The sequence below is a fragment of the Dipteris shenzhenensis genome, chromosome 18, assembly GCF_047967505.1.
Source record: "Dipteris shenzhenensis isolate YYH24624 ecotype China chromosome 18, Dip_SZ_1.0, whole genome shotgun sequence".
NCBI lineage: Eukaryota > Viridiplantae > Streptophyta > Polypodiopsida > Gleicheniales > Dipteridaceae > Dipteris > Dipteris shenzhenensis.
The window spans coordinates 50,972,738-51,082,358 of NC_141613.1; the positions used below are offsets into that span (position 1 = coordinate 50,972,738).

Consider the following 109,621-nt stretch of genomic DNA (forward strand, 5'->3'; position numbering starts at 1 on the left):
TAAGTAATTATTTGTGGCAATATACGCTATAAAATAGATGCATCTTCATTGTTAATGGTGCTCTTTTGTAGTACAAAAGTACAGTGCATTATGGTCATATGGACGACATTTTCACATGGAACGCATCGATTCAAAGAGAGTCACGTATGATTATGGAGTCATGGCTAACTTCACACAAGATACCCGAGCAAGTGCTTCAGATACCAATCTTCTCTCCTCATAGTTGGATTATTATGGAACCATATGTGAAATCTATGAAATTGATTTTAGATGATTTAGTATTTTCATTCTTGATGTAAAATGGTTTAGAACTATTTACAACAGTTCCCATGCGACAATGAGAAAAGACAGTAGTGGTTTCTTTGCAATAGACTCCACCAAACTTTGGACCGATGAAAGTGAAGCTTTTGTTCTTCCCGAGCATTTTGAGTAGGTGCATACTAATGATTTAATTAATCAAAGCTTTTGTTTTTAAAGATCCATTGATACATGTACTTAAGCATAATTTCATATATATAATTGATGGCAGTTGGCACCCATCTTCAATATAGGTGGTTTTTCATCGATATCATTTTGATCCAAGATGGTGGTACGTGATCCAAGTTGCACCACGAAGTAAGCAAATTTTTGAAGATAGAGATGTGGATATGGAGATGCCACTACCAATGCCATATCCAATTGATCTAGATGGATCTAGCGAGAAGAAGATGAAGACCACAATATGAGCCAAGAGAAAGATGCGCATAATGACATCATATGGGAGGAAGATGGAGATCATGATATTGAGGAAGAAGATGACGATCATCAAGAATCAGCACACTTTATTGAAGAAGATGATCAAGTCTTAGGTGAACATACAATGCTAGAGTACGATGATGATATAGGAGATCAACTCGGTATAGAGTTAGAGATAGACTTGCTTGGCACATTAGACTTGGCTCAAGATGAAGCCGTTGATGTAAATGCTCTGCATTGATTTTTTTCATCTCAAAATTAGACATGAATATATGAGCTTCAAACTTGATGTACATGCTCTTGTACTTTTATTCTCTCAAAGGATCAAACATGTATGAAAAGGAAAAAAAAAATTGTCACTGGGAAAAACTATCTTTTAAGGTCAGTATGGGAAAAAACACTCTATGTAAAACATCGCTATAGGAAACTGTCTCAGTGTTGCTATAAAATGACCATTCACAAGTCTAATAAGTGTTGCTACATAGCGACGCTCTTTAAACGTCGCTATATAGTGACACTTGCCTAAAGTCGCTATATAGCAACACTTAACGAATCCCGCTTTGGTTATCGATGATCTTAGCACCCCACGCACGCTAAACATCAATGCTTAAGCATCGGAATAGGGCCTGTGTGTAGTAGTGAAACTATTGTGGAACTTCATACTGGTTTTTGGATTAAGACCCTTCGTAGTGACAACGGTGGAGAATATATTTCTAATCTTTTTAATGATTATTACATTGAGTGTGGCATTCATCGTGAATATACTATTCCATACTCTCCTCAACAAAATGCTCATGTAGAGCATAAGAATCACACTTCTCTTGATGCTATGCGATGTATGCTCCTTCATTCTAGATTATCTCGAAGCTTTTGGGAGAAGCACTTCTGACAACCATCTTTGTGCAAAATCATCTTCCTACAACTGCACCTTCTGGTCAAATACCAATCATAGCTTGGATAGGGGAGACTCCTTTTATATCACATTTTTGAACTTTTGGTTGCATTGCTTATATTCATGTACCAAAAGAGATGTAAAAAGCTAGATCTTCATGGCAAAAAGGTCATATTCATTGGATATTCTCTGAATTCTAAAGGTTATAAATTCTATGACCCCTCTTTTAAGAAGGTGATAATTAATCGTGATGCCATATTCAATGAGCAGTTAATGGGAGGGACATGGTCTACCGAGGATGCACAACAAGACAAAGCACCCATAGACGCGCGCACAGACGCGTTTCATGAACTAAATAAAAAACTTACGGGTGCGTCTATTTGCGCGTCAGGAGACCCGCGTCTATTAGCGCGTCTATATATCAGACTTACGCGCGTATGGACGTGCTTATACACGCTTATATAGATGCGCAAATACACGCATTTATAAACGCACGTATAAACGCATATCGAACAGACAGACGCGTATATAAACGCGCTTGTAAACGCGCTGATAGATGCGCCTTTTAAAAAAAAAAAAAAATTTTACAGAATACTGTGTATGTTGTGTATGCTATATAGTTACAAGAATCCCATATCCACATTCTGTAATTGAATTCTTACAGCCAAGCTCATTTTAATTACAATTCCAAATAAAATATTACAACTCCAAAACGCAATAAAATTGAAAGCTCAAAAAGTGCTTGTATATACATATAGCACGAAGCTAAGCCACGTCATGTGGCTCCAAGTACAAAAAATAAGGAAGCTAAGCCATGTCATGTGGCTTCAAGTACAAAAAATAAGAGGAGTCTATATACAAGAGGCACGAAGCCAAGCCAATGGCTTTAAGTACAAAAAAGAATAGTAGCACTACTTCTACGACTAATCCTCGCTGCCTTCCACACTCCCTGATGCGCTGCCTTCTGCGCTCCCTTCTGCACCTCCTTCCTCGTCTTCCTCGTCGTCTTGTGCAGGGGCGCCCTGTAAACAAGGGACAACATATATCAATGTATGAAAAATCAAATCTTTACTTATAATTTTGGCATTATTTAATTACTTTCAAATACCTCGGGGGCATGTCCAGTCGCTCGGGTATACTGCTCCTCAGTAATCAACCCGTCATCATAGAAGTGCCTCCATGTATCTCCTCTGCGATGGTGGTGGTGGTAGGCTGTCTCCACTGGAGTAGGGTATCTGCCCACTATCTCAAGCTGCATGACCGCGATACACTTTGTGGAGGGATTAGTACAAAGAAACAACCAACCTCCTAATAAACTACATAAGCAATATAATTCGAGATCGATACTTACAAATTGGGCCTCCCATGATTCCACGCCCCCTGCTCCAAAATGCGCGCTCCCATACTCCTCCATCTGGATCCTCCGTGCCTCCACGTGCTGCAGACTGGGCTCCTCCCTCGCTGACTTCATTGCCTTCTTCCACTCACACTTCTGAGCAGTGTGGGGCGGGCCCCTTGGAGGTTGACCTGCCTCAAGTCTGGCAAGCTCCGCTAGTGCCTGCCTCTTAAGGGAAGATCTTTTATTGCTAAGTATCGTAACAATCTTTGACTTGGCCCATTTATCTGTGAACTGGCGATTGGGGGGGTTAGGATACCTAGAGCGAACAATAGCGAGGGTCTCATCAGCCAACCTCTTTGGGTGGTCTTTATAGTGGATAAAGCAATCTCTGTAATTGTTAGCAATTACAGAGCGCATGAAGGCCATTATGTCCTTCCCCCGCGCATCCATCAAGATGCCTCCTGTCTGGGTGATGTCATAATAAATCGTACCATCACCCAGAGGCACGTCCAAATCATCGGAATCATCATCCTCGGCCTCACCGCCACATGGCCCAAAGCATTGTGCCATGCATCCGCCACTGCTCTCCCTACTACTACGCCTGCCACCCTGTCGTGTGGAGCTCGTACACTGGCCACTCGTAGCTGGGGACTGTGCGGGACTACGCTGACCACTCGTAGCCGAAGAACCGAGTCTCGACGGCTAGGGAGTACGTCGACGGCTCGTTGAGGCAGAAGGACCTCCTGAAGGCATGGGGGAAGGGGCATAAGACAGGATGGCAGAAGGGACATAAGACGGCATGGGGGAAGGGGCATAAGACGGTACGGGGGACGGGGCATAAGACGGCTGTGCGGACTCCGCTGGGGTGATCTCAGGCAGTGTGGGGTGGCTCGGAGTCTGTACTGCCGACTCTTGGGGAGTGTTAAGGGTACCCGTCATGTACCCGTATAACTCCGCAGGACTAGGAGGGTGCCCTAAAATATTATATAAATCCTTCCATATCGATTCACGCGGATCAGGTGAGCTAGAAGCACTTCCTCCCCACATGTTAAACTGGAAAAAAATAAACAAATCTATTACTTTGGGAGCTGAGAAGAAAGGGGGGAAAAAAAAAAGAGGCTCTATCAGAGCGCATCTATAGACCCGTCTAATCGTCGCGTCTATAAACGCGTCTAACAGAGCATTTAACAGTTCAAGTAAAAGTGCGTCTATAACCGCGTCTAACAGACCGTCAAAAAATCCGTCCACAAGTGCGTTAAAAAGCGCGTTTATCGACCCGTCCACAGATCCGTCTCTAAACGCGTTTAACAGTTCAAGTAAAAGCGCGTCTATAACCGCGTCTAACAGACCGTCAAAAAATCCGTCCACAAGTGCGTTAAAAAGCGCGTTTATCAACCCGTCCACAGATCCGTCTAAAAATGCGTCTAAAAGCGCGTCAAAACATTCGTTTAAACATCCGTTTAAGAGATCGTCTGTTTGAGCGTCTATATTCGCGTCTGTGCATGTCTGTAGCAAGCCAGACGCGCAAATAGACACGCCTGTAGACACGCGTTTAGACGCGCCCTTAGACGCCTGTATACACGTGCTCCTATAACCGCGTCTAACAGACCGTCAAAAAATCCGTCCACAAGTGCGTTAAAAAGCGCGTTTATCAACCCGTCCACAGATCCGTCTAAAAACGCGTCTAAAAGCGCGTCAAAACATTCGTTTAAACATCCGTTTAAGAGATCGTCTGTTTGAGCGTCTATATTCGCGTCTGTGCATGTCTGTAGCAAGCCAGACGCGCAAATAGACGCGCCTGTAGACACGCGTTTAGACGCGCCCTTAGACGCCTGTATACACGCGCTCCGACAGTCGAGAATACTCAAAAGTGAAAAAGGACGTTTCGTCCGGCAAAAGAACGTGTCGCTCATACCTAGATGCTGCGTTTCGTGGATGCGAAAAGTACAAAACTGGAAAGAACAAGCAAGAACAACTTCAAAAGGACTTACTTGGAAAAAGGTATGGAAGGATCTTTCTTTTCCAAACTTGTTTCTTCTCCTCCTCTTCTCCTTGTTCGTACTTCTCCTCTTCTTTAGGCTTGGAAGCAAGTTGTGTAAGTACGGTCCCTTTGTCTTGAGTGAAAGCTTGGAACTGTGTGTGTATGGGAGGCTCTCTCTTAAGCTTCGAATCTATAGAACTGCTAATAATGAAGGAACAAAGCCGCTCGCAAAGTTTAAGTAGTTAAAAGAAAAGCAAAGCGAGCGGTGCGCCGAAAAGCAGGTTTAAAAGTCGCGGGTATACTCGTGTCTATTAGCGCGTCTATAGTCGCGTCAAAATACACAGAGTAAGTGCGTTTATAGGCGCGTCTATTAGCACGTCTAGAGGCGCGTTTAAATACACAGACTAGACGAGCATTTAGACGCGCAAATAGACGCGACAGTAAACGCGAGGATAGACGGGCATTTAAACGCTCACAGAGTTTTTTAAGTTAGGCATTTGAAGAAGAGCAAATTTGGTGGGTTGTTTGTTTGTAGGATGTCTCCATCTTCAACAAGCAGCTCCAGTGAGGATGAATCCCTTCGTATCCACCATCGCAAAATGTGGTTGGAGCAAAAAATCAAATGTCTATGTGATCGATGTCGAGGAAACATGTATCGTGCACGCAGGATTACTCTCAATCATATCTCAAAGTATGGAGAATGGGATGTGACCGTAAACAGGGTAAGGATTTGTAAGTTAAGGTTGATTGAGATACCTATGGGTGTTCATATGTTTGAGTTATAATGATCCCGTTTTAATTTGATACAGGATGCAGTGCCACACCCGCACATGTTACCCTATGCCCGTCGTGAGGAGGCGAAGCGTCGGCGATATGAGGTGGGATCTTCAAGAGGGACCGTTACGGATGCATGGAGTGATGGTGATAGTAGCCCTCCACCATTACCTCATGAAGCCATGGAGGAGGAGGTGTTTGATGATATGGTGCGGGATTTATATGTCCATCAAGGGAGGGATAATAGCATGGAGCAGGATGATTTTTTTACCGCAGCATCGACTCCACTGTTTGAGGGGTGCACATTCTCTATTCTACGTGCCTCCCTTGAGTTACTAAACTTGCAAACCATCTATGGATGGAGCAATGCAAGTTTGAATGCATTACTCAAGTAAGCTTTAATTTAAAGTCGATTTTGCAAACATGATGAATTATGCGCGTGGGTCAATTACTCGAATGCTTTTCCTCATTTATGGTCTTCACGTGCAGGCTATTGTGTAAAATGCTTCCAAGGGAGAATAAATTACCGACCTCAAGAGATATGGCAAGGCAACATGTGACCTCTCTTGGAGGATTAGATTACAAGCGCATCCATGCATGTGTCAACGATTGCGTTTTGTTTCGTGGACTACATAAGGATGCAAGAGAGTGTCCTACTTGTGGAGAGGCAAGATATAGAGCAGATCTCAAAACCTTGGACGTGCCTCGTAAGGTATTGCGACATTTTCCCATAATCCCTCGCATCCAACATATGTTCAAGTGCAAATCTATTGCAGAGCTCATGTCATGGCATTCCTCCCATCGATCAACCGATGGCATGTGGAGAACTCCTGCGGACTCTCCTGCGTGGAAGCATATTGAAGACACATGGCCAAGCTTCAAGGAAGAACCTAGGAGCTTGAGACTTGGATTGGGTATGGACGGTGTGAACCCATTTGGTCGTACAAAAGAAAATCCAAGGGAGCAAGCGGCTGTCGCCACAAGAAATAAAATGATAGAAGGCGAGGAGCTATGTTCGAGAGTGTCCTCTTTCCATTCCTTTTCTCTTTCGGGCATGGTTGGCATGATGGTCGTCTTTTCTTCCACGAGTATTTAAAAATGAGGGTGTCTACATTCTTCTCGCTATTCACATTGTATAAGCCGTGTCTCTTGCTAGTGTATCAACTCCATCAAGCATTTGTTATAGCAAACGGGACACAAACAACTATCCCTCAAAAAGACATCGATCAAAAGCGTTGTGAAAGGCCAAACACAACAACTGAGAAGTTAATAAGAGACATTATCAAATTCGAGATCCCAGCAACAATCCTAGGTTCTCCCTCCTAGCATCGAAGAAACCTGAAGGATCTAATGGCAATGGTTGATCAATAGGGCTATTGCATATATTCTTGACATTAACGGCAGCTAATGAGGTTACTGACACACGGATGGCTAGAGCTCGACGATCTCGAGCAACTCCTAAAGCAGTACAACCCAGAGTTCACTTCAAGAGATTGCCCTGTCGAGTATGCCATGATTTTCCACCTTAGGTTGCAACATTTCTTGCACCAATACATTTTTACCAATGGTGGCTTGCTGGGAAGAGTCAATCATTACTTGATTAGGTATGAAATCCAAAATCATGGATCACTTCATTCTCACATTATGCTATGGCTCCATGATGATGATGATGTTGATCAAGTTACAAATGAAATAGATGCCCACGTTCCATAGGAAGAAGACCGAGTTCCACAGCTTTCACATGCTTCTTCAGCGATGAAACTATGAAGGTTGGTGCAAAGAAAGCAGATCCACAATTGCAGTAGTTCTAGCAAGCATGATCCACATATTTTAGGCAAATGCAAGTATGGCTTTCCATTTGATGGCCATCCAGACACAAAGCCATCAGTAGATCCAAAGACTTGTATTTTTGCCCAAACGAAAAACACCAAAATGTCATCCTGTATCATGCTGCAGTACTATTACTATGGCAAGGACATATGAATATTCAAAGAATCACAAATATCGGTCTATCGTACTATCTGCTGAAGTATGCTATGAAAATAGAACCGGTAGGTAGACTAAACCTAAAGCTCGAGAATGCCAAGCGACTAGGCCTTGACACACTAGATCCATTGAAGCTAAAGATGATCTCAGCATATGTCTTGTCAAAGCTGACGTCACTGACTGAGGTAACATTGGCATGCTTGCAAGTACCAACAATCCATTGCAGTAAAGCTGTGTACTCGATTGACTCCTCCCCTCCAAAGCTTCATCAAAGATACTGGCGAAACTATTGTGTCACAATAATGCATCCAATTGATACTTACTGTGCGTGCCTGGTGGTACTAGAGCACCTCACATTTCAGCAATATTGGAAATCCTTCACGCACCAAAAGGAATGAAGGCGCCAGAGAACCCATGCAATGATGAAGGATTTATTCACGAACTATGTATACCCCAGCACATGGCTGGTACACTTCACCGATTACCATCCTGCCCACCACTTTGAGGGCTTCTTCAACGAGCTACTTAAGAAGGTTACCTTCACGAATGAGAACGAATTGCTCTCTACATCCAATCAGACAAGGTTGTACTTTTTTGAATGTAACATGCGTGGGATTATCCAGACAGAGCAAGACATTGATACACGTCTCGAATTACTGTAAGATTCATATGCTTGTTGATGAGACAAGACAACAAATAACCAACGTGATCTTACAAAAGAGCCCTCTACGAGTCATGGATGATACTTCTCTGACCATTTGTGAGGATGGGAGCAACAACACACTCGAGAGGAGCCGAATCAGAATTCTGCAATTACTAGACGAATTCAAAGGGATGAAAGATAGTATGCTAATAGAAGATCAAAGTGCTATCTACAAAAACATCTTCGAGAAATTTCCTTTATATCACAAATCTCCTCATTCTTTTAGAATCTTCCTTACCTATTAATTTTACCACTCTATTATTATATTCCCTCAATACAATATTTTACTCTTATTATAAAAGTTCAGACTACCATTAGGAAAGAAGGGAACTCATTTTGGGGCCCTGCAAGAAATTCACTATTTACCTATTTTTGTTGCACTCAAAATATGAAAAATGCCATAGAATACGGATACTTACTGCAAAAGTGTCAATCTAGTACTCAGGCTTCACATTAAATGCACATATAAGATCCTTGATTTTTCGTGTAGTATTTGATAATTTTGACATCGCCAGCGTGTCCGGAGTGGGCCAAAACCCCCAAATCGACCCTAGAGATACCAAAAACCGACGCTCGGAGGCCCAGATAAGGGCAAAATTGCCCAGAAGGGGGGATTTGCACCAAAACACGATTTGGCCAGCTGGACAGTTTTGGTGTCTCCAGGGTCGATTGGGGGGTTTTGGCCTGCTCCGGACGCGCTGGCGATGTCAGAATCATGAAATACTGTACAAAAAACCATCTTTTGAAGATCACGTATGCCAAACATAATAAAAGAAAAAGATTTTGAATATGACTTATTTTATAATTTTACATGGTTTTTGGTATTTTTCCAATGTTACATTGGCCCTTTTGTGATTGGTCGAGAGCCTATTTTTCTAAACCCTAAAAGGCCTCGAAATGAGCGCCCTTTTTTCCTAATGATGGTCTCAATCATTGTTTCAAATCATGAACTTCAAGCCCTCAAGCTATTTTTCCTTGGCTGTTTGCTTAACATATCCCCCCTAAAGAAACAATTCATGAGGGTTCGACACTTGTTTATTGATGTAGACTCTTTAATCTTCTTCATTTGTTGATGTAAATTTCTTTGGCTTCTTTGATGTTTATCTTCTGTTGGCTTAGATTTTTCTTTTCTTTTCTTTATTAATGTAGATCTTCTTGTCTACTCCTTTGTTTGATGTTGATTTTTGTCATTCTTATTAACTATTGTTATTCTTTTTACTTCTTGATTGCTTTCGGCTTTATTTTGTTATTTTCTTCTTCTTCATTGCATTCGATATCTTTTTTGATATCTCCTTCCTATATATTGCTTAACTTGTCTTTGTATTGTGTCTACCTTGTGTTAGAAAGGACCCAACAGAGGGGGTACACACAGCAGAAGACTTATAGTAATTGCCCAGGAGCTCACACAGTGTGGAGTGGGGTGTGGAATCACAAACTTCTTTACTTAATGTGCATAACATAGATGTGCAAACTCATCAATAGACAATGAACCAGCCAGATAGAGAGATCACCAAAATATATTTCCGTCCAAAACTATGGACACAATACAAAAGATATAGATCCAGAGTCCCACCAATGGTGTGGTCCTCTGATCTTACCACATGGTCCTTCTCCTATTAGCCAGTTATCTCTAGACTCGAGCCCGCATGCTCCACCTTGAGCTTCTGTAGACTTTCCATCCAGATCCCTTCCACCTTGTTGTCTTTGCACCAACCTAGGTGGGCAGCTCTCCCAGCTCTTAGTTTGCAGCTCCTTGTGCTCCCTTCACCTCCTGAACACAGGCCCAAGGAAGCTCCTTTGATGCTCCTATCTGCTGGCTATTTGTTACTGCAAGTGATGATGATCACAACACCTTGCTGCCCTAGAAGACAGCCAAAAGGTCTAGCCCTTCCTGGCTAAGTCTGCAGCCCTTTTGCACTCTCTCACCTCCTATATAGATAGGCCCAGAGAGTAGGCTTCCTGCTACCCCTTTCTGCCCTGGAACTGCTGGATGCTGGATAATGAAATGAGGCAAGTGCCTCTCCTGTTATAGGCCCTAATGGGCTGGCAGAAAATCGACCAGTCAGGCTGCCTATGGCCGACCCAAACAGGCCGACTAGGCCCTGACCTGCTGGTCTACCTATAAATGCCCCTTTGGGGCCCTCTTTTCTAGGACCTTTGGCCCACACTTCAAGGCAGGGTCCTAGCCCCTAGGTCTGCCCTACATAAGGCTTGGTTGGCTGGCTCCAACTAGCCCAACCAGCCTCTTCATATAGCCGACTCCCTCTATTGGTCTGCCCCATCCTATTGCACCCCTTGTCGACACCTTGATCTACCCAAACATGTGCGCCTCAGTTTCATACTATTGCTTATGTCATCCGTGAGCTCATGGCCTCTTCTGTTGGGTCCCTATTGCTATCCTTTGCTCTGACTTATGCTCCTGCAGATCAGCCAGGTACCCTCCTCTCTTCTTTTGGGGCACATCCTGCCCTAGGTCTCCCTCCCCCATGCTCTCCTCATATAGGGGCTTACAGATGGGGAGGTGACCATTCCAACAACCCCTCTCACTGACATATCCAGGCCCAATGCCAACATGTCGATGAAGATGCTCCAGTAACTCCTTGGTCGTAGTCCTTTGGAACTTTTCGATGTCGAAATCTTTTCCTGGCTTTTCATCCAGTGGCTCCTGCTCCACTAGGACTGGTTCCGCTTCCGCACACCATCCTGGTACATAGGTCCATCTTTGGTAGTACCTCCTGGCACCACCAACTTCAGTCACGTTCCCGCCTGTGAACTGAGTAACCTAGCCTCTACGATCTTCCAACTTTCCCCCTCATAATGAGTGAATAACCTGGAGTCTTCCAGGCACCATGCTCTGAGGGTCTATTTCAACCCACCCTTCCTTTGGCAAGGTCTGTAATAAAAGTACATCTCCAGATAACCTGGACTGTGAACTTTAAACACACCTGACTGAACCTGAATCACCCTCCTTCTCGCAAGGGCACAATCCTCCAGTCGTGGAAGTTGATTCCCTAGAGCTTTTGAATCAGGATTGTCCTTCAGCAAGGTCCTTGCCTTCAAGCTCCCACACCTGTGAGCCTTCTACTTGGGCTCTGATACCATGTTAGAAAGGACCCAACAGAGGGTACACATAGCTAAATACTTACAGTAATGCCCAGGAGCTCACACAGTGTGGTGTGGGGTGTGGAATCACAAACTTCTTTACTTAATGTGCATCACATAGATGTGCAGACTCATCAATAGACAATGAACCATCCAGATAGAGAAACCATCAAAATATATTTCCATTCAAAACTATGGACATAATACAAAAGATATAGATCCAGAGTCCCACCAATGGTGTGGTCCTTTGATCTTACCAAAGGTCCTTCTCCTATCAGCTAGTTATCTCTAGACTCGAGCCCGCGTGCTCCACCTTGAGCTTTTGTAGACTTTCCGTCCAGATACCTTCCACCTTGCTGTCTTTGCACCAGCCTAGGTGGGCAGCTCTCCTAGCTCTTAGTCTGTAGCTCCTTGGGCTCCCTTCACCTCTTGAACATAGGCCCAAGGGAAGCTCCTTTGCTGCTCCTATCTGCTGGCTGTTTGCTGCTACAAGTGATGATGATCACAGCACCTTGCTGCCCTAGAAGACAGCCAAGGTCCAGCCCTTCCTGGCTAAGTCTACAGCCCTTGTTGCACTCTCTCACCTCTTGTAGATAGGCCTAGAGAGTAGGCTTCATGCTACTCCTTTCTGCCCTCGAACTGCTGGATGCTGGATAATGAAATGAGGCAAGTGCCTCTCCTTTTATAGGCCCTAATGGGCTACCAAAAGTCCGACCATTCAGGCTGCCTATGGCCGACCCAAACAAGCCGACCAGGCCCTGACTTGGTTTGCCTATAAATGCCCCTTTAAGGCCCTCTTTTCTAGGGCCTTTGGCCCACACTTCAAGGCAGGGTCCCAGCCCCTAGGTCTGCCCTACATAAGGCCTGGTTAGCTGGCTCCAACCAGCCCAACCAACCTCTTCATATAGTCGACTCCCTCTGTTGGTCTGCCCTATCCTATTGCGCCCCTTGTCGATACCCTGATCTGCTCAAACATGTGTGCCTCAGTTCCATACTACTGCTAACATCATCTGTGAGCTCATGGCCTCTTCTCTTGGGTCCCTACTGTTGTCCTCTACTCTGCCTTATGCTCCTGCAGATCAGCCAGGTACCCTCCTCTCTTCTTTTGGGGCACATCCTACCCTAGGTCTCCCTCCCCCACACTCTCCTCATATGGGGGCTTACAGATGGGGAGGTGACCATTCCAACACCTTGAGTTTTGCTTCTCGTTGCTTCATTGGTGTTTGTTGATGCTAATTTTAAAGTCCTAACTTGTGTCTTCTTCAATGGTCTTCTTGTCCTTTGGTTATCTTTGATGTTTGCTATAGAAAAATTCCATTGTTTTTCACTATGGCCCCATAATGAAAATTTTGGAGGGTATCTTTGACTTTCCTTTGTCTTCTCAATTTCTTATAGGTTCTTACATCATATGCCATAATTGTCATCTCGAATCATAGTGAACTTTTAGAGTGTCCAAACCGTCCAGATTTTGACTCTCACATCAACCAACTAGAAACTGGACTCAACTATCATATCATCATTTCACAACCTCTTATTTGACCATCCAATCATAAATTATTCTTCATGAATTGATCATTTTTCTTTAGGCCAACTATCTAGTCACACGGCCTGACCTAGTTCCTATACTTGTATTTAATGATGTTGTACTAATATGGCAAATATGTGTCATTATTTTTTGTGCTCCATTCATCATAGGAGTCTTACCTAATGACTTGTCTTTTCAATGGACCAAACATGTTTCAAATAAATTAAATCAGTGGCGTGGACCCCATATCTATATTTGTTGAATTGAATCCAAAAGAACTTTAATATACTCGTCATTTCTTGTCGACTTTCATTTTTTTAAGTGATAAATTTAATGTAAAATTTTTTGGTTGAAAATTGGATCCAAGTTCAAATAAAATATCATTCATTTTGTTAAGTGGGAAATTTAATGTAAATTTTCTTGGTTGAAAATTGGATCCAAGCTCAAATAAAATATCAAACTAAAACAAGTGAAAATCCCAAAAAAATATGAACCAAAGTATGTACCTATATAGTATTTGATGAATCATCAGTTCTTTCTTAGAATAGACTCTATGTCTAGTAATCTCTTGGGTAGGATTTTATGTTTTCTTCGCAATAAAATCTTGTCTTTTCATCAATTTTCATGCCGATTAGTTAATGACATATGGATAGACATATGGGCATATCACCCTACAATTATTTCATAACTATATCATTATTTTGTTTTCCGAATAAGATCTCATCACACCTATGTCTTTTGTTTGCCGACCTTGATAGTCTCTCCTTTTGCTTCATGCATAGACTTTTCTTTTGGTTGATATTTGATTGTTGGTAACCTTGAAATTGTAATCGCTTCCTTGTATGTTTTCCAATTTGCTTTGACTTTGAAATTTGATTAAAAGATTCCCATGTTTATAAAAAGAGAAAATGTTAACTTAATTATGCACTTCACCTCTTGTTGTTACTAGTATAATACTGGTCCCTTTGTTGAAACTTCTCAATAAATTGTTATAAAAAAGTCTTTTAATAGTTGCTAAAGTTGATTAGCCTAGTACTTTGATGTTAAGAGAACTTCTATGACGATCTTCAAATATCTTGCAACTAGATTTAGCTATTCATGATGAATCCCAAACTTTTCTTCAATAATTGCCATCAATACTATTGAGAAAGCATCGAAATATCTCCATTGCGTTAATTCTGCCTATGTGCTCCTTTGGATTAAAATTATCATAGTAGAACTTTGGAATAATGATCTTATGATTGGACCTAAAATATTCTTGTAATGTCATCAAAATAAAATCTTTTGATGTTGATTATCTCTTGCTTTTAAATTATCTTGAAATTTACTTCACGAATGGGCACGTTTAGATATGTAAATATAAATATACATATATCTTGAAATCTACTTCACGAATGGGAACTTTTAGAAATCTACTTCACGAATGGGCACGTTTAGATATGTAAATATAAATATGTAAAAGTACCCATTCGTAAAGTAGATTTCAAGACATATGGGCACGTTTAGATATGTAAATGTTACATATCTAAACGTTGTTTACATATCTAAACGTGACCATATGTCTTGAAATCTACTTTACAAATGGGTACTTTTACATATTTATATTTACATATCTAAACGTGCCCATTCGTGAAGTAGATTTCTAAAAGTTCCCATTCGTGAAGTAGATTTCAAGATATATGTATATTTATATTTACATATCTAACCGTGCCCATTCGTGAAGTAGATTTCAAGATTATGAGAGAGAGAGAGAGAGAGAGATGTATATGTGTGTGTATGTATATGCATATGTATTCGTATATGTAGGTACACACGCGCACGCACATGTATATGTGCATGCGTATGTGTGTACATACATGCGCATGTGTGTGTCTCCACAATCTAACATGATCCCTTAGGTAGACTTTGGAAGATTCACAGAAATAGATGCAACTATTATCCAGGGTGTCCCGGCTTCAAATAATCCCTCCAATTCTCACAAGGTTATGAACTCAAATTATGGCTTTGTTCAAGAATGGCTTGAAGACTGTCTCAAATGAATTCAAATGAAGAATGTTGGCTCATGGCCTTTGTTAACCATTTTGATAGTTTGATCAGTCGAAATCATCTTCACCACTCTATTCGTATTTATCCAACTTGCCAATTGTAGTCAAGTCACCAATTGCATTAGTAGTAATGAATTAATGAATCATCACACCAACTAATCTCAACACAATTATGCTTGATATGCAAACATCAAAATACAGGAATCACCCACAATACTAACCATCTAGGCTAATAAAACACAAGTCCAATTAGGCATCCCTAACGAAACCACACTGCATTTCCTAGAACCCCCATACATTCGGTACAATCCTATGGAATAGTTTGCCATGGTCAACATAGACTATAACATAATATAATATCCCTAGCAAGTATTTAACCTACCCAGCTAACTTGTCTTCTATCTTCTAACTCAATAGATAAGGATTCATGAAAACAAGTCCAATACCAAGAAGTAGAATTGGGAAGATGGTAACCCATAAGGAAATTCTTTTGATTTTTTTTCAATATAATATTTCTTTGCCGTTTTAAATGGAGAGTCTATAATCAATTCTACATGAAATGACTATACATCATTTTAAAAAAAAAAGAAGCTTCATGTGATGCATTGAATATTTTTCAAAACATCTATAATATTCAAAGAAGGTTCAACAAAATTTCTTTAGAGATATACATCATGGCCATTTTGAACAAAATGAATGGCATGCCTTTTCAAATCAATCTTCAAAGTATCACTCTTGTCAGAAAACCACTCTACCGGCAACATAAGATCTACCTTGTCTAGATTTATTACAATGACCTGAGATTGTTCTTTTTATCTTGATTAAATCCTTAGGTCTAAACATAAACGGACTAAATTTACAATCACAACATTCTAAATGAAAATTTTTAATGGAGGAAACCATTGACTTCCATGATCTGGAACGATATAAACTCAAGTACCAAGCTGCATACATCGGAAACATAATCCTTCTTTGCATGACTTGGCCAACTCTATGATCAATTCTTTTCTTCGAATGTGTAGTGTTCATATTGTCATTCCTAAAGGTAGTGGAAAACTCTTTTTTTTAATTCTCAAAATTCTCTCTCTATCAAGGGATTAGGAGACTTATGGGTGGCTGCAATCGTGTCATCATATATCTAAGCTACATCATGGCCGTCATACTAGTTGCTGGGAGGTGTCTCATCCGATTTATTGCTAACGTCCGAAGATTCCACCGGAACGCTCTGATACCAATGTAAAAAGCCCTGCTATCTACTGAGTGCACGAGTGTGGCTGTTGTAGCAGCAATTAAGGCTAGAGCTAGATAGGCTGCTGTTATTGAGGCTGAACCCGTAAAGGATGTGCTAAATCTGTAGAATCTGATGGACAAATGACCACAAGGCTAAAGGTGCCTGTGACACTGCCTAATTCACGACTCCACCTCCTGTTGAGCTGCCTCAGGAAGTAAATGTCTTTATCCAGAGCCTCAACTATCTTGTTGGTGATGCAAAAAGGACTGGCATCTAGAGCTACCTTTGGGACAGCCCCTCATTTGTGCTTGCTCTCCTCTTGTGCTGGTTAATTTCCTGTACTCTGTAACTCTGCATGAGGAGCCGCCTTGCTTGGATAAACTTCTCTCTACTAAAAATATTGCCGCCACTCAAAACAAAGAAAAGGCTCTTTGATAAACCGAAGAAAAGGTTGGCCTAAAATTATCATATACATTCATACACAATTTTGTCCATTTCGTTTTGTTCATATTGGTTGGTGAAGTTGTCAACAATCAATTTGGCAAAGTTGGGGAAAACTGTTGCTGCCTGCAAAGCAACTTTCCCAAATCAACTTTGCAATGACAGCATGCCATTGATAAATCTCTTCCTAACATTCCTATATTTTTGCAGGATAAAGAAAAAAAGCTCAGATGCTTCTGCAAAGATCGCTTCAGAAACAAAACTGGCTTTTGCTCTCAAAAATACCACCTCCATGTCTTCAAATTGGTTTGCAACATACTTAGTAAACATGTCACCAAAATAAACACGTGGTTCACTCCACAATGAATATGACACACCAGCTTCATCTTTACAGGAAAGATGGCGTAACCAACGCATCCAATCCAAGGAGTTCCCTTCTGGAGTGCCCAGAGCAGTCAGTACCGTGTCAAATGCAGTTTTGAAGTCAGCTTGGCTAGCAATGATAGCCAAAAGATTTTTTATAAAGGCATCAAAAGTCAGCTCATTTACCAAATCTGAGCTACGCTTATTTGATTTTTGATGATGCAAAGGCTTTGCCGCAACCAAGCAGGCTTTTCTGAATACACTGTATCTATCTCCGCAAGACCTTATTGCAACATGCAGCAACCCTGTATAAAGCTCTCGTAATCCACTCATAGAAACACTTACCACAGCTTCTCTATTGCCGACAATAGCTTCCCAGTTGTGCTGTTTGGACCAGCAGTGTAATGACATATGGATGAAGCCTTCCCAACTGTATACCAATAACAAAATGTTCAGAACTTTCAATGAATAACACCAACAAAGAAAAACATCCATAGAACACATCAAATGTTGATGATCATGTAACCTGTCCCTTCTTTAATTTACCTACTCTTTTTTTATTTTAGTAATAGCTTACTAGGTTTACCTCAACTTACAGTTTTCACTTCAGAATGGTCCAGAGTCCAAGCCTTGATCCTACTTGAGATGTCAAACCATAGACATATCATATATACATAGACTTCAAACTGGCATTCATACTCATACATTCAGCACACTAGAGTACATGTGCAGCAGCCCGTAGCCAATTTGGTACACATAAAAACCAAAATGCTGAATTTTCTCAACCATGCAAAAAGGAAAGAGAGGTTGCAAGTTGTCTAATGTAAAGATCATAGATATGATTCCCCCAAAGGACCAATAATGTCTGTATCTTCCGTGCTTAAGATCTGTCACTTGTATTTTATGAGGAAGAGGGGAACTAGAAAAGGGAAAGGAGGTGAAACAGTACCAGACTTGGAGTAGGAAGGGAGAGAAGGGGGGGGAGAAGAGAGATAAAGAAAGAAAGTCATATTATCGTCCGCGGGAGGCCTCACGGGCCTATGGGACAAAAGACAAAATTGTCGAAATGACTTACATCATCTGGAATCTGGATAAACCAGAGAGTCGAGGAGTGCACATAGCATCTCAGCTCGATTATTATAACACACCTCTACATACTAACTCAATAAAGAAAGGCATTCATAACATCAGCTTAAGACTGAGAGTCTTTGGGTTTAGATTTGAAATCTCTAATTAAAGCTATTCCATCTCAATACACGGCCCATTTTTCAGCTTTACGTGCATCTTTCACTTGTTGGAATTATAGATATAATTCAGCAGTGACCAATGTAATATAATAAGTTAGTTAGGGGCACTTTTCCCTCATTTAGAGGTTTTTCCCCCTAACTGCAGTTAGTTCACTAACTATGGTTAGTGACTACTAAGGTTTTGTCACTATGACAAAACCTTATCAACTCTACTTTGTGTTGTACTCTTTTACACTCTATTTTGCAACTACAGCTTCCAAGCTTTCGACTCTCTCACTCTCTCTAGCTCTCACTCTCTCCATCTCCTTCATTTGGTATCAGAGCAGGTTCTAGGCCTTTGTGCCCTCTGCTCCTCCTTCATACCAGCGCCTAGCCTACAGCTCCAGCCCGCTCCAATCTGACCGTACAGTCCGTACGACTGTACGGCATCCTGACGCATCGACGGCCGTACATATCTGCTGATCGTACATCGCCGTACCAGCTTCGAAACTGTTCGTCATCTACTGCCGTACTTCGCCGTACCAGCTCCGTACTTCGCTGTACCAGCTCTGTACCTGCAGCCGTACTGCGCCGTACCAGCTCCGTACGTTGCGTCATCTGCTTCCGTACAGCGCCGTCTGTACCGCGCCGTACATCGCCATCCGTACATTGCAACAGCATCTGTACCTGTCGTCGACGTACCAACCGTACAGTGCCGTACAAACTGTACGGCATTTCCGTACTGTCTTCAGTACAGTACATCCGTACTGAATCTGCCTCAGTACAGCAGGTGTTCTTTGACAGGCTTCTCTTGCAGAAAAATACAGTTTGGTGCAGTTATTTTGGAGTACATTTGGGGCATTTTTGCATATTGCAGCCATTGCAATCATTGTGCAATTTTGGAGCTACATCTGGAGAAAAATTGGAAATATAGTCTAAAATTTGGGGCTTTTGTCTTAAAATTGCAGATTTGGGGTTTTTAGCATTCTGACCCCTTTCTGGCTGCAATTTCTAGCCACAAATTGGGGCTTTTGTGTTGGGAGAGCATCTTTTGGAGTATTCAGTACATACTGCCTTTCTTGGAGTGTTTGGAACACTTTTGGCAGATTTTGGAGAGTGTTTTATGCTTGGACAGATTTCTGACAGCTCAAGTGCAGAAATCTAAGTTGCATATACAGCCCGTGCTTGGGTGTGGTTTTTGGGAGTTGTGCATTTTATTCCCAGTAAGGGAATTCAGCTTTGTATCTGCTTCAATCTCTTTTTCAGATATGGCCCATCAAAATCAGAATGAGTTTCAGTTCGGTGGTCTTTCACAGGAAGACAAATTGGATGGTACCAACTACTCCCTCTGGAGTTTCATGGTACGTAATATTCTGATTTCTCGCAATTTATGGGATTATGTCAATGGGGATGAAATCCGACCAGCAAATATTGCACCTGCTACCCCTCCTCACCAAGGAGGTGGAAGAGGTCGTGCACAAGTTGCAGCTGCAGGACAAGTTGTTGGTGCAGCTACAGTCAATACTCCTGAGCAAAAGAGATGGGATTCACGGGATGCCTTAGCCTTGTCTTGCATCTCTCTTTCAGTGAAAAGATCAATCATTCCGCATATCCGGTCGTGTAAGACCTCCAGGGCAGCGTGGGATATTTTGGAAAGCATGTATGCAGCACGGAATGATGCCAGGGTATCTTTTTTAAAAAGAGAGTTGAGCAATACACATATGGAGGAGGGTGACTCCATGTCAACCCACCTCACTAAGCTACAGGATCTCAGAGAGCAGTTATTAAACATAGATGAAATTATTCCTGATTCAGAGATGATTACAACCACTCTGAATTCTCTTCCTGAGTCTTATCTCAACTTTCATACTTCGCTGAATTTATCATTGAGGGGGGGTGCAAATCCTCTTTCTTTTCATGAGCTAATAGGACTCCTGCTTCAGGAAGAGCAGACCAGGAAAAATTTGGCTTCACGTGCAGGTGAACAAGCCATGCTCTCAAAATTCAAATCAAAAACAAAGGGACAGGCAAAAACAGCAGCAAATCAGCCTTCCAGTGGGTCAGGACAGCCTTCACAAAAGGCTAAAAGTGATGCAAGCAAGCCCAAAAAGAAGGGTTTTTGTCACTACTGCAAAAAGCCAGGTCATCACATAGCAGAATGCAGGAAAAGGATTGCAAAGGAAAAGAAAAACAGCTCAGGAATGGCTGTTTCAGATTCAGCCCCTTGTGCATCTGACAGTGGGGATGCTGCAGCCAACTTTGTTGGTCAAGATTATGCCTTTTTATCTTGCATTTCTGATTCTAGGTTGGCTGTTCCAGATGCTCGGGATAGTACAGCTTCTTGCAGTGATGATACATATGCATTTTTGACTTGCAGTTTTGACTCTCCTTCAGATGCATCTGCTTTCAGTGTTGATGAAACACTGAACACATGGTATTTTGACAGCGGTGCATCCAAGCACATCACTTCGAGGAAGTGTCTTTTTACTTCCTTGCATCCACCCCCTGTTGGTAAGAAAGTCACTTGTGCCAACAACTCCTCATATTCAGTACGTGGCACAGGAGAAGTTGAGCTCACTGCAATTGATGGCTCAATTTTCAGACTTTCTGATGTCTTATATGTGCCTGGCATAACCAAAAATCTCCTTTCAGTGTCCACTCTTAACAGAGAAGGATTTCAGGTCATCTTTGAGGATGACAAATGTGCTGTCCGGGACAGGGAAGCTAACTATGCCTTAATGTTATCTGGTACTCTGCTGCGTGGGCTTTTTCAGCTTGATATTTTTCAGAAAAGAGCAGCTCATGCTTTGGCAATTTCTACCCCTACAGTTGCCATGCAAAATGCAGAATTATGGCATGCCAGATATGGCCACATGCATTACAACAGCTTAATGACACTTCAGAAATTTTCAATGGTTAATGCATTGCCACCTCTTGAGATACCTCCTCCACATGCCTGTGAAGGGTGCATTTTAGGTAAAATGCATAGATTTCCCTTCAAGAAGGATGGTTCAGTTAAAGCTGTTCGCAAATTGCAGCTTATACACAGTGATGTCTGTGGTCCCATGAGGGGGTGGTCATCTCTACTTTGTCACATTTATTGATGACTACTCCAATTTTACTTGGGTTTATGGGCTGAAAAAGAAATCTGAAGTGTTCACAGTGTTTAAACACTTTTCAGCCATGGTTGAAAATGAAACAGGGCTCAAGATACAGACATTACGCACGGATAGAGGTGGGGAATACCTATCTGCAGAATTTGATGCTTTTCTCAAACAAAAGGGTATTGTGCATCAGCTCACAGTCAAGCTGACCCCTCAGCAAAATGGCAAAGCTGAGAGGAAAAATAGAACCCTCATGGAGATGGACAGATGTATGCTGAAAAGCAAACACACGCCTCATAAATTCTGGTTAGAGGGTTTGATGTGTGCCAATTACATTTTGAACAGGGCTCCCACTAAGGCTTTAAAAACAAAAACTCCTTTTGAGGTCTGGAATGACAGGAAGCCTTCAGTGGATCACTTCCGAGTCTTTGGATGCCTTGCCTATGCACATGTGCCAGTTGAATTTAGGCACAAGTTGTCAGATAAAGCCATCAAATGCATATTTGTTGGATACAGTGCAGAAAGCAAGGGGTATCGTCTCTACAATCCTGCTACACGCAAAATCATTGTAAGTAGAGATGTGATATTTTCTGAAAATTCAGCTTACACTCAGGCTGATTTTCAAATGCCTTCACCTTCAGAAGATGTCTTTCAAGGGTTGCTACCCATTGCTTTGGGTTCCCCTGCTGATTTTTCTGATCCAAATCAGAATTTACAGCAACCTTCAAATGCTTCAGTTCCGCCACGGGATGTCATGCCTCCTCCATAGGAAGTGGAACAAGTGGTACAGCAAGAAATTGCAGACATACATGCAGCAAAAACAGTCCCAAACTGGCTGTTACAGACTCTCCGGGAGAGTAAACTTGATGCTCCGTTACCTGGCAGGACTCGCAGTGCAGCAAGGCACATGGAAGGTGCTAATTCAGTGGAATCAGCATATGCAGGTACTCTCCTTGATGAAGAGGAGCCTGCCACATTTGAAGAGGCACAAGGTAATGTGCATTGGATGAATGCCATGCACGATGAGTCCATTGCAAAAAATCAGACTTGGGATGTTGTGGACTTGCCACAGGGTAAACATGCTATTGGCACACGATGGGTATTTAAAGTCAAACGGAAGCCAGATGGCTCCATTGACAGATATAAAGCCAGGCTGGTTGCTAAAGGCTATGCTCAGAAAAAGGGCATAGATTATCAGGAGACTTTTGCTCCTACATCCCGGATGACTACCATCCAATCAGTAATTGCAATGGCTGCACATTTTGAGTGGAATGTTCATCAGTTGGACATCAAAACAGCGTTCTTAAATGGGGACTTGCTGGAAGAGGTGTATGTCAAACCACCTCCGGGTTTTGGAATTACAGCAAATGCACTTCAAGTCTGCAAGCTTAATAAAGCTTTATATGGGCTGGAACAGGCCCCTCGTGCATGGTATGCCAAGATACATGCCTTTTTGACCAGCAAGGGGCTGCACAATAGTCCTACTGAGAGCACCCTCTACATCAAGATGGATGGGGGGGAAATATTAGTCATCCTTCTTTATGTTGATGACTTACTGCTCACAGGGTCCAATGACGACAAAATTGCAGATTTCAAAACTGATTTGCAGACCCACTTTGATATGTCAGATTTGGGGCTGCTTCATTTTTATTTGGGGATCCAGTTCTCTCATGAGAGACGTGGCACTGTTATGTCTCAGTCCAAGTATGTTCAGAAACTTTTGGACAGATTTAACATGCTAGAGTGTAAGCCCATATCTACTCCTATGGAACCGGGGCTGAAACTCACAATGCATGATGCAGGAGAATCAGTTGATGCCACACTTTACAGTCAAGCTGTTGGATGCCTCATATATCTCTGCAATACTAGGCCTGATATTCAGTTTGCAGTATCTCAGGTGAGCAGGTACATGCACAGCCCCAAAACTATGCATTGGCAGGCAGTTAAGCGCATCTTCCGTTATTTGCAAGGCACCAAGTCTTTTGGCTTACTATTTCCCAGGGGGGGTGACTTGCAGATGCATGCCTACAGTGATTCAGATTGGGCTGGTGATTATGACACTAGGCAGTCCACTAGTGGCAATTGTTTCTTTTTGGGAAAATCTTGCATTTCATGGCTGAGCAAGAAACAATCTACAGTGGCTACCTCATCATGTGAAGCTGAGTACAGGGCAGCTTTCACAGCAACAGTTGAATGTGTCTGGCTGAGACGTTTATTTGCTGATCTTCATCTGTCTTTGGAGGGTCCTTCTCCAATTCTCACTGATAGTCAGAGTGCCATTGCAGTGGCAAAGAATCCAGTGTTTCATGCTCGCACGAAGCACATTGAGGTTCACTATCACTACGTCAGAGAGAAGTTGCATGCAGGAGAGATCAGTATGATCTTTGTGTCCACACATGACAACGTTGCAGATATTTTCACCAAAGCACTACCACGTGAGAAGTTCGAGGCATTTCGCAGTGCCCTGAACTTATATCCGTTTGGTGATTGATCAGCCTTGTACATGACATTGGCACTGCAGGGGGGTGTTGGAATTATAGATATAATTCAGCAGTGACCAATGTAATATAATAAGTTAGTTAGGGGCACTTTTCCCTCATTTAGAGGTTTTTCCCCCTAACTGCAGTTAGTTCACTAACTATGGTTAGTGACTACTAAGGTTTTGTCACTATGACAAAACCTTATCAACTCTACTTTGTGTTGTACTCTTTTACACTCTATTTTGCAACTACAGCTTCCAAGCTTTCGACTCTCTCACTCTCTCTAGCTCTCACTCTCTCCATCTCCTTCATCACTTTGGTGAGCTCGACATTCCTCTGTTTCAGCTGAGTTGGGGTGAGTTCCCCGGAAATCCAAATCCTTGTGCCCTTCAACTTGTTTGTTTATTGAAGAATCTTAGTTCTTCCTGCCCTCTCTGAAAAACACATGTACTTGCATTCCCGTCATTTTCGTCCCACTCAACCTATGGTATTTCCTTCTTGAGGCATGCGATCTTCTCATCTCTGTGTACTACTCTTCTACACTAAAGCAGCCAGCCAAGATTTAGATACCACTCTTATATATATATACCTTTGTAAGACAATAATATATCCAATCATACAAATTTAGATTTTTTGTTGTTCTACAGACCCAAAAATCTACACAGAAAATAAAAGAGAAAATGAAAGAGAAGAAAAAAGAGGTAAACAAAAACTTTTATGAAAAACAAAAGGAAGACATACTTAGCAAGCAAAGCAACACTTATGTTGTCATTAGTGCCCAAGCATAAGCAGCTCCTTCTCGCAAGGGTACTATCCTCTAGTCGTGGAAGTCGATTCCCAAGAGCTTCTAAAACAGGGTCGTCCTTCAGCAAGGTCCTTGCCTTCAGGCTCCCACACCTGTGAGCCTCCTACTTGGGCTTTGATACCATGTTAGAAATTAACCAACAGAGGGTACACACAGCGGAAGACTGATAGTATTGCTCGGGAGCTCACACAGTGTGGTGTGGAATCACAAACTTCTTAAACTTATGTGCATAGATGTGCAAGCCAGTAAATAGACAATGCTTAGAGACAAATATAGAAGCAACACTTTATATTTCTGTCCGTCCACAAAGTAGGACAGGATACAATACCAAAAGGTTCTCCTACTAAATGTCAAGCACTTCTAGTTCTCTAAGCCAGTGTGCTCCACCTCGAGCATATGTAGACTCTCTGTCTAGAGTGTTCTTCTCAACCTTGCTGCCCTGAATGTCAGCCTAGGTAGGCAGCCCTCCAAGCTCAGTCTGCAGCTCTTCCTTCTCTCCTGGTCCTCCGGGAATAGGCTCCAAGAGTAGGTCTCCTGCTGCTCCTGACTGCTGGTCTTTTGCTGCTCCAGAAAATGTTAAATGAAGCCAAGGGGCCTCTGCTTTTATAGGGCTCAAGGCCCTTGAACCAACCGACCTGGTAGGGCCGACCTTTAGGGTATGTTTGAGCCGACCAGTCTCCCCTCCCCCCCCCCCCCCAATCTGTAAACCGACCTGGTTGGGGGCCGTTCTTCAGACCCGCCTGGCCATGTGGCAGCCCGCCATAGGCCCAGGTACTCTGCCCACCTCCTGGCCCTGTTCCCGACCTGTTGCAGGCTCCATACAAGGCCCAAAGACCATGCCATGCAGGCGCCTTTGGCCACTGCAGATCCCGCCTTCAGCCAGGACACCAACAACCCTGTCCTTCATCCAATAGGCCTCCATACAGCCCCGTACAGTGGGGCCTCCGTACCCTGCTGATGTCATCACGCCCTTCACAGAGCCTTGTTGCAGGCCGTACGCCTGCTCTGAGGTCCCGTTTTGCCAAGCCAGATCCAGGGCTACATGCCCCCGCCATCTCTCCTGCACAAGGTCTCTTGTGCTGTCCACATGACAGCTTATGTGCTGCGCATGTGGCAGCCCCATTCTCTGCCCATGTGGCAGTCTATACATCCCTAGGTCCACCTCCCCCATGCTCTCCTAATATGGGGGCTTACAGATGGGGAGGTGACCATTCCAACAGCAAGGCCAACGGAGGAGTTAGGATTCCAGCTATTTTTAGCGGCACTAGGCCAGAGCCTATATAAGGGGTCCAGGGGTTCAGTTTTCATTCACGCAAGTCAAAGCAGGTCTAGCTCTTCCTTGTTGGTTTGGATCCTGGATCGTGTTGTGGATGCGCACCTGCTTTCTAGCGTAGCCTGGATTCCCGTTGCAAACCTGAGGACCTATGGGTGCCTTCTGGTGGTCTAGGAGGTTCAGGACTGGTTGGATGTAGATGTTCATGCCAATAGCCCAGCCTGTGGCTCAGGGGGATGCTCGGATTCTACGGGTCCTGGACCCGTGACCATCACGGTTGGGTGGTGAGCATGCCTTCGCCTCTCTTTGTGGTTCTACAATCAGTCCTGTGTGCAGGTCTGAATTTCTAAGAGCGATCGTGGTCGTGTCACCGCCACAGCCCCATAAAGGGGGTGCATGGGGGGTTGGTTGGGGCAAACTGAGTCGGCTAGAAGGGGCCATCAAGTCGGTCAGTTTGGAGCCCCTTGGGGAGGCATAATATCATCCAGCAGCCAGCAGTTTTGGGAGCAATAGGAGCAGCATGAGACTCACCCTCAAGCCTACGTCCAGAAGGCAGAGGAGACCAAGAAGTGTTGCATACTGAGCTCATCTAGGGCTGGAGCCTAGGCTGTCTTCTAGGGCACCAGGTGCTGAGGTCTTTGGACGGACAGTCTACATACGCTTGAGGTTGAGCACGCACGCTCAGTGATCTAGAGATATCCGGTAGATAGTAGAAGTACCTTGTGGTAAGACTAGAGGACCACATCCTAGTGGGACTCTGGATCTATCTTTTGTATTGTGTCCATAGCTTTGAACAGAAATATATTATTTTTGGTGGTTTCTATATCTGGCTGGATCATTGTCTATTTACATATATTTGAAGTATATAAAGTTAAGAAGATTGTGATTCCACTCAACACACACATTGTGTGGGCTCCTGGGCTATTCTATCAGTCTTCCGCTGTGCGTACCCTCTGTTGATCAATTTCTAACATAAAGATAGAGAAGAGAGGTGTGCAAGAAGACAGACACAGCGGAATATGTACACAGAACAAGCAATAGATGAGGTACAAGCACATATAGAGGATGAAACACCTCTTGCTGCATAGGTACAAGTGTCACTACGGAGATGATGAATTGAAAGAGAGAGAGAGAGAGAGAGAGAGAGAGAGAGAGAAGGGGAGGGGGGGGGGGGGCGAGGGGGAGGGTGGGGGCCTAAAAAATGTGGAGGATTTCTAGTGGGAAAAATAGCATGTGGAGAGGGAAGAATAGCAAAAGGGCCGTAAAATCATTGGAAAATTGAAAATGGCGATTTTCCATTTGTTGTGTATTGCCTTCACGTAGTCCTTCCTTTCGATGGGCCAAAAACCACACATATATTTACCCTACAAGACAGATACACATAATCCAATGAATACCCTTAGAGTCTTGCATCTACCTCTTTCTGTGATTTCCAATATACATCAGCATAGTCATTATCATGAGGACAAGCTGCCTCAAGTCACCCATACTCTTCTCTTTGATTATCAATGAATACTAGGCTTTCGACTCATGACATATAGAACTGAGAGTGAGCTGTGTAAACTGTAAAAATGATGCATAGATACTTGGAGCAGGGACATCAATATGCAAAAGCAAACCACTTAAAATGAGCATTAAAGAACAGCATGATCAATAAAACAAAAGGACCTTGAAGAGAATATCTTACTCAAATGGTGGTTCAATTTCTACTCCAAATGTGACGTGTAGGGAGTAGGTCGTATCTTTACAAAAGATCCTGTGACACTCATTCCATTTATTTACACATTTGCAAGTCCACTCCAGATCTTCACTTTTGAGCTTCATGACACATGAGCGATTGTGAGGTTGATTGAATCCATCATGACTTAAGCACTCTTCACCAGAAATTCTTCCCGATTTATCCATGCACTTGGGTCTTGCATCGGTCTCATTGCATTTAGGGCATGACTGTAAAGGCCTCTGTTGCTCTGAACTTTCAGTATTGGCTTCATGTGGAAAACCCCTTGGAATATAAAGTACATTCCCTTCCGTAAGCAGAATATTCAAAGTTTCCTCACACGAGTAAGCACCTTGAATGCTCCCTCTTGGTGAATAGAGGCGCGGGAGAGATTTTTTTGGACGAAATATTCTCCAGAATTTGGATCCACGCAGCTGCCAGACAAGCACACAATGATCATCATAATGGAGTTCGAAGCCTTGCGAATTGGAAGGTGTTAAGTAAAGGTTTGCCCCTGCAGTTGCCTGTCCAAAGCAAACTGCTAAAGCCTCTGTTATAGCAGCAACCTGAGGGCACCGAAACTCCATGCCTCTTATAGCAATGGTGTACCCTGAGTCATAAGCATCCAGACAAGTACAAACCTCCACAGATGAAGGAACCTCTTCCAAACTGCGTCCTCCTAAAGCAAACTTGTGGTAATCCTCTTCTACACCTGTTTGAACAAAGCTGTGCTGTGTGCTTACCGACTTCACAAGCCGGATGTCTTGCCCAAGGACCAAGGGTTTGCCCAGCTTCTCCTTGATCTCTTCAAAAATTACTGATGCTTCAAGCTCATCAGAGAAAAATGGAGGGCAGGTTAAAGTTTCATTCAACAGTTCCTGCAGAAGAAGGGATCCGCTTTCCGCATATGAGCCTTTGCATAATAACCCGGCCCGCGTCTCATGCCCATCTACCCCTTCTTTCCATAAAAGAGGTGAACGCTCCAAATGCTCGTTCCAAAAGTGCTCGAAATTGGGCTCCGATACTCCAAATAAAGACTTCCCTAATTTATCATGGCAATCGCTTGAATCATCGACAGGTTCTTGTTCCATTGCCATCCATACTAATAATTTGGGCAGAATTTGGAACTCTTCAGCGAACAGTCGTGGATAATTCTGGTCATGTAACCTTTTCCAAATTTCTTTCAGACTTTTGAACGCAGAGGCCTTCACATCTTGTGAGATAGCGTCCAACTTAAAGCCGCAACCGTCAAAGATCAAAGCGCCCAAAGCCTCAAGAATTACAGGAAGAATCAGGTTAGCTTTTTCTCCAACACGCCCTCCCTGCCTTGGAAGGACATTTCGAGTTTCTTGAGCAACCGCAGAGCTCGTGATAGACTCTGCACTCACAGAGAGCAAGCGCCTGTCTAAAGCCTCAGTATCCACAATTCATACAGTAATCAACAAAGTTTAGGTAACAAATTTTTATTGACAGTTCAAATCGTGAGCTCCGAGGTACTTACATGAGCTTTTCCACTGCTCCTAAATTGTGTAGAGTTTTTCGCCCCCGTTCACTTGACGCAAGGTCTAAAACAGCATGACACCCAGCCATAAGGGCTTTTGCGTCTTTTGATGTCAGCATGTTAAGAAGGGCCTTGACAACTGTCTTGTCGTTCGCTACTTGAAGAGATGACTGGTAAGAGCTGATTGCCATTGCTCCAAGCAATGCAGCACTCTGGGTGGCCACAGATTTACGACTGGAAGCGAAGGAATTCGGGCATCAGCTGGGATACCGAAACAGGCAAGGCGATGTCGCTAAGACTATAATGAACCTGAATTTCAATAGCAAATCCCCGATGGAAAGCGGATGGGATTGAGGTTATGAACGAAGGCACGTACCGATAAACAAGGAGCGCAGGCAAGGCTGCCAGCAATCCATTGAAGACGATGTCGGGCAATAGAGCTGCAGGGGAGGAAAGGAAGCGTTGGATGGCACGGAAGGAAGGCAAAGCGAGTCGCCAGGAGGGGGGAGGTCGCGAAGGGAGAGCGAGCAATTGGACCATGGAGACGAAAAGGCTGATACTCATTTCTCCCTCTCCCTCTCCCTCTCCGTCTCCCCGCGATGCTCTCCTGCTGGCTATGGCATCGATCGATTGTCCAATCCGGCTGCGACTGGAGCTTTCCATTGTTGTGCATCTGCCTCTGCTGTCTCCGATCGATGAAGCTGCTTCTAGCTCATCATCTGGTTCTGTAATTGTTGGTGCTTCTGCTGGAAGTTGTTGCAATTGAGTTTGAGGTGCATGATTTTTTGGGCGCTTGGAGGGAGGGGACGACGGCATCGTCGTCGTCGTCGTTGTTGTTGTTGTGGTTGAGATTACGAAGGAGACTATATATCTAGAGGCTATCTATCAGCAGGCAGTTTAGGCCCTAGAGCTCTTGTGCTACATTTGAAAATTAATCAATTAGTAACATACATAATCCTCCCTAGTTGAGGTGTTTGATCTTTGTGATATCGTCCCTACGAGACTCCCTTTCCTTCTCCTCCACCTTGTAGAGCTAGTTTGTTAAGGTGCACCGCTAGTTTGTTGGCCCCCACTTGGGACTGCTCGGGGCAAACCCTATCATTAAGGCCATGTTCAACATCTCCCAATTAATTTAATCCTCATGTTTGAGGTCCCTATACCTTTCCCCTGCCTTGTCTTATAGGTTGAGGTCGAAGGAATTTACCATATCCAAGTCCCCTGAAGCGTAAACATTTTGCATATCTGTTCAAAGCGCGCTATATGTGAGACCGGATCTCCTTCTCCTAAGAACTTAGTTATAAGCATGCAGATCGCAATTGGTCTTCTACTGGAGGCATTTAGGTCCCTTGCTAGAAATGTTGGGGGTATACTGTCCCGCCTTCCTAGTGTTTCCACTAGGATCTGCATAGCTTCATCCAAAAGAACCATTTGGGTCACATGCTGAGGCTGCATTATTGTTGGGCCAGCACCATATACCAGCGGTCTTATACCCTATAAGTTTGGTTGCAGGGTTCCACTGATTCATTGGTACAGATGATGGATTTACAAAACCTTGCCCCTCGAAGGCGTCCCTTGGGTGGTAGGTCCACTTGGCATATGCACAGTTACCCCTTGCATAAGCCTATAGGGAGGGGCTTGGTAGGGCACAACCCCCATATTTGATGGCCAAAGCTACAAATGTTGGAGGAATGTGGAAGGTTGGGGCCTAAATAGAGGTCCCTCTTGAAATCCTTGGGTGTTTCCAAGTCTTGGATTTTGAGGTTCATAGGGGATTTGGATGCCATAGTTGTCCCTGAGACACTGGTCATCATCTTGGAATAGATATGGATTTTGGTCTCTAGTGGATACTACGGGTCCATGAAAATGGCTTCAGAAACCATAGATGGTGTAGCTCGATGGGGACTTGATGTGGCTCCTCTAATTCCTTAGATTTGTCAGCAAAAGGATTCTCCATATTAGACTCATTTGAGCTAGAGGGTTTGCTTTGCCTTGGCCCATGCACTAAGGAAGAATTGGGTGTAGAATTCCCTATTCTAGCTGATTCAACGTTTTATCATGGCGATCATAGAGCTACCTTCATAAATAAAGAGCAAATGAAGCCACCAACATGCAACAAATGCCATTCACATAAGTCTAGCAAACCAGCTCAAGAAATACAAACAAACATTGTTTTTGTTTTATTGATAAGTTTCACATGGACTCAATTAAAGATATAAAAAGAACCCCAAAAAAAACTATATTTGAGAGCATAGCAACACAATTACTTAGAATGTTGCTTAGGCTTCGGTTTTCCAATGCTCTAAATTTTGTATCATTTTTCAATAACTGTCTCTTTTGTGCATTTTTAGAAAATGATAATTGTGAAATTCTTGAGGAGAATAAGGAGTTAATTTGTTGAGAAATAAATTTAATAAGTTTATATTTCCAATACCATGAAACTTCCAAAAATAGGATGCACATTCAATTACAAGAAAACTCAATCGTTCACCCTAAATTTGTGAAAATCATTGTCAAAAGTGTTCAGGTGCTCTTCTAGGAGCATGTATGAAGAGTAAAGCTAAAGTTTCTCAGTTTAATGATATTGGTTTGCATAGAGAGGTAGAGAGGAATTGCATAAAGCGTTTTCGCTTTGTTTTTGAAAGGAGAATTGTAGACCTTATGGGAACTTGAATGTAGTTTGACAGAACCATGTATATGCCAAGGTTCAACTCATGTTAAGATTTGAATATAGATCTTTTTCATGCACCTAGGACCTTGTCTTTGAAATTTGGAAAATTCAAGCAATTAAAATTAGTTCCTCATACTTGCCTCCAATGACCAATATTGCACTGATATTGAGTTAAAACAACAAAATGTGTTTGCAATGCAATATTACATGTCAAATTGAAGAATTCTAATGGAATGTGTTATGGCTTTTAATATAAGAAGAACATGTTTAAAATAGGCAGATGATTTTTAAAAAGATCCTCCATGGATGAAACTAATCAAATGGTTCATTTCAAATAGAAAAGTAAGTAATGTGTAATATTAGTAAGATAGATTAATTTCTCAATTGCCTTTGAAAATAATTGGATTAGATCTTTCCCAAGGCATATGGTTGAGAATGGTCCCTTAGTAGTTCAACTTCAAGACAAAGAAATGTTGATGGTGGTTAGATATGCATGGGAATTTAGAAGCATGGGTATTAATGGTACAGTTATCTCATAAATTAGAAAATTCATGGAATACACCAAAGGGGCCAAGTACGCAAAATGTTAGGGATAACTACATCATGGCACTCTTAGCTAAGTCCTTCCAAGTCTTGTTTTATTTCATCCTAATGACATTTGGACTAGGCCTTTATCGATCAAGTTCAATTTGTTCAATGGTCCTGTCATTATCTCTTGGAGCAAGATAATATATTATGCATAATATTTATTTGCCTAAACATATTAATAATTTGTTCTAAGAGAATGATAAAATAGACTTGAAAAGGAAGCCTTAAAGAGGCTTTGTCATGTTCCATCTTTGATACCCAAAGTACAAATTGAGGAGTTGTTTGGAGCATGAATAATTTGCTTAATAGCTCGTGCACATCAAGGAGTTTATAGAAATGTCATAGGTGGAACAAATACTCTTTTAGAACACGCCTATGATTTACTATTAGCTAGGGTTCATGGGAAGGTATTGTTTAGCATGCTCATGCACAGCTCCTAGAATTATCTCATCTCCCTATGATGAGAGAAGATGGGTGGAAAAAAAAAATAATTTATGCAACAAAAATTTACTCGAGAAGGATCATGGAAAAACATTTCATGCCTTCTCATTCAAAGAAATAAGAGGTTGAGAGTGACCATAATCTTGAATATATGTCATGATTATAGTGCATTATCTAATTATCACACCGTTGCATCATGCCAAATCACAAGGTATCCTTTAACAAAGATATAGGGCTCTCATGCATGGTCACAATTCAAAATCCAATGAGCTTGAGGTCATCTACAAAATCACATGACCAAACATTAGCAACTCAACTACATATTAGAATGTATTCATGAAAATCAAATGGTAGACAAGATGGTGGTGAAAAAATACACATGCAAATCAATCATTAAAATATTACATGAATACCTTCAAAACAAAAATAAATGACAAAATAAGGTTTAAAAAATGAGTGCATATAGAACGTCAAAAAAGTCTCTACAATATATATAAGTGTTAAAAATAACAATAATAAAGTTGTTATGATAGCTCTAATAGCCTCATTTTTATCAATGGTTAGGATGGAAAATCCAATTTTGAAGCTTTTTCATTAAATAAATTAATGATAGTAAGGCCTATGAAAAGTATTAAAAATATACATATTTGGTAAAATCCAACCCTTGCATGTTTTCTAACAATTATGCGTGATGTATGCAAAAAACCAAGAAATATGCATTTTGGGAGCACATAAATCTTACTTACATTAATGAATTTGTAAGGTATCATATCCATCGGTCACAAATATATATGGCAGTACCCACCCATGCATAGGTTTTTTTTAAACAATTATGCATGAGCATCAATATTACTCACACTAAGGCCTCTACAAATTATCATACCAATAGAAGACATACATATATAGTAATAGCCCACACCATGCATGTTTTGAAATAGTTATGCATGATTCATGCCAAAAAAACAAGGAAATACGCATAACCAACCATGAAAACGATACTTAAATGATATTTGAACCACATAAAAATTTGAGAGAACATAGATATTACTCCCATTAAGGCCTCTACAAAGACTCATTAGACACATATATCTTTGATAAGAACCCATGCATGCATGCATATTTTTTAATAATTATGCATGATGTATGTAAGAAAAAGAACAAGGAAATATACATTCCACCCCATTTAAATATATGTGACCCATATAAAAATGTTGGAGCACATGTACATTACTCACACTAAATCCTTTGCAAACTATCATACCCATCAGCAACATACCTATATGGTATTAGCCCACCCATGCATGTTTTTTAATAGGTATGCATGACGCATGGAAAAAATAAAGAAAAATGCATGCCCAACCATGGGAATGATATCCACATAGATATTGGTAGATAATATTTTAGAGTATCTTAGAGATCCTTATCAATTTTTGTTTCTTTTAGATCAATGTAGCATAACTTGTCCTTGATGAATCCCAAGTTAGTGCCTAGGCAAGGTTAGGATTAAAAAATCATGACATCTATTAAAATGTGATGCCTTCTAAGTCTAGAAAATATGAAATTTTGCAGAATTATTGTTTGCAATATTTTATATATCCCTACCAATATTTTTTCTATTTGGATCAACCTAGCTAATAGGCTAATGATTCACCCGATGATTAAAAACCAATGTCATCAATTAAAATTTGAGGCTTTTAGGAGTCAAAATTGGTAGGATAATTATTTGAACTATCTTCTAGATCCTTACTAGGATTCATTCCATTTGGATTAATGTATCCTAGCATGCCGCTAACCAATTTAGTGCGTAGGTGGTTTTAGGATTTAAAAATAATGACATCTACTAAAATGTGAGGCTTTCTAAGTATAAATGGGAGAAAACTTTTGTTGCACTATTTCTATATACCAACCAACTTGTTTCCCTTTGCATCAACCCTAGCCCAACATGCGAATGATTCGCCCCAATTAAATACATAGTGGAGATATGATTAAATAATGACAAATCTATTGAAATGTGAGGCTCCTTAGGTCTAAATGATGCCACACTTAGAAGTTGGTAAGATATTCTTTGCAGTATATTCTAGATCCTTACCAGGTTAAATCCATTTGGATTAATTTATTTTAACTTGCCCTTGATGTACTCCAATTTAGCATTTAGGCTTAGGAATTTAAAAAATGACATCTACTAAAATGTGATGTCTTTAAAGTATAAACATGATGAGACTTGGTAAGATGATTGGTTGACCTATTTTCTACATCTCTATGTGTTCCATTTGGGTAAAACTAGACCAACATGCAAATAATTCACCCCAATTCAATACCTAGTCGGTATATGATTAAAAAACGACAACAACTATTGAAATATGAGGCTTTGTAGGTCTAAATAGGTTCACACTTGGTAGGATGCTTGTTTGGACTATCTTCTAGTTCCTTCATTTCATGTTGGTCACTATAGCTCAACTCATCTTTGATGCACCCAAATTATTTCCTATACGAGATTAGGATTAAAAAATGACAAAATATATTAAAATCTCTCTCTCTCTCTCTCTCTCTCTCTCTCTCTCTCTCTCTCTCTCTCTCTCTCTCTCTCTCTCTCTCTCTCTCCCTCCCTCCCTCCCTCCCTCCCTCCCTCCCTCTCTCTCTCTCTCTCTCTCTCTCTCTCTCTCTCTCTCTCTCTCTCTCCCCTTCTCCCTGCCTCTCTCTCTCTCTCTCTCTCTCTCTCTCTCTCTCTCTCTCTCTCTCTCTCTCTCTCTCTTTCTCTCTCTCTCTCTCTCAAGAGTTGGAGTTTGACACAGGGGGTCACCTCAAAGTTTCCAAGGTAGCCAAGCTTGCATTTAACAAAATGAAAAGAAAATTACAATAGGTGTAAATTATGAGTGTAAATTATGCAAGAGACTTTGAGATATTGGGCCTCCATTTAGGAGCCTTGAATTGATGTTTAATGTTTGCCATGCAAATCTTAGGATGGGCGTCATGAACATCACACTTGAGAAGATTGTTTATCTCTACAAAGGTGTAGATGAAAGAAGTAGATACGGATCAAGAATTCAAGCTTTTATACTAAATGATCTTTTGCCCCTCTAGCCATCTCATATTGTTCTATTTAATTTTTGACTTTTGGATATTGGTGCACATTTATGTTGATGGTCTTTTTCCCTCACCCCTCGATTGACCCATGTACCCAATGCTTGATGCATATTGTGAATGTATAGTGGCTAACATGAAGATACCCTCTCTTGCACTTTTGAGGTTGCTTATTGTGCAAAGGCTACTCGGTGCTCAAGATGCAAAGTTAAATTTGGGTTTGTGTTATGTGGCCAAAACCATATGGAGATGCGTGGATAAGCATGTGCAATGGAATACAAGGGAAAAATAGAGATGCAAAAAATACTTGTATTATAAATAGAACTCCTTGGTTACAAATAGTCGTTTATTGAAAACTCAATGCTCAAACACTCTTTCTCTCTCACCTCAGCTAAGGCACCACACTCTTTGAGAGTAGAAAGACTCGACTCCTTCTAGCCTACACTAATCCTAATAAGACAAACTAGAGGATGGGAGTGAGCCTGTTCTAACTTGTGCTCAACTTCTTCAAGCCTGCATTGATCCTAACTAGAGGGTTTGAGTGAGCCTGTTCTAACTTTGACTCAACCCCTAAATACCTATGGATGTAAGACTTAGGCAGTTGAGATGTACCACCTTCTGAAACTAGACCTAGGAATTTGCATAATTCCTACCACTGATTGGTTTCCCATCATAACCTATGTTGGCCCTTCCTACACATGAGTTGTCCAATAACCCACAGTTTAACATTTTTCCTTGGATTCATTTTTTTGGTGTCCTTATGGCTTCCTTGGCTCATGGACAAGCCGTTGCTCAAAGCTTGGTGGCCAAATAGGGGCCAAATGGTAAACTTTTGTTTATGAGTACTAAAGCTAGTGCTTTATTGTTTCAGGGATGGGCTCTATTGCTACTACAGGGACAAGGGAGGTTGCCTTATGAGAGTTGGAGTGGAGGAAGATTGGGGGGATTTGTCAATTGGAGCAAAAAACTATTGTGCCTTCATGTTTTGTATGCTCGAGAGTTTTCATAGGTCACCAAGGATGGAGTCGTCAATTTTGATAGGCTCGTGCTCTAGGTGTTGGTTCCAATCTTCAATCTATTGTTGTGCCTCCTTACGAGCATCTGGATGGATGATGCCAATGTCCTCAAAGTGAGTTTTGTACTATGTACAAATAGAGTAGGGCTGCATCCACTTCTCCATGGGACTCTTGCAAAAAGTTAAAAGATATTGCCACATAGTCCTAGCTTCAAAAATGGTAGAGCCCAATAGTTGCTCAAGCGGCCGTGGTTGTTGTGTGTAGTATGTAGAAAAATTGGCCATGGTTGGCTGTAGCACAAAGATTATGTACCCATAATGGACTGTGGAGGCTTAGGGTCAAGGAGTACCAAAGCCTATGTTGTCATGTTCTCCTCTGAGTCCTCCAGTGGCTTGCTTTGTTGGGGTATTGTTCCTGTTGGATGTAATATCTATACCAAGTACCTTCTCTATCAAGATTGGAGTTTGTTCCTAGAGGAGAGACTATGAGACCATGACTAGGCCAACTTACCCAAGTGTCCCTTCCTAATCATCATTAGGGCTTGATGCCTAGCATGTGCGCTCCGATACTCATGTGGCTTGTCAAGCTAGTATAGCAAGGATTTTATTTGTCCAACGTTGACACTTTTATATGGAGGGTGGAATTCTCCTTGCCACAGACCCAGCAAAGCTCGACAAAAAGGATGGCAAAGGATTTAAGCTTCTCTTCTTGCTGGAAGATTACATGTCACTGTAAATCAATTGTGAGCTTGGTAATCCTTAGCATACCCATAGTTTCCTAATGCTATTTTACTAAAGCCTCATGCTCAACTTATAGTTGGTATAGGCTTCCCTAAGGATATATATCTCAACATGCATTTTCTTCTACTCTATTGCATAGCAGTCAAATTCTTCATCGTAGAATGCATCAACTTCTCTTACAAATATGTCATGCTCATGCTTGTCATGAGCAAGGGGAAAATATTTTGTTGAGCTTTTTGTCATGACCTTTTAGGGCACTCTAAGAATTTTGGCGAGCTTTTCAACCAATATTTGCCACATGTACCCCCACAGAACTAATCACAACTGCTCCAAATTCTCCTGTAGTCGCTTTGAAACTCTTATAGTCCCCACCATTCGCACCCACATCTGGTTCTTCATGGTATGGAACAATTCTCTAGAGCAACTCTGCATCATGCTCCATAGATCTGCAATCTTGGGGGGATGTGCAGATCAATATGGAACAGTTGGACGAATTACTTATTGATGACCTACAAGGACATGTACAAAAGAAGTAGTATACTCAGATCATGTGCTAGCAATAATGATGTAGTCCATTTACGTATTCAATACCATTTCCAAAGTAAGATGAGGTGATTCAAGATGGGCTTGCATTGTGTGTAGCGCATGCCGCCACCATACAAATTCTTTGTTCTTAAAGGAAGTAATGATGAGGAGGATTGGCAGTAGAAATTTGAATCTCTCTCTGAGATTTTGCGACAGCTGGCAGTATTCTACATCTTAAGTGTTAATAGAATTAACTTTGCATTTGATATGTGTTTAAAATTTAACTTTGCAATGTGTGGAATTTATAACAACCCTGAACCTTAAGCGTATAAAAATTGACCCAAGAACCACTGATAATAGATAAGTGCATGAATGTAGCCTAATGACATGCAAATGATGTGGCCACCATTTAACCTTAAGGAACTTATGGAAGGAAGGTTGAATCCCACCCATTGATCTTCCCCTTAGGTGGATTAACCAAATCCCAAGCATAATTTTGGAGAATGCCATTATACTATTCTTCCATGGCATGGCATGTGCCTGCTTTACTTTCTCATCACAAATGGGGATCACGTTTCGAATTTGTCTATATGGCCTTGTTGGAATTGGCCCTTTAGCCATGCATGGCAAAATACATCTTGTATGATGTGTCCCCTTTATCTAACCCTTCAAAATCATATCTTGCATCTATTAATAGTATGCGCCCATAATTTTTTCCTACCCTTATTGCCCTGGTAATTCTTGGCCTGTGGCAATCTTTGGCAGTGTGGCCTAGCTTGCCACAATTGTAGCACTCGACCTTGTTGTTGGTTGTTGGTCTGGCCAAGCTTCAATGAAGTTATGCATTCCTTTTAGGCTTCTTGCCTTTTACCCTACATTTTGGTCACCAAGCCACCTTTAGCACAATCATCCCCAACATCTTTTCCTTAATCTTCTTCTTAAATCAAGAGGTTAATTAGTTCATCAAATTCCATAGTCAATGATTACTATGAAGAGGCCTTCAGAGGATGGGTGAAAACTTTGATGGATCTTCTCCACAATTTATAAGTCCTCCACATCAAAGCCATTCTCCATCGCTCTATTTGTCATATCCTTCATATTATTCAAGTGGTCTTTCTACGATGACACCACCATTTTGCATTTGTTAAATTTCCAAATTATGTTTTAAGATTAAGGACTATCACCAACGTTTTTCTATCATGAATGGAATATGTGTGGTCCACACCTTTAATACTTTTTGTCAAATGCACCACTTGGGAAAAAGATCTATTCTTCAAGCATGTTGTGAAATTTTTAGTGGTTGTAGCATCACATTCATCATAAGCGTCCTTGTTTAAGCTTGTAGTGTTGCTTGGGCTTGGTGTAGGCACTTGTCCATTGATAAGAATCCACAACTTTGGAAGTTGTTTTCATCAAATGAAGAGTCTCAAAACTCTAATATCACTGTCGTCTTATTGATGAAAAATGCATTTGGATTCTTGCAATACCCAACACCAATACAATACAGAATTGATGGATGGTGTGTGAGTTTTTTTCTCACACTCTTTCCTCTAAGCTTAGATAAAAATTTAGATTCTGACCAAGGGTGAAAAGCATGACATGTGATACCTTGCAAAAGTTTCCTCCTCTTGAATGCCTAATGTTGCCTCTAATGAGGCTTCCCTCTTCTTTGTAAAAAGACAATTTTTTTAAATTAAATTATCTATAAATGGGCAAAAAAAAAGTAAACCTAGCTGACCTTTGATCTTGGTTCTCTTGGAGGGTTGTCAAATCCTTTTATCTCTTCACGAGGTTTGGACAAGGAAAGTGTAGAGTTTTTAAAGCCTTTCGAAGGTCTAAATACCCTTTCATTACCTTTAGGAACCTCTAATAAGTCCCAACATAAGTCATCATGTAGCTTCTATTAAAGCTTTAACATTGTGTCTCATGCTACGTTGCTAAGAATCATAGTGTTTCTACTCTTGATGTCTTGTTGACATCGCCACCTTAGCTATTGATTGTGCCTTGCAAGCTTGATGCCTGATCTTAGAGGTAGCGTACTAATAGGTTGTTGTTGAAAGCTTTTAAGCCCCCTATATCTTTGAAATTCACTTGCCAGCAATAGTTTGATCTTTGTGTTTTTATGTTCTTTGTTATATAGCTACTTATCTATAGAGCTTTGTACTGTATTGGTTGTTGGCTAATATCGGGGGTCCCAAACCCATATAAAGCAATAGAGAAGCCTTCGTTGGCTTATGTAGGATTCCCCTACTCATAAGATGTGTCATTTCCAACAACTCCTCATTGTCTTTTCTTGATCCTAGCCTTCACTTTCTAGAGATTCTTGAGCACTCCTAAGGTAGGTGATAGCTACCTCATGAGCTTTCCTTTTGGAGCTAGTTGCCACATCACCAAATTTGCCAAGACTTCAAGTTGGCTTATGAGCTTCTATGTGTGCTTAGATAGGCTCTTCTTGTAGTTCTATGTTGTTGCTTCTATGACAATTTTGGAGATTGATTGTGAGAAGAAACTTAAGACTACTACCATTTTGTTTTGTTATGATTAAACAACAATAGCACTCATGAAAAACCTAGTACAACACTCATGAACAAAACATGTGTTGCATTATGTCAGAGAGCTTTTATGTGCAAGCATTTTGTAGCTATACTATTAACCTACTATAGATGCAAATATATTGAGGCATTGGCTCAACCATGCTTTAAGGCACTTTGTCCATAGGATTGTAAGTTAATGTTAAGAGGTTTTTAAGGGGGACGAATACCATGTGTGATTATTTGAGATTTGAGACTAGTTAGCGTGCATGCTTGTATCTCCATGATATACGAGAATTACTAGACTATATAGGTAGTCTTAGAGGAAAAATATGGTTCATACCAAATTAAGTACCACCCTTTGAGAAGTGATGCAACAACCATGATGTGTAGGGAGCAACCCACTTTTGATTTCTCCTTCAATTGTTCTACTATACAATTGAGGCTACCACTTCGTTGCAATTCATTGTTGTTGGTTCTTCTACATGAGGCTTCCAGATATTGTATTCACAACAACACCACCCTTATCATCCAAAACTAACAATATGAACACTCAACATAAGTTCAAATTATACATGAAGGCGTGTGTGATGAAGGCTAAGGGTCTCATTAAGCCTTTGAAAATACATGCAGTCTATGCATATGAAGATCCCGCAAAAATTGTAAAAACTATTACCCTATCATCCAAAACTAACAATATGAACACTCAACATAAGTTCAAATTATACATGAAAACGTGTGTGATGAAGGCTAAGGGTCTCATTAAGCCTTTGAAAATACATGCGGTCTATGCATATGAAGATCCCGCAAAAATTGTAAAAACTATTGTAGATAAATGCTTGCATGAAAGAAGCAATTGAAGAGATTCAACCTATATTCTTTTATGTATGAATTGAAGGATCCCCCCCCCCTCCCCCGCTCCTTGTTTAAATGCTTGCCTCATGATTGCATGCGCATTGCTCTACCCTTTGTGTCCAATGTGAACCCATGGTGGGCTACCGCATATGAGTTCTATAATTGAGACCTCGCCACATCATATACTCAAAAGAAAAAATTTTAAGCTTTAAGTTGTGGCCTATTGCAATTTTTGTCCAATAAATCCTCATATAATATAGAAGATTGTACAACATCCTCTTTTCTCCTCCCTTTACATGTTTAGTTGGACCTTTCAAGCACCATTTCATGGAAACTTTAATATCCTAAGACTATTCATGAAAGGCCATCCTCTATGTGACAATTTGTCAAGTGCATTGTTTTTTATGCTTCTTACATGAGGTTGTTACGATCTTACTTGGATAAACATAGGAGTTTCTTAGATAAACTTCATTGTCTTGACATTTAGTTGTGGAGGAGTTGTTAAGTAGCCCTAGCAATGTTTATACTTCACATTAATTTCTGCAACACTTAGCGGCTTAGGACATATGGATTATAATCCTTCTATTGACCTTCGCAAAGAATTGAAGTAGTTGCACACACATATAGTTTTCTTTTCTTTGTCTTTTGTACGGATTTTGTGTAACTTCCTCAGCTTTATGAGGTTCTAGTGCTTCCTTGAGAAGCTTTACAATTTGTCCCTTCCCTTTTTTTGTTGGATGGAAGCCTTTGATCCCTTCTCCTGTGGTGTTGGGTAATGGAGTTTTTTCCTTCTCCACCACACCGCAGGTTGATTTCTTTTGTTAAAAGTTAGAAAAAAAGTGATTGACCATAACAATGTTACTTTGTTCTTGCTACACTATTGTAAGTCACAGTGGAATCCCTTGTATTTGTAAGAACCTTTGGGACCCAATATTTGATCTTGTCTACCTCAAGGGGTCCTTGCATCTTTTTTCTTCTATTGGGCCACCATGATGTGCCCATCTTGTATGAGGTTAAGACCTTGCTTTAGTGGAGTGAGCAAGTATTTTACCAACTTTACCAAGCATTGATGACAACACCCATATAAATTTCTCCTAATTGGGAAGAGAAGTTTTAGTATAGGTTAATGCTTCAACTTTTGCTATTGGTAGTGTGTCATGCCAAGCTCATTCGATAAGGTTTTGACCATCCAATCTACTATGTAAGTCGACTATTGGTAGCATCAAAATGAAATTATTCTACCTACCCTTGGCATGGTTGTCTTCATTCACAAATATAAACACTACTTATTAGCCAATCCCTCTATGTTCTATGTTGCCTACCAAGCTTAGAAGTACCTAGTCAACAATTGTGGTAGTATTGCACTCCGATATTTGTGGACAACATTAAATGATGATCATCTATTGTGGTTGTGTATAACAATTTTGGAAGTAAAAGTATTGAACTGCATTGAGGATTTCAACATTGAAATATGTAGTGAAGCATGTAAAGCATCGTGAACATTTGAAATGGGAAGCATAGTAATGTGTTAGGATTTGAAAGAAATGGGTTCAAGTTAACTGATTATCAAAGTACAAATGTAAGCTTTTACAACCCCAAGTATAATTAGACTACATAACGATTCCCTCGGCACTCAATATCTTGTTTAAGAAAGTTGCAGTAACTAGTCTCTCAAATTGTATATTATTTAGGTTTGAATAGAATTCTATCACTTCTTGTGCGAAAGATAGGCCAAGCTCAATATGGAGGAAACCCAAAAGACAATATGATCCAATAAGATTGGTTCAAATTCTGGTGCCTTGCTCTACAAGGGTCAAAGGCAACCCTTAATCAACTCCTCAAGCTTGAAAATCATGTCGACTTCTTCCTTCTTTCTTTCATGTATCAAATAGGTTCACAAATGCCTTTGGAAAGCTACACCACTCAATCTACAGTCTTTAAGCAATATGCAATCCAAGAAAACTTTTAACATATAAAAGCTCAAAAACCACCACATTGGCTAATCAAAAACCCTTCTGAATCATTCAAAGAGCATAAAACTCTAAGTGTGATGGTATATAATGTTGTTTGGCTTAACTTTACAACTTCTATGAAGTAATGCCTTTTACTAGAAGCATTGATCCACTTTTTGTTACATTAACTAGCTTAGTGAGATCTCTTGCATGCAATTTATGAGCTTTTTTTTTTTAGTCCAACCTCACCACAAAGCCAGTTCAACATTAATCCTACTGCCCTTTTCCCTTTATCTGTTTATTTCTTTGAAATTTACTTAACCAAATGTTGATCATAAAATCACACAAAGCTTTAGCTATGCCAAGTTAGTAAGGAGCTTCATATGTTAAATTATGATATTTTTTAATGTTGAATACGCAAGGCCAGTAACACCACACCGCATAAGAATCTGATACAAGCACATCAGATATTCACCTATTGCTTCTTCAGACTGAATGGATAGAAATGCTGCTTGGAAAGCCACCAAGAAAGGTGGACAAACCACTGAAGAACAAATTAATTCTGTAATATCTCTTTGTTATTTTAGCAAATAAGCATGTGCCTCTGTAATGCCAATCCCATCTACTAAAAAGCTCAAGAATTCACAGGATAAGCTATGCATCAAGTACAGAAAGAGATCATTAGATGTACCTCTTTCAAGTGTTACAACATTGTGGTGGTCTATTCATGCTACTGCCACAACATGCAACAAACCCAGCAACTGACAATGGGACCATTTGTAAACATCTGTGGCACCTTCAATGCAAGTTGAATCAATGGCTTCTACCAATCAATACCCAAGTCCCGTGACAAGAAGAGATTATCAACATAATTAATCACAGGATCCACAGCAGCAACATATGCTTGCATGAGCTCTGGTGCAGAGTTCTCTGTAACAGACACAAGGTAAAAGGCACAAATAAGAGAGAATTTTGGTTGAAAACTCGTTGCGACACATGATCCCCCGACCCCCAAAAGTAAAAGTACCATTTCTTACTAGAGCCCTGTTTGCAAGAAATCATTAGACTCTACATGAAAAAGTCAACAGTCACAAGAAAAATGCTTAATATAAGAACCTTACTGAATGGATCTCCCAAACACATGCAAAAGCAAGAGCTACTTGGTAAATTTACCTATGATACCACTCTTTGTGGAGGGTATAGTCCTATGCCCTGAAAGGTGTGCTTCCTCTTGGACCACTACTGCTCGCCTCAAGGACCACTCTTGGACCACTACTGCTTGCCTCAAGGACCCAGATTAACTGGCACAGGTTAATTGGTTTTACTTTTCTCTCTCACCCTGGGGAAACACATACCCAAAGGCCAAATAGCGAAGCATTTTGGTGTGCCAAACAGTCAAAATATATTCAGAGATTATTGAAGTTCAATTCAGTCCCTGGATAGGCACTAAAGCTAATGGGGTTGAATATAACCGATGGATTCCTTGATTCGTGAAATGTAGAAGGTATGCAGGCCTTATAGAAACCTACAGACACACACGATTTTTGTGGAATTGTCCTTTGTCAAGTGCAAGGACAGATATGTACAATACCAGCTAGACATGTCCCTACCTCATTGCACTCTATCTTGCTTCTATGTCTTGTTATTCACACATTTTTTATATCTTTGCCATTGAAATATTGATATTGGTCATCTTTGAAAGGCAAATATGTATTGGAAGATGATTTATTTTGAAAAAAGTCTGTGTGGACGATTAAAAGCTCATTCCAAAGGACATGTATCACGTCCCTAAAGTACGAGATACCTTTGATGTGTTCCTAACAGTTCTAGTATCTGTCCAAACCCCTTAGAATCCGTGGAAAAGTATCATATACCTAGATGAATCCAGGAACATTCCCAAACTCATCCTCTAAAAACACAACATAGTGCAATTTCAATCTCATGATAGTCACTCACAAGGTTGAAAACCATAAACTCCATCATGCATAGCAGGGACTAGCTACTATGACATCCCCACTAACGTCATCAGCGCCCAACAGTGGGTGTAGACCATAGTATAAAAATATGCTCTCACACATACAAATCCACACACCCACACATACTTGAGCATCAATTTATACAAAGTCTTCGTACTGAGTTTCTGTCGGCACTCCGGAGGTGAAGGGCAGACTCAGCCATGATGAAGGCTAGCACTAAAGGAGAAGGCTAATCAAAAGGTAGTCCAAAATCTCTTCATTCAAGCTACAACTGCTTGTGAAGTCTAAACATTTTCATTTTAGTCTCTCCCCAACGAGCATCTAAATCTAAATCTAGCTGATAGGGCAACGCACCAATTAAGATAGAAAGAATTATCACAATACCAGCAGGCCGCAACTTGGAAAAGTATCAACCTATTATGCACTTGTAGATTTAGAAACCGATTACTACACTTTTAAGCTAAAAACAATAGTGACAACCTTACCAAACATTCATGTCTATTTAGTAAAGTACTTGTCACATTATATATATGGATGAATCCAAGAGCATGCCCTTATTCATCCCTCCAAAAACACAAGACATAGTGCAATTTCAATCCCATGATAGTCACTGATAAGGTTGAAACAATATACTCCATTACACATAGCAAGGACTAGCTACTATGACATCCCCATTTGTATCATCAATGCCCCAACAGTGAGTGTAGACCATAGTATAAAGATATGCTCTCACAGATACAAATCCACACACTCACACACATACTTGGGCATCCATTGATACTACAAAGTATCGAGCAACTAATGTTGTCAACCAGAACTTTTTTCATAATCACATTGGCCCTAGTAAGGTGATCAATTTTCATAATCACACTGGCCCTATTAAAGTGATCAATGTTACCAAACATCACTGAAATAATCCTAAAGAATCTTTGTTTTTAAAACAATTACCAATCCATCTGGAAGGTATAAACTAGATACCATCAATAGAAATCAAGGGCCCATTGGTATTGGTTTTAAATTTCTAACTGCTTAGGAATTCTGATGTATCCATCAATGGTATCTAAGTGTCCCATAACACTACAAACCATCCATCCGGATGACCTATTTGGATCATCATGAGTGTAGACCTCGGTAGGATCGAAATTCAAAATCACGGTCCAAACAACTCTATCTCGGACTTATGAAACTATTGCTAGAGTCTAGAAAATCCTTCTATTCGACTTTTTCTTCCCTCTCCCATTTAAAATAATAATAGGGCTGCCCAGATCTGTACAAAACCAAAACACCTTGGTCTTGAGAGAGAGATGGGTGAAATGTTAGTTAAGTACACAACTTGACTCCTCAAAGCCCGTCTTAGACATGAGACTCACTCAATGCCTATTTCTTACATGAGTATTGTGGCCACAAAGAAGTAACCTTAGCCACATTCAAGTCTGCCAAGGTTACTCACACATGAGTCACCTGTTTTGAGTATTGTGTCCACAAGGTTTACTCTCTCGTTTTTGTCACAAAACAGCAGGCCACCCTGATTTTTGTCACTCCAAGTGCTCCTGGACCCTTCCTACAGCAAGGCGCCTAAGTTTCGGAGCTGGTCACCTATCTTGGTTGTGTTTCTCGAGCTGGCCACCACCCTTTTGTAGCTGCTTTTGCCGTTTTTCTTCTCCTGGAGCAATCACCCTTCTCCTGAAGGAAGTTGGTTGCGGGCCACCTTCATCGGGAGCTGATTTACAACTGGTCAACCAACAGCTCGGTGGAATTTTTGCTGCAGCACATGTTTCTACACAAGCCGCCTCTACCACGACTTTTGAGGTCATTTTCAGACCTGTTTTCTTGTCTACTTGCTGGACAACTCATTTAGGGACTGTTTTGGGGCTTTTGGAGCTGTCTACTACCTGCTTTTGGCCTGTTTCAGTTAGTATATTGCTCAGGCAGCTCAGTTTTGGCACTCATGTGCATCCTCAAAAAATACAGCTCTGCAATTTACTGTTTTGACCTGAACAGAGGTGAAAATCAATCACTTAATGCTTGACCAGTCATGGTTCGACTGAGGGGAACATTTGTGCTTCGTTTGGAGCAATTTTCCAATCATTGTTTGCACTGTTTTTGTTGGGGTAAAGGCACATTGCCACCCCTTTATTAAAGATATGACACCTATGACTGTCTTAAGACAGTCATAGGGTGAAAAAACCTAATCCTAATAAAACCTATGAGTTTGTGGTGTGGCTCATCACTTCACACCCACATCTTTTGAGTCACCCCTCTCTCTCACTCTCTCCCCGTTGTACTTCTCCCTCATTCTTTCCCTCTCAACTGGTATCAGAGCCTTCATTCTCTCCCTCTCCCTTTCTGCCTACCACTCCCTCTACCCCTCCTTATACCCTCGGGCAGCGCGGGCAGAGAGGCGGCACGCAGGCGCGCGCGTAGGCAAAGCGTGGCAGCGCGGGGCAGCCAGCCTTAGTCGCAGCAGCAGCTAGCTGCTGCTAGCTGCGTGTGCGCAACACTTCGCGCACCGTACAGCCGCTGTACGGACGTACGGCCGTCCGTACCGCCATACGGACACCGTACAGGCAGCCGTACTGTACGGACGCCGCCGTACGGGCTGCGTCAGGGAGAAACATTTCGAAATTTGTTTTTGGGATTTGTACCCTGCACAGGTACAGCAGATCCAGCAAGTACAGCCGGTACAGCAGGTACAGCAAGTACAGCAGGTACAACAAGTACAGCAGGTACAGCAGTTTTTTTTTTTTTGGGAAGAAGAAAAAGAGAGAGCACTCTGCTCTACATTTCCGTTTGTTCAGTTCTTAAAACTGTGTGTTGAAGGTACAGCAAGTACCCTCGTGTCCCTCGTGCTTGAGGTGACTAGTACCACAGTGTGTGGTGGTTGCACAGTTATCTTGTTTCGGGAAGGTCAAATGCCTTGATTTTGCAGAGGGTCTTTTATGCTTTTGCTGAGTGCAAATCTCAGCTTTTGGGTGACATTTTCAAAGGGCTTTTGCCTGGAAGTTTATGCAGAGTATGCCTTGAGGCAGTGTGGAGCCAGGGAGCCCACATTGGTCTTGTTTCCGCAGTGTATTCAGTGACATTTCTGCAGGTCACATTTTGTGTACGACACCTTGAAAAAATCTCAGTTGAGCCACGCTTGGCCAGGGCGCATCGAGTTTACTCGGTCCCTAACTGTCCATCGTTGACAGTGCTCAAAAGATTTTCTCTTCAGTGGTTGTACGTTGGGATCTGTGTTGTTATTGTGTACACAGGCCCGTTTATGCATTGCATTGTCAGGTGAAAGTGCCAGGAGAGCCCTGTATTTTGTATGCTACCTCAGTGTTGAGGTGTTTTTCACTTGGTACAGGTGTCAAATCAAGGGGCTTTTGCCCAGATTTTGCTTGAGAGCACTTGAGTTACTGTTTGAGACCTTCAGATGCCTTTTATCCCCTTGGCAGAAGGGTGATTGCTTGGGATTTGTCCCATTTTCTGTTGCAGGTTTGTGACAGGCTGAAGTGTCTGGAGCCTCTTTTCAGTGAACAAAACAATGTATGACAAGTGGTTTATGCATATAAAATCAGTGCAATACCTCATCTGAGGTGGGAAAAGTGTCCTGGACAGCAGTGTTTTGTGCTTCGTCAGCTGATGATGCACTGATAAAGCACTTGTGGAACAGCTGCAGCATTCTGAAATTACTGTTTTATGCCTATTTGAGCACGGTACAATGTGTCAGAAGGTACAATAACTGGAGGGAAATTTTTCTGTTTTGCTGCAGATTTTTTTTACAGTAAAAACAGCACTATTGTGAGTGCTCCTGGCTCTTGATAGAGCAGGTTTTTCTGAGAAATCAGAATTTTATTCAGTCAATTTTTTGACTTACAGGGAGTCAGGTACTTTCCTTATCTGATATGGCATCAGGGGGAAGTGAATCATCAATTCTGAACATAAAGAAATTGGAAGGGGCACACAATTATGCATTATGGGCAGAACAGTGTTTGAATGTACTTCTGCTAAAGAAGATTTCTAAGCCCATAAGGGTGAAGGGTGTCAAGCCATCTCGGATGTCAGATGATGAGTGGGAGGAGCTAGATTTGTCCGCGCGGGCTGCTATCATGCTTACTCTCAGTGATTCTCTTGTGTTCAATGTTCAGGCTGAAAAGACCTCTTATGGCCTATGGCAGAGGCTAGCAGAGTTGTATGCCCAAAAGAGTTCAGCCAGTAAGGTTTATTGGTTGAAGAAGCTGGTTGATCTTCGCATGAAGGAAGGTACAGCTATGACCTCACACTTGAGTGAGTTCAATGCCATCTTTACACAGCTGATTGCACAGGGGTTGAACCTTGATGAGGAGTTCAAGGCTACTTTCTTGTTGTGTACCCTCCCTGAGAGTTGGGACACTTTCAAGACTACCCTGTCTAATTCAAATGTCACTCTTATATATGCTGATGTAGAGAGCTCTCTCCTTATGGAGGAGATGAGCAGGAAGAATAATGTGGGCAGCAAGTCTTCAAACGCTTTGCAGGTACAGGAAAGAGGCAGGACTCAGCAGAAGGGAGATCTGCTAGCAAGTCCAAATCCCGCAGTCAGTCCTGTGGCAAAAAGGATATTGAATGCTTTTACTGTGGCAAGAAGGGACATGTGAAGTCTAAGTGCTTCAAGTTTATACGGGATCAGAAAGCCAAGAAGGCTGAGGCAAAGGATGCAAGCAGTGGAAGCAAAGGCAAAGGCAAGGCCAAGGCAGATGACTTGGATGCAGTGAAGGTTGCAGCAGAGGACAGTGACAGTGACAGACATGATGTTTTATGCTCTTCTGTTGTAATTGCACATACATTGGTTATTGATGGTCATGACATGCACACCTGGCTCTTGGATTCAGGTGCTTCTTTTCATGTTACTCCTCATAGGGAGTTGTTTACTTCCTACACAAGTACTCATGGAGTTGTTCACCTTGGGAACAACTATGCATGTCAGATTGCAGGGATTGGTAGTATACAGATAGTATTCCCTGATGGACGCATATTTATGCTTGATGGTGTTCGCCATGTGCCGCAAATCAAGAAAAATCTGATTAGCACTGGCTTGTTGGATGACAGTGGTTACCACACGACATTTGGGGATTCCAAATGGGTGATTACTGATGGCCAGGTTGTAGTGGCTGAGGGTTATAAGAGTGATACCTTGTACCCTCTTTATGTTTCCAGTGTAGGTAATCATGTTGTTGCCATAACCGAGCTGCCAAAGGTTTCATTGTGGCATAGCCGGTTGGGACACATGTCCGTTGAAGGAATGCAAGAACTGTCACGTTTGGGTTATCTGCCGTCTCTTTCATTTTCAGATTTGCCTACTTGTGATCATTGCATTTTTGGAAAGCATTCTATGACTCCTCATAAGAGGAGAACTCCCCAGAATAGAGCACCGCTTGATCTAGTGCACACTAATTTGTGTGAGATGCCACAGCTATCACTAGGGGGTGCAAAGTATTTCATTACTTTTATTGATGATGCCACACACAAAGTATGGGTCTATTTCTTGAAGCATAAGAGCGATGCCTTAGATGCTTTCAAGAAGTTTGTCGCTCAGGTTGAGAATCGGACAGGTCGCAGGCTGAAATGCCTCAGATCCGATAATGGGGGTGAGTATGTGTCAAATGCTTTTGTACAGTTTTGCGAAGCTAAGGGCATTAAATAGGAACTCACTGCCCCTCATAATGCATCTCAAAATGGTGTGAGTGAGCGGATGAATCGAACTATTCAAGAGAAGGTTCGATGTATGTTGTCTTATGCTGCATTGCCCCATGGCTTTTGGGCAGAAGCCGTGCAAACAGCAGTTCACATAATTAACAGGTCGCCGAACAAGGCTTTGGAGTTGAAAGTGCCAGAGGAGGTGTGGTCTGGCAAGCCACCTTCATATAAGCACTTACGTGTGTTTGGCTGCGAGTGCTTTGCTCATATACGCAAAGAACTGCGCACCAAACTGGAGCCAAAGTCTTTATGGGTTATGGTGACGAAGGTGAAATGGGGTACAGGTTATGGGATCCCGTTAAACGGAAGATTATACGCAGCAATGATGTCATCTTTAAAGAGGATAGTGTACACAAAGAACCCGTGCAACCTGTGGAATACAGGAGGGTTATTTATGATGATGTCAGACAACAAAGAATGCCCATTTATATGCAGCAGCAGGCTGCCGCAGATAACCCTGTTCAAGAGGGTATACAAGCTGAAAATCAGCCAGATAATTTTGCCAATGATGCACCACTGGATATGCCAGCAAATGGGGCTGTAGAACAGCCAAATATGGTGGTACAGCCACCCGTCATGCATGACGAACAGGCTAGACAGCAGCCTAATCCGGAACATTTTGTTAGGAGGAGCACCCGTGTACAACGGCCTCCTGACAGGTTTGTTCCAGGAGCCAATAATGTGGCTGATTTTATTATGCTGACAGATTGTGGTGAGCCTTCCAGTTTCAAGGAAGCTATGGGAAGAACAGAGAAAAAGAAGTGGGAGAAAGCCATGCAGTCAGAAATGGACTCCCTACTTCAAAATGATACATGGGACTTGGTGCAGCTCCCTGCAGGCAGAAAGGTTTTGCCATGCAAGTGGGTTTACAAAGTCAAAGTGGATTCAAATGCTTTACCGAGGTATAAGGCCAGATTGGTTGCCAAGGGATTTAAGCAGGAGAAGGGCATTGACTTTGATGAGATTTTTTCCCCTGTAGTCAAGATGACTACTTTGAGAGCAGTGTTAGCTCTTGTTGCTCATGAGGACATGGATTTATGTCAGATGGATGTGAAGACTGCTTTTCTTCACGGAGATCTCCACGATGAGATCTATATGAGTCAGCCAGAGGGATATGCTGTTAAAGAGAAAGAGCAGCTTGTGTGTAAGCTCAAGAGGAGCTTGTATGGACTCAAGCAGGCGCCAAGAGAATGGTACAAGAAGTTTGATGCCTTCATGCAGTCCCAAGGGTATCATAGGTGTGAGACCGATCACTGCTTGTACACCAAACGGGCAAAGGATGGCAGTTTGATGCTACTCATTCTATATGTGGATGACATGCTGATTGCCAGTAAATCTCAGCAGGAGATTAGTGCTTTGAAGAAACAACTGCATAAGTCTTTTGACATGAAAGACTTGGGTGATGCAAACCATATTCTTGGCATGCGGATTACTCGTGACAGGTCCAAGGGACTTTTGTTCCTGTCACAGAAGGAGTACATTGACAAAGTACTGCAAAGGTTTAAAATGGAGGGGGGGAAGTCTATTAGTACCCCGTTGCCTCCACATTTAAAACTCAGCAGTAAGGACAGCCCCAGATCAGATGATGATAAGGCTGAAATGGCCAAGGTTCCGTATGCATCTGCAGTTGGTTCTTTGATGTATGCCATGGTTGCCACTCGTCCGGATATTGCTTTTGCGGTGGGAGTCATCAGCAGGTATATGGCAAATCCAGGCAAGCGGCACTGGGAAGCAGTGAAAGGTGTCTTGAGGTATCTCAAGGGTACCAAAGACTTGTGCATATGCTATGGTAGGCAAGATGCATTGGTGCATGGTTTTACAGATTCAGACTATGCAGGGAATGCAGATAACCGGAAGTCTACTACCGGTTATATTTTCACATTTGCAGGAGGTGCTATATCATGGGTGTCTCGGTTGCAGAAATGTGTTGCACTGTCAACTACTGAAGCTGAATATGTACTGAGGCTTGCAAGGAAGCAATATGGCTTACTCGGCTGGTGGGAGATTTGGGCATTACAGGAGATATGCCAGTTTTGCATTGTGATAGTCAGAGGCTATCATGTTGGCAAAGAATCCGGTCTTTCATCAAAAGACCAAGCACATAGATGTGAAATATCATTTCATCAGGGAGGTACTGGAAGACAAGCGACTTGAGCTTGTGAAGGTGCATACTGATGATAATCCTGCAGATTTGCTCACTAAGAGCTTGCCTACAGAGCGGTTTGCACATTGCCGCCACATCATGGGATTAGGATGAGACCATTCTTATTTTATGGTCTTGTATACAGTAACTGTATATTGCTGTAATTTTTATTCTTTTCTCCCCTTTAGGCACATTGGCCTTTAGGTGGGAGGTTGTTGGGGTAAAGGCACATTGCCACCCCTTTATTAAAGATATGACACCTATGACTGTCTTAAGACAGTCATAGGGTGAAAAAACCTAATCCTAATAAAACCTATGAGTTTGTGGTGTGGCTCATCACTTCACACCCACATCTTTTGAGTCACCCCTCTCTCTCAGTCTCTCCCCGTTATACTTCTCCCTCATTCTTTCCCTCTCAGTTTTTTGAGGTATTTTTGCTGCAAATTCTTGAGGTGTACTCCGGGTAAGATGTCGGTCAATCCTTGCTTGCATTTGAAGTTTCTTTTTCATCTTCTTTGCTTGCATTCTGTAGGCCCTCGTGCCTTGGGGAATTTTCTTTTCAGGTGCACTCAGAATTCAGTGGGCACTTGGGCTTTATTTGAGCCAAGAGGGCAGATCTGATCCTCTTTGAAACTGTTCAAACAGTCCATTTTCAGGCTGCATTTGCCTAGCCAAGTAGTGACTTGTGGAACAGTGTTTTGTTTTGGTTGCAGTATAATTCACAGCACATGAACTTTGCATCTTTCGTGAAAAGAGAACTTGATAATGTCAAGATGCTAAAGGGTGACTCAACCTCAGATCATTTGACTAAGATCCATGATCTTAGAGAACAGCTATTGAATTGATGAAGTCATACCTGATAATCAGCTTATATCAAAAGCTCCAAATTCGTTACCTTAGGCATATTTAAGTTTTCATACGTCTCTAAATTTGCCCATGAGTTGTAGTACAGTTCCACTCAATTTTCAGGAGCTTGTGGGGCTGTTGTTGCAGTAAGAACAAACAAAGAAAAAGGTGCAAGATGACAATCAAGTCTTGTTGGCTAAAGGAAAAAATAAGCCTCACTTTGCTGGCTCTTAGTCCAAGACTGATTCAGCTCAGCCATTAAAGAAAAAGGATGCTCCAAATCAGGTTCAAGATCAGCCTCTCACACATGAGGATGTGCAAGAGGTTGTCACAGGAGAGACGGTTGTTTCATAGGAAGCTAGACAGTCTTTTAGATGGCTGTTACAAACTCTGCAGGACAGCAAGCAGACCTTCAGCCCCTCTCTTTAGTAGGACAAGGGTTGGCTCAAGAGGAACAGGTGGAGCTAACTTTGTTGATTCAACTTGGATGAGTTCGTTGTATGATACATAAGAACTAAACAGTTTAGAGGATGCTCAAGACAATGAGCATTGGATGAGGGCTATTGTCACAAGGGCGTGAGTTTTGTAATCACATGTGGAAAACTAGGGGGCACGGCCTTAGGATGTGGGTGTGCAAGATTTTCCCCTAGAGATTAATGCCTCGGGGGTGAATTGTCCAAAGAGGGGGCAAAATATCCTTAGGACCCAAGTTGACCATTGGTTTGGTCCCACTAGAAGGGACAAGGGGTAAATTTATTGGTTTGGCTTTAAAAATGCACAACTAGAGGGGACGAGGGGCAAATTAATTGGTTGGGTCTTAAAAGGGTCCCACTAGAGAGGGCATCGGCGGGGGCAAATGAAGGGAGGAATGCCGCGTGGCCTTTTCCCATCCCTGGATTCATTTGGCAAGGTTCACGGTGGAGGAAAAGGATGGAAAAGTCGCAAGTGCCGTACAAGAGCGGACGAAAGAGTTTTGGATGCACGGATAGGTAGAGTTTGATTGTTTTTGACATATACATATGCCTCGGGGACATCTGCCTCGGGGACTGTGCACAACTGTTTTGGACCTTGTGTGGCAGCTTGGGAGCCCGTACGGGAGGCTTGGTGTCCATTTGCAGCTCCGTGGGCTGTTCGTGCAGTGAACAGCCAGCACTAGAAAGGCTTAAAGGCTGACTGCTTCATTGCTTGAGGACCTGGCCGCTCATAGGGCCAAGTACACAGGCCATGAATTGCTCCGGAAAGGGCTGGTCTCGTTCCATTGTCTCTTTCACTTCCTTTTCCTCAGTCATTGCTCTTGTATGAGTAGGCTAAGCTGACTTGCACACAGGACAATACATAATTGGGGCTGGATTGCTCAAGCTCATGTATGAGCTCGTTTGGATGCTCCTTGATTAACTAGGGTAAGCTGGTTGTCTCCTCTTTATCTTGCTCGGCTTATGAGCTGTGTTTGGAGAGGCTTGGTTGGCAGGGTGGTTCAGTGTGGATGCTTGCAGTTGTACTTCATGTTTCTAAGGATTGTGTGAAGGCTACCTATGCTTTCACCCATTGCTTGGGTATTCCAGTGAGTCAATAGACACTTGTGGGGAGTTGTGTGACCCCAAACAGCTCCCAAGTTTTATGCAAGTGTTTGCACTAAAATGGATGCCTATTGCCATCGAGGTGTGAGAGCAGAGCCAACAGGGCTAATGTTTGGGATATTGATGCCTACTAAGAGTGGGAAGAGCACTGAATGCAAGTGGGATTGAATTCATTGTGTAATCTTTTTGCTGGACTCTCCAATTAATAAAGAAATACTGAAAGGGGCACCAAGGGTTTGGGGCCAATCTGTGTCCTTGTAATTGAGTAGGAGCACTCTAGCTCCCCCAATCTGTGTTGGAGTTATTTGCTGAATATTTTAGTGTGAAGGCTTTGGCTGGTTAGTTGTCTTTACTGCCCTCTTATTGGCCTTGAGGCTGGTTTCATGGTTCCGTCCCAGGACATCACCATCTTTCTTAAGGAGGTGAGCCTGTGATTGTCTCTGGTGAAGTATTGCTTACTCTAATTGGATTACAGCAAGAAAAAATGTCTCTGACAGATTATGATTGGGATATGGAGGGGTAGTCCTACCAAGATGAGCAAGAAGAGCAATCTATGCATGAGGGAGCCTCCCAAGATGACCAAAATGTTGAGGCACAGCAAGCTGTAAATCCTTTTGGTGTGAGTGCCTCTCAGTCAAAAGGGTCAAAAGAGGCTGAGGATGCAGAGGATGTTGATGCTATGTTTAAGGCACAGTTAATGAGCGCTGTGGGAAAACTCACACAAGTCACGTAAGACCCAAGGTTCTTTAAGTTTATGCAGACTCCTTTGAGGTGTAAGGAGAGAAAAAAGCATTCTAATGTAGGGGAGCCTAGTGGGGTTCAAAAACAGCCACTTGGTGTGATGCCTTTGGATGGACAGCCTACAGTATGCCAAATGTACAGGGTGCTCCAATGCAGCAGCCCTTTCAAGGTTCTCGTATGGATATGCATGGCCAAGGGACTGATTTTCAGAATTTAAATCAAGGGCAGCAAGCCTTTCCCCAATCCTTTTTGCATCCAAGGTATTTTGGTGGGGGTTCGGTATTTCTAGCAATGGCTGGTCAAGCTAATGATGGTCAAGGAATGCTTGAAAATTGCCCTGTTGGTTTTCAGCCTGGGATGCAAGGCAATCTATCTGGGGATATGCAGCCCGCAATGCCTAACATGATGTATGGCAATCATAGTTACCAGCCGAAATGGAAACAGAAGAAACGGCCCCCGCCAAAACGGAAACGGAAGAAACGGCAATATGATACAATTTATGTATAAAAATTTATTTTTTATACATAATATAATTATCAATAGAGTGCAAATCATACATAATACAATTATCTATACTTGAAGCTTCAAGCATCAATGCATCATTCATGCCTCTATGATTCTAAATTCTTGAATGATGCTTCAATAATCTGAAATCAACATGTATCATGACTAACAAGTTTGGCATTACAAGAATCTGAAATTTAGAAGTTTGAAGTACTTTAAACTTAGCACACAAGTTGAAACTTGAAACTTGAAAGCATCCAATGTCCAGACTCCATAGATGATCATGATTCATGATCCACAAATTTCATGATCGTGACTCATGAGTCATGCAAGACTCAAAATAAAAGCACCCATGGATGATATAAAAAAAAGCAGCTACCACCTGGCACCAAGGTCCAAAGTATACTCAGTAGTAAGTACTGTATCTAGTCTAGGAATCAAGATACATCATGCTGCAGCCTGCAGGCTGCATGCATGATGCATCTGAAGTGTCATGACTAGGAGTAGGCTAGCACTGTAGTCTGTACACTCGTAGTCAAGTGACAAGGACCAAGGTGCATCACTACTGATCATCTGCATCATCCATGGACTCCTCGTCATCATCATCCTCTGCCTCCTCAAATGAGCTTGAGGCATCTATGTCACTGTCTGAAGAAGAATCATCAACATCAGGATCAGGACCATCGGGTGCAACTGAAGTACTAGCACCATCTCCAGATGGTTGAGTGTATGATCGTGTGTGGTGTGCTGGTGCTGACAGCTCCTCATACAACATGGTGTATATGTCGAGCTCCTCCCGTGGGATATCTGGTATGGCCTTCATCTTCTCCACGTCCACCTTGTCTACATTCACTTGGCGAGGTTCGGGGCAGCCGGCGGCGAACTCAAGGAGACGGAGGTTGCAATGACAAAACACCAACCGCTCCAATTGAGCCGTGCTCAATTTGTTCCTCTTCTTTGTGTGAAAGAGGGCCCAAGTGCTCCAGTTCCTCTCACAAGGACCGGAACTGCAGTCCTGTGAGAGAACATGTATAGCAAGGCGTTTCTGCCATAAGCCAATTAAGCAGAGATAAGTATCAGGAACTTGATAACTTTAAACATATTTGTAGTAGATAAAACTTCAAATTACTTAACGACTAAGCTCTAACTAGTGGCGTTGTAACTTGTCTCTTACAAAAGTAGGAGTACAGTTGCCATATTTCTCCCACTAGGAGACAAGCTGCAACTGTGTCTCTCGAAGCCTAGCCGTAGGTCGACCAAAGGAAGGCTGTGATTGCGGAACAATAGAAGTTCATCCTCCATTCTTCGTTGCATCTCCAAGTCAGTACCCGTCCAATTTTGTAGATACTGTTGCATCCCCTCCTCCAACTCGTCATTCTCATATTGCTCTTGATTGCACCAGAGGGGATGCAATACATGTGCCACCGCATGGATTGGGCGATGGAACCAATTCCACCGCTTATTCCATATAGCACGGATGGACTCAACCCTAAATCATGCCACAAGAAATTGGAATGCATTATGCATGCAAAATTCATAGACTATAGATAATAGTACATACATAATATATATCTGAAAATTCCAAGCTTCATGATAACAAATTGCAATTTAGTAACTACAATAATTATACATATTACAAAAGTAAAAAGTCTTACTTATCAGGTGATAGGGAAGTGTTTCTGTTGAGGGCCTCTCCAATCTTGTCCATAAACTCGTACAAGAGCCCTAATGTGCTTCCCTCCATGTCCGTGATGCGAAGCACCGTGTAGATAGGATTAATCGATTTGATTAATGCCTCCGCTTGATTCCACCAAGACTCATTCATGATCATGCGAAAAAATTTGATAGACTTTGCTTGGCCTCTATCATCCCAATCTCCCCACTCCCGAGACACAACCGTGCGCAACAAGCCCTGGCGCACTCGTACAAGCCTCTCCACCACTATAAACATGTAAGCAAACCTTGTGGCTGGAGGTTTCAATAGCTCAAGGTCACTGTAAGCCCAATAGATGCTGAGGACTTTGGGTCTCTTCGTGACAAACTTCACGATACTGCGGGCTGTGGAGAAGATGGCATCAATCCAAGGTATCTTCCCTAGGTCCTCGATCAAAAGATCAAGGCAATGTCAGGCACAGGGTGTCCACACAATCTTAGGGAACTCATCTTCTAACATGGCACCCATTGACACACAATTGCTGCCATTATCTGTCACCACCTGCACCACATGCTCAACACATATCTCCATAATGGCTGCCCGTAAATGCTTCCAAATATACAACCCTGTAATCACTGTACCTGCAGTGGAAGCGTCTATGGCTCTCAAGAACATGGTTCCCTTGCAAGAAGACACTAAAATATTGTACACATTCCTCCTGCGTGCATCTGACCATCCATCGCATAAGAGTGTGCATCCATATTTTTTCCAAGTCTCTTTCGAGGGCTTCATTTGGTCTTCCACACATTCTCTCTCTCTTCTTAGCTCTCTTGTCCGCAAGGCCTCATATGTAGGCCCTTCCCATTCATACCCAATGCGGCTTACAGCTCTCATGGCCTTCCTCCATCGTGTAGTCTTCGCCACATGAAAGGGTATTGCACACTGTACGAAGAGCTTTGTGAGCTCACTAGTGGCCTCCTTCACTGCTTGCTTTTGCAAGCGTGCTTGAATGCTAGACCTTTGTAGTGATCCTCTTTTTCCCGCACTAGCATCCACACTAATTGATCCATGTGGCAAGGGTGTTCTTGTAGCACTAGGACCCGCGCTCGATGTAGTTGATACCCCTCTACTTCTCTTTGCGAAACCCAATGTGCTGGCATCATCCAATGGCTCAGTGTCAGCAGCCTCTTCTTCATCTTGCAGCCCTTGCCCTCCACTTTTTGCAGCCAAGGCTGCCATACGCACACACTTCCATTCTGTTAGGCCACCTTTCACTGGAGTAGGCACGAACTCACAAGGTCCTACATCCTTGATGGGAACACCTGCTAGATGGTGTTAAGATTAAAGAGAGGATGGAGAGAAGAAGGATGGAGGGATGGAGAGCAGGCTGCCAAGCTGCAGCTTGCAGGATGGAGAAGATGGAGAGAAGGATGAAGAGGATGGAGGTCCGAGGAAAATGGGATGGAGAGTCCAAGAGCAAAGGATGGAGGGATGGAGAGAGCTTAGAGAAGGTGGAGAGAGCAGCAAGGATGCACACGAGGAGTGCAATGGGCGGGAGGCGGCAAAAAAAGGAGCCAGGTTGCGAAATCGCGATTTTGGGGGTCTAGGTCAAAAACAGGTTTTACGAAACGGCGTTTCTTCAGAAGCGCCGTTTTCGTTTTGCCGTTTCCGTTTCCTACCAAGAAACGGCCGTTTCTAGCAACTATGATGGCAATATTGGCATGCAGCCGGGAATGCAAAGTGGAAGGTCAGGGACCTTTGGAGCTCCTACAGGTATGTTTGATATGCCTGGGGCTGGTTTGGCAAACCCTTTAATGGGTAGTGGCAGTGCAGGACAGGTTGGAGGGAATGCAATGCAACCTCCATATTTGCAGCCACCTGTGTATGACAATCTGACACCCAAAGGAAAGGTAAAAGATTACAAGGAGGGTGGGGCAGCAGTGAAGTTTGAGACCTTTAATAGAGCTCAAGACAAGTTGAAGGCTTTAACTTTCATGCAGCAGTTTGATGCAGCCTTCTCAGGGGGAAACTTCACTGAGTCCTCAAAAATGCGTAAGGCAACCACCTTCCTAATGGAGAATGCTCTATAATGGCGGACAAATTTGCTGCTCCAGAATAGAGCACCCACAAGTTGGGTTCAGTTTAAACAAGTGTTTTCAGCTACTTGGTTGACCACTACCTTCGAGGTGGATGTTGTGACAGCATAGCACAAGCTGGATGCAGCCAACTGTCATAACTTGGAAGAATACAATAAAAAGTTTTGGGAAGCCCTCTTGCTAGTTAGCTCCTACCATCATGTGCCTTTATCAGAACAAATTGAAAAATATTGTTGTGGACTGCCAAAGGAAATTAGAGACTATTGCACGAAGACAAGGGTCACCAACATGTCTCAGCTCATTGAGAATGCTACTACAGCTGATGCATTGCTGTTGGGAAAAGCCAGTGGGTATAAAAGCATCAAGTCTGAGAATTTTAAGAAAGCAGGGAAACCAGGGAATGCTCCAATTGGCTGTCACCTGAGAAAGGAAAGCCTTGATGGAGGCCAATAAATGCATTCACTACAAGGAAGAGGGGCACGTGGCACGCGATTGCCCAAAACACAAGCTTAAAGGGAAAACGGATGATAGGGAAGAGGAAAAAGACAAGAAGCCTAAACCACCTGCAGGGTTAATGCCTAATGTTATCAGTGAGCAGCCCAATGGTGATGCTACGGAGCTTTGCAGGGCATGGGACAAAGTGAGGGATCAAATGACATTAATCTTCTTTCACCAAGGGGCTCGTGCAAATTTTCTCTCTCCGGAGTTGGCAAGCAAACTTGGAATCCGTGCAAAGGAGATGGGGCCTATGAGTGAGGCAGGCTTGGCTTGTCCTGAATTTAGCACCCCGGTTACCCCTATCATTGGAAAGCTCCGCTTGCATATACAGAGCTTTGTGGACAGCAAGGAATTTTACATTATGTCTCTTGAGGGCTGTGATGTTTTGTTGGGTATGCCTTGGCGCCACAAAGTTCATGCTTTGGTGAATACATATAATCGGAAGATCTCCCTAGAGCATAGAGGGAAGAAACATGTTGGATGTCAAACTTAAGGGAGAGTCGAACCCTGTTGTATCTGCTTCAGCTATATGCTCAGTAATGAAACATCATATTTCTGCATATTTAGTTTTTGCAAAGGATACTACGTCTAACGATCCACAATTTGTAATCTCTACGCTAGATAAAGAGTGGACAGATTTTCCTGATCAGTTTGGAGAGTGTTTTTCTGACTCATTGCCAGGCAATCTTCCACCTGAGAGGCCTGAGGATCATGCAATTGATATAGTGCCAAGCAGTAGTCCACCAAACGGAGCACCTTATAGCAAGAAGAAATCATGAGCCAAGTGAAGGATCTTTTAGAGAAGGGACTGATTCAGCCCATTTCTTCCCCTTACTGTTCACCAGTTCTGTTAGTGCAAAAGCATGATGGTTCATGGAGAATGTGCATTGACTACCGTGCATTGAATAAGATAACCATCAAAAACAGATTTCCTATTCCAAGAACAGATGATATCTTGGATAGATTGGAGGGGTCAGCTATCTTCAGTCACGTAGATCTCAAGAGTGGGTATAACCAAATATGCATTCGTCCAGAGGATGTGTCCAAGACAGCCTTTAGGACCAGCTTTGGGTTGTATGAGTTCTTGGTTATGCCATTTGAGCTTACGAATGCCCCTGCCACCTTTAATCAGATGATGAACATAATCTTCCGGAACAACAAATCTTTTGTGGGCACTTTCTTCGATGACATGTTAGTGTATTCAAAAGGGAGCACAAGAAGCATATGGCCATAGTATTTGCAGAAATCAGCAAACACGTAAATGCAAAGAAGAAAGAATTCTTTATGCCTTGAGATTCACTTTCTGGGACACATTGTCTCTAAGGATGGAGTGCGCATGGAAACCCGCTAAGATTAAAGCAAAATTTGCAATTGGCCACAACTGAAAATTTTGCATGAAGTACGAAGATTTTTGGAGCATAACGAAGATTTTTGGGCTTATGCTCGTACTACAGGCGGTTGATATGCCATTTTGCTGAAATTGCTTCACCTCTCTACTCTATACAGAAGAAGGGAGCATCCTTCGTATGGGCTGAGAATCCAATTGCAACATTTGAGATGCTAAAAGAAAAGCTTTCCACAAATCCAATGTTGATCTTACCAAATCTTCGGAAAGCTTTCCATGTCCAAGCTTATACATGTGGAAAGAATGGCCTTGGAGCGGTCAGTATGCAAGAAGGACAGACATTTTGCAGGATGATGAGAGACATCTAGGCATTTATGAAAAGGAATTGCTGGCTGTAATTCATGCCCTTGCTACATGGAAGCACTATTTACTTGGGGCTGATTTCACAGTGCAGACAGATCATCAGCCTCTGAGATATTTCCTCACTCAGACGAAATTATCTGAGAAGCATATGCATTGGTGGACACCTTTACAGTAGGTCATGGACATGGTGAATGCCTTAGCCTTGCCTTGGCACTTGGGTACTAGTGTGTGCACGGATGGAATGCAGGTTGTAGCCAACGTTTGGCTTGGACAGTGGAAATAGCCCGTGGGGCAGAGCACAAGGGTGAGCCCTTGTTGTATGTATCAATTTCATTCCTAAAGAAATAAATAAATACCACTGATTCCGTACCAGCCCCGTACTGGACCTGCATCGTACCTGTCTGTACCAGCTCTTTGTCTGTACTGCTGTCCTTGGCTGCCTTCCGTACAAGACGTACGGACTGTTCCGTACAGTCTTCGTACCTTCCGTACATTCAGCGTACAGCTTGGCCATACATTCCGTACTGTTTTGCCGTACAGCCTGCAGCACACAGCTCATCCGCACAGTACGGCCATCCGTACCTTTGTCGTACAGTCACCGTACAGGCCGTACATCCATATGTCAGATGTACTGTTAGTTTCGTACTAACAGTTCCGTACATTTGCATTTGGCCTTCTAAGCAGGTTTTATTCCTGCAGGCATTCTTGCAGTTGGTCGTCTGGCAGACATTTCTTTACAGATAGCCATTGTTTGGCGTAGTTCTTGTAGAAAATTTGGGGCATTACATACCGTTCAGGACAGTCAATCCAGTTCACAGCAGGGTGCCATCAAGCAGAGAATATCAAGCAGCTCTTAGCTAAGTGTAGAGCTCATCAACAGAGCAGAACATTACAGCAGAAAGAGTGCTCAAGGAAGGCATTTTGGGGCTCCTCCCGAAGCCATTGAAGACCTCAGATTGGAAGCACGCAGAAGAAGGAGAGAGCAGGAGGATTGGTGACACTTTGTGACCTCAGATCTAGCACTAGCGGAGCAACATCTGGCTGTAGGTTGTCAGTCTATGTTTGTACTTATCTTTTGGTCATATCTGTGGATATATCTATTGAAGTTTTGGTTGCAATATCTTACTGTTTATCTCCAAATCTGAGCATTCAGGCTTTCATACTTGCTTGTGCACATACACAGTGTAAAATCATAGTCTATATTTTCCACTGCGCATAATGGGTAGGCCCACTATTAATTCTAATGTCATGAGATAATACCAAAAAATCACAACAAGCTATGCTCCTTTGAATGACAAACCATATGAGGTCAAAAACATTGAGATATTAGTGTTCCTCAGACACTCACCCAAGTTCCTAAGTCACAACAAAGTTATATAGCTCACGTACCATCTTCATTGAGCTTGTTCAGCAGTTGTGATCTTGTTGGGAGAGCATAAAACCCTGCTGCCACTGCTGCCCTGATTGGAAAGCTATGATATGGAGCAAACACTTGTGCATATGCTCGTGATGCAGAGTCTTTAAGAGAATCATCCCTAACAAGCCAGATGTAACAATCGGATTAACAGAAAAAATAATATCAAGTTGTCCCATTAAAATAAACATACCAGATTGCTAACTATTTTCAGCAATCATTCCACCAAACCCTTATATTTGACAGTCATCTTTCTGATTGACGGAATCAATTGCAATGTGTTTGATGTTTTCTACAAGAAATTATCTATCTAGATGAATCCAGGAATGCCCAAACTCATCCTCAAAAAACACAACATAGTGCAGTTTCAATCTCATGATCATCACTAATAAGATCGAAAACCATAAACTCCATCATGCATAGCAGGGACTAGCTACTATGACATCCCCACTGACATCATCAGCGCCCAACAGTAAGTGTAGACCATAGTATAAACATATGCTCTCACACCTACAAATCCACACACCCACACATACTTGAGCATCCATAAATACAAAGTCTTCGTACTGAGTTTCTATCGGCACTCCGGAGGTGAAGGGCAGACTCAGCCATGACGAAGGCTAGCACTAAACGAGAAGGCTAATCAAAAAGTAGTCCAAAATGAATTTCTACAAGAAATTGATGAGAGATTAATGCAAATATCGCAAAGCCAAATCTTACTTGCTATTCAGAATGCCTTGGAAAAGCACTTTGACCATATCAAGGCCACGTTTTACCCTTAGCAGGTTGCGTGAATGACTGCCTGCTTCTTTTACAGAATCATGTCTCATGTCAAGTTCGATCAGTGATGGCAGAGTGTTCAAAACTTTGGAGGCTTCTGTGAGATCCTGCACCTGCATGATAGGTAAAAAATTTAAGGCTGGTGAACCTTTTAACAAATGAGCAGAAAAACCAAGAGGGAGGGGAGGGTGGCGGGGAGTATGTTGGTAGAGTCAAAAAGAGAAAAAGGAAAGTAGAAGACACACAAAACAAAGTTAAAAGTAGAACAATAATTTGGTAAGCAAATCTATGCTGGTACAAAAGCAAAAGTTGCCATCTACGTTTCCCAAAATCCTGGAATCATTTACATGAATAAAGACATCTAGTTTACAAGACTCGAACAAAACTGACATGCTTACATATAATCATCCTATTCCTATTTCAGTACCATACTATTTTAAAAAAAGTACTTCTCAAACGATGTACCCGGCCTATGCTTCTGTCACTGTTAGACTTTCGTAGGGACTACATCATGCTTTTAAAGTTATTTGAAGTTAGTGAACTGAAATTTTCCAAAAGCATCCTCTATCAAGTTTTATACCACAGGTTCAGGCAAGCTTTCTTAAGAGAGCTCACCAAATTGTTTGGTTGTATCCCAAGTCACAATTAATCAACAAACAGGTGAGACCTATTTTTTCATTTATCCACACATTTTTCACTTGATGGAATTCCCAACTTCACATTAGCCCCCTTTTAATCTTCCAGTTAATGCCGATGTAGGCTGCTATCATCATTGACCAGTTTAAAGAACTAGTTTTTCCAATACCTCCCTCCGAATCTATGTTCCAATATGCCACCATATCCCATCAAACACCACATGACAACTATATACATTTCCTCCAAATTCTTGTTCCAACTCCCACCATCTCCCATCAAACATCACATGACAAAAATATACCTTCATATAAGACTACGGTATATCCAATCTTACAAAGGAAAGAACCAAGATAACAATGCGAGTGACAGGGGAAAAAAAAGAAGGGGGGGGTACTTAGAGGAAGGATGAGAGAGAGAGAGGGAAAGAGGGAGTTGTACTAATGTCTTCGGGAGGCCTCACGGGCCTATGAGATTGCAAAGTAAATCATCAGAATAACTCATACAAGCCGCCATGGGCTGAAGCAAAGGGCTCGCTAAGCCCTTGCTAAGTGCTATGCTAAGCTAATGATCACATAAAACTCAAAACTCAAAAAACACACTCTCTGAGGCTCTCAAAAGACTCCAATAGGTAGTGCGAAAGCTCTGAGGACATATCTAGGAGTCGTTGTATCCCTCCGATAAGATGCAAAGTTGTCACGTATCTATAGCTGTCGAGTTGTCTCTCGTTGTGATGGAGGCCGTGGTCTCGAGATCTCGCTCTCGCGAACCCGTGTTGTCATGTGCACGGATTGGTATCTGACGTTTATTGGGTACACAAGACTAGCTAAGGTAGCCTTGGGAGGCTTAGGGCTAGGCATGCTTGATTCTCGGGTTGAGTGGCAAGGGTACGAACCAGTTAGAGATCTTCGCTATTTTTGGCGCATTGGGCCCAAGTCTATAAAAGGGGCCCATAGGTTCAGTTTTTAGGGAGCCGATGGGAGCAGGTCTCGTTCCCAGGTGCTAGGTATGATCTTGGATTGAGTCGCGGACGCGCGCCTTCATCATAGCGTAGCCCAAGGCCTAGCAACAGATCCTAGTCCTTTAGGAGCCACCTGGTGGTATGGGACACCAGGCTGGTTAGGATCTGGTTGGGAGTTCGTGCCAGTAGCTCAGCTTGTGGCTCAGAGGGGACATCTCCTGATTCGGGATCGCATCCCGTAGATGTCATGGTTGGGTGGTAAGTAGCCTGCTCAGATTCCTCACGTTTGATGCGTTCTTGTGTTTTCTTGCAGATTAGAGGTTTCAAGAGTGCTGGGGACGTGTCAGTTGGTATCAGAGCCAACTCCTGAGATAGAAATCTCTGTCACGAGTATTTGGGACATGATTCTCTCCACATATGCCTCAATTTCGAAATTCATGTTCATGCCTTGTAAGTGCTTGTTGGTTCATCGTTAAGGGTTGTGGTTCTGGATTGGGAAAGAAGGAAGGTGAGAGACTAAGAAGGGTGAATTCGTTGCAAGATGTGAAGGGCTGACAGAGAGAGAGAGAGGTGTAGTTAGGAGGAGGTAGTGAGGTCCGGGTAGAGGAGTGCGAAGCGAGTCATGATGGAGCGTAGAGCTGAGGTGTGTAGGCCATCTCCTGGTGGTTCTAGTGATGTCCTATAGGCCATGGTATGTGTCTTTTAGGCCACATAGGACACTTAGTCCTATGTGACACCTAGGACACTTAGTCCTAGGTCTAGGTACTTGTACCTTGTACTTCTCTTTTTCCTATTATCCAAGTTTGACGTGACGGCTAATCTATCAACTCGTTTGCAACCTGCATTCTCTCTCTCTCATTCGATCCTTCAATGTTATCAGAGCCATGTTCGCCTCGTTTCCTGCCCCCGGATCTGCATCTGCTCCCTGTGCCACCATCCGTACAGTTCGTACGACTGTACGGACAACCGTACAGATTTGTGCGTCAAAATCTGTACGTCTTCTACAAGGCTCCGTACCTTCATCACGCGTTCCGTACAATCATCGTGCAGCCGTACTTGCGTTGTACCTACGACGCCGTACTTGCGTTGTACCTGCACTATCGTACAGTCGTACAAATTAATATCTGCATCGCCGTACAACAGGCACCGTACTCGTCCTGTACTGCAGTCCGTACTAGGCTCCATACTTATTCCATATTGCAATCTGTAGATGGTACCGTACAACCGTACACTGCATCCGTACAGTCTTCGTACCAGTGTACCAACCTCGTATCTGCATCAATACAAATCATACTATTTGTACCGCACAGCCGTACTTTGGATTCAGCACACCTGATCCGTACAGCCCTCGTACAGTTGTACCTCCTTCGTACAACTATCGTACAATCATACATTCTGTCAGTACAGATCGTACTATTCCCGGGATTTCAATCCAGTACATTGGGTCAGATTGCAAGACATTGAGTCACTTTTGCAGGACATTGAGTCAGATTTGCATACATTGGGTCACATTTGCAAAAATTTCAGTAAAATTTGGGCTTTTCTGCATTTGCCCTCTTTTTGGCCTATTTGCCCTCAATAAATTTGGGGCTTTTACCAGATTTGCTGTTTTTGCAGTGAACATTGCCTGCCACAGTCACATTTGGGTCAGATCTGCATTTGCCCTTTGATTTGGGTCGGAAATTTGCAGATACTTGCTGTCATTTTTGGACAGCCAGCTTTTTGCAGTGATAGCCTTGAGGCTTTTGGGTTTTCAGGTCTCTTTCAGGGTATCACATTTGCTATGGCTGGGAATAATCAAGATCTATTTGGCGTTCTTCGTGAACATGATAAGTTGGATGGCACCAACTATCCGACGTGGTCTTATCTCATGAAACATATTCTTGTTGCAAAGCATTTGTGGAATATTGTTTCTGGGGCTGATCTGAGGCCAGCCAATGCTACAGTGGTTGCCTCTACTGCTCGTCCCTCTGCAGGGGGTACTCCTCTTGATGCCTCTTCCTCTAGCACTCCTATTGCTACTCTTCCAACTCAAGAACAGTCAAGATGGGATGCAAGAGATGCAAATGCACATTCATGTATTGCTTTATCATGCAAGAGAATCATTATTCCACACATCCGGTCTTGCAGGACAGCAAAGGATGCTTGGGATAAATTGGCTTCTCTCTATCAGATTCGCAATGAAGCTCGTGTTGCATATTTGAGAAGGCAATTACAGGAAGTTAGTATGAATGAAGGTGACTCTATGGATGCATACCTGACAAAGGTCAAGGACCTCATGGAACAGCTTGCCAACATTGATGAGGTGGTGCCAAATTCACAGCTTGTCAGTACCACATTGAATGGACTGCAAGATACATATCAAGGGTTTGCTACAACCCTTCGATTAGTGGCCATGGGTAATCCACACCACTATTCTTTTGATCAGCTAGTTACTTTCCTTTTGCAGGAAGAGCAAAGTAGAGCTAATAGACAAAGCCATTATTCCTGATCATGCATTTGCTTCACAGCAGACAGGAAGAGGCAAGGCTTCCAATCCTATGGGCAAGCCAAAATCTGCACATAGCAGCTGCAATTCCTCCCATGCATCTAGAAATTACAGCAAATAAGTCAAAGATGTCGCAAGCCTGGACATGACATTTTAGAATGCAGGAAGCGCATTGCTTCGGAGAAAAAGAAAGCAGGATTGACAGTTAATGCCTCTCATGCTATTGAATCCCATGAGCCAGAAGATGCTTCACATGCACATGCTCTTTAGGATGATTGGGCATGGGCTGTCCATTGCTCATTTGATCCCTCCAAAGCTGATGCATTCTTTACTACTTTGATAGTGGTGCTTCCAAACATGTCACATCTTGCAGACAGTTGTTTCATTCTTTAGCTGATGCATCTCGAGGGGGGACTGTCACATGTGCTAATAATGCTTCATATGCTGTAAAAGGAATTGGAGATGTGCAGCTCACATCCATTTCATTGGACAGCTCCTTGATCGTTTTCAGTTTGAGGATTGCAAGCCAATCTCTACTCCAGTGGACCCTAGCTTCAAATTCTCAGCTCATGATGGGAGCCCACCATGTGATATCACTCTTTATCAGCAGGCTGTTGGATGCCTTATTTATTTATGTCACACCAGACCTGACTTACAGTATGCAGTATCTCAGCTCAGCAGATTCATGCACATGCCCAGTTCACAGCATTGGCAGGCAGTGAAGAGAGTCTTCAAATATCTCAGAGGCACTCAGGATTTAGCCCTCTTCTATGGTGATTAAGGTTCACTTACCATGCATGCTTACACAGATAGTGACTAGGAAAGATGCTCCGACACCAAAGTGTCACATACTGGCAATTGTTTTTTGCTTGGCAATTCATGTATCTCTTGGCTTAGCAAGAAGCAACCAACAGTTGCCACATCTAGCTGTGAGGCTGAGTACAGGGCAGCTTTCACCACTACAGTAGAGTGTGTTTGGCTTAGACAGTTACTTACAGATCTTGGGATTCGCCAGACATCCTCCACTATTGTCTACACTGACAGCCAGAGTGCTTTGACCATTGCGCGTAACCCAGTGTTTCATGCGCGTACCAAGCATATTGAAGTTCATTATCATTATGTTCGGGAGCGGTTATCAGCAAGAGACATAGAGTTGTCCTATCTTCCCACAGAGGACAACATAGCAGATATGTTTACAAAGGCACTTCCTCGTCCCAGTTCGAATTCTTTCCACGGGCTTTACACTTGGTTCCCTTTGTTACATGATTTGACATCCCTTGTACATTCATAGGTGGCTATATCCTTTTGGATGAGCATGTGCCACCATGACCAAAAAATACCAGGTATTCTGAGACGTTTCCAGAGTACTTCAGCCCATCCCATGGAGGGGGGTTTGTAGGCCATCTCCTGGTGGTTCTAGTGATGGCCTATAGGCCATGGTATGTGCCTTGTAGGCATAAATAAAGGCACTTGTAGTGTTAGTGCCTTTTAGGCCACATAGGACACTTAGTCCTTTGTGACACCTAGGACACTTAGTCCTAGGTCTAGGTACTTGTACCTTGTGCTTCTCTTTTTCCTATTATCCAAGTTTGACGTGACGGCTAATCTATCGACTCGTTTGCAACCTGCATTCTCTCTCTCTCATTCTATCCTTCAAGGCGAACCAAGGGGATCCCGCGTACGGCTGGCTGCTCAAGGAACGTGTTGGCAGGTAGAAGAAGAGCGCAGAAAGGTGCGCAGCAGGTTGGGGCCAGATCGCGATCTAGGCCGGGTGCTTTTCGGGGGGGGGCCCTGGAGGCTTTAAAAAGCACCATCCCCTCCAAGTTTGGAGGGTGGGCTTTTGAAAAGCAGGGCTTTCCTAAAAGCCTGCTTACCCGCCTATAAACTCGGCCACTTCGTCTCCTACTCCAGCCTGTGGACTGCTCATGCTCCAACCTCCTCTATGCCATCAAGTTCGGGAGCCAGACACGTTGTACGGCCTGCTGCAGACGTCCATACGGCACAGCCAAGAGCGGGAGTTCCAAGTCAAGAGATCCGAGCTGATCGTCAGCTCGTACGGGGACGAGCATTTTCTGAAAGAAATCTTCCGAGCGTCCGAGCGAAGGAAAAAAAAAGCTTCCAACTATGCATAAATATGGCAAAAATCGATAAGAAGAAAACATAGTTTCACTTAGAAATATGCAAAGTATTATAGCAATGCTTATTTTATACAAAAATCTTTAGGTGAATCTGTAGGCATGGTGAGAGCATAATGGGATGGCTTTTGAAGAAGCCCACATGTAGAGTAGACTTCTCTATGAAAATTCCCTTATGATCCTTCTTACAACTTTTACTTAATAGGGGGTGACATTGAAAACCCTCTCTCAACCTATCTTCATGAAAGAGTTTCTTCAAAGAAAACTCATTGAAGCAAGCCATCCAGGTAGTTTCGCCAGCGAAACCCCTTTGAAGCAAGTCTCCCAAGGTAGTTTCGCTGGCGAAACTACCTTGGACAGCACTTTTAAAAGTGACATAACTTTCATATCCAATGTCCAAATATAGTCATTCAACCACTCAAATTGATCGGAACACCCCATTTGAGCACATCTATGGAGTTATATTTTGGAAAATCTTTCATATATAGTATTAAATATTACATGTATTTTATGAGAGTGATATATAAGCCCAAGTTAATACTTATTTATAGTAATTTAAACTTCTTTAGAAACATGTCCATAAATATGCTATAAAAACACTAAAAAGATATTGCCATATGATATAAATGTGTTAATAAGTAATTATATATGCATAGTATTATTACATTGAGAGTGATTATGAAGAATGTTTCTTAAAGGAATCAACACTTTTTTAAGGTAATAACAGGGGTACAAAGGGATGTCTCTAAATAAGAAAATTATGTTGTGTAAAAATGAATGAGTGACTAGTCTGTATATTTTTATGATAAAGGGATCTAGTTCTAGTGAAAATAAAAGTGTAAAAACCATGTTTCCTAAAGAAAAACATTTTTGAAAATCTCTTGAAAAACACGCTCGGATAAACCTGCTCATAGGTTTTTGCTCGTAAAATTGACGCATCCCAGCTCGTACCAGCCTACCTTCTTCATCGGCCTGCCTTTCCCTTCTTTCGTCATCTCCTATCTAGCCAGCTCTCACTTTGTTCCTGCCTCCTAGCTCCAACCCCACCTGATTGCTTCTCTTTTCTAGTCTACCTTCTTCATCAGATCAAATTTCAGTCATGGCTGATTCCGTAGACCCCAGGCTTGCAATGGGAGACCAAGATATGAATTATCAGGCAGATGATGACCAGAGCCTCTACGATACGAAGACTACCTTCAGTGAATTCACCACTACTCTCGATGAAAAATTTGAGCGCGTTAATGCGAATCAAACAGGGTTGACACAGCAACTCCAAGGGATTCAAACTTCACTCTCACTTTTGACTAGCACTGTTCAAGCACTCACGCATGTGGATGCTTTGGCTTCAGTGTTAGGTCCCAATATCACTCTAGATCCTTATCCCCGTGATCAGAAATCCTGTACCAAGGAGGTGGTTGACACTTGGTTGCACAAGTGGCAAGTACACTTCTAGTTTCACACTTACCCAGATGAAAAGAAAATGCAGCTTGCAGCAAGGTATATGTCAGGGAAGGCTTTATTGTGGTGGAAGGAACTCCGATCCAAGCCTGTAACATGGATAGAATTCGAAGAGGTCTTCATGACAGAGTTTCTAAAGGAGTAGGAAGATTATGATATCGTAGGCAAGCTCAAGGCCCTCAATATGTCCAAGCTGAATTTGACTTTTGAGGTTTATCTTCAGAGGTTTCCTGATTTGAAAACCAGAGCTACAAAGATGGATCGTTAGGTTTCTTTTTTTTTTTCTCTCTTTCTTTTTCTCAAAGAAAAGAACCTTCTATTAATGCTTGAAAGATTTCATACAAGACAACAGCCCCAAAGGTGCTGAGTACGAAAAACCGGAAAAGGCTGAAAGAAAGAAAGCTGGCATGTTCCAGAGAAGCCCAGCTCCCTACCTAGGGGATCTCTGGAACTGGGGCTAACAGCCAAGTGGAGGGACTATACAGCCAGCGAATCCCTCGCGGAGTGAAGATGTAGAAAACACCTGCAGGCCAAGCCTTGCAGAAACGAGGACGCCTCTCGATAGTTGCCCTAGAGCCTGGAGTCCCACGCTCCCAGGTGGACCGTAGAGTGTAAATGATATCCTGCCAAATGGCAACCAAGGTAGCCGAGGGTGAAACCGGGTGCTCTCCCATCACAAGACTGCAGCAAGCCACCCAAATGTTACAAGCCGTAATGCTGGCTACCACCTCCCAAACACTGTCCTCCCTAGAGTACAATCCTCTGAATGCTCTGACCCTGTATCCGTAGGCTGGGGAGATCTCCTCAATCTGAAACGCGTGTCCTCCCTTTGTCAACCAAGCCACCATCCCCCAGGTGTAGTCTCTGTGAAGACTTTGCATACGTGTCATGATCCTGAGGGTTCTCATCCAAATCCTCGCTCCGCTACGACAGCTCCATAGGCAGTGCGGGATAGTCTCCGGTACACCATCTGAGTAGCAATGGCACTGCCTCTCCACTCGCATCTGCTCCAACCACGGGCCGATGGGCAAGCCTCCGTGGGCTGCCAGCCAGAAGAAGTATGAAATCTTCCTCGGCTGCAAGTTGGACCACAACCGTGTCCAAAACCTGGAGCGAACATCCCGGGGCACTCTCTGGGTCCCCCAGTGTCTCTCCCTCGAGGGAGTCCACCTCGACGAGTCCATCTAAAGTCTCCTACCAATCTCTGTGTTGTAGGAAAAGAAAGGCACCTCATCTATCGTCTCAGCTAGGCTGCCCCAATCCAATAGCAGTATAGAGAAGGTCAACCAATTGGTTGAAGATATACTTCGGGCATATGTTTCTAAGCGACAGTCTTCATGGGAAGATTATCTCCCCATGATAGAATTTGCTTATAACAGTGCAAAGCATTCGAGTACTGGTTACAGTCCTTTTATGCTTATGTGCGGGTTTCAACCTAAGTCACCAGTTATGGTTGGGTTCAAGGGAATTCAAAATGATGCTGCAAAGACATTCTTGCAAGACATGCAAGAAATGTTGCAGTTTGCCAAGGAGTCTATTAGAAGTGCCCAAGATCGGAACAGATTTTATACTAATAGACATCGTTCGCCCAGAGAGTTCTCTGAAGGAACGATGGTATATTTACGTATTCCCAAGGTATCCAAAAGCCTAAGTACTGGTTCCGAAGTTATCCCCAGTCCGTTCAAAGTTATTAAAAGAATTGAACCAATTGCATATAAACTAGAATTGCCTCCTGATGTTAAAGTATATTTCATGTCAGTAGACTGAAAGAGTTACTCGATGCAGATGATCAACTTGTTTCTCCTCAAGAAATAATAGAATTACAGATTTGACTTTTATTCCACATGAACCTGGGTGTATTCTTGAATTTCGTGAAACACAGATTCGTAATAGAACTATCACGGAGTACATGGTGGAGAACTCATCTCCCTCATGGTTCATGGAGGTTAAGGGTTGAGAAACTAAGGGTTTAGGGGGAGCATAGGAGTGCGAGAGAAAGAAGATGTAAGAGCATGGGGGGAATGGAGAGAGATAAGAGGGAGGAAGAGGAGGGAGGAGGAGGAGGGAGGAGCAGGAGGAGGAGGGAGGAGCAAGAGGAGGAGGAGGAGGAGAGAGGAGGAGGAGGAGGGGGAGGAGGAGGGGGGAGGAGGAGAGGGAGAGGATGGGTTGCAAGGTTGGAGGATAGGGGAGGAGAAGTTGCAAGGTTAGGACATGCTTTTGGACGTGGAGTGCAAGGAAGCATGGACACTTGAGACAATTGCTTGGAATAGCAAAGTAGAACTCAACACAATGCCCCAAAGAGTGCAGGCTTCATTCCATTATGGGGTATTTATATAAGTTGGAGATCTTCTCTCTCTACATGTAGGAATTGTAAGAAATTCTCTCTCTACATGTAGAACTAAGTGGAAGGATCTTGTTGAGGAGGATGCAACATGGGAGACATCACACGAACCTGAGAGTATTCTTGAATTTCCTGAAAGACAAATTCGTAATAGAACTATCACGGAATACAAAATCAAGTGGAAGGATCGTGTTGAAGAGGATGCAACATGGGAGACATTACACAACCTCCAGAGGACATTCCGGAGTTTTTTAGCGAACTCAAGAGTGAGTTGTTAGAGGAGGGGAAGTATGTTCTTTGCACGGATTGGTATCTGACGTGTATTGGGTACACAAGACTAGCTAAGGTAGCCTGGGGAGGCTTAGAGCTAGGCAAGCTTGATTCTCGGGTTGAATGGCAAGGGTACATTAGAGGTCTTCGCTATTTTTGGCGCATTGGGCCCAAGTCTATTAAAGGGGCTCAGAGGTTCAATTCTCAGGGAACCGACGGGAGCAAGTCTCGTTCCCAAGTACTAGGTCTGATTCTAGATTGAGTCGCGGACACGCGCTTGCATCATAGCGTATCCCAAGGCCCAGCAACAACAGATCCCAGGTCTCTAGGTGCCACCTGGTGGTATGTGACACCAAGCTGGTTAGGATCTGGTTGGGAGTTCGTGCCAGTAGCTTAGGTCGTGGCTCGAAGGGGACATCTCCTAATTCGAGATTGCATCCCGTAGATGTCATGGTTGGGTGGTGAGTAGCCTACTTAGATTCCTCACGTTTGGTGTGTTCTTTTGCTTGCAGATCAGAGGTTTCAAGAGTGTTGGGGACGTGTCCGTGTCCCTCTTGAAAGAAACAATGATAGCATCCTCAGATCTCATAGTAAGCAAGGAAAATACATAGAAAGTGCTCCTTTGTCTCCATTGTTGCCAGTGTGCATAGCATACAAGTCCGCTACTCTCTATGTATGCCTACAGCCCTCCCTGCCTCGATCCTCAACTGATGAGACAAGACCCACATCTATCATATGGCAATCCTCGGCGTGTGGGTATCATGTCTGTCCTCCAGATACTAGGGCCGAATGATCATCTGATACTCTCAGGAAGTGGTCCCGATGGAATTCGATCTTGGTAGGGAACTCTTGGTCCCCTCCCTAAGTCCGTGATGTGCATAACTGGAGTTAGTCCAACCATATGATATGGTTGATTTCATCTCGTGGGATCAGGAGGGATGGGGAGTCCAAAATATACTCAAAAGGGGGGAGAGGCAATCCATCCGAATACCCTGAGACCAAAACCATTTGCAGATGCGTGCATACCAGGCTTTGCTGTCTCCGCCACTCAGCTATCAATATGCCATGATAACTTGTAGACTGAATACCATCTGAATACTTTGAGACCGAAACCATTTGGAGATGTGTGCATACCATCATGGGATCCTAGAAGTGTGCCTGAAAACACTGTCTCTCTAGCCGAGCTAGAGTCCCCCGCCCTCTAGTGAGTCGCGCTCGAGCTGCGTGTGTTATTGTGAAGACAGGCCCCGCGAAAAATGCTCCAAGATAGGCATACAGCTGTACTATCTCCATTGAAGTACTGCTCGTGAGGTGTTGAAGATCATAACCTTGGTCTTGCCAAGGTTGATTGTCAAGTCTCCCCCTGCAAAACACCTTTCGAGCCCCAAGATGTCGTTGTAGGCTTACTACAGAAGAGGAGATGAGAACAATGTCATCCGCGTATATTAAGATCTGTATCATCAAATCTGCAAGCAAGGATCCCTCTCCTCCTAGGCGGTCAATGAACATCGTAATCTCATCAATGTAGAGCCAAAAGAGTGTCGGAGAGAGGGGGCATCCTTGCTTCCCTCCGATCGTGCTCTCAATCCAGTAGACCACTAGGCACACGCACCCTCCTTTGACAGACTCCTATAAGCTCATCACGCCCCAAATCATGACTCCTAGTATCTACATCTTCTGAAGCCTCCGCATCAAGCGGGCTCGTTGGACTCTGTCAAAAGCCCTTCAAAAGTCTACGAAGCAAGCATAGACATTCTAGGATCTGGATCTCGCCTCCTCAATGACTGCTCGTAAAGTAAAGATGTGGTAGAGGGTGGAATGTTGTCGTCAAAAACCTGCCTGTCCCAGTGCCCGACGCCCATGTGCCTCAGTATAGGAGCTGATCTCTCACTCTAGCACAGATCCATATATCCTAGCTAGTGTATGGCCTATTATGAGTGTGTAGAAGTTCCCCGTATACATAGGGTCCCCTACTTTGTGTATCGGTACAACACTAGTGGTGCTCCAAGCAGGAGGAAAGCCATTACATACAATATGATTAAACACATGTGCTAGGATCAAAGCCAAGATCTCATGCCCATGTGCAAAGTATTCCGTCCTCATGAAACCAGCCTCAACAACGTAAAGGGTGGCAGGATCACGCAAATCATAGTTGCACGAAACGGCCATTTCTTGCCAAGAAATGGAAACCGCGAAACGAAAACAACGTTTCTTGAAGAAACACCGTTTCGTAATACCTTTTTTTTGTGGGTTTGTTTGTTGGGTGGCTTTGCGTAAAGGGAGGGGTGTTGTTTTGTTGGGGGTGGTTGGCTCTCTTTTGATTAAATTGTTTTTTGCCCTCTTTTGATTAAAACATTTTTCGCCGATTCGTCGCCTCATGTCGTCGTTTCTGCCACCTCCTGTGCTGCTGCTCTCCAGCCTCTCCATCTTTGATTCCTGGGCCTTGGCACCCACAGCTTGCTCTCCTCTCCATCCCTCCATTCAGCAGGTTGCTCTCCACCCTACAGGCTGCAACCCGCTCTCCATCCTCTCCATCCTACAGAATGGCAATTGCTCTCCATCCTCAGCCTGCTCTCCATCCCTCAACTACCTCTCCTCTCTTACCTCTCCATCCTCCTTCTACCTCTCATCCTCCTCCTCCGACTCCTTCTACCTCTCCATCCTCTTTCACCTCCCCATCCTCCTTCTACCTCTACATCCTTTCTCACCTCTCCATCCTCCCTCTCACCTCTCCATCCTCTCTTTTAAACTTCGGATTGTGATAACTTCAAACTTGTTAGAACTTGGAACTTGGAACTTAGAACTTAGTTCATGACACATGTTGATTGTTGAAGCATCATTCATGGATAATAGATGATACGAGATAGATCAATCATCATAGGAATTTAGAATCATAGAAGCATGCATGATGCTTCAAGTATTAATTGTATTAGGTATGATTTGCACTCTATTGATAATTATATTATGTATAAAAAACAAATTTTTATACATAAATTGTATCATATTGCCGTTTCTTCCGTTTCCGTTTCCGCAGGAGCCGGAAACTCCGTTTCTTCCGTTTTCGGCTGGCAACTATGACGCAAATACAGCATATACAGTAAATAGACAAGCAAATTTACAACACATCACAAATCACAGGGGAGCTAGAGCGCTCCTACTCAGAAACAAAGACACCGATTGGCCCCAAACGCTGGCGACCCTGCGGTATTTATTTAACATTCATTTGAAGCCAAGAGGTTGATTACAAAGGTCTCTGGGAAGCTGCTCCACAAGCAAACCAACGCCCTCAAACTTCCCGTCCAACCTACCCTGTAATTCCCTGCTCAACTTCAAACGGTGAATGGCATCCATCCCTAGGCAATCCTGTATCCTCAGCCAACCAAAGCATGCAACAGAGACCCCAATAGCATGCACTGTCTGAACCACTCCTGCAATCGCACATCCAAGTGCCCAACCAGCCAAACACGGCTGAAAACTGCAAGACAAAGCCCTCAATAGCTGAACTCTGGTGCAATCAAACAACCAAACTCTTCCCAACGGGTTGCCTCAATCTATAGCCTCCCTGGCCACTGCCCAACAGCATAAATCAACCCTTCTTCGCGAGGAAAGAAACCCAAACGCAATAACTAGCCAGCAACCAATCAGGGAACGGCAAAAGCAAGCAAAGACAAGCCTTCTTCTACCCAGAATCCACAGAAGAAAGGTCACCTGGGCTGGAAAACCCTAGATCCTCTGAAGATCAGCTGATTCTGCCCTAGCACAGCCCCAAGAGCAGCTTAGAAGCGAACACCCACGCCTGGAAAGTTACCAAAACCAGTCACAACACCCAGAAAGCTCCAGAAATCAGGTCAAAATTTCCTGCAAAGCCTAAACTCCTGAAAAAGCAAGTGAGTCAAGTCAAGAACTCTTGGAACAGCCCTAGAACCAATCGAAGGCACCTGGAATAGCCTGGAAGAGCCCAAAAGCAAATCGCAAACTGGAACACACACCCTGGCAAAAATCACCACCTGCAGCAGGCTCCTGGATCAATTGCGATTTGCTCTGGCAGGCCCTGGATCACCTGGAACTGGCCCCTAGGTAAAAACGAATTTCCCTGGCAAGCCCTGGATCACCTGAAACTAGCCCCTAGGTAAAAACAAATTTCCCTGGCAGGCTCTGGATCACCTGAAATTGGCCCCTCGGTAAAAACGAATTTCCCTGGGAGGCTCTGGATCAAAACTGGCCCCTGGGTAAAAACGAAACAATTCCGTAACATCCCTCTTGCTTGGATTGCAACTGACCTTAGTTGTGTATTTGACTTTCCGAGTCAACAAGTAGAGATGTGAAGAGTACTCTCTTGGATATTCATCAAGTATCATCATGGCCAAAAAGAATTCTTTAAGAGATCTTAAGCTCTCATTAACCAAGAGATAATGATTTTAGCCAATTCAAAACTTACAACACAATTGTACGCTTGATATACAGACATCAAAATACACACCTTGCGACCAATTGCAATAACACCAGTAACACTAGCGACATTAGTATTAACATGGAATCACCCACAATACTAACCATCTAGCCTAGCGAAAACACAGGTAGTTAAAAGTCCCCGACTAAACCCCACAAAGCATCCACTAGGACCCCCGCCGCGTCCAGTGCGCTCCTATGGAATACTTTGCCATAGTCACACTTGACTAAAATAAAATAATTTCCATAGCAAGAGAATATCAAAACCTGGCAAGCTCTGAAAGCTGCAAACTAATGATCTAGCTCCTTTGAAACTAATTTGGCCTGAATCTAAAAGAAGGGCTCCTCCCCTCTTTTAAAGCCCTAGACTCCAAAAAGTGTTGAAAATGGGGAGAGGGTGAGAGACACATGATTGGAGACAAGAGCTGAGGCACGTACTGATGTTGATTGATTGATATCTTCACAGCAAGTACATAGCCTCTTTTATAGGCTGGGCAAGCCTTATCTTCCCACACAGACACCTCATAGATGAGGTCACACACAAGAGAATCTAGATCCTATAATCTAGGTGAGGAATCACATCTACCACATGAGGTGGCACAAGTGGCCTCAAGACTCTTCACACTCACACCCCTATAGGACACTCCTAGGACTCTAGGACCACACACACTAGGACTCCGATTCCAACAAACCCCCCTTCGGAGCTAGGGTGAGAAATTATGACATCATCCAGACTGTGCATCCCAGGCAATCTCAGAGGCTAACAGCTGAGCATAATTCAGAGGTTGAACCAAGCACTCTCATGGCTTAGGTGTCCATGTGATCAGAGACTCAAATCTGAGCATGGATGCATGACCAACTCATAGGTCTAGGGAGTACACCAACATCCTGGAACTCGGCCAGGCCTGATAAAGGAAAGACACAACAACCCCCCTGTCTCCTAACTGGGTACATGGAAATAAGTGGAGCCTTTTATAGGACAAGGCACACAAAATGACAAATTATTACATCATTTTAGGGGGACTACCCAAGGCAAAGTACCTAACACACATGACTCTAGAAAGCCCACTCTTCATCTATCACCTCATGGAGGGATAGACCAGAAATAGCAGCAGTGCAGGCTTGTTCCTCAGGTCCAGAAGGTGTAGCTTCATCGTCTTCGTCCTCGCTCTGATCCGCAACCAGATTGGCATGTTCTTTGGCTTGTACCTTTGCCATTTTCTTGAAGCAACGATCCTGTGGATGGCCAAGTTTCTGACAGCAATTGCATTTAAGAGGTTTTCCGTTCTTCTTGGCTTATTCTTGAGAAAGAATGCTTTGCCAGATTCGAAGGAAGATTCTGCTTTCTCTGTAAGCCTACGGTCCTCATCAATGAGATGAGCTACCATATCCTTAAAGCTCATATTGCGGCTGACTCTTAGGACAGCAAGGATCTCATTGTACTTGGAAATGTCTTCAATACTGGAGAGAAGTACAGCAACTTGATCATCATCTTCAACAATGGCTCAGATGACAGATAATTGTTGGAGAATTGACCCAAGATTGCTCAAGTGTTCATTGAGGGTTTCAGTTTCCTTCATCTTGAGCTTGAAGAGTTTTTGTTTGAGAAATACTTTGGAATTATTGATCTTATTTCCAAACAAATTCTCTAACTTTTCCCAAACGTCGTTTGCTGTCTTATCAAAATCCACATGGTGGATAAGGTTGTCAGCTAAAGCTAGGCCAATGATAGCCATTGCTTTATCATTTTGGTTCTCCCACCAACTGGTTCTAGAATCATCACCTTGGGGTTTTGGCTCCTTGCCATTGGTGATATTCCATATGCCTTCTCGCATAAGAAGAAGCCGGAGTTTTGTCTACCAAGTTGGAAAATTGCTCCCCGAGAATTTCTCGATGAACGAGGAGTTTTTTATGCTATCCATTGGTGGGAAGGTCTTAGCTGTTATTACAGCCAGTGTCTAAATCCCTTACAATGTTTACTCAAATTTCAAGAAAGGCCCAAATTTTACATGGTAGAAGCTTCAATTATGCCAAAGGAAGACATAGGACAGAAAAGCCCTAAATTTTTGGGTTAGGGTTGCTGCAAAAATTAGGGTTTGCAGAAAATTGGGGCTTTTCAAAATTTCCTAGAGCATAGTGTTCTAGCAACACTAGGGGAGCTTCAAACCATAAAAGCCCCAACAAATTCACCCAAAATGAGGCAAAAATCTTCAAAAAACGCAGCATATCTCAGATGGACTGTTTGCAGAATATCTCAGACGGACTGTTTGCTGGTCAATGGAGAGGCATAGGTCCGGGCTGATACGGGCTCTTGTACACTGATGCTGAGGCTAAAGAGCAGTCGATGATGAGGCTTGGGTAGGAGCTCATGTGGAGAGGCGAACGAAGAAGACCAGAATCTAGACTCCAGCTTGCACATTAGGTAATTACGAACTGGGTAGTTTGCAGAGGAAAGCGTGGGAAGAATGCAAACGCAGAGCAGCCACGTAGAAAACCTTTGCCTACCTCGCGACCTGTACTCAAGAGATCAGCCCAAGAGATACGCGATGAACAGCTGCAGATAAGCGATGCAACTTCAAAGGATATGTCGGGCAGGTGACGAGTTGTTGCGCTCAACCAGAGATGGCGAGTTACAGTAGTACTCAGGATGCAGCGCCTTTCATGCGGGCGCCTATGTGCTCTGATGGTGGGTGCTGCAGCTCCGCACGGACCTTCCTTGCTAAGGCTCTGGGTGTAGGGTTGAATGGCGACTGTTGCAGGAGCAGCAGCGTGGGCAGAGAGGTGCAGCGTAGAGCAACGAATCAGGCCTGTTGTGCGAGCAAATGACGAGCAGAGGAGCGGGTAGAAGATCCGCAGGATGGCGCAGCAGAAGAGTGGCGCAGCGGAGGAGATAGCGGGCAAGAGGAATGCCATCAGGCAGGAGCTTCAACATGGCTCTGATACCAACTGTTGAAAATGGGGAGAGGGTGAGACACACATGATTGGAGACAAGAGCTGAGGCACGTACTGATGTTGATTGATTGATATCTTCACAGCAAGTACATAGCCTCTTTTATAGGCTGGGCAAGCCTTATCTTCCCACATAGACACCTCATAGATGAGGTCACACACAAGAGAATCTAGATCCTATAATCTAGGTGAGGAATCACATCTACCACATGAGGTGGCACAAGTGGCCTCAAGACTCTTCACACACACACCTATAGGACACTCCTAGGACTCTAGGACCACACACACTAGGACTCCGATTCCAACAAAAAGCAGTGTTTTTTAATGCACCACTCTTTTGGCCCCTAAAAGCAGTTTTTTAATTGCACCACTCTTTTGGCCCCCTGTTGCACATTTGGCCCTAGGAATTAATTGCCTAGTAACTGGGCGCACATTCACTATTTCCAAGGGCCCACTAGGAATTTTAATTTCCCAAGTCCCACCCCATGGCCGGACCCTCGCGCCCCAGAGGCTCAAGGCAATCATGCGCAAATTACGGGAGTCGCAAATTAAAAGTCCCATAATTTCACGTCCTCATGACAGACCCCCCTCTTGAAAGAAGGCAAACGTTCTCGATTGCCTGTAAACCAAAACAAAAAGAAAGAGTAGCAATGGAAAAATCAAAAGCAAATAAAGTAACCAAAGCTGAAATAGAAAAATAACAAAAAAAACCAAATCTGAAAGACAGCCAACAATGCCATCAACAGATTAACCAAGTCTGAAATGGGAGCAACCCAACAGACCAACCAAACCTGAAAGGACAGTGGACCAATGCCGCCAACATGTCAACCAACAATGAATATGTATATGTAGAGCCATGGTAACAAATACATAATACATTGTGCATAAGATGCATCAAAACCAAGTGGCTAGCACACCAATCATAGAGGCCGTCACGGCGAAGCTACTGTCAGCAACCAGTACCTCAGGTGAAACGAAATGCAACACCAAGTGTCCTCTAAGATACATGACCGGGTCTATACAACAAGAATGGAAGCGCTAACTCCCCCCCGTGCATCAGGTAATGCTACAAACACCCGGCGGTCTGCTAAACCTGAATGGGTACCACGTAAAGTAGGCTCCAACTGGAAAGCCTCAAGATAAAGCTGTAACACCTGAGGAGTATCTGCCAACTCGTCCTTCTCCATCCACTTCGCATGCAATGATGAATAGTTACAAAACTTCACCAAATAGCGTCAGATAACTTTACCTTTTACCTTCCTTTCCAGATGTGCTAGAATCTGCTCGGTACGAGGATCTCATCCAAGTCCTCCACCTCTAGCTGAATCTCCGAAGGCAAATCCGTAGGCACATCACCTTGAAAAGGCTTAAGGAGACTCACGTGAAAAGCATTGTGAATCTTCCAATGATCATGTAACTGTAAGCGAAATGCTATATCATTAATCTTTTGAGTTACCTTGAAAGGCCCATAGTACCTCATACTTAGCTTAGGGAATAGCCGAGTACGACCCCGTGTACTTTTCAATCTTGCTTTCTGAAAACGCAGCAAGACATAATCACCTTCCTTGATGACAACATCACGCCTCTTGCTTGTCTGCTGCCTTTTTCTCCTTCTCTTGTGACTTCTGCAAAGCTTGCTTTACTTTCAAATAGGCTATGTCCAAGCTTTCCACATACTTATCAGCCTCAAATATCTTATCTTTTGTCTGCAAGATGGGTGGAATCTTACATCGGCCTTCCACTATCTCAAATGGAGCCTTACCTGTGGAACAATGTACCGTATTATTGTAAGCGTACTCCACCAAAGGTAACAACTTCTCCCATTGTGACTGGTGCTCTGAAATATAACATTTCAGCAAATCTAAAGCTGTGGAATTAGCCTCCTCCGATTACCCATCGGTCTGTGGATGAAAAGCAGAAGAAAATAGGAGAGTAGTGCCCATATTCTCAAAAATTCCCCGCCAAAACAAGCTAGTCATGCGCGAGTCTCTATCACTCACAATGGACTTTGGCATACCATGATACTTGAAGATATTCTTCATGGACAACTTCGTCATAGAGCTTCGGATCCAGGCCCTTCGAGCCAGAGCCCTCCTGGAGGAGACACTCCAGCGTCGCTCAGAGTTTTCCTATCATGCCTCTCTCTCCTTCTGGGCCCGGAAGGGTGACCGGATGTGCAGGGAGTTCTTCAGGACGCATGGCCAGAGAGCTGCAGGTGATCAGCTTCGGAGTCTCAGGACAGCGGATGGTCACATCGTTACGGATCCGGGGGAGGTCCTGGGGTTGGCCACTGACTTCTACAGGACCCTCTTCCAGCAGGAGCCGCTTGCCCCTCGTGCTAGTCGTGCCCGTGAGGAGGTGTGGAGGCACATTCCATCCCTGGTCCAGCCTAGCATGCAGGCGATGTTGTTGGCACCGTTCACCTTGGATGAGATGTTGGAGGCCTTGATGGCTATCGACGGACAGAAATGCCCAGGTGAGGATGGGCTATCCCGAGCATTCTTCACCTCCTTCTGGGACCAGATCCATCAGCCCCTCCTTGCAGCTCTGCAGGGGATTTTCAGTAGCGGTCAGATGCCAGAGTGCCTTTCCTCGGGACTGATTTGCCTCATCCCGAAGGGAGGAGATAGACAGGAGATCCGCCAGTGGCGTCCGATCACTCTCCTTACCACTGCCTACAAAATCCTCGCCAAGATGATCAGTGCCAGAGTTCGGCCTCTACTCCCAGACCTCATCCATGACACTCAAACAGGCTTTGTCCAGGATCGCTTCTCGACTTCGAGAAGGCCTACGATCGCGTGGACTGGTCCTTTTTGGAGGGGACTCTGGAGCGGCTAGGTTTCCCGGCAGGTTGGATTCAGGGTATCTCAGCTTTGTACAGGACAGCGTCTAGCAGGGTCATCATTGGAGGCAGGATGGGTGAGCGCTTTAGCTTGGAGAGATCAGTGCGTCAGGGCTGCCCCCTTGCTCCTTACCTGTTTCTTTTCTTCGCCGAGGCCATGACTTACTACCTTCGGGCGAGGTCCAACGGGATCAGGGGTGTTCGCCTTCCACTCCGGGAGGACACGGAGCTTTTGGACTCGGAGTACGCAGATGATACAGCCCTTTATGTCCAGGACGATGAGAGGATGCTAGAGAGGGTGCGGATGGCCCTGGAGGTCTTCTGCTCGGCCGCTGGTGCGAAAATCAACTGGAACAAATCAGTTGGTTTTCTCACAGACCCTGGGGCGTGTTCTCAGTGGGGGCGATTTCTGGGTTTCAGATGGATTCCACGGGGACAGACAGCTAGATACCTTGGCTTTCAGGTTGGCCTAGACATCACGCCAGCTCAGCAGTTTCTCCCGGTGCTAGACTCCATCCGACGAAAGCTGGCTTTCTGGAGCACTGCTAAGCTGTCTCTTGCAGGTCGTGCCCTGGTAGTTAACCAGGTCCTCCTAGCCACGGCTTGGTATGTGGCTTCCTGCTGGTGCTTCTCGAGATCCAGCGTGGCACAGCTCAGGAGGTTGGTTCGGAACTTCCTTTGGTCTGGGGAGGATGGTCTTAGAGATACCAGAGCCAGGGTTGCTTGGCAGACAGTCATTCTTCCGCAGGCTGAGGGTGGCCTGGGGGTCATCGATCCAGAGCTTCAGAGTCAGGCCTTGTTAGGCAAGCTTGTCATCCGCGGTTTGACCCCGGGGGGGCAGACGTGGAAGATGTTACTTCAGCAGGGAGTCGGCTCTTGTGTCCCGCGCCGAGGTGGAGAGTGGCTACCGTCCCTCAGGTGGATCTTCACTTCCGCCCCGCTCACTCAGCCCCGTTCCCCACTCGTTCGTAGCCTCCTCATGGTTTGGAGGCGGCTCCGCCTCAGTCTCATTCAGTCCCCTCCCAGCTGTCAGGAGGAGATCGATCGCCAGCCGCTTATCTGGAACGGTCAGGTCAGAGATGCCGAGGGCCTTCAGTTGGGGGAGAGATCACATATCAGGTGGGACGGCTGGATGAGGGGGCCAGCCCGGTCCCTTCGAGTTTGGAGGGATACGTACAGACATCTGGAGATGGCTGATCTTGCAGACGCAGCTGGAGGTGCACGTGGAGTCCAGGCGAGACGCACGGAGATCGACGGTGCGATCCCAGCTGTTTGGTTGGTTCCACCTGAGCCTCAGGTCCTCATGCCTGGTGACACCCGCTGGCTGGGACAGTTCACCCCCCGTGGCATCCCACTGGTGATCGCAGGACGTATGGATGACTCCTCTATCTCCTTCTTCGCGGTTTCTGGGGATGGACGACTCAGGAGAGAGGATGCGCTCATCGACCCCCTACTCCCGTGGCAGAGGGTTCGGGTCGTAGGCCTTTTGGGGAAGGTCTGGCGTACCGACCCTAGCATCGAGCAGGACCAGTTGCAGCTTTGGCGTCTTTGGCTCTGGGAGGGGCGGGCCTTGTCAGAGCTTGATTGGGACCCAGGAGAGTGGTGGTGGCCAGAGATTGTGACAGGACAGGGGCCGACTTCCTTCTTCGCCTACAGCACGACTCTGGGCAGGCGAGTTCTCGGGAGGATGCAGAGCCGCCCCCCCACCCAGCGGGGACGAGCATTTTCTGAGCGGAATCTTCCGAGCGTCCGAGCGAAGGAAAAAAAAAGCTTCCAACTATGCATAAATATGGCAAAAATCGATCAGAAGAAAACATAGTTTCACTTAGAAATATGCAAAGTATTATAGCAATGCCTATTTTATACAAAAATCTTTAGGTGAATCTGTAGGAATGGTGAGAGCATAATGGAATGGCTTTTGAAGAAACCCACATGTAGAGTAGACTTCTCTATGAAAATTCCCTTATGATCCTTCTTACAACTTTTACTTAATAGGGGGTGACATTGAAAACCCTCTCTCAACCTATCTTCATGAAAGAGTTTCTTCAACGAAAACTCATTGAAGCAAGCCATCCAGGTAGTTTCGCCAGCGAAACCCCTTTGAAGCAAGTCTCCCAAGGTAGTTTCGCTGGCGAAACTACCTTGGACAGCACTTTTAAAAGTGACATAACTTTCATATCCAATGTCCAAATATAGTCATTCAACCACTCAAATTGATTGGAACACCCCATTTGAGCACATCTATGGGGTTATATTTTGGAAAATCTTTCATATATAGTATTAAATATTACATGTATTTTATGAGAGTGATATATAAGCCCAAGTTAATACTTATTTATAGTAATTTAAACTTCTTTAGAAACATGTCCATAAATATGCTATAAAAACACTAAAAAGATATTGCCATATGATATAAATGTGTTAATAAGTAATTATATATGCATAGTATTATTACATTGAGAGTGATTATGAGGAATGTTTCTTAAAGGAATCAACACTTTTTTAAGGTAATAACAGGGATACAAAGGGATGTCTCTAAATAAGAAAATTATGTTGTGTAAAAATGAATGAGTGACTAGTCTGTATATTTTTATGATAAAGGGATCTAGTTCTAGTGAAAATAAAAGTGTAAAAACCATGTTTCCTAAAGAAAAACATTTTTAAAAATCTCTTCAAAAACACGCTCGGATAAACCTGCTCATAGGTTTTTGCTCGTAAAATTGACGCATCCCCACCCAGCGACCCAGCTGGTACGCACAGGGTATTTCCAGGTTCTTTTTGCAGGCATTCTGGAAGGCCTTGTGGGAGAGCTGGCGGCCGCGGAAGATCTCATACTTCCTGTGGCTTCCTGCCCACAAAGGTCTTCCAGTGGGGAGCTGGTTGAGGCAGATAGGCCAGGACGGATGCTGCCAGATTTGCCATGCGGATGAGGAGTCACCAAAACACTGCCTGTGGAGCTGCACTCGCGCCCAGGAAGTGTGGAGGTGGACTTTCGGGATTCTTACTCGCGCAGCACCAAAGCTAGGATTGATCACTTGGGGCGCGTTCTGTTGGTGCAGCACCGCACCTGGTCTTCATCACTTATTCGAGGCATGCCAGCAGGACCCCACTTTCCTTATCACACAGGGGACGTGGGGGCCGCTCGAGGGTATCCCGCAGCACCTAGCAGAGGCTGATACAAGAGTTCGGGAGAGGCAGCCAGTCTGGGAGATTATTAGCAGCATTACAGGGTGGCACATCTGGACCTCGCGCTGCGCGCAGATCCTCGGTGGCACCTCCTTATCGACTGCCCAGATCATGGCGGAGATTTGGAGTGAGATTATTCATACCCTCAGAGGCCAGTGGGACCAGATTCAGGGAGACTCCTGGGCCGGTCAGGAGAAGCGGAGACGCTTCCTCCGGGCTTGGGACACACAGGGCCTCTTCTTCGAGCAGACTACGCAGGGCCTTCGGTGGCACTACTCACCACCCCGATGGCTGTTCATTCACACTCGTCATATCCCTCCGTGAGAGTATGATTTATTATGCTACCTTTTAGGGCTGTGTCCGATTTGTGAACGCAGCCCGTCAGCTATAAGCTGACCTCTTGTATCTTGTTCTCGAAGTAATATAATTAGCACTGTTTTTTCGGCAAAAAAAAACAACTTCGTCATATGATATGCCCCAATCTTCTTCCGTACAGGAATGAAGTGCGCCTGCTTACTGAAGCGATCAATGATCGTTCATATTCCATCGTTACCTCTAGGTGTCCTCGGCAAATCAAAAATAAAATCCATAGCTATGCTCTCACATGGTCCATCGGATATGGGCAAAGGACGTAATAGTCCAGGAGTCTTCATGCGATCATACTTCACCTTCTGACAAGTTAGGCATGTGCGGACATACTCATCAACATCGCAACGCAACGTAGGCCAATAAAAGAAGTGCTCCATCGCCTTAACTGTAGCATCAATACCTCGATGCCCTGCATACCGTGGATCATGACATTCCCGCATGACCTTTTGCCTTAGCTGCTTAGTTACATATAACCTGCCATGCATCATCATAAACCCATCCTTAAGCACATAATGCTAGTGCCATTGTCCATTAATAAGCTGGTCATAGATTTCAGCAAATTGCTCATCTTCCGCATAATAATCCTTCATTTCATCCAACTCATTGTGATAAGCAATTATCAAAGCTGAAACTTGTGGCTTCCTGGACAAGACATCTGCAACCACATTCTTCTTGCCCTCAACATGAACAATCTGAAAATGAAACATTGACAAGAAGTTTGCCCACCTCATGTGCTTCTCAGAGAGCTTAGACTGCGTCAAGAAGTAGCACAAGGACTGATGATCCGTCTGTACTGTAAAATCAGCTCCCAATAAATAATGCTTCCAAGTGGATAAAGCATGAAGGACAGCCAACATCTCCTTCTCATAAATCTGTAAATGCAACTCAGTTGGCTGTAGAATGCGACTCTCATAAGCCACAGGATGCCCATCTTGTGTGAGAACAGCTCCAATACCATTTTTACCGCAAGCATCCACATGCACATGAAAAGACTTCATCAAGTCTGGTAAAATCAGCACTAGATCTGTTGTAAGCTTGCGCTTCAACTCCTCGAAAGAGTCATTCTCCACTTGTGCCCACTGGAAACGTCTCTCCTTCTTGGAAAGCGCATGCATAGGGGCTGCAATTTCTGCAAAGTGACAGATAAAACGACGGTAGTAGGAACACCCCACTGGAAACGTCTCTCCTTCTTGGAAAGTGCATGCATAGGGGCTGCAATTTCTGCAAAGTGACGGATAAAACGACGGTAGTAGGAACACCCCACTGGAAACGTCTCTCCTTCTTGGAAAGTGCATGCATAGGGGCTGCAATTTCTGCAAAGTGACGGATAAAACGACGATAGTAGGAACACAAACCCAAGAAACTACAAACCTCGTGCAATTTCTTTGGTTGTGGCCAACTCCGTATTGCTTCCACTTTAGCTAGATCCATACAAACCCCATCCTTAGAAACAATATGCCCCAGAAAATGAATCTCAGCCATGAAAAACTCACTCTTCTTGGGGTTTATGAGCAACCTCTGCTTCCTGAGCTCAGCGAACACAATCGCGAGATGCTCCCGATGCTCGTCCTCATCTTTCGAAAATACAATCATGTAATCAAAGAAAGTACCCACAAAGGCTCTGTGGTCTTGAAAGATCCTATCCATCATACGATTGAAGGTGGCAAGAGCATTAGTGAGTCCGAAAGGCATAACCAAAAACTCATACAACCCAAACGCCGTCTTATGGACATCCTCTGGTCGTATGCGAACCTGATGGTACCCATGTTGGAGTTGCAGAAGGATTGAGCAAGTGAAGCAAAAGAGAGAGAGTTTATTCAAGAGAGACAGGCCCAATATATAGGCTCCAGTTACATCCAGTAGTGACATCACATGTGCGCTCAGTAGAGCATCTAGATCCACAAATCTCTCAATCAGTTCCATGATTCTCTCAATCACACACCACACACCTAGATTCACTCAATCACACCTAGTGACACCTATCCAGGCACACCATGTGTTCACACACTCACAACCTTAGACCTTAGGACTCTAGATCCCATTACATCAATTTGTCCTTCGTTCCCCCCCCACAAATTGATGACCTCAACCCTAGCAATATTCCATGGGAAACTTCATGGCTTGCCCACCTCTAGTGGCAACACACATGATCCACAACCTGGTACTCACTCTAGTTGCATCAGCAGTAGACTCATTTGGGCATCCTCATCCCAACATGATCTCACTCTGACTTTGGTTTGTTGGTTTAAAATTGGGAGATAGACAATGACTATGCATGGGAATACCCTTAGATCCAACAAGGTAACACATAAGACTAACAATCATTCGAGGGGGACATCCCAAGGCAGAGAACCCTTATTGACCACACACACAAAAACATTCTAAGTGGAAGATGTGGGGAAATACCCCCTTTGATGGCATATCTTGTCCTTTTCCTTCTTCTCTTCCAAGCTACCATAGTGTGAGGTTCATTGTCATTGGAGAGGTTCTTGGTGTACCCAATCTTGTAACTCCTTTGCTCTTTGTCCTTCTCTACACTCTTTAATATATAATCTGCAATACAAGATCCTTGTAGTCCTTCACCTTCTTTGAGTGTCCAAGCCTTAAAAACATTTTGTGAATCATATGGACTGAAGAAGGTCTTACCACTTGTCATGCAAGGGCAGTGTCTACTCTTGTACAAGAGGTGGTCATGATTGTATGGCAAGGTATAGTCAACCAAATGCAAGTACATTTCATACATCATGAAAGTTACTGAAACCATAACTAAGGCATCTTTAAAATAAGAATCATAATGGTTGTAGTTGAGGCATGGGCGAGGTCTGCATAATCCCCGAGGGAATCTAGCAGCTCATGTGATAGATGACTCATGTATACTGCATCAAAGCATTATCAAATTGCACTTGGACCCGAGTGGAGGCTGGTGGACCCTGTCCTGTGGTCGGCATGGAGGCTAAGACGGTGAAAGTCAAATAAGAGTGGTTAGTCCCTAGTGAGGGGGAAGGAACAGTGAGATCATGTACATGTGACACATGGGTAGATGCATGGGTCATAGGCTAAGGGTAGGTGTAAAGAGTGATCTCAAGGGACATTAATGAAAGGATATCACCCTCTCATTGTGAATCTCACTTAGCATTCTCTCTATTTACTTTGCATTCATCCGCCATTCTCTCTCCCACCTTGCATGTAGATCGAAAAGAAAAACAAGCACTCTCAAGAGGGCACTCTTCCCCACTTTGGAGGGCCAATTGGCATTCAAATTCTGCATGCATTTGCATTCTTGAGAAACCTAGTTCTTCACATGAAAGCTTATTGAAGATAGCATACATGGTGATCAGCCATGAGAAGAGCTCAGAATTGTAAGTAATGCCTGATTTGTAGAAGATAACCAGCCGGAGTGTGAAGTCTTGACACAAGAACTCACACAAAGAACGTCACATCTGTGGTTAGTAAACTTGCAATCAAAAGAGAAGTAAATGAAAACAGGATGTCCAAGAATAATCCATAATTAAAGTCCAGAAAAAGTGTAAGCATGTTACACTCTAGGTACCCACGTATATTCTAGCACACTAGCACATGTTTTATTAAAATGTGAGATCTAGCACACTAGCACATGTTTTATTGAAATGTGAGATCTTGGCTTTCGTTATAAGCCTTAGAAGGTCTAGTCATAAGTTTATTAATTATATGCAGGGGACAAAGGTTATGCGGCAATTTTTTAAAAGCCCCATTTAATTTAGCTCAACCTATAACGAGAGTCGAGAATTAACTCTTTCACTTAATCAACCCTAGTCAATCTAGCTTGCCACATGCCACAATGTGCATAGTTTAGATTAAATTGCTTTATACTCTTTCTTTCTTAGCTTCTGAGCTTCTTCGATTTACTTGCTGTCATGTGGTGTTAGCAATGACTTGATGGCTGTGCTAATGGAAATGCTTTGAGTGGCGCTAAGGTCTTTATTAAGGACTTGAGTTTTACTAGTGTACCTTTCCCTTTTTCAATTCAAAGCCTTTTTACAATAAAAAGGGAAGGGCACAGTTCCAGCACCCCATGCCCCCTTTTCCTATTTTAAAACCAGACTCTCAGTCTCATTCTAGCAGCCCATCAAAGATCAGGCCTATGGTTTCTTTCAGCAGCCCTCTAAGATCAGCCTTATGGTTCCTTTCAAACCAATCGTCCCTTTAAAATGTTGCCCCTTAAATATTATCCCTCTCAATCAATACAAACCATTATTTCTGAAAGGATTAGTCATTTATCTGAAGGTTTCAACGAAATAGTCATACAACCATACAAAACATTCAGACGATCATGTTGACTTGGCCAACATGTATGAGTGAATATGTGGTCAAAAGTTTTGCAGCGACGATCTATGAAAGAGGAAGATTTACATAACTAATCAAGATTTACATTAAGTTTGTTAGTGGCGTATGCATTCAACAGAAACGTTTGAATGCGTTCGTGTAAGATGCCACAACAGTTGAAATTATAATATTCGCCCGGATACAGTACCAATCTTGCTCAATTTTTCCATCCAACAGTACCACTCCTATCTGGTATACTTGTGACAACTACGTTTTCCTTTCTTTCTGCAAAATTTTCTATCTTTCATAGGCAGTAAAATTTTGGAAAAATGTAGTCAAGAAGCAGCATTTTTTTTCCCCTAAGCAAGAAGCAGCATTATGACCGGAGAGCGCAACAAAAGGTCAAGGAGTCTTTTTCGGTGTTTTTGTCCGTCAGTCCCGTCGATGCTACATTCTTTGAGTTTTTCGATTCTTCGATTCAAGAAGCAACATCTTAGAGGTTTGAGGCAAGTGACATGGACAGATCGTAAAGCATGAAATGACTGCAAGAAACTTGTTTCTCGATTGAGCCAGGAGAGATATGGTGCCTAGCAAAGTATGCAGCCGTTCGTTGTACAGGATTAACCCCCAAGGCTTTCAAAGAAATGCAATTGATTATCTAGCGATGCTTTAATCATCCGATCTTTTAAAGCGTCGACTATCGGTCTCCCTCCTCTACTTTATAAGGAATCTCCGTTCCGATGAGAGGCCAAACGGTCTATGCAAAACTTGCAAGAACCGAATTCTAAGTACCTTAGCGACGTAATCTCGCTCTGCGAACTTGAAAGCGAAGCCAAGGCAGCCAAAGAGGATGGAAACACGAGAGCATGCGTGGGAAAATGTGACCACCTCGAGCTCTTTCTGCGGCACTTGAATGTCTGAGGCCAATGTCGAGAAAGCAAGGGCAATTTGGTGGAGAGGCCTTTTTCTGGCTGGGGCAGGGTCGATGCTACCAGCCATGACGGCGATAGAAGCGAACCGAGCCTATGGTGCCCAGCGATTGAAAGCCTTGCGATCGCCATAGCTAAAGCTTCAAAAGGAATTTGCTTCGGCTTAGCTAAACTAATGCCAAGAGTGAACATTTAACCCAAGCCGAGAGGACTTTGCATTACAAGGTAATTTTCATTCGTCGCAAGAACGTGCTTATTGACACATGCGCACCCTCTAAGTGCCTCACATAACAAAGCTAGCTCTCAACACAAAACAAAACAAATGTAATCTTCACTAATTGGAGGATCATGGCCGTCGATTTCGTCGCCTATAATCATGGCGTATTGGCACATGTCCTGTTGCATGCTAACACCTGTGTGGTCGTGATAGTCCTCTGTGCCGCGTGCTTCGTGTTCACCAACCTTATTGGACTTCATGATCTCTTCAACCGGTTCTGTCCATGCTTCATTCGAAGTTCGACATCCATCTTTGAGCATGGACCTCTTCATTCGGTGACGGGCAGAGTGTGCCCCCGAATTTGTAGCAGCATGGCTGAATGAAGTTCGTCCATCTTTGAGCATGGACCTCTTCATACACTGAAGCCCCAAACTTGCCCCCCGGGTTTGTAGCACCACGCTTCTTATCATGGAACATGCTGGTTGAACCTTCTGTCATGGAAGATGCTCGCTTCTTCTCAGCAATTCGGTGCATCATCGTGTGTCATATCGTATTCTATCTTGTGTGACTGTTGCCTGTTCAAGGAGGCACTGCCCTATGGATTTTTAGCTAAACACCTTCCACCATGGAATATACCCCTTGGGTGTTCGACCGCTAGTTCATAGTTGTTTATCACAGCAGATGGTTGCTTGCTCTTATGTTGTTGCATCTTGCACGACTCCCGACGTCCTAGTAGGTGCACGATGGTAACAAGTCGGTTATTGGAAGCAGCGGTCATGGTAATAGGTGAGCGGCATTTATCCTCTCGCTTATAAATTTTGAATAGTGTCCTACGTATTTCTTATTGCTGGAGTACTCTATTCAGTCCTGCTATCCAAGCCCAACCTCTTCCCTATGATTGTGAGCACTGATGGCCAACTTCCAAGAGGGTCACGATTCCATGGACACCGCCAGCTCTGGTTTTCGAAAACGTTCGCTACTATCGCTTCAGTTCATATCTTCCAATTGTACTTCTATTCCTTCCTTTATTTCCTTAATCCTTTGTCCTTGGAGACATTGGGAAGTGCTATGGAAAAGGGGTTGGAGTTGATGCCAAGATGCATGAGGAAGGAATATGACAAGTACACTGACGAATCCAAATGTTACAGCGAAGGTTTTTGGTCGTGCATGTTTCAACTGCAACATTAACGTGTTTATTCAGGCCTGTCATTGTACGCTCTATCTCACTTGTTTGTTCTGAGGTATGAATTCAATTCCATATGCTGCCCATAGATAGTTTGAGTGCTTCTAATAGGCCATCCTCAAGCAAGGGACATAGGGCAAGACACCCCATAGGTAATGGCAGCAAACAAGAGGCGACGAAGGTCCTCCGATGTAGCCACTAAAGAAGCTACCCTTGACTTTGTTCATGCTTTCCATTTTAGTTGCCAAGTTGCATCAACGAAGACTAACATCATGTTCTCATTACCGAAGACAAATCAAATATGAAACAAAGTGATTAGTTTATGTTATCTTCACTTTGATTAGTTTGCAAGCTTCACTTTCTTAGTTTTTGTTTCATATTTGATTAGTTTATGCTAGCTTCACTTTGCATTGCAATTATCATTTGTGAATGACCATAAAAATTTCCTTACACAATTAATTGAAGAATACAACGAGGATGGGATCATCATCTATGCATTGAAGAATGTGACATCCATGCAAGCCCGCAACACACTAGTTGTATTTTGATTTTACCATCTTGGCAGACATTCATGAAGGCACGAAACGTAAAGAGCTTAAGCAAGTCTTCATCAATCAATTGTCCAAATTGGGTTATGGGCTAATGGTGAGCCTCCAAATTTCTATAACTTTGTTCTTTCAAGTTTGATGTTCTAACAAGCACATTCTCTGGAACTATCAGGTGTTGAGTGTTCTACACTTCACTAATGTGAATGGACCATTGATTGAGTTCCAATGAAATTGATGCGGCTTAGCCATTCACGGAGGTCCGATTGAAAGCAAGAAAGTATCCCCTTCAAACGCAAGAGACATCACAAGGCCTCTCCTCTTTGGACTGCCATAGCATAGACTGAACAGACATTTACATTTGCTCAGGGCATGGACAGGTGTCCCCCCTAGCATTGAAGCTCTTCTCAGTTGAACGTAGCACTATCATTGTAATGGCATCTCCTAGTCAAGTCCTTTGCGTCTTTCGTGAAAGATAATAATAAATACTTTTTGCATTTGAACCCATAACATCCATGCTGCCACTGATTGTGGAAGGCACATATGATGGCCTTCTCCACCAACTTCATTAACATATTTTATATACCCCCCATACCAGAGTTCTGAATTGCTCAGCTTAGCACATGGCTTTCCATACTTTAAAAATAATGGCCTCACGAGGGAGCATGTCCACAAACTAGTAATGTCCATATCAAATTCAAAGGCACTGTTCTATGAGCCATTGATACATTTCTCTAGTAAACAAGGCAATGCTTTTAAAGTCCTAAGCTTCGATGGCGAGCACATTTCTCTAGTACACAAGGCAATTCTTTTAAAGTCCTAAGCTTTCAAATACATACATTATTTGATGTTTACAACAACCACCACCAACAACGATGCAATTTACGAGTACATGAGACAACAATACCTCCTCAACCCACTAAAGGAAGATGAAAGCATCCTACGCTGTCTCATATATCAATTGCAAAACTATACTACCCATGACATTACAAAGTTGTATTTAACTCAAAATCCACAAGGAACGTAAAAGTTCGAGAGTGTCATCTGTAAGGTATATCATTAAAAAAAACAAGTCATTCATGCAAGAGGTGAACTACTACATGTTGCGGGGCCTGAACGTCTTCAAGAAAAAAAAAACCACATCAAACCACAGTACGCAAAGCACTTTCCTGGCCAAAACAATGGAAAGAGAAAGCATGCATTCACAAGGCATATGCCTCATACAAAAGAAAAAAAGAAGATACCCCAAGCTTTGCATGCATTTGTTGTGGCACATTGACATGCAAATCTAAGTTGAGGCACATGACCACAACCACCAAATGTTTTCTGCAAACATATCATATCACCACTAAATCATTGGACACAATGGAGCGTTTCCTTGCCAGAAACAAATAGATAAGAGGCAAATTCCAACACTTTCACAAAAGAGCATGCCATTGTAAACCGTCCTACCACTAACAAGACATCTAAATAATGTCGAGGAATGATTGGTAGCAATCGAAATACTATTTGCGCAAATTAGGGAATTGTCATACGATGGACAACTAGGGCTTCACGGTAATGCAATAAATGTGTTTACAGATGTCGAAAGAGCACAAACTAAACTACCATGCTTCATCTCTGACTTAGCAATAGTAATGGTTGCAATTAAGAGGAAGATGTCCTTCAAGCACAATTACATAGTAGTGTTGTTTGCCCAAACATGACAATGAGAGCTTTGCAAGAGTTCTTATCAACCCCTTCGTACATTGAGAACATGTCCAAATGAACAAATTATGGTTGGCACATATTAACAGTTTCAAAAATGACATCAAAGACCATGAGCTCACAAGCAATGATGACAATCAACAACATGAGGAAGAAGAAGTGCAAACTGATACATTGGTCCCTGGTATATACTCCCCACAGCAAGTGGTTGACTATGAGGGTAACCCTATATGCATAGCACCATTAGAAGGTTACCCTCCACTGAGTGTCTTCAAGGACAAGCATTGCAAGGAGATGTCCTTCCCAACAATATTTTATGGGCAACATCGAAACTATACAATACCTAAAAGAACTGTATACCAAGTCATTGTGTGATGGGAACTCACAAATAAGGACTAGAGATTTGCAATGTTAGTTGACAACCACTTCTTCAAGACAATGAAAGTACTTGTGTGATAGGTGCTATCATCAATATGGGTTTGCATGCGAAAATGAAAACTTTAGGGGAAGACAATAACAAATAAAGAGGCTACTATGGACATGAATATCAAGATATTGCTCTAGTCAAACATTGGTTATCGTGACTTGAATTGTTTACACACATCATTGAATGACAAGCACAAATTATAAAATAACTTGTTCACCATGGCTAGGCAATCAGGGCCACCAACAATTTTCTTCACTTTGTCCAGTGTAGAGAAATTATGGCAACCACTTACGACTTGTTTACAAGAACTACTACATAAGAATAACAATACAATAGGAGCACAAAGCACAACCACCTTGCGCCACCTTATACAATCATATCCCATAACAACAACACAATATTACATTCATAGTTCCCAAGCATTGAAGGTGCTCATACGACAAGATGCAACAATCATAGGAGAAGTTGAAGACATCTTCTTCGTGACGGAATTCCAAAACAGGGGAAGTCAACACGATCATGGTTTGGTTTGGATCGCTAATGCGCCAATGTTCCAAGGGTCGAACCATAATCACATTGTCGATTTTATTGGCAAGTACATGAGCACAAACAACTCTTCCCTAAACGAACAATTAAAGGACTTGCAAACACATAGGCTGAGGAAAACATGTAGGTGAAGAAACAAGCTCTGTAGGTTTGGTTTTCTGCGCCCATCGATGAATTTTATTCATGCAAACAATGAACAAGAATGGCACAAAAACAACTTCAAACATATCACATAAATATTAATGGAAGAAGGCATAATGAATTGACAATTCAAAGCATTCTTAAAATGATTACATCTTCAAGTGGAGGATTACATCTTTGCATTATGATCCTTGCTCATGTAGCCCACAATACTCTTAAGAAGAGATCCACTTGACATATACACGAAAAATCTCAATAAGGTGCTAACATAAATGTGGGGAGCAAACACGGATGCGCATTTCATATTGAATCCACATGGAGCAATAACATACTGCCCTTGGTACATGATAAAAATTGATAAGGCAACAACCCATGTGGTCAATGCAGCTACGGATTATTGCATGAACATGAAGGCACCAGCCAATGAGAGAGTGCGGTGAGTAGTGAATGCAATACTTAACACACAACATATTAGTGCACAAAAAGTTGCATACCTAGGCCTGTCCCTCCCACTAACAACCAGTACTAGGGAATTCAAATACATCGATACAAGCCCTACAAATCAAAGAACACTATTATTGAAGAGAAAGTTGTAACTTAAAAAAATTGACCCAACAAGCATCGACATTTTCTTTGAAAACATTGTGAAGAAGTACAAAATTGTCTTGCCCAATTCACGAGTGAGTACAACGTACTCCCAACAAAAGTGAAGAAGCACAAGCATGAAAAAATAATATGACTTAGAAAGAAAGGACCCAGAAAACCACTACAGAGAGATTTGCCACCTTTACTTGCCATTCCACACAACCTAGCAATAGTATCCACACCCACATGGCATGACTTTTATGTTGAGAATGAGAATACAATCACACCAAATATACAAAGTTCATATCAAATGCATGCACTATAGAGACCGCAATACAAAGCTCTTCATAAATAACAACATGCGATAGTGACAAGCTTGAAAGAAACGAGTTCAACATAGGGATAGAGATGAAAGACAACAAAGACAATGCAAACAAGAGTACACTCTAGTACATATAAACCATGCCAAACATGGAGGACTACAACCTGCTACATCAACTAAATGATCAACAATGCCTAATCCTTGATGCCATTCTACTTAAGCAAAGTAATTACCCACAAAAAGCATTGCACTTCTTCCTATCTCTCGAAATGGTAGGATAGAAAAAACATTCACATTTCTCTTGATAAATTTGATGCGTCACTACACGCACCATGACACTATACACATGGAAGTACACCGTGCACTTCTCCTTGCTTACACCAAGAAGGCTACACACAACATAGGGGGACCAACGATACACTCCGCACTGCATCTACCCATAATCACATCTTACCATAGAAGCCTTGTAGCAGAGACACTTCAAGAGTTTTCTTCACACTACAAGAAATTGGAGTTGCTAGTACTCGATTAGATCTCGCAAATAAGACAAAACACATTCACAGCAACAGACATGAGATTACGTGAAATCAAGGACAACCATCAACAACCATTTGTGGGGTAGACGTCATTCTCTGTGGGGACCTTTGCCAAGTAAGCCCAACGAAAAGACACATGGATATTTTTTGATAGGCCAAGCACGTTCACATAGTTGCCTTTAGTCTGGAAAGACTTGAAAAGTTACCAAGAAACACCAATCACATGGGTGCAATTCCCAAATCCAACCATTAGTAAAATGGCAAGAGCAACAACAAAACATTTATTCCATGATGATATATGCCACACATGGATGCCAATATTAAGGATTAATTGAGAATTCTAAATAGGATAAAACCATCTCAACATGATTACATGATGGCAATTCCCTATATCACCAACCATAGCACAAACAATACATAGGGCACAAAGATTGTCTATGGACAAATTAGCATTGGACACTTCAAAGATAAGCACACGGCCTAGTTTACACTACATTATCATGCATATGTGACCCAAAAAATCTCTACATTCTCAACGCAATTCAAACAAAACAAATAAAACTAGACTCAAATGTCGTAAATGAAATTCAACAATTGTGTACACATGCTCCATGGGCATTCAATCAAAAATATTTCTTTGCAATAAAAACGACGACGACGAGCATACAATCATTAAACACAAGGTCATTCACACTTCACAAGCAAGACATACTTTCCACAAAAAGCATAACAGCCACCACAATACTATGTATACAAGAAACATACACAAAAAGTGGAACGGATGTCTCTTTGCCTAAATTTCAACATGTACATAAACATGAAGGCATAGGGATATACATGTTACAAAAGCAAAGCCCAATTATGCGATTGCCATTATCATAACATTCAAGGAGCAGGGGTATTGCTAACTATGTGTGAACTATCAAAGGAGCAAAATATAGCAATAATCAATGTGTACACCGAAAAAATAAGCACAACAAAGTTGATCCAAGCCATCAAACAAATGCTAGACCAATTACATGTACACATGGAAACAATCATCTTTGGAGACTTCAATATAGATTACAATATGGAGACAACTTAGAAAAGGCAAATACAAGAAGTATTGCAAGGGAGAAATATGAAACATCTGATTACAAAAACTACATTAGTATATGGATCCACACTAGGTCAACTATGGACAAACATAAAAGCTAACAACACTATGACCAGTGCTAAACCACGCCCTCAAATACAATGCATTTCAAAACGGGCGATGACAACTTGGCACACCACTTGAATATGATTCAACTAGGGCAAGCTATAGCAAAACGAGGAACTTGCTTTTCTAGGTGCCCATCTAAAGTGCACTTGCCTTTCTCTCCTTCCCATTCACTTTAGCCGCATTGGAAATTTGATCCCCAGGGCTTTTGCATTTGGATAATTCCACTATGCTCAGCTACAATAGGCCTTTCGAGACCACATTCTAGTTTGAGATCAGGATCTTCATTTCCTTCTCCACCATGTGTGTGTTTTGTGTGTGAGAGACGTTGGAGTGTACAAAAGAGTCAAATGGGCCTGACCACGCCCTCAAATACAATGCTAATTACATCTATTGGTTTGACCACGCCCTCAAATACAATGTATTTCAAAATGGACGATGACAATAAGGCACGTCACTTGAATATGATTCAACTAGGGTAGGCTATAGCAACGAGGAACTTGCTTTTCTAAGTGCCCATCTAAAGTGCACTTGCCTTTCTCTCCTTCCCATTCTTACCTTGAAACAAGCACTCAAAAGTTGGTTTAGCCGAAGTGACATATATGTTGCTAATTAAGATACACAAAATCCAATGCTAATCATAAAATTCACTATAAAGTTCAAGGGGAAGACACGAAATCCAATGTTGATCATACAATTCACTATAAAGCTCAAGGGGAAGACATTATCATTGCACTTTTGAATGTAGATGATCTTATAATGATCGGTAGAAATGAAAAATTCATCTCACAAAGCTAAAGAAATATCTATTTAATGAATTTGACATGAGATATCTTGGATCATGCACTATTATCTAGGCATAGAATTTTGGAGGGATGTATTGCTAAAGATTCGAATGCAGTGGTGGGCTGATTTTGTTGCGGTGAATGAGGATGTATTGCTAAAGATTCGAATGCAGTGGTGGTCTAGAGGGTGCAGCACTGTAGCTACTAGTGAGGGTCGACTCATGGTGTGCCCATGTAAGTCATCATCATACCAACTTGCTATAGGGTCCTTAATAGTTGGTAGTCAAGGTCTCTTTGTTACGTCAGCCATAATCTCGGTATTGTCTGGTGTGGTTATGGTGGTGAAGCGGGAAACCAAAGAGTAAGGTTCTAAGGTCCATTATGGACATGTGGCACTCAATTGGGCTCCAAGTGGCAAGCACTGGTTCGGGGAGATTCTAGAGAGGGGCTCCACAAAAGGAAGGAAGGACATGGAACTCAGGAGAGAGTTCATGGATGAATGCAAGGGGAGCGCTCGACGAATTGTGGCTGAGACTTGAGCCCTCTTTGGTATCAGAGCAGGTCTTTAGATTGGTATCATTGATGAGGAAGGGTCGCACCTGCGGAAAGCTAACAAGGTGGGAAATTGGGAGTTCTTTCAACTTCTACTACGGATCAACGCATGCGACTAGCAGCATAAATTAATGCGAGTCTGAGCGTGGGCGTCATCTATATTCTACTGTAGTGGCGCAGCGGCCAGCCTAGTAGCCTGCTCAAACAACCAAACTCTAGAGGCGACTAAAAGGCGCACCTAGAGACTTACGCCTTACAGAATTGCATCCCCGAGGCTAGCCGTCCCTCCACAAACAGGAATAGTACTGAGTAGATTATATTGCAACGGCTGGGAAGGTGGTAGGAGCAGCTTGCAGCACTAGCCCGAGACGATAGTGAGAGCGCAAACATTTGGAGTCTAAACTCAAGCAAAATCGGTGCGACAGCAAGTTCTCCACTCGCCACAGCGCTCAAGACTCCTTGAATGGTCATTTGACAGTTTCTCCTAGCCTCGAAACATGAGCTTATACTCACAGCCTTTCGAGCGATGGCGCAAAGTCCAAAAATCAAGAAGACAACGAGACCAAGACAGATGGAAGGAAACCGCGATAAAACCTCTTTTTTACAACGTGACGTCATCCCTCTTTTTTACCCCTCTACACCCTTTCTACATTCTAGGCTTCCCTTTCTACATTCTAAGCTTCTCTATTTAAAAAAAATCCCAAGGTCCATATCATTTTCTTCTCTAAGCCTCGCCAAACGCAAAGAAGAGGAAACTATAAGTGAGATTTCAAAGTTCAAGATTGAGGAAAGCAAAAGAGCAGGATCGAGAAGCAGGACCACGATTTCAAAGACAAATCCAAAACCTTGAACAAATACCAGGGAAGCATTGCATTTTTCTCTTTGACATAAAGCGCTTTGCTTTATAATTTCTAGAAAATACACGTCTTTAAGTAGTCTAGAATGTATTAGGCTAGCATGATCAAATGTAATAATTAGTAGGTAGCCTAGGTAGGTTTAAATGGCTAAATGCCATATGAATAATGTATTGGATATGTTAATTAATACGGAATAAATGGTGCACTCACACATGTAGGTCCTAGGATAGGAATGGGTAGGAATGCATGGGTGCATTAATAAATGGTAGGCATAAAGTGTCATAGGCTAAGGATCATTCCCTCACACATGTGCATCCTTCAACCGGTACGTGACACTTCCTAAAAGAGTTTTTACCAGAAAATGAATTAGAAAGAGCATGGGAGGCTTGGGACAATTGCACTATGGGTTAAAACACTCTAGTCCAATACATAGCGCACTGCAGTCCTTAAGCTGAAGGGAATTGATGAATTCCAAAAGATAAGGGGTTTCGTGAGAGGTCTCAAAGACACTTATTAGGTTCAGGTGAAAAGAAATTCTCTTAAAACCTTCGAGGAAGCCATTAAATATGCCCAAATATATGATGATACGATGGGGAAATTCAGAGTTGGAACTTCAGAGAAAATAGGTTTTGTTCCAAAGTTCAATAAATTTCCCAATTTGAAAAGGAAGGGGCACTTTAAGAAGGAGGTTCCTCAGGTACCACCTAAGAAACCTCAAACACAAAATTATCCTCTCTTGAAGAAAGAGGATTATGAAAGGGCTAGGCAAGAAAATCTTTGCTTCAAATGTTTGGGCAAAGACCATGCTGCTTGGAACTACCCTAAAAATAAACCAGTAGGAGCTAAAGCCCCAAATAGACCTCCACAAAAACAAGTGCATGTGGTGGAAGTGTTGCCGTTTAATGGTACTGAAGTACACTGAGGTAGAGGTCTATCATGAGGATAGCACCCACATGTGCTGTCTATCATCGAAAATGTGGCAACCCACCTTTGGTCCTCATGACTTAATGAGGATGCATGGAAAAATCAAGGGGCAAAGAGTAAGAGTGATGGTCGATGATACTGCAACACATAATTTCTTGAACTACTCGTTAGTTAAGAAATTAAAATTGCCCGAGAGTCCTAGTGCCCATAAATATGTGGTCTCTTTGACGAAGGGTAGTGATAAAAAAGTTTGGGACACCATGATACATGGTGTAGAGGTGGATATTGAAGGTTATCAGGATGCTTTGGATTTCCAAATCATGCATCTCAACCAAACAAATGTAATGCTTGGTCGAGAATGGTTGTATAGTCTTGGGAATAGCTTACAATAGAGTTATCTTAATAACTCCATTATGTTTGAAAAAGAGGGTAGAGTCTTCCAGATTTAAGGAGAACATGATGTGCCTAACTCTCCTCTTATTTGTTTGATGGGATTGGAACGACTACTACACCAAGAAGAATGCGAGGTATATCTTTGTGAAGTTACTTTTATTGGTGATTTCATGTCTTCTATATCGGAAAGAAGTAATGTTGTTTTTGATCATGTTAAAAAGTATAAATCTTCTTTCGATGATTTAATGTTTGAATTTAAAGATGTTTTTCCATCTGATTTACCTAATGGTTTACCTCCTGAGAGAGAAGTAGATCATAAAATAGATTTAATTATTGGATCTACCCCTGTTTGTAAACCCCCATATAGGCTTAGTCAAATAGAGGAACGTGAGGTCGAAAGACAGCTAACAGAATATCTTAGGAAGAGCCAAATCCAACCAAGTAGCTCACCTTGGTTCACACCAGTTTTACTGGTAAAAAAAAGGATGGTACTATGCATTTATGCATAGATTACCGAGCACTAAATAAAATCACTAGAGTTCAACATGGGAAAGGGTAAGCAGTCTCCAGAGGAGGTTTCCCAATTTTGTTTTCGAGGACGTAAACCATTCTTAAGAGGAAGGGAATGTTACGTCAACCATAATCCCGGTATTATCTGGTGTGGTTACGCGATGAAGCGGGAAACCAAAGGGCTCGACAGTGCTTGCATCCATATGGAGTGCAATATTAAGGCCTAAAGGGTAGTAAGGTTCTGAAGTCCATTATGGACATGTGGCACTCAATTGGGCTCTAAGTGGCAAGCACTAGGTTCAAGGGAGATTCTAGAGAGAGGCTCCACAAAAGGAAGGAAGGACAGGGAACTCAAGAGAGAGTTCACAGATGAATGCAAGGGGAGCACTTGATGAATCGTGGTTGGGTGGTGAATCAGACTTGAGCCCTCTTTATGGTTATGTTACAGTCTTGTAAGCCAAAAAACCCCCGCAGGGTTGAGGTGCTATGTTGTTGATTCTCGCTATCAGTCCAAGTTGATAGAGTGTTGTTATGATAGCAATTCATGTTGAAAATGTTGAATATTCTCAACTTGTTTTATTTTGAGTATTGTAAATGCTCATATTGTTCACCGAATTCTACAAAAAGTGTTCCTCAAGGAGAGAGAGAGAGAGAGAGAGAGAGAGAGAGAGAGGTCATATACGAGGGAGGGGAATGAGATTTTAAAATAGTAGGTAGAAAGGCTATATAGGGAATGAGATTTGAAAGTGTCATCTATGTTGAGCATGCATTGGGAATGAGATTTGAAAGCACTAGGCAGAAAGGGAGGGGAATGAGATTTGAAAGTTTCCAACTATCATCTACGTTGAGCATGCATCTAATTGCTAGAGGCTGATTATGATCCTCCTTGTGATACGTTGATCATTCAAGTTGATTATGGACATGAAACGTTGTAATACGATGAATTCTGTATGAATTATATGTAAGCGTGTACAAAAAAAAAATGATGTTTCATTGTAAGAGAGAATGCACTCGAGTTTATAAATTGTGTACTTGTCATTTCCACTAGTATTGGAAAGCTTTATAGATGAGGCGTTGATCAAATTTGTATGTTCAATACACAAGAACAAACTAAGGTTCATTTGTGCACTTGTCCTTTCCATTAACATTAGAAAATTTCATAGACAAGGTGTTGATCGTATTTGATATGTCGAAAACACAAATTTACAAGGTAAGCTTTTACACAGTTTAGAACCATTTTGAGATCCAAATACAACCTTGTAGGAAAAATTGATGTGTTTATGTAATGATTTAGTGAAAGTGACCTTGATATATATGGCTAGTTTTCTATTTGGAACTAATCAAAGTTTTCTATTTGGAACTAATCAAACTCATGAATATGACATAGAAACTATACCCACATCAAAAGTACCTAGCATGCTTCTTGTGTGGAAATGTTTATGAATGTGGAACATTTTCAAACGTTTGTTATCTTTGTTTGACAATGGTGTGCATCTCCTTTCTATCTTAGTAGATAAGAGGAGAAAAGTGGATGGGAAAATAGTTAAAGATATTGGAAGACTAAATATAGGGGCCAAAATGCAATATAAATATATATTCAACCTACCAAAGAAGTCATAATATATTAGATATGTCGATAGTGATTATGTTTCCAATCTACCAAAAAAGTCATTATATATTAGAGATATCCATAGTGAGTTCCAAACATGAACCATATCAATAAGTACTTCCATTGCAAGTTACGTTTATAAGGAGGAGTGTATACATGGCAACATTTTGTTATGGTGACATGGAAAAAATGATTTGAAAGTAACCAATGTCATGATCATGGGATATCACAAGAAAGTAACATAATGTGCTCTTCTATATGCATATTTGCATGTGTAGTACATTTTCTCAAGGGTGTTGCTTTTGCTTGTACATAGCATGGAATCATATTCCCCCTTTCTATGCACCCCGTACTCAAAACAAGCTCTCCTCTAAATGCCTTTGCATATGCAATAGCTTTTCCAAAAGGAAAAGATGTAAGACCACTTCACCAAGGGAATAAATTTGGCAAAAATATTTTGGAAGGTATTGACATACATTAGACGATATCAAGAACCCTTCATAGTGGAAATATTACACATCCAATAGTTTGGACATTAGGGAGCATTATATACATTGAATTTTGTTGATTGCAAATGCTAGTAACATAGTCAAAAGTGACTCTAGATTTCATGCTTGACAATAAGTATGAAATAAGTTATCTTTCAGTTTCCTTATGGAACAAATATTGTGGACATAAGCTTAATTAGCCGTGGCTTTTTAAGTTGAACCATGCCTTGTAAGGGGCTCCCTAATAATATTTTGTCCTCCTTGACCTTATTGGACAAGGATTTAGTTTCATTTGTATGCCCTTGTTGCTTTCCCTTAAGGTTTTAATCTAATTTTCTAATGAAAATATCCAAATTCTAAAATTTCACCTAGGTTTTAACAATAGTGTCTTATTTTCCTAAGAACCACCATCCCCTCCTATTGCTCATGCATAATCAACTCTCAATTTCTTTTCCATTTTGTTTGTGCATGTGTGTGTTGTGTGCATGTGCATGCGTGCGCGCGTGTGTGTGTGAGAGAGAAAGTCTCTTTGTGACTGATGAATTCAATTCATCAATCACAACTCATGCTCTAAATTTGTCCTACTAATGTAGATATGTGGTTTTGTGTAGGCTTTATACCAGTTGTGATGTCATCATGTACTTGATTTATTTTATGTTAAGCGCTTCAAAGTTTACCACCCATTTCCTACTTTTGTGGTCACTAAGATTAATATTGGCTTTGAAATTCCATGATGCATGATAAAGTGCTTTAAGACATGCACAATTTTGCAAATATAAATTTTTAGTTCAAACATACAAGGAAAAGCATTAAAATATTATTTGCCATTTCACATCTAGCATTGGTAAACTCATCATATAATTTGATTGATGAGTGTTCAAGATGACACTCAATATGGTTTTACGCTACATCTTGACACACTTAACAAACCCTAAGCATATTTGTTTCCAATATTAAGCTTTTGTAATTTCAACATGATGCCTTTCAATGAAAGAAAAGATTGAGATAAACGGATAGATTTCTATTTGAAAGCTCATGGACATAATTACCCACGTTAAATAGGCCTAAGATGCTTCATGGTACACAACAAATAAACATTTTCTTATAATATTTCTTTTATTCAAGAAATAATGTTAGTAAAGAAGAAAAATGTACAATTGCAAACCTTGGAAGAAGGAAACATCTTTCCAAAATACTAAAGAAGGCCCTAGATATTAGAGGTGTGATTGAGAAGTTAATTACACTGCATTATGTCAAGAACTCATGAAGTATTGTAAGTTCAATACTTTTTTGCACTTATAATGAAGCATGCACACTTTTGTTGTGGTGAATTGAAATAATTAATTTTAAACCATGCTCTTTAAATGCAGCCAATCTTCATAACCCTTTCTAAATAAGGTGGCATTGTTCCTTTTCTAAAGGCTACTTGGATATATGTAATAAACCATGACAATTTGATGTTTTTTTATTTTTGTTTGGAGCTCACCCACTCGTTTGACCTTA

The 109,621-nt window shown here is 42.7% G+C and overlaps 2 protein-coding genes and 1 pseudogene across 3 annotated transcripts; 1 reads left to right on the forward strand and 2 right to left on the reverse strand.

Moving 5' to 3' along the window:
- Window positions 1-16,783: 16,783 nt before the first annotated feature.
- On the reverse strand, window positions 16,784-30,100 carry LOC147891383 (uncharacterized). The gene is made up of 4 exons (XM_087390063.1): window positions 29,600-30,100; window positions 29,224-29,457; window positions 27,693-29,123; window positions 16,784-17,547 (listed from the first exon to the last, which is right to left on the reverse strand). Exons 1-4 carry the CDS (start codon window positions 30,037-30,039, stop codon window positions 16,902-16,904), a joined length of 2,751 nt encoding a protein of 916 aa, XP_087246189.1. The 5' UTR covers window positions 30,040-30,100; the 3' UTR covers window positions 16,784-16,901.
- Window positions 30,101-44,028: 13,928 nt separating this feature from the next.
- ACD11 (Glycolipid transfer protein (GLTP) family protein) lies at window positions 44,029-94,740 on the reverse strand. 2 transcript variants are annotated; one of them, XM_087389462.1, is made up of 4 exons: window positions 94,550-94,740; window positions 65,219-65,391; window positions 64,474-64,619; window positions 44,029-44,550 (listed from the first exon to the last, which is right to left on the reverse strand). In XM_087389462.1, the coding sequence occupies exons 1-4, from the start codon at window positions 94,658-94,660 to the stop codon at window positions 44,444-44,446; spliced, it is 537 nt and encodes a 178-aa protein (XP_087245588.1). In that variant the 5' UTR covers window positions 94,661-94,740; the 3' UTR covers window positions 44,029-44,443. The 2 variants fall into 2 exon arrangements, with proteins under 2 accessions (XP_087245588.1, XP_087245587.1); XM_087389461.1 differs by having other exon boundaries at window positions 44,030-44,550; window positions 94,454-94,740.
- Window positions 56,437-62,155, forward strand: LOC147891385 (uncharacterized; annotated as a pseudogene).
- Window positions 94,741-109,621: the final 14,881 nt, after the last annotated feature.

Excerpts from the sequence above, each read along its gene's own strand:
- LOC147891383 (XM_087390063.1), bottom strand. The coding sequence starts at position 30,039 with ATGCCGTCGTCCCCTCCCTCCAAGCGCCCAAAAAATCATGCACCTCAA. Across the intron at positions 29,458-29,599 it reads CCTGCGCTCCTTGTTTATCG|TCGTAAATCTGTGGCCACCC; the intron begins GTACGTGCCTTC and ends CTTCGCTTCCAG. Across the intron at positions 29,124-29,223 it reads GGAGCAGTGGAAAAGCTCAT|GCGCTTGCTCTCTGTGAGTG; the intron begins GTAAGTACCTCG and ends GGCTTTAGACAG.
- ACD11 (XM_087389461.1), bottom strand. The coding sequence starts at position 94,660 with ATGGCTGGTAGCATCGACCCTGCCCCAGCCAGAAAAAGGCCTCTCCAC. Across the intron at positions 65,392-94,453 it reads AGCGAGATTACGTCGCTAAG|GTGCAGGATCTCACAGAAGC; the intron begins GTACTTAGAATT and ends CCTATCATGCAG. Across the intron at positions 64,620-65,218 it reads CAAGGCATTCTGAATAGCAA|GGATGATTCTCTTAAAGACT; the intron begins GTAAGATTTGGC and ends CTGGCTTGTTAG.